This window comes from Odontesthes bonariensis, chromosome 2 (assembly GCF_027942865.1).
Source record: "Odontesthes bonariensis isolate fOdoBon6 chromosome 2, fOdoBon6.hap1, whole genome shotgun sequence".
Classification (NCBI taxonomy): Eukaryota; Metazoa; Chordata; class Actinopteri; order Atheriniformes; family Atherinopsidae; genus Odontesthes; species Odontesthes bonariensis.
This window is the reverse complement of record NC_134507.1, coordinates 11620619-11763024: the sequence shown is the minus strand read 5'-3', so window position 1 is coordinate 11763024 and position 142406 is coordinate 11620619. Positions and strand designations below refer to the sequence as shown.

The 142406-nt window shown below is 42.3% G+C and overlaps 7 protein-coding genes across 14 annotated transcripts; 2 read left to right on the top strand and 5 right to left on the bottom strand.

Annotated features, from left to right (window-relative positions):
• The first annotated feature begins 5180 nt into the window (after positions 1 to 5180).
• Positions 5181 to 16837, top strand: LOC142399362 (lutropin-choriogonadotropic hormone receptor-like). The gene is made up of 11 exons (XM_075483989.1): positions 5181 to 5350; positions 5685 to 5756; positions 7968 to 8042; positions 8296 to 8370; positions 10513 to 10587; positions 10878 to 10955; positions 11126 to 11194; positions 11627 to 11701; positions 14057 to 14245; positions 14417 to 14470; positions 15118 to 16837. The coding sequence occupies exons 1-11, from the start codon at positions 5181 to 5183 to the stop codon at positions 16256 to 16258; spliced, it is 2073 nt and encodes a 690-aa protein (XP_075340104.1). The 3' UTR covers positions 16259 to 16837.
• A 1008-nt stretch (positions 16838 to 17845) lies between these two features.
• ston1 (stonin 1) lies at positions 17846 to 31696 on the bottom strand. The gene is made up of 9 exons (XM_075483060.1): positions 31570 to 31696; positions 25528 to 27439; positions 25145 to 25347; positions 21589 to 21690; positions 21331 to 21454; positions 19565 to 20067; positions 18250 to 18486; positions 18040 to 18129; positions 17846 to 17953 (listed from the first exon to the last, which is right to left on the bottom strand). Exons 2-9 carry the CDS (start codon positions 27374 to 27376, stop codon positions 17846 to 17848), a joined length of 3216 nt encoding a protein of 1071 aa, XP_075339175.1. The 5' UTR covers positions 27377 to 27439; positions 31570 to 31696.
• A 1257-nt stretch (positions 31697 to 32953) lies between these two features.
• ppp1r21 (protein phosphatase 1, regulatory subunit 21) lies at positions 32954 to 45586 on the bottom strand. Its single transcript, XM_075477221.1, has 22 exons — positions 44895 to 45586; positions 43772 to 43840; positions 43382 to 43528; positions 43141 to 43242; positions 42869 to 43033; positions 42712 to 42770; positions 42346 to 42440; positions 42012 to 42064; positions 41568 to 41717; positions 41359 to 41460; positions 41177 to 41265; positions 40946 to 41082; positions 40673 to 40765; positions 40066 to 40193; positions 39436 to 39585; positions 37634 to 37726; positions 36970 to 37224; positions 36527 to 36562; positions 36274 to 36390; positions 35655 to 35753; positions 35420 to 35548; positions 32954 to 34387 (listed from the first exon to the last, which is right to left on the bottom strand). Exons 1-22 carry the CDS (start codon positions 44952 to 44954, stop codon positions 34358 to 34360), a joined length of 2358 nt encoding a protein of 785 aa, XP_075333336.1. The 5' UTR covers positions 44955 to 45586; the 3' UTR covers positions 32954 to 34357.
• Positions 45587 to 47604: 2018 nt separating this feature from the next.
• Positions 47605 to 66540, bottom strand: foxn2a (forkhead box N2a). Of its 4 annotated transcripts, XM_075477207.1 has the most exons (7): positions 66387 to 66540; positions 57074 to 57132; positions 55424 to 56001; positions 53262 to 53386; positions 52994 to 53043; positions 52275 to 52343; positions 47605 to 51395 (listed from the first exon to the last, which is right to left on the bottom strand). In XM_075477207.1, the coding sequence occupies exons 3-7, from the start codon at positions 55985 to 55987 to the stop codon at positions 50971 to 50973; spliced, it is 1233 nt and encodes a 410-aa protein (XP_075333322.1). In that variant the 5' UTR covers positions 55988 to 56001; positions 57074 to 57132; positions 66387 to 66540; the 3' UTR covers positions 47605 to 50970. The 4 variants fall into 4 exon arrangements, with proteins under 4 accessions (XP_075333322.1, XP_075333314.1, XP_075333316.1 ...); XM_075477199.1 differs by lacking the exon at positions 57074 to 57132; XM_075477201.1 differs by lacking the exons at positions 57074 to 57132; positions 66387 to 66540 and adding an exon at positions 65870 to 65999.
• A 12446-nt stretch (positions 66541 to 78986) lies between these two features.
• fbxo11a (F-box protein 11a) lies at positions 78987 to 90156 on the top strand. 4 transcript variants are annotated; one of them, XM_075477186.1, is made up of 22 exons: positions 78987 to 79372; positions 81221 to 81387; positions 81471 to 81552; positions 82480 to 82621; positions 83275 to 83404; positions 84014 to 84097; positions 84253 to 84385; positions 84471 to 84577; positions 84722 to 84833; positions 85100 to 85206; positions 85580 to 85717; positions 86066 to 86283; positions 86377 to 86557; positions 86661 to 86783; positions 86996 to 87081; positions 87190 to 87266; positions 87400 to 87543; positions 87686 to 87796; positions 87914 to 88021; positions 88136 to 88244; positions 88337 to 88435; positions 88608 to 90156. In XM_075477186.1, the coding sequence occupies exons 1-22, from the start codon at positions 79279 to 79281 to the stop codon at positions 88735 to 88737; spliced, it is 2682 nt and encodes an 893-aa protein (XP_075333301.1). In that variant the 5' UTR covers positions 78987 to 79278; the 3' UTR covers positions 88738 to 90156. The 4 variants fall into 4 exon arrangements, with proteins under 4 accessions (XP_075333301.1, XP_075333295.1, XP_075333307.1 ...); XM_075477180.1 differs by having other exon boundaries at positions 82477 to 82621; XM_075477192.1 differs by having other exon boundaries at positions 78992 to 79372; positions 81221 to 81345; positions 82477 to 82621.
• Positions 90119 to 96902, bottom strand: msh6 (mutS homolog 6 (E. coli)). Of its 2 annotated transcripts, none has more exons than XM_075477161.1 (10): positions 96527 to 96902; positions 95774 to 95979; positions 95469 to 95659; positions 92684 to 95255; positions 91920 to 92203; positions 91666 to 91783; positions 91485 to 91574; positions 91204 to 91358; positions 90405 to 90604; positions 90119 to 90307 (listed from the first exon to the last, which is right to left on the bottom strand). In XM_075477161.1, the coding sequence occupies exons 1-10, from the start codon at positions 96781 to 96783 to the stop codon at positions 90226 to 90228; spliced, it is 4155 nt and encodes a 1384-aa protein (XP_075333276.1). In that variant the 5' UTR covers positions 96784 to 96902; the 3' UTR covers positions 90119 to 90225. The 2 variants fall into 2 exon arrangements, with proteins under 2 accessions (XP_075333276.1, XP_075333285.1); XM_075477170.1 differs by having other exon boundaries at positions 95774 to 95976.
• Positions 96903 to 108875: 11973 nt separating this feature from the next.
• On the bottom strand, positions 108876 to 134004 carry kcnk12 (potassium channel, subfamily K, member 12). Its single transcript, XM_075477150.1, has 2 exons — positions 133064 to 134004; positions 108876 to 114423 (listed from the first exon to the last, which is right to left on the bottom strand). Exons 1-2 carry the CDS (start codon positions 133401 to 133403, stop codon positions 113531 to 113533), a joined length of 1233 nt encoding a protein of 410 aa, XP_075333265.1. The 5' UTR covers positions 133404 to 134004; the 3' UTR covers positions 108876 to 113530.
• Between the last annotated feature and the right edge of the window lie 8402 nt (positions 134005 to 142406).

Sequence of the window (142406 nt, the reverse complement as noted above, 5' to 3'; positions counted from 1 at the left end):
TGACACACTTATGACTGTCATCGTATTAGAGCTTCACCTCCTCAGCACCATTTTCAGTAATATTCTCAGCATTTTCCCCATAGGAAAGCACAATAAATGTATATAAATAGACAGTATATAGCAAGATAAAACCTAAGAAAAAATAAAATATGTTAGTGCTACCTGCAGAAGTTCAGACATGACCTCAGAGTAAAAGTCTCTGACCCTGCTCAGGGTAAACTTGACCTCATTCCTCTTCAAATAAACAGTAGTGCATCTTCTTAGTGCTGAAAATGCAGTGTTAGCCAGCTCGGGTCTGCAGGTGCGTGCAGAATGTTCATAACAACTAATGTGGACATTAATCGCTGTTGGCACCACCACAACTATATATAGACCAATAAAGAAACACAAACCTTTGACAAAGATGATCAGAGAGACACAAATGTCCTCAAACACACTACATGACAAAAAAATGACACAAAAAAAACAACCATGACATGATCCAAAAGCACCTGCCCCTGCTCTGTCATGGCAGAGAAACTGAGGTCATTCAGTTACATAATCCCACATCTTAAGTGGGTTATAGTATGCTTTTGGGGGTTTCCCCCCTTCTTTGGTTTTCAAGTGTGATGTAAAAGTTCAGTGAAGTAACTAAATTCAGACCTAATGAAGTTAATCTATCTGGCAAAAGACTCATCTCCACAATTAACCAAAGGCTCACATACACAAAGCTGACAGTTGGCTGTTGGGAAGTTTGGAGTGTCTGTGAATGTCTCTCTCTGGTCTTTTTGGTGAGTAACACATCGTCTGCACTGTCACACCCTGTCAGCAATTTTTCCAACTACTTTACCATGCTGAATTGGCGTTGGGTCTGTCAGCGAGTGCGATCACCCATTTTTCTCGTCCTAAAACAAAAACTCCTTGTCTATTGTCCAGGCTTTTCTTCCTGAACTTGACAACATCAGTATGAATCCCATTTGCATAATGCCTGCCCTGTGGGTTGTTTGGCATGCACCGAGCAAACAATGAGAGCAAAGTATGTTGCACTGGTGTACAGCATGAAAATGAAAGCATTTAAAAATGTTTTTATGCAAAAGTATGTAAATTTGATGAGCAAAACGTATTACAAGTATGCAGACAGGACTTGAGTCCCACAGTTCATGTCACATTATTAGAAAAAGCTTTTTACAATTGTAATTATTTCAGCTGTAGCTGTTCCATCTGTGCTCATAAATTTACTAAGGCAGGCAAATGGCTACTAAAGCCCAGCTAATCTTGAAAAGCAGCAAAAAAATGTACAATTGACACAGAGCAGCTATTAAATAGGTGTAAATGCTCATTTGCCGCTGTCTGCCAAGCAAGCATGACATCATAAGGTGATGCGGCTTTAATTTTCAAATCAAGGCTGTATGCTTTCTCTCCCTGCTGTGCATGACCTCCTTAGTGTGAAGTGATGCACAGCATGGTGGTTAGTTTAAAGACGTGGGCAGCTGTATAAATCAGCCTCCCTCTCCCAGGCGTCTTTTTTTTCTCTCTCTCTCTCTCTCTACAGGGTTAAACATACTGGAGCCTGGCAGTGTTCTTAGGCTGAAAGGCTTGCAGGGAATGCAAGAGTCTTGGTAAACCGTTCTGGGCAGTAACCTCTCCGGGGAACTGAGATTGCATGTGTGTGCATCTGTGTGTATGGTTGTTACACGCAGCAGTGAGAGAAAGTGTCGTGGCTCTGTTGACACAGGTCACGGTGGCATGGTAGGGCGGCAGCATGAGAGAGCGGTAAATGGGGTCAGGGTCACTGACAGCAGAGGAGACTCAGCTAACGATGTTGGTGACACAAAGCTTTTGTTTGGCATGTTAGCATAAATGGGACTTGTTCTTGTGCTTTCTCGTGATGTAGGGTGCTGCAAAAGTGCACTTGTACTAGCTGTGCGCAATTTGTATAATTGATTAACTTCTCTACTCAGCTTTACATTTCCAAGGCTGACAATTAATAAACAGAAGCACACTGCCTCAACTTTGTCTCTTTCTAGAGGTTACAAAAGCGCACACTATCTTAATGACAGAAGAAGCATATGTACTTTTGAAGAAAAAAAAGAAGTGGAATACTCCTTTTGAAGGACAATTAGAACAGCTGTGAGCCTTTAATTATTAGAAGTTTTGTAAAATCTCAAAGCTTTCTGACTTCAAATATAATAAAGAAAAATATATACAAAGAATAGTCAGCTCGGATAGAATACATTAGCCAAGCATCAGTCTTAGAGTCAACAAAAAAAATTCTGCTCTGAAAAAAAAAAAATCTGCAGTGTTCTCTGGTTGCTTTAAATGTTGTGGCTGCAATTTTGGGCAAAATTATCCTCCTTTTTCTTAACAAAAAAAACGGATGGTCCAGTGTTTCCTGTGTTAAAGAAGTTAATAAAGAATGTGAGGCGGGTGTCACAAGTCAGTTTGTTTGGATGCCATTTTGTATTCCCGCTTGCTCTGAGGCTGTCTTTTGCGTACACACCCTGAATTCTAACTTCACACGCTGTAGGATCAGCCTGGGAAATCACATCTCATGATATTTCTAACACTAACAGCAACTGTCAGACATCTATCCACTGAAAGTAAAAAAAATAAATGTGAATATTATAAACAGACAGACAGACAGACAGACAGACAGATAGATAGATAGATAGATAGATAGATAGATAGATAGATAGATAGATAGATAGATAGATAGATAGATAGATAGATAGATAGATAGATAGATAGATAGATAGATAGATAGATAGATTTCAATTAAAAAAATTGGTATACTAACTCATAAAATCCACAATACATGACTTCATATAATAAACACATCGCTGGATCTATTCGGAAGTCCTATCTTTTGTATGCTTTAATAAATTAACCTAAATAGGGAGAAGGGATCAGATTCTGGCACGTTACTGGCTTGTTCATTAGCAGATCTTGCATTCAGCCGTGCAATTCAGCTACTCCTGGTGAGGTCCATCCCACCTCTTTTTTCTTTCTCCTTCTTCTTTCTTCTCTACTGCATTTGACCAATTTCAGCCAGACAAAACAAAATCTAACCAGACAACAGTGATCTCAAAAGCATTCCTCACAAGATGGCATTAATACCCAGCATACAGCAGAGCGTGACCTATCTTCACATTCTGTGTTAAGGAAACATTTAGGTTCCTTTCCTCAACATTGAATATCCAACCAGCTCTTATCATGGCTCTTGTGAAATATATACTTACATTATATACTTCACTGTCATTTCTCTCAGTTCACTCAGGAAACGGACTATTTAACTTGTCTGTTAAGTAACGTTACATTGTTATGTGCCAGTGGACACAGCAATCGATGATCTTTTTACATTGCTACTGTACCATTCATGTAGGTTGAAATCAATCTTGATCTTGCTGGAAAGTTGCACAATGCTTATAAACTGGATGATCATTTGCATCAAATATATTACAACGAAAGCAACCAACCTCAGGTAACATATAGAAAGTATAGATAGTGTCAGGAAGATGAGAACTCAAGTACAAATACCTTTAAAAAAATCCATTTAAGTATATTAGCAAAGTATTTGCACTTTGTTACTTCCAAACTCTATTTCCATGAAACCGGTGTAAAGGCGATATGGTAGTGAACGCTGTCTCCTTACAGCAAGAAAGGGCCCACGTTATGATTCCTGGCTGTGGGCCTTTCTCTGTGGAGTTTCCACGTTCTCCTTGTCGCTGTGTGTCGGTTTTCTCCAGGCACTCGTGCTTCTTCCCACAGTCCAAGAACATGCATGTTAATGGGTGATCTTATATTGAATGTTTACAATTATTCCCTCCTGCGTTATCCCTGTGATTGAGTAGTAATACTTTATATGACTGAGCATATAAACTGAGCACATAAATACAGTGTGCACTATAGTAAAACTTCAGCAGCAGCCTCAGTCTTGATTAACAGTGTTTTTATTATGTGTTGGGTTTTTAAATCACATCTTAATTCTGCTGTGCAATTTGTGTCCTCGTTCAGTAATTAAGTGAAACAAAATGTCACTTCATTTAGAACTGACTCATTGGAAGTGAGGTACGCTGCCTTCATGTACACTTGTACTTTCTCAGTTTATTCTTAAAATATGACTTGTTTTCTTCCTAGCTACTTTGTTATGTACATAGATACAATCTAACGCACTCCAGTGCATAAACCCTCCCACATAGCCTATGACAATAGGACTTAATGCTGGGCTATATTTAGGGAGTGCATTACAATTTACTGACGTGCCCAATAAAGTGGCAACAACATGCGTGACCTAAACATGTTTTATACAGCATAAACTGTAAATAGTTTTTCTTGACTGTTTTGGTTAGATCACGAACACTATGAACTAGTGTTAAAGGGGAACAAAGCAGATAATGTAATTTGATGATAACAACAAAAGAGAAAAAAGTTTGGACAGTGTGGGAACTGCAAATGTGAGAAGAAAAATTTACATTGGCTCTAATTTAATCGCAGACAGAATGAACCACTCATCAGTTTCATTCTTTTTGTTAGGGTAATCTTTGTTGGGGTGGTAAAGCTTTGACCACTTTGTAATGTCTCCATTTCTTTTCACAACAATTGAGCCACCGAGGACAACCAAGACAAGAAGCATTCCAGATTATTTATGAGCACCTGCATTTTGTTTGCAGTCAGCTTTTACATCAGGTTGTGTGATATTAGCATAAAATCTTCATGTGTGGAGTGACTTTCTTGATCCATTCCGAGAAATATGAAAAGCCAGTTTCAACCATCCGATTTAATCGTCTCTTGTGCATCATCGCTGAAAAACTTTTCTCTCAGATCAGAGTGACACAGTGACTTCACCACATCTATTTTAACAGCAGCATTTAGCAGAACCTTTCCGTTCTCCACCCACCAAACCGTCACACCTGCTGCTCAGCTGTCAAAGAAAATTTCACTTTGATGGTTCTCACACGGAGAGAGCAATCTCAATTACGACAGCACTTGAAGGCAACAGTACATCCTCACCTTCAGAGAGAGGGTGTACTGTTGTACTCAGCCTTGTCCCTTTGGCCTGGTATGATAAAGCCAGATTATTTTTTTCCTGAGTGGTGTTTTATCCCCTCGTTCGTGAAGACTCTGAACTGAGTTTTCATATTTATACTCAATTCTCTACTCAACTTAATTCCGTAGGAGCCACCGGCCCCGTGTCATCACACATGGCTCCCCGGGCGGTCTGGCTCCTGGTCACGCTGTCCTGTGCCCTGAATGTGCGCCCCGGCTGCTCATATACCTGTCCAACCATCTGCCGCTGCACCGCCGACACTTTCCAGTGCAACAGAGACACTCAGCTGGCCTCACGGACAGGAGCGACCCCTGTGCTCCGACTGTAAGTAACCCAAACTTTCTGCATTCTGCAGCAGTGGAAAGACACAGAAATCCACCCGAAAAGACTCAGGGGGCATTTTATACCGAGCCCATCACTTACACTTGTGTAACTTTATTAACTTTTATTCCCTCCGGGGATTTGTAATGTGTGGTCTCACTTTTTCCAATTACTCTCACTGTTGCATTTCTCTTAGGACCATTGTCAGAAGATAAATGCAGAGTAGTTTTCAGAGAAAACCCAAAGTGACGTTTCTGTAGTCTATTTTCCTGTTTCCTTTATACAGTATGTAGCAGCATAAATGTGGATTTAACTGCTTTCCTCACGGATCCTACAGAAGGCTCGCCCATCTGCCCTTGAAACAAGTTCCCACTCATGCCTTCAGGGAGCTGATCAACATTACTATCATGTAAGTCGTTTTTTTTGTTTTTGTTTTTTGTATCGTGGTGGTTGATATTTCATTCAAATGTCCATTATAAGGAAACACTACTGCTAATAGACTCTTAACTCTGAAACACACAAGTGCACTGGTGAAACAAAAATTAGCTGTTACATTTGCCAGATGCTTTAATACTGACTTAAAATTGACTTATTTCCAAACATTATGGTGTTGCGCAGAGTTTACCTCCCATGCCATGTTTAGATAAAGGACAAGCCCTTCCACTTTGCTTCCATCCTGAAGGTTTTCTCTTTATATCCCATGTCCTATGTATTTTGATTGGCTTTAGACTCAATGATCAGGAGCACTTTCATTTAGAATAAACCAAAAATATCTCAAAGGTAAACTGGCCATATTCGTTGTCTCGTTAATGCGTATTCTTGGACAGTGCAGCCCAACAGTGACGGAACATTTTGCAGCACTTTTTTTTTTTATCATACTTTCACTATGTAAAATCAAAAGTGAAGCAGGTACCTATATAGGGCTTATAATTGAGTTCGAACTGCAGCCTAAACTGCTCCTCGTTATCAATTGATTTTATAGCATCAGCATTTTGGCCTAATAGTAACTTAAATTCATGTCAATATTTTCTACCAGTGACAAATAGTGAACCGATGCTAGAAACCTGTGATTGTGTATTGAGTTTATAAGAGAAGATTACGACAACCAATTGCATTGCCTGCAATGTGTCAGTCATGTGCCAAATGCAGACTTGGTCAGGCTCAGACAAACTAAATGGATCACACTCCTGGCAACCCAGCAAAAATCATTATTTGAAAGGAGGAGGCAACTTTAACGCAGCCTTTATTTTGGCAAAACTGCATGGGGCTCTGCGGTGGACTATCAGTGGTATAATAACCCAGACACACCAGTAAAACCACTGATAAATGGCTCATAAAGAAGAAATGGAGGGTTTACGGAATGACCTCGTCACTCCCAAGATTTGAAACGCTGCAGGAAGGTCAAATCAGGAGATGCTTGTAAGAAAACCTTCAAACGCTTTTAAGAGTTTTTAAACTGAAAGTGCAGAGAAAAGGGGTCACACATATCAGTGAGTTGTCAGAGACTTGCGCACAATTACGCAAAATACCAACAAGTAGTAGCTTCTGCTGAAAGGGGACAGTCCTGGCTTCTGACACTTGAAGGTGTTTTAACTTTTACCACAAAAACAAAAATGTAACAGCCAACCCTTTTCAAGGTGAGCTGCGTTGTGTCGAGCACATTTGACTTTGCTCTGCTCCCCAGGGACAAGCCTCACCCGTCTCAGATACTTACTACACTTGAATGTGATCGCTTCATCAAGTTTCAAATTTAGCCTAAATCTTAAAATACTTCGGTTTTAGCACCATTTAAGTCAAAGTGAATTTAATTTCTTGGAGCTGCCGTCCTTTATTTTCTCAGCTCATAAAGCCTGTGTCAGGGTGGACTGACATGAGAGGGGTTGTGGAGTTTGTCATCAGTGAAATCACAGCACCGCTTTACTTAGATGATTATGTGAAAAGGCTTTTATGAACTGTAAATGGTAATTCTGACACTATATGTAATCCAATCACGAGAAACAATAAAAGAAAGGAGGCTATGCAGCACAGATGGACTCATTTAATTGTGTCTATGGTTAGAAATGGAAGCACTGTGACTTTATCCTTAGAAAAGCGTTGGCTGATTATAGCCAGAGTGGGAGTCGAAAATGTTGATTACAAACAGATGATGGAGAGCGTTTTCTGAAGTCAGCCATCAGACAACAAAGTGATCAAGGACAAATCACAAAGTCTTGTTGACTTTGTTTGTCTCTAAACACCTTTGTTTATTCCCCCTTTTTTAAAATATAATTACTTCATCTTCCTGGCCTGGATGCATCTGTGATGCATGTTTGGAACATTTCCAAGGATGAGGTCCAGCATGTGTGTGTAGTGTCCTAGAAAGTATGAGCTGTCGGCGGTGGTATGTTGATATTTCCCTCATGGCTTGTGAAACCTGTATAAATCAACTCTTGTCCTATTTTTTTTTTTTTTTTCCTTTTACATAAAATGCATTGAAAACTGAGCAACCCAAACCTTGCACTACTTGCACTACTACTAACTTGCATTGGCAGTAGCTTGATCCGATATGTTCCAAGAGTAATTTGATCAGCATCTATTCTTAATTTGTCGACTAATGTGGAGCCATTTCTTTGTACCACAGAGAGATCTCCCAGAGCAACTGCATCACGCATGTACAGAGACACGCTTTCCTCTCCCTCCACAGTCTGATGCAAATGTAAGCTAAGTGACACATTACCTTGCGCCACATGTCACATTCAGACATGACAAAAGCGATTATTCATTTGAACAGCCGGTATGCATTTTGCATTTTATTTAAGTTTCATGGGGATTAGTCTGTCAGCTACAAAGCGGCATTCATAATCAACTTTCAGAGTGGCTGATGCATGAATGGGTTTTCCTTGTTTGTTGACAGTCACTGAGAAAAACATTGTAATTACTAATATGTTTACTCATTGTCATTCCCGTAGTTCACTGCAGAATATCAACAGTCTGAGGGTTATTGAAAGAGGTGCATTTACTGACCTGCCGAGGCTGGAATATTTGTAAGTCACCTTGTTTTACATATTTCATCTGTTTAAACAAGCGAATTCTCTGCAGTCGAGACTTCCTCAAACCTTGTGCGACGGCGTAAATTTTACATTGACTGGGAACTCCAAAATGTGCAATACAAAGTAAAGAATCAAAGTAAATTTTTTATTTGTTTGAAATGTTTTTAATCATTTATCATTTCGAGGGGATGATTCCTACGAATCATACAGGCATGGTAAAGAGTGTAAGTACACCCTCTTTCATTTGTAAGGTTTTATGTATCGGGACTGATGATCCTCTGGTCCTTATAGGGTCTTAAATTGGGGTAAACAAAACCTCAGGTGAACAACAGCACATGACAAATTACACTGTAATTATTTAACAAAAGATGCTGAAGTCGTGTGTGAAAGCCAAAATAAAGAAGGTAAGTAGCTGCTAATCAAATGTACTTTATTATTGATCAGCAGCATAACCTCTACAGACTCTGCATGCCTCAGTGTGCATGTTAAATTTAAAAAGTTGTGACGGTACAATCAAAAAAAAAAAGAGAGAGAGAGAGAGAGAGAGACAGACTGAACAAGTTCCATTTGTTAAGAGTTGCTCAGGAAAAGCCTCTCCCCTCTGGAAAGAGCATGGCAGCACAGCTTTGGTTTGAAAAGTTGCATCTGAACAAACAAAATTCATGGAAAAATTGGACTGAGAAAACCAAAGTAGTGATTTTTGGACATAAGGCACAGAACCATGTTTGGTGAAAACTGAACAAAGCACATCAGCACAACTACTTCATACCACATGTCAAGCACAGTGGTGGAGGGATGGCGAGTTTGCCTCGGGTTTCGCACTCCGACCCCTAAACGGTGATTGAGTCAACCATGAACTCCCCTGTATACCAAAGTCAAATATGAGAGCATCAGCATCTAAAGCTTCGCAAAAATTTGGTCATCCAACGGGATATTAATTACAATTAAATTGAATTATAATCAATGATAGAAATATCTATATATAGATGTACACACAAACATACAATGGCTGAAAAAACAAAAGAGTCAAGCTGTTGCAACGGTGCAGTCAGTCTAGACCCAAATGTGATTGAAACTGGTTGGATCTTAAGAGAGTAAAAAAAATTTTTTTAAAAAGTCTGCAAATGACTGTACAATCGCAACTTAGTAAAGAAAATTGGGTCGCAATTCCCTCCCAACAATGAGAGACTGATAACATTACAGAGAAAACGATTACTTCAAGTTATTACTGCTAAAGGTGGTTCTACAAGGTAATGAATCATGGAGTTTGCTTTTGTGCACCAACTTTTCACACACTACCTCTGCATTTTCGGTTACTTGTTGTTAGATAATGACACGGCGCAAAATTGCATGTGTCGTTCATCTGATAATTCCAAGACCTGATGAGCGTCGGCTTACGATGTCTGAAAAGTAAAACCTTTGAACTGAAACAGAATATAGTTCTTACTTTGACTGCACAGGCACAACCGCAGCAGCATCAATATTTAATCAGCAGGCTGACTGGATACACCTGCAAGAGCACAATCACACTCCTGGGTTCAGCACAGAAGGAGAATCTGCAGCTGTATGCAAAGCAAGCCAGAGCTGGCAGCACAGTGGGGACAAAGAAAATATGCTCCAATGACTGCACAGTTTGAACTGGAGATGATTTCACGATAAATTCAATTTCATCTGCTGTGGTTTTAGAAGTGCACAAAGAAGAGCTCAGTGCTATGGGGAGAAACAGAATAATCAAATGCTAAAACATCACCAACGTAACCTAGAAAGTTTTTTTTGAATACTTGGTATTTAATAACTCTTTGGCTGCAACAGTGACTACGGCCATCGACAGTTCCCTCTTCCCTCTACCCCCAAACTTTAGTCTTGAACAGCTTCATCTCAATTTAAGGTTGTTAGAAGATACCAATTAACCCATCATACTATTCTACATTATTATTCCGTGAAAAAAAAAAGAAAAAAGAAGTGTCAATCTCAAGATATTCTCTAATTTATAAGTGTGTGTTTTGGGTATAAATTGGTTTGTTTTGTTGACCTGACCCCTGAAATGCAATCTCCAGCTTTGTGACAGTTTGGGGGTATTTAAAGCTTTATCCTCGTCCATTCGTGATCACTCGTCTCTGTCGTTCATCCTTACAGGAGCATCTCCAACACAGGCATGGTACATTTTCCAGACTTTTCAGCCATCTCTTCCTTGGCACCAAGTTTTATCCTGTAAGTAATGCCATTTAAAAATGGTGCTTCTCTAAACTGGATTAGTGTCCTTCAGCACATTCCAAAACTGCATGTTCTTCCTATCACAATTCTCAGCAGAGCTTTTTATTCTAAGGCCTAGTTTTACTCTTATTCTATCAATGTCACATTGCCATCCACCCTGCTGGAAACACTGTTCATCTGTGCCACAGTTCAAACTGTGCTCATTTGTATGAAAATGCAAAAAAGGTTTTGCCTGACTGATAAATTAAGCTAAACAGCTTAAATGAATAAATCTCCGGCGCCTGCAGAGACATGGCTGACAACACGAGGATCGACATCATTCCACCCAATTCCTTTCAAGGCATCACAAAGGAGTATGCTGACATGTGAGTACAGACCCACAATCCTTTTTTGTTACCACATTATCTCAGCTAAGAGCAACACTTTGTCACCATTTCTTAGGAATGTTTATTGATGTGCCTTGTGTAATTGAATGTTCAGTTCTCTGACCTTGGCGATAGCGAAGCAGAATTTGTAACACTGTGTCCCTCGACAGGAACCTGGTTAGAAACGGCTTCAAGGAAATAAAATCTCATGCCTTCAATGGGACCAAGCTCAACACACTGTAAGTAGTTCGATGAAGAAATTTGCCTCAAACAGATACACCTTAACAATGAAGCATGCCTCTGTTCAGTGCGCTGTTCAAGCCTTTCTGGCTCTAATCATAAAAACTGAGTGTACCAGTAAACTAACCTTATGCAAGACTAAACAAAGATTGGATGCCCCGTTGTTTTCTTGTCTTGCCCCATAATGCTGGAAGTTGATGAGGATGAGATATGCACAGACACCCTGCTGTCTTAAAATAATGCTTATCCTCTTCAGTGTCAACTCGAGGAAACAAAAAGTAGATGAATAATGGTTTGGGGGCATTGTTGGTCATTACCGTGTCAGCTTCAGTTTCCTTTCATATTGTGTGTTTAAAAGAAAAGTACATTCTGAGCTTGAGGTTACATTCATTGGTTGCCTCCCCTCCCCTCCCCTCCCTCTTTTCTTGTAGAATTTTGAGAGACAACGCGTATCTCAGTTGCATTGAAGAAAACGCTTTTGAAGGAGCCACAGGTCCGAGTTATCTGTAAGTCACAAAGCATTCTGATGATTAATGTTTTCATATTAGCAACCGTGAAAGGGGTTATTTACACTGAAAATAATTAAACAGTCTGCACATCATCTCAGCATTGCAGAACTTTCACTAATGCTTTTTGACCGTAGTGTGCCGTAAGATTTGGTGCATGTAAAAGGTCTCCAGAGTAAGAGAGTCCAAAGTCTTCAACAAAGCGAGTTATTCTCACTCACAGAAAACACTTCTCCTGACCTGCCCGATACACTGTGTTTGTGCCGTTTGTATTCGTTACTTGTTCGTGCCACCAGCAGCTCCGCTCAACTACCTACTGGAAATAATTCATGTCAAAGTAATAGGAAAAAAACAAATTTAAATCCTGAACTAATGAAATGATTCGTCTGCTAAAGGCAAGGCAATTTTATTTGTAGAGCACAATTTGTACACAAGGCAATTCAAAGCATGTAAAGTGTTCTGGGGCCATTTTAAGAGACATGCCAAAACACTGATTTCCATCAGTAAAGAGTCAGAGCCACATCTGCTCACTAAACTTTCTCAGCCAAAACCTCTGGCTAAACCATAGAGGCAAGTGAAAACCATACTCATCATGCACTTTCAGCATCTGAAGACCAGACCCAGTAGATTTCCATTATTTTCAGATCTTTTGCTTCTCCAATAGTCTGAGCTCATTTATAGCAGAATTCCTAATAATTGGCTCCAAACTGACTGATAAACTTTCAATTTATTCAGTAGGACAATGGGAAAAGTGAAATGGTGACCAACTTCTCATTTAAACCTTTTAAGTCAATGTATACCAGCCTTCAGTTAAAGCTATGGTAGGTAATCCTAGAGAGCTAGCAAGAGAGCTAGCAAGATTCGAAAGTGTCCCCTCCTCTAAGCTCCACCCCCCCCTCCCCATTCCGTCAGTGCTTCATCCAAAGCCGGTAGAACCGCATGCGCACATGGAGCAGGGAGCCGGCAGAGGGGGGCGTAGGCAGAAAGCAGAGGCATCTGATTGGTTTTTTGTAGGCGACCAATCCGAGATCAGTGGGACGCTGATCTCGGATTGGTCAGCTTTTTCTCAGTCCTGCAGCTGCCACAGAGGTCTGATTATTTTTGTCCCTTTTTCTAAATACATCTTGTATAGATTTCTCTCAGGATAGACGGACCATTTCACCCAGTATTACAAAATGTGTTTCTGAACAGGATTACCAACCATGTCTTTAAAGGACATATTCGAGTATACCCATTCCTACAAACCCCAAAAATATCATTTTGAACCTGTAAATGAGGATAATGTGGACACTAAAGCATTTTCAGCCAATTCCTTTGGTTTTACACCCCAATACTTGCTCCCAAGTAGCCCTGGAGTCAGTCAGACCAGTTTTGAGCAAAATCTTAAGATAAATTCACTCATTATTTCAAATGTACCTTTTTAAGCTGATGTGCAGCAGAGTGTTGACAGTTTTGTATATTTACACTTTACTTAATGGATCATTTCTACTTTATTCAACTAATTCCCAATACAAGCTGTGAATATAAATTAATCTAAAAACTAATTAGAAAATATTTCTGCTCGGTACACTAATGAAGTAAAAATTGCCATGTGTGTACTGCATTGAACAACAAAGAAACAAAAACTTGCAATTGTGCTATAATTGCACTTGTTTTTCCAACACAGTTAGAAATGATTTTGTTAAATCAACGGAATTAAGGCGATTATATTTGAACTGTGTCAGGAAGCAAGATTAATGTGCATCATAATATTTGATTCATTGTCAAACGATTAGGACGGTGACAGCCTGTCTGTGTAAACAACCTAGAAGCAAGACTGCTAAATACTGATTAGCAAGAAAGAGTAAAGTCTGTGGCACACAGCGCTCACAAGGTCTCTGATTGCAAGAAAACTGTGTGTTAAATGTGAAAATGCCCTCTCACCCTGCTTGGGAATTTGTGAAATGCCAAACACACTTGCTTTACATGTGTGGGGTCCAGTGTGGCTGTATTTAGTGTACAAGTAATGCAGTCAAAGAAAAGCAGATGCTCCGTGTTATTTTGCTGTGGATTTTAGCATTCATTTAGAAAATAAAAATTATTGTAGGTGATAAAACTGATATTGTGATTCAAATTAGCAAAAAAAAAAAAAAAAAAAAAAATAGCTTCTCTTGTTGATGCTCTTTGTACTCTTTCCCACAGATTTCAAGTGGCAAATTGAAAATGACCAGACCAAAGCTCTGATAATGGCTTGTGGCAATCTAAAGGCTTATTAAAAACCTGTGCGTTACTCATCATTTTTACTAATCCTTATTGAAATGCATGTCTGCCTTCTGTGTGTGTGTGTGTGTGTGTGTGTGTGTGTGTGTGTTTCAGGGATGTTTCCTCCACAGTTCTGAGTTCCCTCCCACCTAAGGGGTTGAGGCAGGTAAGATCTCTGAAAGCCAGTTCTGCCTTTGCCCTGAAGAGCCTCCCTCCATTAGAAAGCCTGGATGAGCTGATGGAGGCTGAGCTCACATACCCCAGCCACTGCTGTGCCTTCCACACATGGCGTCGGATACAAAGGTAACCGAGCACAGCTCCCAACTATGTAACAAATCCATCCCCATCAGCCTAAAAATCCAAAGCTCTGTCCAATTGATACAGATTATCAGTTTTCTGGTAATTAGCTGAGTTTATTGGCACTTTGTGCAATCTAACCTTTTCTACTGCTCTTCTTTTTTTTATCATTTAAAGGGAAAGTGCCTTGAAGAACTTCACAAAGTTTTGTGATCTCATAGAAACAGAAATGTAAGTCACTTCCTGCTCATTTGGGATGGGCAATTCATTGCTAAGGTGGTGGGGGGTTAAGACCTACTTAGGAGGGGAGAAAAAAAAAAAAAAAAAAACTAGCCCCATGCTCACATATCTAAAAACTGGTGAACTGATGCAATCCATTTGTGGAAAGAATTTGAGATGCTGTATCCTCATTTACACATTATGGAATGATTGATGATGAACAGAAGGAAAATTAGAAATAGTTGGAAGAACTTCATAAAAGTAAATATTCGATCACACCAGCTGCAACACGTTTTAACTTCCTGATGTTCCAACCATAAGAATTCATTAGCCATGACATTATTACATGAGCACTTGGTGCTCATCTGTTGCACCAGCTCATAAGCTTTCATTCTAACCTGAATGACTCCCTTGTAATGACTCATAACTACATCTTGCACAGTTGTGAAATTATCTACTAACAGACATTGTACTCAAAAATACTATGAAAACAGCATCAGCTTCTGTATTGTCCCGTTTTGTTTGTTTTTTTAAATATCCCTACCAGTCTGTATTCTTAATTCTGTCTCTTTGCATGATACATCAAATTTAATGACCACTGCACAAGTAGTTTTATTCCATTTTCTAATATTTTAATGGTGAACTTGTGTATTTTTCAGAGAGCCCACTGATGATGGCATGAATCTTATCAACTTCCAGTATCCAGAACTGGAATTTGATTGTCATGACAATCCCTTTGTCATGTGCACACCAAAGCCAGATGCTTTTAATCCCTGTGAGGACCTCCTGGGCTTTCCCCTCTTGCGCTGTCTGACCTGGATAATTACAGTTTTCGCTGTGGTGGGTAACCTTGCTGTTCTGGTCATACTCTTTATTAGCCACCACAAGCTCACCATCTCCCGATTTCTCATGTGCAATCTGGCCTTTGCTGACCTGTGCATGGGGTTCTATTTGATGCTAATTGCCTTCATGGACAACCACTCCCGTCACGAGTACTACAACCATGCCACGGACTGGCAGACAGGGCCTGGATGCGGCACGGCAGGGTTTTTGACCGTATTTGCAAGCGAGCTATCAGTATACACACTGACTGTGATTAGCCTCGAACGCTGTCACACCATCACCAACGCCATGCATGTCAACAAGAGGCTGCGGATGCACCACGTGACAGCCATGATGGGGGCAGGCTGGGCCTTCTCTCTGCTGGTTGCCCTGCTCCCTCTTGTGGGCGTCAGTAGTTACAGCAAAGTGAGCATCTGTCTGCCCATGGACATCGACACTCTGGGTTCTCAGGTTTACGTGGTGGTTGTGCTCATCCTGAATGTTGTTGCTTTCCTAGTGGTATGCTACTGTTACATATGCATATATCTCAGTGTTCACAACCCAGAGCACTCCGACCGTCATGGAGACGCCAAGATTGCCAAACGCATGGCTGTGCTCATTTTCACAGACTTTCTATGCATGGCACCGATCTCCTTTTTCGCCATCTCTGCAGCCCTGCACATGCCCCTCATAACTGTGTCTCACGCCAAGATCCTGCTCATCCTCTTCTATCCCATCAACTCCCTCTGCAACCCTTTCTTGTACACCATCTTCACACGGGCTTTCAGAAAGGACGTGTGCCAGCTGGTGAGGCGATGCAGCTGCTGCCATGCCAACACTGACTTCTATAGATCACAGACTCTGGCATCACAACAGACCTGCACACACAAGGTGGCCAACAGAAACCCTCATTCATTTAGCTTTTATGCCCATCACATTAAGATGAAGGGATGTTTTTTAAGCAAGGGAGCCACATGATGGGCAGCATGCAGATTTCCTTTTTTATGAATAGGAGCATCTGCTTTCTTACTAAAATTGTAGCACTTCTTCAAAATTTAGGTCGAGGAGAATGGATTATCAGTCGTCCGCATGGCAAACGCCAAGTCAAAATGAGAATTTTATCAATCTGAACAGAGGCCTCAACGGTGAAGGCAACGGGTGCGGCGGCCTCCATTTCTCGACAAGTGCTGCGGTACAAAGAGGTAGATGGGTGCAGCTGGGGTGGAGAACGTGTAAACCTAGGCAGTTTATTTGCATATCTGAAGCGTGTCACCGTATGATCGTTCAGCATGAGCAGTTTAAAGCTGCAGTCTTGTGAGCTGTTCTTCAATGTGGCGGTTCATTCTGTAAAGTGCAGATTATTATTTTGTTAAGGCATGATTAAGATTTAAAGCTCGTATACAATTAAATTATTGTGATTAAATGTCTTCGTTTTAGCTTCGAGGTGAGTTTCTGTGTCAATTTCTATGTTGTTGTATTCAGGAGACATTTGGACTGGGATGTTTGAAGACTGCAGAGACAAATCAGTTAAACCTGGAGCCAAGTTAAAAGAAATAATACTGCGGTAGAAGATATTATATTAAGAACAATAATTGTAATTGTTTTTTTTTTTTTAAAAATTAAAAGTGTGGTTATGCAATTCAAACACGGGTATGAACACTTTATTCTGATGGAGTGAAAGTTTTAAATTATAGCTCACATTATTTTGAACTGAAATGAAAAAATTTTAATCCAACCTTGCTCTTTAAGTCCACTTCCACAATATTTTTTTCTCCCCTGTACACACCACAGTATCAGAAGCTGAAGTGGGTTGTAATTTAAAAAAAAAATAATAATTTAAAAAATAATTTTCTTAACCTCTGTTTTCTGTGCCTGTGTGTTTCAAATACAACCCTTTCTTCTAAAATGCTCAAACGTTACCATCGTATTCCCCAGAAGTCATGTTTTCTTCAGTTAAATTTAAACAAACCAACAAGATTTTCAACTTGTTTCCAGTTCATTCAACAAAATCTCACTGTTTTTTTTCATGAAAAATGTCCCCCCAGCTCTTAGTAGCAATGCATTTCTATATATTGTAACATTGCAATGGTTCTGTCTCTGTCATGAAAAGGAAACAAAGGAACTTAAGTAGCTATAAAGACACAAAGGTTACTCGGGCTCTGCCCGTGAATTCAGCACAACAGTGCAGTTTAGTGTGTTTGAAGCATAATTAAAGGCAAAACATGCATGAAAATTTAACATGTTTGGTTTTTTCAAAGACTTAATGACACAAGAAAACATTGCTCTGCTCTAGTAATGAAGAAAACTTATCAGCATATCAAAACATAAATTCGTGTTTGTCTGGAACAAAGTAATTGGCTGCAACAAGCAGTTTTGCTCCAATTATTACATAATGAGGGGGGAAAAAAAATAATAAAAAAATTCAGCGACCCATCTTGCTGCTCGGTAAACCAAATTACACCACCAACAAAAGGTCTAAACTTACTAAATAGTTTTCCCCTTTTCAAGCCATTGTTTTCTTTTTCCAATATGAGATACTGATCTGTTCAAGAGGACTACAGCTCATTACCACTCTGCTTCCCCAACAGCTTTGGAGAACACGTAGTCCCTGCCTTCATAGCACATCACCCCATCTTTCAGATGAAACTTCCAGCGATTCTTGCTGCGGTGAATCTGCAATATGGTGAAACACAATATTTAATGGTCATTTTGGCCAATGGATCTTGTTAGGGGGCCAAATGAGGCAAAAGCGTTCTTACTTTGTCATATTGGCACACAATTACGTTGTCTGTGTCAAAAAGGTCTGGGATGTCTTGCTCAACGACATCGTCACCTGAATTCAGAGGGTCCTAATCAACACAGTGCATCAAATTAATGAACCATACCACTGAGCACAGGATCATGGTTCATTTCTGGAAGTGGAAAGAAACCATGACTCATGAAAATTAGTATAAAGACCACTTTCTTACCTCCTCTACAATCGCAAGTTCATTCGCTGCCTCGCCGTCGCTGCTGGAGGAGATGCTGTTGCTGTCACTGGTGGCATTCTCCTCCTGAAGGGCTTTTAAGGCCTCTGCGTTAATTAAACCTAAAAAGTCATTCTCTTCCAGGGGAAACTCCTCTTCCTCCTCGCGGTCAGAATTGTCTGCGGGACCATCCAGCTGAACAATGTCTGACAGCTCGCTGTAGCTGTAGTCCAAGTCCAGCTTAGTAGAAATGGCAAAGATATTTCACATTAATGCAACAAGAACACTACTGGAGATCTGGATGTAATTCCCGTTTCAGTCATGTTTTTACATTATCCTTTCATTCTATGCAAGCTCAAAAGTGAACAGACATGCAACTGATTAGAAGTTACATGATCAGATTTGCTTTCATAGAAAACAAGAGAAACAGGAGGAGGTAGGCAAATCAGCTATGTGGTACATTACAAAGAAGGAATCCACTGTTGAACAGTGCATCAAAGGGCCTTAGAGATTGAAAACAAGTTGGAAAAGAGCTAAATTACTTTTTTTTTTTTTGTCTTATAGAAATAAATGGTAACTAAAGATAAGCTAAAGGTTCAACTTGATTAAATCCTGCACAGTTCTGGACACATGAAGGCAAGATTGTTCTGGTTCTAAGTCACGGAGAGAGAAAGGACAGACTCATGATCCAGCGCAGACCACGTCTCATGTCATACGTCATGCAGATGGTGTTGTAGCACTGGCATGCATGGCTGCCAGTGGAACTGGGTCACCGGAGTTTATTGATGATGAGAGCGCAGAGGCAGCAGGATGAACTCGGATGCATGCAGAGGTTGTGCTCCGAATCAAACAAATGATGTAGATAGGACAGTGCCTCCGAGTACGAATGGATAATGACCAGAAACATACGGTTAAGGTGATGGAAGAGCTTCTTAAGGCAAAAATAGCTGATTGAGTCCACTGACCTCAATTCAATTTCACTTTCTAAAAAGGCAGGAAGGCCCACAAACAAGCAGCCACTGAAGACAGTCGACATTAAGGTGTAACAAAGCAGAACATAAAGAAGGTAATCCTTTCTTTCCAGATTTTAGAAACGCATTGCCTGCAAAGAATTCCTGACAAAGAATTTTTTTTTAATTAAATGTATAGTTATGTTCATAAAATAAATTTATTTTGAGCCCAATAATATGAAAAAAATAATATATATTTATATAAAAAAGTATTTCCTGAATGGAAACTATTTAAGTGTACACATCAGTGCCTCAACATTAAGTTTTACCTGTATTTTCTGGGAGGGACAAAATATTTTCAAACTTACCCCAAGATCAGCTCCAGACTGACTGTCCGTGTTCCCAGCAGCTAGATTCCTTGCTCTTTCTGCCTTCTTCCTCTCCTCCTCGATCACTTGCTTCAGAATATCATCAATGTCTGTGCTCTGTGCCGTTGTCGCCGCAGCCTCCTCTGTGCTGATCTGGAAGTCTAATAACTGACTGCAAGGTGAGACGGTCACACCAACGTTCACAGGTTCAGGTTGTGGACATGGCGCATTTTCTCCCCGTGTGAGCTCTGGCTCTGTGGAGTTCAGGGGAAGGCTGCTCTCCAGACTCAGGGGTAGACTGGTCCTTCGATGTATGATGGTGGAGGCTGGAAGAGAGGACGGCTCGGACTCATGAGGAAGAAGAGGCTTTGGTAGAACCGCTGCTGGCTGAGGGGCAGGCGCTTCCCTCCATTCAGCGACTCTGTGTGTGGGATGGGATGCAGGCTGATGGCCAGCCGGGGCCTGAGTAACCACCACAGGAACATTGACTTTGTAAAGTTGACCTCGGGGAAACAAAAGAGTGACATGTTTTTTCTAGCAGCTAGTCCTGGCTAGAAAGACAAACAGACTTTGTACAACAAGGGTTGAAGTTGTTGCATACCAGAGGCTGTTTGTAGAGTGACACCTGCTGGAATCTGCACAGGATATGCCAACGACGCAGGGAGGGAAAAAGTAGCAAGTGTCTCTGAAGTATTCTGCAATTCAGGATAGTGTCATAGGAAAAAATGGAATTTAGCATATCAGACAGTACGGTAGTTCTGCAGAGTAAACTAAAAGAAAATTAGGCTCACCACCGACACATTAGGAGTCTTGTCAGACAGCACGTAACTGGACTGCATTTCCAGTGTATTATTAACTTCTTAAATGCGCATGTCATGATATTCTATCGGACACGTGTTGCTTTTAACAAATGTTAAAGAGCCTATGGAGGTGGTTGGGTGTGTGATGGTCTTCATAAGAAAAAGAAAAGAAAAAAACCAAAAAACTGAAAATTCAAACAGCCAATTAAGAAAGAAAGAAATATCTGTGCTTATGCACATAAAACATCCAAGATTCAGTCATTCATTAGTTGATTTTCTGAAGGTTTCATATAAAAACATACACCGCATGCAGTTAAGTAAACTGTTTCCTCAGGGTCAACTTGATCGTTTAAAACATGGGAAGTTGTCGCTGAACCAAAATGTTAATCAACCTTAAACCTAAAAGGAATAAGGGACGAATGATTTGTCTTGCTTAGGTGAATGAGTGTGCATTACTATTATTATTATCATGAAGTATTTGAGTGTGATGTGGCGATTGTGTACACAAAGATTATCTAAAGGTTCATTCTGATGAAACTTTGCCAGCTAATAATAATAATAATATATACTTTCAGGTAATAAACAGATAGGCCACATTTTCTTCTCATTGCATAAATCCCTTGGAAATTGTTATATCCAATAAATAGTCTCGTTGAAATGTTTTTTCTCCTTCATTCCTGCATGCTTCTCATGTGAAGCTGGCAGAGAGGAGAAGCATGACACTTGCCTTAACTGGTAAGCTGTGAATACTCCGACTTGCACGAATCACAGCCGAAGCTGAAAGCAGAAATCAGAGCAGAGCGGGTGAAACACACAAGCTCTCTGAATCACTTCAGAAAACTTTCTTTGAACCATTACTGACAGGGGACTGCAGTCACACAAACACAAACTAAAAAGTCCATCCATCTGAACCCTTAAGTCCGCGGGTGTTGATAATGAGTTTGGACTTTTGCAACATTTGGTTACCTGTGAGTTCCTGATCAGTCTGTCCATAGTTGGCAGGGTGCTGCATCACAAAGTTGGAGGAGTTGATATCGTTCTTCCTGAAGTCCTCCATTGCTTTTGACTGCATCATCTTGGACTCCCACAGCTGCACAGCAGAAAACATTGCAGTATGCCTTCCCAGAGTGGTGTGTACTTACCACTCGATGGTCTAACTTTGCTGTGACTGCTAATTTAAGTCAAGCCAAAAATTGTATTCAGGGTTTGCAAAAAGTTACTTACATGCCTTAAATCGTCCAGGACCCGGTCTTCAAGCCCTTCATCTAAGAAGAGCTCCTTCATACTGTCAATCACATCATCAATTATGGACAAGTAGAGTTTGGCCTGCAGTTGTTTACAAGAACTGAAAGTCAGAAGTTGTTGTACTGTTTGAGATTCACAGAATCTAGTGTGTGTGTGTGTGTGTGTGTGTGTGTGTGTGTGTGTGTGTGTGTTTTCAGAATCAACACAAATTTAGCTCTCACTGCTGAAAAATCTATTCATCATTTTAGAGATATAAAACCATTCGATCAATGTGGTCAATTTCAGAGAAAAATAAACAAAAAAAGCATAAAAAAATAAAGGCTTTGGTGGCCTCACTGTTAATAGCAAAACACCAAGTGCAAATTAGTACGTTGAAGTAGCTCATTGGTGCTCTCAGAATAAGCAGCGCACAGCAGTTTTGTTGCTTACCACTGGGCCTGTGTTGGTCAGCATGTTTCAAACTGCCATGTAATGAAAGCAGACTTCTGTCAGTTTGAAGACATGACGCAGGTAATTCACCGTGATAACGTCACTGTTTTTCCCAAAGGTGCACACAGGTGACAGTAATCATTATCAGCTCTGCAAAGAGGCGTGACCCAGGCTGAGGCCATGAGCGGATCATGAAAAAATGTGTCACTGGGCAGAGGTGTGTAAAAAGCCACCCCAACAAGGTCCAACCAAAAGATTAAGGCACCCGGGCAACAAAACAACCACAAACCATGCAGATTATCTTTAGTCTGTGGCCATATTACATTTTCTTTTTGTTTTGTGTCTCATTTTGAGTATTGTCCATTTCTTTGTCGTTGTGAGTCACATTTGGGTTGTTTTTTGGTGTTTTTTATGGCCATTTTATGCCTCTGTTTGTTTTTCAGTCTCCAGCTGGCATATATACCCTATATCCTTGAGCACCTGCGGTTGTTCCTAATAGGCCTACCCAGCACTCTGTCTGAGGCCCTCATGTTTGTCAGCAGAATGTAATGGAGTCACTGTCGAATGGCGTGTCAGCCCTGAAGCAGGTTTGCACTGAACCCTTAAATGCCATTTCAGTTTTGATACTAAAACAAGTCAGAATGTTTTTGGCTTGCTTGTGGAAAATCTCATCTTTTATCATTTAAGAAATTCTGTAATTAGGTCAATCTAGTGAACAAACATTTGGTGGCATTTGTCCCATACCCATGCTGTAAAACTGTGCGTTTCTGTAAAGGCAGCCGAGCGTCGCCTGTTTTGAGTGGGTGGGTGTTAACGACTGCAGGCCACCCTAACGGGGACCTCAAATACCAAATCGCAGCAAAGGCAAACACAGACATTGAACACATAAACATGTCAAGTTTCCTGATAGTGAAGAGCGGATGTCCATATTTGTCCAGCTTATGAGTCTTTCAGGGTCCAGCTTCATTGGTTCCTTTCGAACGAAAAATTCAAAAGCAACCATGATTTTCGTCTATTTTGGGGAGCTCAGTACCACTTTCTGTCCCCCATATGTGCACAAACCAAGCGCAACATTTCTGCACATTTTTAAACTTTACGGTCAATGGATTCACAGCGGCGCCGGGAGCCACAACCCCTGCCCCCTCCAGGCGCCTGCTTGATGATGCTGGCACTCTTTCAGCGCTGTAGGTGGACTCTTCCTCTGATGAGGCAGAGCGCGCTGTGGCTGAAAGCAGCAACATGAACCTCCTCTGGGGGTACTGCAGGTTACTGGTGCTACCACTTCATCACAGGGAGAACCCGCTCTGAAGTCAGGACTGAAAGACTTGAATTACGAAGAAACAAAGAGATAAAAAATATACACTAAAACCACACTTCGCTATATTATCTTTTGCTTATTTTGGTTGCTCACACTTACCCTAGAGATACAAAATACAAGTCAATTTAAACTTAATCATATCAGGTTTACTGTCACAAATACTGTCCCCTATGCTGATGAACAGAAATCCATAAAGACACTTGACTAAGAATGAACATGAAGAAACAAGCATGTGATAACTTTTAAGTTAAGCAGTGCACCAGAATCTAATGTTTTGGATATTTCTCCATCAGAGCCAGTGACTGGATGGGAGTTGAAAGATTTAGCCTTTTAGTAATGCTGCCTGTGTAGTTTCTAACACAGCGTGTTCTCACAAATGCAGGTCGATGCTTAGCTTTATAAAGGTGCAACCCACCTTTATAAAGCTAAGCACTACTGGATGCCTCAGTCTCTCTACAAAGCTGTGCATTTGTTTAAAGCAGCTTTGCTCCTTTATTTTACCAATAATAAGATTCAGACTCCGCAGCATGAGCACCAGAGAATCCTCCACTCCAGCATCACAAACACCTATAAAGAACTACAAAGACACAGTTTAAAGTTGTAGTTTTTTTTTTTTTTTTTTACTCTTGATGTACATCATATCCAGCTCAAGCCAGGTACCTCATGCACAAAAGTTATGATTGAAGCCCTTCACCATTTTCATCATTTCTTTTTTAATCCACTTATTCCCAACCCTGAAAGGCAGAAAGCTCTTATAATAAAGATTTGATTTGTTTAAATAAAATTACAGTCCTCCACGATACAGCCTTGGTCGAAAGTCAAAGGTCAGTCCAAGATGAGCAACAGAAGTAAAGCCACTTTACACCACATCAGCACCCAGTGTTGCAGTGAAATTCAGTCCTAATGAATTTATGTACAGCTGCATCGACAGCTGCTCCAGAGGTTGTAGTCAAGTTCATTTGAAATTGCACCCGTTTGCTTTATTTTACAAATGCCCTTTTTTTTTCTTAAAAAAAAAAAATTCTTAAAAGCATCAATATTCATAGGACACAAAAAAAAACAAATTTCCCAAAATTTAGTAAGCAATGCCAAGTCATATTTAAACTCATCTGTCTGATGGTTCCTATTTTAAACTTTGCTGGACAACAGAAAGGGCCTGACCCCAAACATCGGTTCATATCTAGCTCATCCCAAAACATTTCACCACTTCAGTTGTTTATCTTACACAACAAATTTGGCATGCATTTATTAAGGCTGTCGATCAGTCTGGAGGACAGTGCAGATGATGCAAACGCAGGCTTATAAACACAGTAGTATAAATTGGAATCTTACAATTAATAAATCTATTAGAAGTAAAGTGCTAGGGCAAAAAGACGGTAAAACGGTTTATTAGATCTAAAAAGGTATTCAGTCTCAGTTTAAGGATCCAAAATTTGTTAACCTCCATAATACCACCAGGTTATGTGTAATTAGATGATTTTGAGAGCAAAAAAAAAAAAAAATAGCAAAAAGTCCCTCATCAGCCACGTTTCTGTTTATTGCTTTCCTTCCCTTTTAAAGGTTTAAGATTTTGGAAAATATCCCGGACCAACGGGACGACGTCCTCTTGAGAGCTCACTTTTACCGTCACTGTGTCATACAACCAGACTGTCTCTGTGACTCTGTCTCAATCCATTTCTTCTCCACTTCCACCTGAAATAAACAACACAGAATTAGTTCAGCTGCACCAACACATCTCCACCGACATCAAGTCTGGCGCGTGCGCCACCGCACCGAAGGCTGTCTCACCTGACAATGATAGCGCGTCCAACTGGTCACGTGTTTCTGTGGCTGGATGTCGTTCACGGTGCCAAGAGACTTCACCCTGGTCTGTGACACGACTGCGCCCATAATTTCACATTCCATCGTGACAAAGGGGTACCAGTCACTTGGGATCTCCTGATCAGATCCCAGCTCCAGTTTGCAGGAGAACGAATGTGGATGATCCACCGCTGCAAAAGGAGAAAACAAAGGTCCCTTGTAGTTAAGAGTGTTACACCGCAGCAAGTGGCAAACATTGCTGTGTAAGGGGTGTAGTGTGCAGTGAGGTGTACGGCACGCATGAAAAACAAAGTAAACTTTTCTACTGCGGTAGAGCAGGGCTAACTGTTCGCCTCCAGCAGAAGTGCTACCTGTGTTCTTGGCAGGCAGTCTGTCGATCCTCCACACGACGGCCGAGTACACGTTCTCGTACTTGACAGAGCCGATCGACACCTGCATAACGGGCTGTGAATCTGCTGTGCTGATGGAGCCCAGGCAGGCGTTCCTGTTCATGCGGGCCTTCAGTGACCTCTGCCGCAGTAAGGCCACCGTCTGAGTCACTTTGACCCAGTCGCCTGGGACTGGCACGCGGATCACTACATTCTCACACAGTGGGTAGTGCGTGTCGGATACCCTGAGGGAGGACAGGAAGGTGGCCGACATGTTGAGGAAGGCCTGGAGCTCCACGTAGGCGCCTTGAACCGTGACAACAGCTTTGATTGAGAAGGGAATTTCGGTGCAACCCAAGACTGTGGTTTTGTACCGCATTAACTCCACCCTGCACGCGTCAGGAGGGGAGAACTTCATGAGCCGGGACCTCTGAAACTCCGTCTCGTTCACGCATTTGTGAAAATGGCAGTCGGCAATCTCCATCCAGAGTTCACTGCTCTCCTCAGACTCGTAACTGGAGTCGAAGTGAAGCAACCCGAGATCGTTCAGGGCAAGAAAACAGTCTCCCTGTCCATTCAGAAAAGCGAGACAGTGGATCTGGGTGAAGGCTGTCCGCTCTATGACTTCCCCCGACTTATCCAGTTGTATCCAGATGTGATCGGTGATCTGCAAGGACAGCTCCTGCTCCTCGTAGTGCCGCCTCTGCTGGTGGGGCACGGGCAGCTTGAAGATCTCCTCTTCCATGGAGACAACCAGGTCCTCCATGTCATCGTGCACGGTGGAGCCAAACTTAAGCAGCTGCTCCACCTCTGCCTCATGACTAACCTCCAGCTTTGGGTGATAGCGTTTCTTTTCGGTGTAGGAGAAATGTTCCACCTTGACCGTGAGGACCTTTCGGGGCTCTGTGTAACTTTCCACTTTGAGATCTGAGAGCCGACACTGAGGGAGAAGCTGGAACTCCTTGTACGGCTTCTCCAGGCCTTTCTCATAGTACATCTGCAGCACGCCTCCTGGCAACAAGCGCAGATAGATGGGCCCCCACTGCCGGGAGGACATACGGTTCTTTTTTTCAGGAATCCTGAGCATGACAGACCAGCCGTCTCTCTTCTCACTACGGAACAGGCCCCGAGGAACGAACTGAGATGAATCCTCGCTTAAAACCTCATTTCTGCAGCTTAGCCGCTTCTCCCCATTGCTCTGTGTCTCTGCCTCGCGGCCCGTCCCTACTCGTACGTCTTCCATTTTGTTGCAAACGTAAGAGAAGGAGTTCTGGAGTTGGTCACGTGGAGGCTCGCTGCCATCTTTGGTCCGAATAAAGAAACGTGGCAGGCTGTTGTCTGTGTCTGAGTCTGAGGAGGAGCTGCCCACATCTGCGCTGTTTCTAGAATCGTCCCAGAAGGGGTTAAAGTGTCCTGAGTTTCCCTGGAAAGAAGGGAAAGGGCTTGGTCCGTCTGATGTGCGATTCAAGGTCTCCGATACAGGAGAGGGAACAGAGGTGAGCGGCGGGCTGGAGAAACTCCGGAGAAAGGCCTTCTGTTCCCACGATTTGGAATTAAATGAGGACGCGCTGTGAGGATTTCCCCTCACAGGAGTCGAAAAAGGTGTGCTGCATGATTTTCCACTAGAACCTGAGTGGCTTTGAGGGGAGTCAAGGGAACTGCTGAAGCCCCAGGAAGTATCTTTGATTGGAGGAGGCACCAACTTCAGGCCATTGGGACGTGGCACTGAGGCTTTGACAACACCTGGTGACTGTGAGGGTTTTTGAGGCGACGAGAGAGGCGTGCTGTCATCATCGAACGTGACCCAGTTCGAATGCTTCGTGGAACACATGGCTGACGAGTTCAAAACAACAGCTCCTGGATTATCTGTCCCCCAGTCTAGAGGCCTTGTCGTCTGGAAGAAAAACAAACAAAATAAAACGTTTTTTGACCATTCTAAAACTCTCTGTGACCCTCGAACAGATCAGTTCTCATTTAAAAGCACGTACAGCTCCACTTCTAATGTCAGCAGAAAACAGAGCTCTGGAGGATATAAATAAACCATTTCTCCTAAAGGTACTCTATTAAAGCTTAATGAGTCTGTGAAGATGGAACAAGTTCATTTCTGTTAACACTACAATTAACTGAGGCTGATGTAAAAGCTGACGCAAGCTCTGCGGGTTGAGTCAGTGAGGCAGCTGCAGATGATCCCTCAGATTGGAGCATTTGTCATTTCCTTTTAGCGTTAAGATAATCCTTCACACAGACGTTTATTAACTGAAAGATCTTGCAAGTCATTCCATCACAGTTGTATGAACATCATCTTTAAGCTGGAGAAGAAAAAAAGAGAAAAGACGGTGATAGAGGACTCGTGGGAATTCTCTGACAGACAGATTCTTATCTTCGTACCACCTCGCAGTGATTTATTACAAGCCTGCAAAGTGCAACTTTGTCACTTTTGAGAGGTGGCAGATGGGATATCGTTCCCCTTCCTTAATTGTTAATTTAGATAAGCAATTTTTCAAAGCAGTCTCTCATTTTGAAAAGAAAACTTCAGCCTAAAGAAAACACGGTGGAAAGCTCTTCATGCGGCTTTCATTTCTCATCCAAATGCTCCCACTGAGGGAGCAATTCGAAACACAGATGAGGCAAAAAGTTCAGAGATCTGAAAAGCTTGCAGTTTTTTGCTCATGGAACTCACCTACTTTGCTTTGATACAAGCACAAACTAAATGTTTCATGATGAACTTGCCTAAAAAAAAAAAAAAGCGAGCGAGAAATTAGGCACGGCAGCAAGGATCCAGTCTCATTAAACAGCAGGAAGTTAACTGTGAGAAAGGGCTGTAATGTGGGACAGCAGCTGGTACAGCATGAAGCATGGGAAAAGGAACAACAACACAGATTTAATGTGCACGGCGCTGCTAGCAGATGAATAATAACATCCTCCTGGAACATATTTCAACACAGGAATCAAATCGTGTGGCTAATTTGACAGCAGTAGGAGAGCAAACACGCTGCAATCCTCATACAATCTTGGAGTTCATTTCCCCACAACTCAATCACAGTCTGTCTTTTGATGAGCTGGCTGCTCTGATGTGAGGAACATCAAGCTCAGAGGCCACAGAGAAGCCACTTACAAACTTGCTGAAGCTTCGTTTCCTCGTTAAAAAAAAAAAAAAAAAAAGGGCAGAGAGATGCAATTACAGCCTCCCTCCCCCTTCAAAATCACAGCCAAGACTCGCATGAAGGACACATCCATGGAAAGTTTCCTTCTTTATAAATAAACAGGGCAGCGGACAACTGACAATCGAATCGAACACTGGAGAACATCCTCCTAATGAGGGCCTTTTGTTACGGCACGCACACGTCTCCACAAGTATAAGTACAAATATCCATCAGCTTGGACTCAAGCAGAAAGACGGGACGGTGGTGTGGTGGTGTTAGCGGCGTTGGGGTGGGTTGACTGACAGTCTCATTTCCAGCCTGCTGTCTCTTTCTGGGTTCTCTCACAGGCCGTGCAGAAATGAGACGCTGCTAAATCTACAGAGGACAAAAGAATACATTCCACACATTCCTTGGGGACAAGCAGCTTTGCACACAGGAAATACCAGCTTGCCTTATTTGTGTAAACTTACAGCAAATATTATCGCACTGTCAGTTGTTGTTTTTTTTATAAATCCCATTTCAATTATGCAGCAGATTCTAGAATAGCCCTGAATTCTGATTTGTCTGGCAACATTAACTTTACAAAGCCTGCAGATTAACACACGTTTCATCCCACGGATGTCATGTTGCACGAGAAGATTCAAGAAGCCGGGGAAAGTTTACAACTCCGACTGAATTTCGGTCTTGATCGCCGTTTTCATACTTGGGCTGCGAAGGGAGAAGATCTCAAACGATCAGCCATCTGAGCGGTTCAGAGCAGTTTTGTCTGATCCTTCTCGTGTTCGTCATTACTGCCCATCACTATGCCACAAAAATGTCCAAAACTTTGAGTGGGGGAAAAATGAAAAACTTACGACGTGCAATTCCAAGCGACTACAATTGCCGACTCTCAAACCCGATCGAGCTTCTAGCTGCGCTGCATTAAAACGAGCCTTTAACGCAGGTTCTCCCAGCAGCACGACAAAGCCGATGCATTTGCTCAGCTGTCAGACGCCACAAAGGTTGTTGACAGGCCACGTGTCGCAGTCCTGAGTGTCACGGGAAGTTGGAAGCCACAAATGGGGAACAGCAACAAGACTGTCTCGCAGAGATAGGAACCAGTCCGGTGACACTTATGGCCATTCGGTGACAAGTGATGAGCGAGGGCAAACTCCTGCGGGTTCTGAGCAAAACTGCTGAAATTAAAGGGGAAAAATTGAGTTGAACTTTAACTCAGCAGACAGATGCTTCCTGATTTCAGAAAAAAAAAAAGACAGAGAGAGAGAGACAAGTTCCTGTTGGGTCCTCTGGATATTCCCTGTTCTCACACACACTGTTGGAGAGGGCTGTTTTCTCTGTGTAAACGCAAAAATAAACAAAATGACACACCAACCTCTTTAATTTGGGGAGCAAGTACCACCCTCAGACCACAATGACATTGTAATCTGGCGCAGCATTGAAAACGTGATGACCCATTTCCAGGGGGCAGGGATGCCGATGGCGATGTGCAAAGTGAGCTCTTGTCAAACAGAGCAGAGCAGAAAGTGTGCACGCCGCCTTTTGTGTGCCCCTCACACCGACTGCAGCGGCTTTGGGGTTAGTTACACACTTCAATCCCAGCATGTCCTGCCACAGTAGACATTCACTACAGGAATGTGTCACGTGTGAGTTCTTAACTAATGCGAGGAGTGATCATTTGCTCCAAAAAGATTAAAAAGGAAAACTATTTTTTTGGCAAAAAGAGAAAAAGTGTTCATTAGTAGCTGCACTCTCAGAAGGTTGTAGTTGCTCAATGTTGGCTGATGTTGATAACCGAGCCAGTTGACTCATCTCCAGCTTACTTAACGCGTATTTACATAGAATAATATGTGCTCTCGGGGAGTAAAAACAACTACAGAAACAGAAGAGAAAAACATATTGGAAAATATTTAGTGTTTTCCTAAATGTCACTTTTACTCTGTTGAAGCATTTACCAGCATTTAATTGTTATGTGGCTACTGTTCAACAAAGATACCCAGTCTCACGTTTGAATATTAATGTCTCTCTTTTTTTTTTTTTTTAAAGTTCCCAACTAAACCCAGAATTAAAGAAGCCAAACACTTCCAATAAATGCCTTCTATGGAAGTTTTTCTGTGCCATCAGAGTTTGAATACGAATTTCTAATATCGAATTTTTACAGCATCAAAATCAGACTCTGAATTTGAAAAACAGTGTAAAAAAAAAATTTGGTGGAAAAAAAAAAATCAACTTCCAAAAATTCTGTGGAAATGGAACCAGACTAAACATCCGGGTAAACAGGGAGAAGCAACTTTTCCACTGAATTTTTGGAAGTTGAATTTTTTTTCTACTGAATTTTATTTTTTCAAATTCAGAGTCTGATTTTGATGCTGTAAAAATTCGATTTTAGAAATTCGTATTCAAACTCTGATGGCACAGAAAAACTTCCATACTATTGGGTGCGCGGTTGCACTACCGTTACACGCCGCTAGGGGGGTTGGAAATGGCAGACAAACACATGAGTTACCGGTGGTAAACAACTTTTTCTTTCCCCCCCTCGCCCATAGCAACTCGGACTGGAAAAAGAAAACAGTACCAACACGCTGTCAGAGGCCCAGGTCCCGGACAGAGAGGCCCACTCCCTTTTGTTCTGAAGCTCAAAACTCAGGGAAAAGTTGTCTCTCTGCTCTGCTCTGATTTTTTTTATTGTAACTCGAGTTTTTGCACAGAGCTCAACATGCGCCACTCACTCACAACGGAGCCAAAAAACTGACAACACACCGAGTCTGCGTCCACAAACAGAAACACCGTTTCAGGCGGTTTTGTTTTTTTTATCTTGCAACATCTGAAGTATCACAGTTCTCTAAAACAGACCCGAGGTAAACCGAACATAATAAATACTCACAAATTCACAATAGTTGCTCTTTAATTCAGGTCATGACGGACACGTCTGAACTCCCAACGTCGGCCGGTTTTGCTCAAAATGGCAGGGTGTAAATCCTGGAGTTTTTCACAGACTGTTCTCAAACGGGACACGGAGCAGCGCAGTGCTGCGTTCATGGTCGTGGGAAATTTAGATACCAGTCAATGGGTGCGCACAAGCAACATGCAGACTACATACTGCAAATTTACATCTTGCGACCAAATAATCCAGATACACCCATTGCTGACAGTGAATTCTGCTTTAGACCCCTTCAGGTTTTTCAAATGTTGTAGTGTTTCAGATTCCACAGCCATGACACCAATAGGGACAGGATTGGGTTAAAACTGATGCAGGAAAAAGTCAACATTAACTATTGTGCCCCAGAACCCAGTAGCCTACATAATTTTGTTTTTAATGCAAGATGTTTAGGACCAACAACAGACTTTTCTAAATCTGTCTGCCCAACCAAATAATAAAATAATCAGGGATGAAGAGCGCTTGACAAGAAGCAAAGAACCAAACGGTCAGTATTATCAAGATCCAGTTATCATTTGTGCGGATAGGAGAATCTCTCAGAAGCCCAAACACCAATGCAACCCCCAACAAACAGGCCATCGATAGATAGGTAGAGGTCATGCCTCACTTAATCCCACATAAAAAGCCTGTTGGAAATCTGTCAGGAAAAAGAAAGAAAGAAAGAAAGAAATGACACCTGAACAACTCTCAGACTAGATCATCAAAATCCTCTGACCTGATGAAACAACGTTTGAACTTTTTGGCCACAATTCCAAACAGTTATGTGGAGGGAACCGAGTACTGAGCATCACCTCGATACCAGGATCTCAGGCTTTATATTTCCACAAGACAACAACACCAGTAAATAAATAAGTAAACGGGTAAGTAAGTTGCAGTTAAAACTCATCCCCTCTTTCACATATATTCTGTTTGTGTCCAGCGCCTCAGGCAGGATCTCCTTGTTGGCCATTTTTACACGACCATGCCTCTTGGATAAGTTCTTATATCAACTCTGAAGCCATCGTCCTTCGGGGCTTTTAGATTTGAAGTGATGAAAACCACAAAATGTACCTTCTGTTGCTTAATTGTTTGCTGCTTTGACCTCTGAAGTTCTGAACCAGGAGAGCTTGAAAGCACCAAAAGTTCAACCGATTTTCTCCTGTCAAAAACAAGTGATGACATGAAAAAGATCCTCCAGCCCTTACATGTCCCGTCTCACTTCCCAGTGAAGAGGGAGTGTTATCGACTTCTTTTCTTCTTAATTTCCCAGAAATTCAGTACGCAACCGCAGGCCGCCCAAGTTTTAGTGTGATTAAAACCCAGGTGGATGTAAATGAACAGAGCATTTCAATCTTGAGCAAGGTCTTTTATTTTGTTCCAGATATTTATATGTGCTTTTAAACAGGTTACATTGTGAAATACAAGTTGTTGAGTTTTTTTTTCTTCCTTCCGTCAGTTTACAGGGTGTTGGCAAGTCTTTGCGATCAAAGGTCTTGATTGGCAAACAAGAGGTTTGAATGAGCTGATTAGGACCACCGCTGTTTTTTTTTTTGGGGGGGGGTGTTTCTACTCCATTTTACCGTACTCTGCCACGACTCACAAACTGTCTAAGCAGTTGTTACCAGTGCTGGCCAATTTCTCCATGCTCGATGACACTCCTCAGTGATGTAGCCAGTATTTGAAGACACCACAAAAAAAAACAAAAAAAACCTAGCTGCAGGTTCAGTTAAAAAAGAAAAAAAGATCTATGTAAAATAAAGATTTGTAACCTCTGAATAAATGCATATTTTTTTGTATTTATATATATCTTTAGGAAATAAACAGTGCTATTACATTGTAATTTCAAATGATAGTATATTCACATGAACCCTTGTTATCCTTTCATTAGTTTAGAGAGCTCCGAGTGCACATCCACACTTGCTTTGGTAATAAAAAAATACCATCGTGTCAGAGCAAACTTCCCCAGATACAGAAGGACGGGATTTTCGCGAGCTTCAACTTGCCCATCGTGGTAAACACAGTTGATCGGTGCTGCAGGCCAGACACCTTTTTCTTCTTAGGAAAAGCGAGTCTTTGTTAGACGTTCAGTCGCATGTTCAAGCCCTTCTTTCCTGAAGCTTGTGATATCTGCAAGTGTTAGAAGGGGTGTTATGTTGTACGTAGATTTCCAGGCCCCTGGAACAACCTGCACAAACAATCTTAATTTAAAAAAAAAAAAAAAAACATTTGTAAAACAATACTCTCGTGTTGTAAAGTCTCACAATGAAAAAACATTCTCAACGCATTCAACCACACCGACATTTACTCGACATTTTCCCAACCCAGAGATGAGCAGTAAGAGACTCGCACGCATAAATTAGGGCTGAAAGCTACACACATTAACAGGGTTTGGTCTTCAAGTCTTGGCTTAAGTTTCGGCTCGTCGTTTTCCTCAGCTACCCCACCCCTGATTTTTATTTTTATTTTTTTTAAATTCTTTTCTCCAACTATGCTTTGACTCACAGATCAGGTAGACACTTCCAGTTGTTTTTCAGAAACCATTCCTTAACATGAAAAAAATAATAATAATAATAATTCAAATAAGATTTCGGTCTCCCAACAGTTTGTTTGCACTGGGACTGCGCGACAGTGGAGGAATCTGACGGCTTGTGTGGCCATCCTGTGGTTTTGGTGCCAGTGTTGTTCCAAGATGCAGCCGGGGGGGGGGCTCAGCATACGGGTCTCCTCCCGAGGTGTCCAAGCGTAAAGGGCAGCTCTAGCGGCCCTTGTTCTTTTTCGCGTTTCCCTGCAGGAAAAAAAAAAAAAAAAAAAAAAAACACAAACAAGTTCAGTTTGAGAAAAGAAGAAAAGAAAAGAGAACAAAGCAGTGTGTTGAGTCGAAACGGCTCGCGCTGACTCAATCTTCCGAATTCTCAAAATGTGCCGAGGCTGGCTGGTGGCCTTCAAAAGAAAAATCGCCGCCTTTAAAGCTGCAGTCTGCAGGATTTGTTGTTGTCATACATAAAGTCCTAATTTTTGGCATTTTAAGAGTTTACATGATCTATCAGAACGCTTGAAGTTGAAAACGGTGACCTCCGTAGTCGCAAAATGCAAGAAATGCTTATTTTTTTAACTGAAAAATAAAAAGTTATTGAACTTCCTGTCTCGCCCCATCAAAACACATGAGAACTCGTGCACGTCTACGTGCACGCCAGATGCGCGTACACGACTCCTCATTCATCAACTCACCTGTCATTTGCGATCATGGAAGACACAGTAAGTAGACAAGCCCGTAATGAAGTTCAATAGTCTAGATATATAAGCATGGGGACGAGCCTACCTTGTATCGCGCGTGCACAATTGGTGATTGACAGGCAGCAGAGCCCAGCTCATAACCTGATTGGTTACCTTTTACCGGTCCGGTCTGCAATTTTGTAAACAAACCTGCTGGCTTTGGAGGGACCTAGCGGGACATATAGGGGACCTAGAGAACTCATTTTTTTTTGTATTGGGGTATTTAATGTACTACTTTCAGAATCCCCGGACAGTTCCAGGCATTATGCTTGAAAAAGAGTTGCAGACTGCAGCTTTAAATCTTAAACATGTTCCGGCCTGTGACTTCCCAACAGGCAGCTGTCAGCGCGCATACATGCAGGGACACGCACGCCCAGAAACAGGCCTCTCCCTTTACTGCAAACTTTGGCTTAACGACTCTTTCAGATGACGGCAGCAGGTGCTTTTCCCATCAAACCCCGGGCAGTAACCACAACCTCCGACGACCTCCCAGTTCACCTCATAACTGACAGAAACTTCACAAAGTCACATATAACTGCAATACCTTGCTGCCCAATTTGAGCGTGTCAATTTCCTCTCTCTGCTTGCTCAAAGTCTCATTCATACTACACAGATGGTCGCTCATCATGCTGAGCTGGTCCTCATAGCTCCTCTTAGTTGTAGTGAGCTCATCCTGTGGGAGACACTTCAGTTAGAATTTGCATGTTTTCGGATTTGTAGGGAGGCCAAGGTCTACATATTCAACTATTCAGTAGACGGCAAGCTCCTCTGTACTTTACCTGCAAGCGTGTGATGTTCTGGTTAGCCAGTTTGACCTCTTCGCTCAGCGTCTCCCGTGATTTCTCCGCAATGGTCAACCTCTTCGCCAAAGCTCGACACTGTGAAGGGAAACAACAGTGAGCAGCCGCTGTGTCCCGACAGGTTTACAGCATGCACCAGAGTTTCTTTAAGGTGATGCGTCTTTTTGAAGCCAGAGTCAAAGCTTAAAAAGTAACAAAACATCCGGCACATTCCTTTATCTACGAGATAAAAAGGAGGAAACTCGCGTTGCCCCTGAGAGACAAAGCGACAAAGTGTCGGGAGAACTCCCACCTGCTGTGAGCTCTGTGCAAAACTACAGTCTGTTCACACATGGCTTCATAAGAGAGATTTTACTGAGGAAAACACAAACGGGGTTTTTATTTTGACGAACACATCGGGGCTCTCTTATGCAGACGCCGGAAAATCTCAGGACTGTGGCGCACGGGTGGAAAACAAGCTTTTAAAAACCTTGAGATTCACGAGCTGCTTCCAAAGCACAAAGAGGATGCCAGAGTTTTGATATCTGGTCTCAGATTGGTATGCTGTGTTAGAGAGGCACAGTGTGTGTTGAAGAGGTCACCCCTCTGAGAGCTTCACCTCAGAGTGAAAGTGCACAGCTTTGCTGTCTGATATCTGGAGCTGGGTGGTGAGCTCTCCCACTCTGGTCATATAGTGAGTCTTTATCAGCTGCTCCCGGGACTCCTCGTCTCCCACCTGCAAACGCAGACACAACATCCAGCGGGGTGAGAGTTTTTCCTTCAGGGCAGCGTTATGAATTCAAAACGTTCCTTTCAAAATGTGCATCGCTTTTATCATTTGGGAGCTCGTGGTTAACGGAGAGGTGACTCACATGCTCAACTGTAGGCGTTGTGCACAGCATGCCGACCTGTGTCAAAACAGATGAACATGTCAACTTCAATCATTGATGGAGCTTTTTTAAAAAAAAAAATCTACTTCACGCACAGACAGGCCTCCTTCAAGAATGGACAAAACATGCGAGAGATGATAAAAGCTAGGACACAAGTAGAACATGGAAAACAAACAGCTCTGGATCATGACCTTACTGTGAACTCTGCACCAACTCTCATAAATAACAGTATTCTTCTATTCTGTGTCATCAGCACATTAGAAGTCTGACTTTTATCAAGCTAAATACATCTTTGCACTGGAGCTTAAAGACCAGAATGATAATACTCCCTTTGTTGAAGCTAATCAGACACCAGTGCTATGGGCAAAAAAAATAAAAAATCTTCTGAAAGCGAAAGCAAACAGCAGCTTGAACAGTGGCTGTACCAGGCTGGTGCACAGAGTCGTCTCCTTCCCTGCGGCTTTCGGCTCCGTCTCTGCTACCTCGTGGCTCTGTGTAAGTGTGCTGGCTGCAGCCGCTGTGGAGTTTGAACTTCCCCCCAGAGCCGCTGCGAGCTGCGCTTCCAGGTCTGCAATGCGCTGGTTCTCCTTTTCTAACCGCACCTTCCCCAGCTGGGCCTCCAGGAGCCAGTGCTCCTTCTCCTGCTCCAGCCGAGTGATTTTCTCCAGGCTCTGCTGCACCTACACGAGGCCAGCAGGGAGAGGAGAGGAGTGGACAGTGAGCACGGGGGAAGAGAGCTAAGCGGAGGACCGGGGGAAGTGAAAGGGCAGCAGTATTCAGGAGGAAATAAGGAAACTATAACAGAACAGTTTCTGATGAAATGAAAATAAAAGCACTTTTGTTCTGAGGAGCGAGTGGACAAACACACCCTAGCATAACCTCACAAGTCTTCCCACCCTGTCCCTAAAGAATGACTTTCAGTAATTCATCGGATATAACACTTGCCATCATACTGACTCATACATAGTTAGACCATTCACACGACTGACTGCCTGGTTGAAGCCCTTAGCCAGATGTTACCTCTCTAAATACTGACTAACAAAATACTCAGATGGCTCTGAGAACGACCGTGTGAGTGGAGTGTCTTACCTGCTGAGTGAGACCCTCTCTGCTCTCAGTGGAGCTGGTGAGTATACGACGATTCGACAGGGCTTCTCTGTAAGGAACAGACTGTGGCTGGGCCTGAAAGTACAACAACAAAACAATAACATAACGGCAGTTATGACAGTACATGCTCTTGACACGGTACACACAATTATAAAAGTTCATTTCCAGGGGCATATGCAACGGAAAGCTGCCAAAAACATAATGTGAGTGAAAAAAATGCCACCCGAGATGAGAAATGCCAGCAAAAGCCTTCTCGTCAAAAAACGATTTGAATTCCTCTTCTGCTAAAAAAAAAAAAAAAAAAACTTTTCCACTATTTCAACATGATTATATGGTACTGCTTTATGCATTTCAAGACATACCATGAGCAAAATCAGTCGTCAAAACTACAGCCGAGGGCTTCTGCTGTGAACCGTCCTCAGCCTCAGAGAGGCGAGGTCAGACGGCCTGGAAGCACTTCGGTGGCACATTTATTTGGTGGAAACAGCACCAACCGATCCAGACTACTCACTGGGTGGGACTGTACAAGCTGAATGGGACTCTGTCGAGTTATTGGGAGGAACTAAAACAGCTGAGACGCATTCTGTTTTTGGCTGTAATGGCAGGAAATCAGACTCAGCAAGCTAAAATTACAGAAACCAGAAGATTCAGACTAATCTGAAATATTACAGTGTCCCGTCAAAAACACCAGAGGACAGGGGTCTGCAGTCTGCATTTGCCAGAAAGACATTTGACAAGCTCGTCCCTGAAACGGCATGGTTTGCAACTAAACTAGTTATCGGGTATTATCAGCTAGTTACGAGTTAAGTGTGACGCTGCACGAGCAGACATGTCTGATAAGTTCATTTTTACTCATGCAGCAGATAGCCTCCTCCCTGCTGCAGCTGGCAGAGCGATGTCCGCGACTCCTCTTTCTTTAGCCCCTCAAATTTGACCCAATAGGCAGCTCAGTCTCCTGCTAAACTTGTTATGAAGACAGACGATGTTCCATTTATCTGGGAGACACAGCAAAGCATGAGGTCATGCCGGCACGTTTTCTCATTTTATGCCGCTTCTCTCTGCAAATCTTATTTGTACTTCACGCCACCAGGGAAACAGAGGGCCTGCCCTCTCTTCAGGAGAACAAACTCCCAGCTTTGGTATACGGTTCGAAGAGCCCACGGTGGAGGCAGCTGCACTCCGTGTCAAGACGTCTCCCACAGTGAGAGTGGGACATATCGCTCAGTGATGCGTCCCAAGCAGACCTGCGTGGCCGCGCCGGCGTTTCTCTGAGAATGAAACTTTGTTCAAGCGAGTTGCTGCATCTCGTTCTTCTGCTCGCCGAAGGAAATTTAGCAGCCTGATCATTATCTTATTAGTTTAGATTTTTTACAAAATGGCCACGTGTGGTCCATGTGCAAATTACGAGGGGGAACAGCGGTGGGTAAACGAAGACGCCTTTCCTGCACCGATAAGGCGCAAAACATGTGTGAAAGAGGCTTTTGAGAAAGTGTTGAGAGGCAGAGACGTGGGTGGGGGTCATCTGAGTTTTCATAGCGCACTACTGACTCAATGAGGATGATGTTGGATAGTTATACCCAAAGCTTTTTTAAAGCCATGAGAGTTTTTTTGCATGGCAAAAGCCTAGAATCATATGATTGTCAGGAAAAGAAGGATTCGTTTAAGATTTAAAAGATGTCATATATACTCCGTATTTCAGTGGGCAGTTCTTCAGGTCAGAAGGCTTTGAGATGACAGGCTCTGTGACTCACTGTTGCTGCACAAGGTAACCAGGAGATACTCACCTTTTTAATAGCATGGATATAGGCAACGGCTTTCTTTTTGTTGTCCAGCATACTCTCTGCTTGCAAAGGGTTGAGGGCTACTGAGCTCCCTCTTGGACTGTAGCCTGGTGATGTGAAGAAATCCAAGTTGTTGCTGAAGAAAGTGGCAATCTGCAACAGATGATGGGATATTTTCTATATCATTCAAAAAGCTTAAGAAGCACCTTTCTCACATATGCTTCAATGCAGACACTCGGCAGTCTGTTACAGCTAAATATCCCCGTGTGCTTAAAGCAGAAAGGTCATTCCACCCCCGTGTGTCCAGTATTATACGTCTTAGCAGTCAGGCTGTTGCCTGCTCTCAGAGTGCAGCCACACATCCACACAAGACGTTGCAAACCAGTTCACTTGAATTATGAGGAGAAATAATTCATTCCTTTGCTCTGACCGGTGAGCAGCTGTTAAAACTTTCATTTTAACAGTAACTTCCAAAGTTTAAACACTGCCCACCTGAGTCCTACTGTTGAGTGTTATCACATTAGTGGTAATTTGCAACTGTGATCCTCTTGCAGCAAACAAATCAGCCACACTGCCTGGACTGGGTGGTTGGACAAATAAAACTGGCTCCTGCCTGCCCCCTGTTGGCCGTACCTTGCCTGTGCTGCTAGTCAGCGAACCCAAAGATCCGAGGAGGCACTCTGTGGTGGTACAGAGCTTCTGGGTGACTGTGGGGAGCTCCTGCTCAATGCTGGCCTTCTGGCTGTAATGCTTTGACATCTCTGGACAGAAAGAAAACCGCAGAAGACACATTTCTACCATTTGTTTGGTTTAAATGCACTTTTAGCTCTACCAGGTTCAGCAAAGATGGTATTTTTCTGTCCTTTGATATCACTGCACAGAAGTTTTGGATTACTAATTTACAGAGTGATTTTTACAATACATCTATGCAGTGAATCAGTAGGTTGTTGGTGTATGTGCGAGCACAATCACTACATGTACAAGAACCAAGCCGAACAGACAATGCCACTTGATACATAAATTAAAAAAAGACACTCCCCCCCCCAAAGAGCATGAAATTGAAGTTGGATTTGGTGCTGAAGCGAGAGAATTGGTGAGACGAAGCCTCGGGATGTTTACTCTCCTTCAGCGTGTGGTTTATTGTCTTTTTTGAATATCTAAAGCTCGGCTGATACGTGAGGTAACTGCGCTGCTGTGTGCGAATTGCTACGGGTCACAAAGGGCTAACAGTGCTGCTCACCTTGAACGGCATCTTGAAGACTGTGCAGGCAGGCGGCCAGCTGGGTGAAGACAGCTGAGGTACTGCTGTGTGGCATGGCATCCTGCCGAACACCTGGCACACGATTTGGAAAACAAGCACGTCTTATCAACAATTCGTAACACCTTGTTTTTTTTATTCATAATAAAAAAAAAAAGGGCCATTCTCTTACTTTTTCATGGCAATTATTCAAATGAACGTGTAAAAATGATTTAGATACGTTACAGAGCTTTGAAATGCTGCGTGTTAACCTACTGGGTAAGGCCAAAAGGTTGATGTAGTTCTGCAGTTTCTCAAACACAGAAGTTACTTTCTTGGTGTCATTCTGTAACTCCCGGTTTTTCGCAGCAAGGGCAGCAGTGCAAAGAGGTGCCTCGCACTCTTCTTCCAGGCTGAAAGAAGAAGAGATGAGAGCTATCAGAACAGCCTCCTCCGCACCGTCTTTTTTCTCTCTCCGTCTCTCACACACATGCACACGGCGCTGACCTTTTCAGCTGGTAGGGAAGAATCTTTTGCAGAAAGTGGGTGTATGAGCAGAAACTCTCGGCAAAATTCTTCAGTTTGACCACCGTCTCCTTCAGTCCAACAGAACAGAGAAAAACACAATTAGTGCCCGCTTAGGAAGAAAGAGATAAAGAAAAACCAAAAGCCCCCTGTCCCAAACTCACCAGTACTGTGACTGTGTCTTCTGTGATGCTTTGGTATAGCTGCAGAAAACTGTCCTCCAGGGGGCGCACATACGCCGCGTTCTCGAGTAGATGGTGAGAAAACTGGGATAAAACAGGAATCGTACATCTTTAGCTTTGCACGGTTAGTAACACTGATCGCGAAGGACCGGTGTTGGTGTTGGTGTATTTCTCGTGCTTTGCTGCCTCACCTTCTGGTTAAGAGGAGAGATGGGCTCGAGGGAGGAGTCCAGGGGATAGATGTGCACTCTCTGCTCTGTGTAGGAGTGGAAGTTCAACAGAGCAGCCACCAGGTCCTGGATAAAGCTCAGTGCCTGGCTGGCAACATCCCGGGCCTTAAGCTGGGTTGAAGGAAACACACACACACACACACACACACACACACACACGCACACACACGCACACACACGAACACACACACACACACACACACACACACACACACACACACACACACACACACACACACACACACACACACACACACACACACACACACACACACGACTATTTGAATAGCCTTTCAAAGGGATTTAATTTCAGCAATCAATCTGAGACACATGATACGCATGTTCTCATCACTGCATTTGTAAATACGACAGCACTGCGTCCACGGCACACCGGTTCTTACTAACCTGGTGTCTTCGATTGTGTGATGGCACATTTAGACTGTTGTAGTCACTAAATTCTGCAGGAAGGGGGGGGGGGGAGAAAAAAAAACAGTTACGCCGGAGCAGAACCTCAGCGCCAGCATTGACTTTTATTGACTTGACAAATATATGCTGTAGTTTCGGTGATTTAGCCCACTGCCTTCTTCAGAGCAACATTACAGTTTGATCGAGCATCCCACACACAGCTCATACCAGGGCGGCATGTTGTTATGGTATCCGTGACAAGGACGTAAATATCAAGGAGGCCTGCTCTGAGGCGGGTGGTGTTAGTCCACGTGGCTTGGCGGCATTTACTCACTGGTGTCATTGAAGGGCACTTTCTCCTGGATTACACTGCTGCTTTGTTTCACCTGCCGGTTCAGCTCTGACTGGCACCGTCTCACCTGCTGCTGACTGCGGAGAGACACCAACGACCGCTTAGTGGAGCACAACGTGCGTTGCAACGAATGGCACCGTGCACGTCACTCAAAGTTTAAAACTCCTATACCATTGTATAATTTCAACATTAACCCCTCATTGTGTAGAGAATGTGCGAGCGTTTGACTGGCTGCCATTACCCGCCGTCGGAGCCCGATTTCTCCAATTCTGAGAGATTTCTAATTCACAAGACATCCAATCGTAGCAGATACCGATAGACTGAAATAGAAATGCAAAGCAGACGTACCACTCTTCGGTTCGCATTCGACAATCTTTTGCCTCCCTCTCCAGAGTTTGTGCTTTCACCTGTCGGAAGATATGGAGAGTACGGTGCACTCAATTCAATGAACGTCACAAGCACTGAGAATATCACAACATGTGACACTCCGCCCGGCGGTCCTCACCTCCATACGTGCTTTGTCACCCTGCAGTCGCTCAATTGTTTCCACGTACTTTGTGGTGAGCCCGTCTACAGCAGTCTGGTGCTGCTCAGCGTCTCTCTCCAGCTCCTCGAGTCGAGCCCTGAGCTCAGCCTCCTTCCTCCTGTGCTGCTCATCTGCTTCATAGAACTAATGGATGAATGTGGAAGAAAAAAAAAAGAAATAAAGGGAAGGGGGTCATCACGTAGCTGTAAATGATGGAAATTTACAAGAAAGACAACAACACCGCTGCGTACCTGTATGTGAAGTCGCTCATTTTCCTCGATCTTTTTTTGGAGGTCCTCGTCAAACACATTCTGAGTCTGTAGGCCGTGCTGTGATGGAGAGTCTCCTTTACTCTGTAGGGTAGAACACAGCTGTAATCATCTTAACTTGTAAATATCCCAATCACTCTTAGAATTGTTTCACTTGATGTTTTTAGGTTAATTTTGTATCCTTCTGTCCAACAGAGAAGCCAGCCCCCCCCCCCATGATCACCTTCCCCTTTTTGCCCTTGGCTTCACTGGCAGCGAGCTCCTCTTGGAGCAGCTCCACCCTCTTGGCCAGCTGTTGGTTCCTGAAGCTTAGGCTGTCCATCTCCTGCTCCTGCTTCCTCAGACTCTGGTCCCTTTGCTTGAGCTGCTCCTAATGTGCAAAGGGAAAAAAAAAAAAAAAAAAAAAAACAATCAGACATGCCTTCTTAGAAACTATAACGTTCTAATTTGTGTTGCCTCTGGGCTTGGTGATGCACTTATTCGCACATCCATAATTACTTACTAATATTGTCTAAAGCCCCAAAAAGATGATAATTTGGGCTTTGTTGTCAAACTTCTATTTGAAGTTGCAGTTTGTTCTGCACATGTGACTCTGCTTGGGATGATATTTTACCTTTAGAGAGGTAGAGCTGGCCTGTTCATCCACAACTGCCTTTTTCAGCACCTGATTCTGGGCACGGAGCTGTGAAAACACACAGGGGAAAATACAAAGGCGTAAAAAGCATGAAGTACTTTGCAGACTGGTTGTGGATTTACTTTTTATAGAGAGAATCTCTGGACTGTATCAATCTTTTTGCAGTTTTCAACCCATTATGCATAATATGACCCCCTCCCCCCCAAATAAGGTCCAAAAGTCAATGCTCTTCCTTTTACAGCATGTGGCCTTTGTACAATTGTAAATTAAAGCAGAACAGAAGCACACATGTGTGACAGTTGCACAGTCAGCTCTTCTTTGACAGGATATGGTGCTTGGCCAATGGGAAGATCAGAGCTGAACAGGAAACAGCTCACACTCCCCGTGATGTCAGGTGACACAAAAACAAAGAGCACATATGACTGCCCAGAAAGCACTGGCAAGCAAACTTTATAAAAAATTAACTGTTCTGACAGCCCTTGAACACAGCGAGCATTTTGGTTATTTAAAATGCAAAAAAAATGAGCCACGCAAGGGCAAAAACAGGCCCACCTTTCTCAGCTATGACACTCTATTTGTTATTAAACAGGGTGAAAAACAACTCTATCACTGCAAGCTCCATCAAATGAATGTTTACTATTCATTGATCTTTGAAGGCAGGGATCACATGAGTACTACTGTGATTCAGGGTTCAGTTGAACTCAAAAACAAAAAACTCACAGCTTTCCAAGCTGCCTTCTGAGGGAAGCTCATAAAAGTACCAAACAATGCAGGGACACAGTGCACGTGCTTCAACCACATCATACACACAAATCAACTCACCGACAGCTTTAGCACACCAAAACAGTCTCCTCACAAGATATCAACTTTACGGCTGCTATATCGCTCTACGATGTATACGCATGTTGTGAACTGATCATAATGACTGCTGCATACATCTTACCATGTAGACATACCCCATCAAATGTACTGCAATCTAAAATTCTGCTCATGACAAGTTATCTTGTAAGAGTGAAGCCTGAACCACATGGCACATTAAAACTGTGCTTTGAACACTCAGAAGTAGCTTCACTTTGATGACATGAAATGGATAGTGTTTTACCTTAGAATACTCCTGAGCCAGCTTGCTGTATTTTGTTTGCAGATCTGTAACGTTAGCCATTGTTGCTACGAACGTTATCCAGTCGCTCGTCTTTGATGATGGGATAGTCTGTCTTGGCTAGCAAGGCTAGCTGGTGGCTGTCAGATTAGCTTGCCACAGACTGTACTTCGCGCTGTCAGCTTCTTGGGGTGTTGACAATGCGCAAGTTTAAAAAAAAAATGCAACTTGCTAATTCAGCTTGGCTAGCCCGCCGGTTTTAATATCTACTCCGAAGCAGCTTGTTCCGTTACACAGGGAATCTGAACTCGGGTACATTGTGAAGGGACAGTCATGAGTCCCCTGAAAAGTAAACGATGCTGATCAGCTGGTTGACGCTACCAGTTAATTCCCAAAGCCGGATGTTTCTCCGATTAGACGGCAATGTTTTCAGTTAGCACTGTCAGCGGTGAATGAATCCGATCGCTAGCTAGGTAGCTAGCAGGCTAGCCAGCAGCTAACTAGCCATGTAGCAAAACAAATCCTGACACCCAGCGGCACATTTAGGACAGTATTATCTGACAGGAGACGCGTAACCTGCGGCGTCAGATAAAAAAAAAAAAAACCGTCTTTAGTAGTCCGGGCTGTTACTGCCAAACCGGCGAGGCAGTCTTCAACACCAATTCATCTGTCATTTTCTAAACTAACCCAGAATAAAGGTCACAGTTGAGAGAAAGTGGTGAGCTGTTGTACGTAGGGCGCCCTCTAGCGTTTGGAGTGTTGTATGGCAATCTGTCTTTGTGGTATATTTGAATGGTTTATTGTTGCCCCGTCTAAGCACCTTGGTCCACAGAAAGAACACTACACAATGTCATCTGTATGTGGAAGGATGACAATAAAGTGTATTTATTATGTTTGGGTAAAATCTCAACAAAAACCACGTCAAAAGAAATGCTAACGGACTGAATATGTGTGAATGATTTGGATCTATTAACTGTGCTGCTGCCGTCTTGGTCAGCACATTCTAGTAAAAAAAATAACCCCAGTGAAAATGTTCCTTGTTAAATTGGGTTAAATAGAAACCGGCTAAATAAATTTGAGATCAGCAAGTTTTTTTTTGTTGAGTGAAATATATTTAACAGGATGTAAAGGGAAGTGATCTTATTCTCACAGATCACGGCAGAGTAGGAAGAGTCAGATTTTTATTTTTGTGCACACTGACAGTAAGAGGATAACATTGTGAGGTTTTTTTTACCCCCCTTCTTTTCTTTTTTTTGTTCCTCTTGTGTTAAAAGCACAAAGTCCTCCTTGTGGCCTCTGGGAAAAAAAACAGCTGCAAGAAAAACTTGCATAAAAAAAAAGAAAAAGAAAAAAACTCGTTATAGGCTACACACCTGCAACGAAGCCAAGCATGCAAATCTAATCACACTAACAAAATGTTTAGAGATGTTTAGAGAAACAGCAACATTTCTAAAGCTCGGCATTTGGATTTTTTTCTAGCATGAGGCGCTATTTCTAGCCTTCGGTTTAGAGATGAGACAAAAGTATTCTAATTACATCGGGGTTTTTTTTTTTTTTTTTTTTTTTGCAATCCGGTAAATCACGTTACCATCTACAAGCACTGCCAGGGCCAGATTGATATCATGTCCGCAGCAACACAAACAAGGTCAGAAATCACAGGCCCTGCACTTTGAGGGATGCTCCCCGTGATTTCCCTTTAAAACGCGCGTGACCTCATTTGGACTCGACGTGAAATGACATGTTGCTAATGCACCCATCACAGCGCAAATCCTACACGATTAATTTGATCTAATCCAAAAATAATCTCTCCTTGGATATATATGTTTTGTGTTTTTTTGTCGTTTCTTATTTCCTCTGCAGCGGACTCACTCTTCCTGATCTTAAACGTATACAAGCAAAAAAAAACAACACAAACTCTCTCACGCACACGGCCGCCAGTGGCTCCAGCATTGTCTGGTTGCCCGGCAACTGTCGGCGTGGCATGGTTGCTAGGGCCGTGTGTGGGAGGAGGAGGAGGTGGGTGAGAGAAAGAGGAGGAGGAGGAGGAGGGGAGGGGGGGGCTGCTCCGATTTCCAGCTGAATTGAGGCAGTCAGTAGGGAGAAGCCCCCCTCTTCCAGTCAACAGACAGGACTCTATTGAACAATAGAGCTGTACCAATGGGCCTGAGGCTAGGCAGCCAAGCCCTTGTTCAGGGTCACGCCGTGTTCGTCCCACAGTCCTCCGTGACCAATTAACTTCCACAGCAAAGAGTGTCGTTAGCACATTTGATGATGCGTCCATCACTGGCGCAGCCTTGGAATTTTACACCGATGCGAGGTGCATTGCGTGGCAGCCTGCCACGTCGGTGCGTTCAGAACACATGCAGAAGAAAAGGGGGACAGGGAGGTGGAGCTGCCAGGCCCAAGTGCTGAGCACAGCCTGCGCAGTCAAAACAGAGCTGCTGGACTCGGTGGGGAAATATTTGCTGAAGGTGACATAGATAAGTGGAAATTGAAACCCCCTAGACTGTTAGTAGTGGAAGAAAAGAAGAGAAAAAAAATAGATGATCTTGCAGCCCTCGCAGGAAGTGGCAAATCAAGCCATTGTAGAATATTTATGGGAACTATTGGCATCCCTGTGTTTCCAGGAGAGTCTGGACAGCAGCATTTCAGGGGATGAAATGCTGCTGAAAGGGAGCTGCGCTGCCAGGCAGAGTAACCATCCTCACGCCAATAACAAGAACAGGATTTTTATTAATATCTTGTAATACCATATATAATGCAATTGCATATCTTTGGCGAAAATAAATCTTATAAACATTTTATCAACAGAGGTTAGCATACAAAAACCAAAGGATGTGTCAGTCCAACAGACATGGCAGACAACAGGTACAAACTGATACTGGGTTGGCAGCTTTGTCAAATGCAGGAATTATTACACCCATATGAACTGCAACAAAAATCACATAATCAATATTCAATAACAGCTGTTGAGCGATGAAGCAACACGGGTTTTTTTTTTTCTTTTCTTTTGTCTCATTTTAGTTGAGTCTAAGTCCTGGGACCCCGTCCGAACGTCAACTCTGCCACGATGAGACTGATGATTTCGAACTTTTTGCAAGTTCCACAGAAAGAATGAGTCTTTCCGTGGTTTCACCGCGGCTGTCGTTCTATTCCAATGCAGGTCTGACACTACACAGCAGCTGCCCGGGTGGACCGAGTGGGCCCGATCCAGTGTACAGTGATATTTCAAACGTTTCGGTGTCCCCTGACAGATGAGTAATTTCTCTTTTCACGGATCTAAATCTGCGATGAGACCGACAGCTTAATCTTCGACCTCTGACGAGTCGAGTCAAAAAAATATACCTAAACATAAACCATACATGAGACAAATGTAAAACAAAACAAAAAAACGAGTCAATCGGGCCTCGTCGCACCTCTACGGTACGCGAGGAATGCATGGGCCTTTGATTCCGTACCCCCCCCCCCCTGCGCTGTACAGCAGTTTTGGCAACATAAGGGTTTCAGGGTCAGTGTTAATCAACCGTCCTCTAACCAGCCTATTAAAAAAGCTAAAGAAAGAGGGCAGAAAACCTGGCAGTCATGGTTAAATTGGGGAAGGGGGAGGGGGGGCTCACTTAAAAGACAATAAACATTGGCAAAATACTTTATCACTGTAACAAGAAAACAGGTGTATTGCTGTAAAACAAACACAAAGAAAAAAATGAAATACTCAATAAAAAGGAGCTCACAGAGTAAGAAAATAAAATGTGTCCAGTCATCTCTTTTTTGTTTCTCTCACACGACCAGTGTCTGATAGAGTATGCATTCAAAAAAAAAAAGAAATCCCATAAATTAAAGTAATAAATAAAGGTGATGATTGATGAACAACAGTTTGTTCTTTTTTTTTTTCTCCTTTTTTTTTTTCCTCTTCACAGCTAAACGAGACCAGTGTACGAAAGTATCAGCTCTGAGAACTGCAGCTTATTCTGCAATCGACGGCTCCCGCTTTAAAAGTGACACCAAAAAACAAACTAACCGGAGCCGTTGGTTTTGAGTCACCGCACTGACTTCGGTCGCCTAAAGTTTTCCTTTCTTCAGGAAACGTCACTTAAGAGAGTATGGCAAGCAGGGGGAATATGGTGGCCATGGCCCGGTGGCACAAGGACATGTTTGGCACAGGCCATGCAGGCTAAACTGAAAGCCACAGCGACACCATGACTGTGGGAGGAAATCTTCTACATATTCTTTCACCCACGCTACCTTGCATTGAGTGCTGCGAGCGTGTGGCCTTTCCAGGACCTCTAATGACAATTGTGTCCGTCTACACGAGTGGCTCGCAAACTTCCCTTTGGGAAACTTCATGCAAGCAGCTGACAATTAAAAACTTCATTTCACAGCTTGAGAGGAGAATGTGTACTTCCTTATTTTTGTTCTATTTGGAGAGAGAGAGAGAGAGAGAGAGAGAAGGGTGACGACAAAACACTCCCAGCCAACCAGAAACGAGGTCAGCAAAGGTGTTCGGTGTCTGTGAAGTTAATTCCTCTTTAGGCGTGACTATACCGGCCCCATTCGCAATCTTTACACTGGAATATGCTCTATGCCGTGGATCTCTATATTCACCTTTTATTTTTTTTAATTTGAGGCCCCAGGAGGGGCCGATCGGCGTAGATCACCTGTATAATTTTGAAAAAATCTTTCTTTCTAACTACATGGAACGAAAACCAAGGAGACAAGAGACATAAACAAACTGCACATCCAAATAATGGAGCAAGACGCCGCGTTAATGAACTACCCGCTTCTCTTCCTCGCCGTAGCAGGCTCCGCACGACAAGAGGGACGAGCGGCGAGCCGTGTGCCGCCGGCCCCAAAACGCAGGAGCGGCGAAGGGATCCGTCGCCGTTCGTCACTATTCACTGGAGCCAGATTTGTCAGAAAAAAGTTTTAAAAAAAAGAAAAGTGATCGTTTCAAACCATTCCTGGCGGCCGTCACCCCAAGGTTCAGGCCGAAGTTGACACGCATTATGATACACTCGCGAAATAAAAAAATATATATGAAGGAGAACCTATGAGCACGCAGTGAACATCTGGCAATGCGTTACAGATGCTCACTTTGCATAGGCTGGCACCAGACAGCAATATATGTCCCGCGTATGCGCAATAAATGTCAAAAACACGCTGCTGAATGAGAGGGACCGATGAGAGGAGCAGTGGATCAGCGAAAAACCAAAACAAAAAGGAAAGACACGTTGCGCTGTGACGGCAGCATAAAACTGAGTGAAGTACTGTAGCTAACTTTGCAACTAAATTTGGCAGTGGCAGAGTAATACTATTTCCACATCTTGCTAGTCCTGAAAAAAAGAGCCACAGCTCGTGTGTGATAAGTGTATCGCATAACAAGATCATAATACTACCCCATTCATTCTCTTAATTGTAAAGTTTAACTAGCATACTTGACTCGGAAAAATGCCACCGCGGAATAATGTGAAAAAGTTAAGGTTGCGGATTAATTATTGCATCTCTTACAAGAGGATTTATAGAGCAAGGGCTCCTTTTGAAATAGTGGCATTTCTTGTTTTTTCTTTTTTTTTTCTTCTGTAGCACAAAGAGGAGAAACTGATAACACCAGGAGGTTAGATCTTGTCTGTTACAAACATGCACTCATTCGCTTCATAAATAGATTCACTTGGAAGAGGATACAGGTTTGAGGAGGAAGCATGCAACGCTTAAAAGTTATAAAAACTTTCAGCTTTTTTTTTTCCATTTTGTCTTTGAGAGAAAAAAAACTCTTGAATCACAATCGTCTAATCCGACAGAAGCAGGCAGGTCATTTTGGATAGGTATCTTGATGGTGCTCCATAGCCCAAACGCCCATCTCCAACAGTCTCCCCCCAGTTACTCTATATGGCTTTGTTCTCCTGTGTGAACGACACTATTGCCATTTGTTTTGTTGGACAGAGATACTCCCAAACAAATGAAGGCTCAAAATGGCCAATGAACGATCAGGTAAGGAGAAGGAGGCACACTGGGACACATGATCAGGGGTCAGAGGTCAGGGTTTACAGGGTCCGGAGTCTTGTGAGGGCAAAAAGGGGGGACTTCATTTCCTGTTAAGTTTTGTGCTCTTGACAATGCGTTTGGAGCCCTCCGTGCAGCTGCGTATACCAGCCAGATGCAGCAAGGAGCCCGCGGCTTCCTTCAGCTCCTCATCCAGCTCCGGCTTGACCTCGCGTCGTGCCCTCTTGCTGATGGGCCACTTGATAGCGGGCGGACGTCGAGACGTCTGGTGGACGCCCCTTTCGTCCCAGAGGTCAGAGTCCTCGTCGCTGTGGAAACCCTCGCTGCCGGCGCGGCGAGACTGCCCGCGGTCACAGCCGCCTTCATCCAGGGAGGAGAGGGAGGAAGAGGAGGAGCGGGAGGAGCAGCGCTGCAGGGCCACGCTGCTGTAGTTGTGGTCCTGCTTTGGGTCACTGCTCACCAGGACAGAATCGGGTCGGGAGAGGTCCAGCGGGCCGTCAGAATTACCTGAGGAGAGCGGCGGACACAAAGAGGTACACATATGAATGCTAATTCTTTTCTTTCATTTCACGCGTTCGTCACAGGTGATATATTCTCGAAACAAAACGTGTAAAACTGGACAGGCTGTGACTTGAGCGAGTGAATCCTCGCGTGACATTCTGAGGAGGGGAAAGGCAGATATCAGCGACTGAGCCACACATAATGCAGTGTAAGCTCGTTTTGTTTACCGTCCAAGTGTAAAGCAGAACTAAGATTTGTTTTGGCTCAACAGGGAAAACCTGCTTTAGAAATAGGTTGCTGTGCGCATGAGAAAGCAGAATTAAACACCGTTTAGGTGAACATCAAATATTAGCAAAAAGCCTGTCACAATACAGGCAGCGAAACTGACTCTATCTTGTGTAATACATTCTGAAATTATCTTGAAATTATCAAATTTTAAGACGGTGTATGATTTGCTTTATAAGTTCTAGCTCTAAAGAGCTGGGTCAGTAAACGCTTCCCACTCATGACCCCTAAAACACTTAAATGTTTACATGGATTCAACCAAAAATACCCAACTCGTTAATTGGCGATCATTAGATGTGCCAATGTGTGTGTGCCAGGTGGATTTAAAGACCTCTCGAGATAACCGTTTGTAATAACTTAACCTGAGTAAACCAGCTGCTTTCTGGGGGACTTCCCAAATGTCAAACTATTCCCATAACATCTCCCAGCAAATATCATCAGGGAGAATATTTACAATCAGGGCACAGAGACATGTGAAAGCACACAAAATAACACGATAAAAGAAATTAAGAAAGCAATGACAGGGTGGTATGTCAGACAGGTAGGAGACAAAGAGCTAGAAGTGTGGGTGAAAGTATGGCTGCTGGTGGATTCTCTTACATGGGTCAACGTGGTGCCCGGGGGCAGAGTTTAAGAGCATCATGGCAGTGGCAGCATCAATGTCAGACTCTGGAAGAGGAGAGAACATGCATGATGGTCAGTCCTAAGGTATGAACGCATGGTAGGAGGGCATCTCTGCTAAGACTGGGTGGACCGGATTCCTTCACTAATTTGGAACTAGGCACAAGATGGCCCGATGGACGCTCAACAAACAGGCTGGATTTGCAGGCGATTCACAGAAACAGGCCTCGGGACACTTTTAAGCCGCTGATAGCGAGAGTGCATCCGATCTTTCAGACCTGACAAAGTGTCTGAAAGCCTCACAGCTCACTTCTGGGGGTCTAAATTATTAATGATTACACTGAGACTGAGTGCTCGACACTAAGCACCAGCAGAACCTCTGCCTGTCGTCAAGGTTACAAATCCAAGAGGCAGGAAGGGGAGGAGGGGGGGGAGCTGAGACATCGACTGCGACTGAGAGCTCTCAACATTATGGTCTACATGGGGCATCGATGACTTGAAAGCAATAAATCAAACCAAAAGCTGAGGACACAAATGATGCTGAATGTTTTGGGGCTGAAATGTGCGAAGGCAACATAATCAAAATACTGCACAAAACACAAGCTGGAACAACTGCACTCTATACATTTGCAGATTCAGGCAGTTTCTACTTTGCATACACAAAGTCACAAACTGAGATCGTTCAGCTTCGCTCTCACCTTTGAATGAGCATCCTTGTAGAAAGAGATGGCGAGGGGGTGAGGAGGCACTGCAGAAGGCAAACAAAAAAACATGGAGGATGAGATTTGTTGCGTTTGCAGAGGACATTTAAAGAAAAAGTGATAATCGATCTCCCTCAGAGTGCCCCAAAGTGTGTTTGAAAAGAAACGGACACTGAACAATTACAATCGAAAACATAAACCTATCCAGTAAAACCTGAAAGAGGACAGAGGTGTACAGGGTAAGCACAGAGAGTGATGACAGTACCTGGGTGGGGAGGCGGGTGGTGTGCAGAAGGCATGTGCGGCTGGGAAGTGCTGCTTCTTAAGGGCTTGAATTAGGTTGGGGCGATACTCGGGGTCAACACACCAAAGAGAACCTTTGCCATTGGCCTGCAGGACAGAGCAGAGTGAGTCAAACTGCTACACCCAAAATAAGGAACTTGCCAGAAATGTGTGCTAAGGGTTACACCGAGATGTTCGTATTTTAACAAAGTTAACGGCACCCTGCGGAGCATTCTTGTTACCAAAGTCAACTTGCGGTTAAATCCAAGGTTTTTTTCCACCAGAATCACTGACCACATGAATGAAGCTTAACAAACACAATCAGTGAGTTCCTTCCTCATAAGAAATTTGCCATACATCATTTATTATTAATGCATGCCTCGTTCATGTTTAAATGTGCGAGCCCGCAATCTTTTAGCCATCGCATGTCCACTGCTGCGTTTATTTATGTTTCCTACAGTTTTACAGCCACAACTGCTCTCAGAAGATTTGTGGAAAACCAGCAGCAGCTGACAAGCCCGTGTCCATGATGTATGTAATCCGCATCCATGATGCAAACAAAACAGGGGCTCACTTATAAAAACACGTCTTCCATCCCACTACTACTAGTACCACTATTTTACGTGGCTACTTGCGTTAAATAAACCTCCAGTGGGCGCTTTTAAAGATTCAATGAGACTCTTGCAATTCATTTTAGCGACGTGTGTAACTGCACCGCGCCGCAAATGACAAGATTATGATTTATCCCAGTGGAAAAAGAAAAAAAAAAAAAAAAAGAGAGAGAGAGGCAAGCGTGACCCTAACCTTTTGCAGATTAGTCGCCGTGGAAACGCACTACATTTCAAAATCACTTTTTCTAAATATAAGCCTCATAGCACCTCTTAAACAAGAGATGCTCGAGCTGCCAGAGCGGGGAACTCCAGGTGGAGAATTTACCTTGCAAAACCTGCAAGCACAACGCACCACGGGCAGCTCAAACTTTGCATTTGTAGATCTCATTTTACATGAATTTTTTAAAAAACAAGAAGACTCTTTAACACCCGCCACGAACAGAACATTTGTTTGACAGCACTGTGTTCACAACAAATCAGATGTGTGCCGTTTCATCCGACAGCGGCATATTCTTGCCTTGTACGGGAGAACAGAGCGAGGGAGGGAGGAGAATAACCTTGACTCAGATTACCAACCAGCACTGATGCAGGAAGAAGGAAATGTCTCCATGGCAACGGAAACCACCAGCCAGTGTCATGTGAAACTGGTGCTGGTGTCTCAGCAGACGAAGGGCTCACACTGTGCACCTGCATGCTGAGCAGCCTGCACCGCACCGTGCTGCTACTCAGAGAGTTCCAACAACCGTCCCCTCCCAAGATGGGAAAATATCAGGTCTTGGCCAGGCACCGGCCTCGGCACCACAGGATTAAAACCAATACCCACCCCCCCAAACTTCCAAGATGCGTGTACAAGCTTCGACTCGTAATGCTGCTTATTTCGGATTCTGTTCGAGCACATTATTCTGCGCCAAAGACAGATAAATGCAAATTGCAAACCAGTAGCCGGTAAATGAACATTACACAACACACATTTCCTTTTTGGTTTGCAGGAATGCTTGCGCAGCATGTGCGGTATGCACTTGTCCTTTTGTCCCAAGCACAAGCAGCTTCTCTCTAATCTATACAGGAATGCATCATAAATGAAGGGATCATAACGTTCACATCACCATAAAACAACTGAAAAAACTAAATCTTCTCTTTACTTAAAGTCACAGTCGACCATCTAAGAGTCCCGACTGTCAGATGCTTCCCTCCTCTCAGAATAGTCGCACTACCTTGAGGTACTTCAGGAAATAATGTCCCTTCTTAGCGTGCTGCGTTTGCATTTCCTCTGCAGGAGTATCTGTGACCTTGACTGAATTCCACTCTTATCGCAGCAAAGTCGGCAATCCCTGCAGCTGCGTTACAGTCACACGAGCCGCACTCGCAGCTTTGCACTGCAAACACACTTTCAGTCTGTGCTGTTTTGCCGAGCAAAGCTGACACATTTTTGTTGGTTGGACGGCTAATATCTCCTCATTAAACTGAATGGAGGCAGACGACGGTGACAGAATTTCTCGGTGTGTGAAAAACAGGAAGCGCTCAGGTGACCTACCTTTCCCAAACTCCTGTCGACCTTGCGGAAGCATTTGTTTAGAGACAAGTTGTGTCGAACTGAGTTCTTCCAGCCGGTGGGAGCATTGGAGAAATAAGGGAAGTGCTCGAGAATCCAGCCATAGATTTCTTTAACAGGCAGGGACTTGCTGGGAGACTGCTCGATGGCCATGTAGATCAGCAAGGAAAACGAGAAAGGAGGCTTAGACTTCAACGAGTCCCGCTCCCTGCCTCTGCCGTTTGATGATGATGAGGAGGATGATGATGGGCCCTGGTTTGACCCATAGTCTCCTTCTATGTCAAACAGGGGACTGCCGCTTGGCTGAGCTTCAGGACCCCCCAGAGTGAAGTTCTGAAGCAGGTTCTCGTGGAGCCAGTTGAGGTTGGTGAGCTCCTCATCCTCGGCACCGCCGGTTCGATCCACACTTGTTGCCAGCGGACTGGACGCGCACTCTGCCTCTGGCAGTGTTCCCACACCACAAACACCTCTGAGTCCCGTCCGCTCCTCTTGCATACCCGGAATTTCCGTTTTCTTATCTGGTGACATCCCAATGATTGGACCCATTAAATCAAAGAGGTCTGCGGAGACAAGAAAGAGGAGTTTGTTATTGTTGAATTGGCTTTAAAAGAAAAAAAAAGGAATAATAACCGACAGAAAAGTCATTTCAAAACAAAGCTGGCTGTATGAAATAACTGGAAGCGACATTTCGGGATGATGTGCTCTTCCAAACAGTGACCTTGTTTCCTTAAGTTTTCCCTAGAGGTGCATCCTCTGCAACTGTGTCTGTCTGCCTCTACTACACTTCTCGGCCCCTTCTCCGCTCCTCTCCTCCACGCCTGGTGAGGACAGAGAGGCTCTCAGCTCTCCCTCCTCTTGACTCCATGCGAGGACCTTCGAGGACATCCTCTCAAGAAACTAAACTGGCTTAAGGCTCCACTCCTCAACACCCACCTCATTTCAGCCAGGACGCAGCTGCTCATTATGTGTAAATGAGCGTGAGACCATCCAGTGTTTGCAGGAACGAGTGGAAGGCCTGCATCTTACAGAGGCTCCTCAAGACTGATCTGCATTCAGCAAGGATCAAGCCTCAATTTGTCGCATGCCAGATTAAGTAGTGTAAAGAGGCTGTAGCCTCGAGAGATGTCAGCCATTTAACAGCACAAAGAAATTCAATATGCCAGCAGTGAGGTATCATTAACAAATTCCATCCGAGTACCTGATCATTTAGACAATGACACTTTTTTTTTTTTAACCAGATTGTGAGGAAGCACGTTACGCCATGATTTCAGTTCGAGCTAAATCTATAAGTTGTACAAAAAGAGATATGATCCTGTTTACAAAGCCTATTATTACTATTATTGCATATCTAAAAAAAAAAAAATCAGATTAATTCTCCAAACCATATAAGTACAAGCAGTGGTCGTGCACACGGCTTAGTGATGCCAACAGCATAAAGAGATCACTCTTTGTCTCAGCTCACAGCTTTATGTCCTGGGTGTCACCATGACAACCACGCCGTCCCTTCAATTAGGAGCTGAAATCCCACAAACGAGTCAGTAAGAAAATAAGCACTGCATGCTGGCAGAGTCTGACACAGATGACCAAGGAGAAGAAGACCCCCCCCCCCGTTACGAAATGCTCCTGCTGTACCCGTGTGTGAACACCAGATGTCCAGGTTCTGAGGCGGTCCAGGATATTCTGGATCTGGACTGTAAAGAAAAAAAGAAAAAAAAGGAAGGTAGGTAGGAGAGAAAAAGGAGCACAGAGTGGTGGATGGGCATGTTTTCTCATCTCTCTGATAAGAATTGGGTCAAACTTGAGAGTTTGCACTGTGGCTAAGACACACGCAAATCAGTGTGTCAAAGCCAGTCAAGCAAGGGCAGCGGGGGAAGAAAGGAGACATTAGTGACTTTACAAAATAACCCTTACAAAAACATACGGCAGACATCCTATTTAGATTAACAGCGACATCCAACTCTGGGATCACGGTTTATTTCGTCTTAAAAGCATGCTAAAAGTTTCTGAAATCTTCCCTGCTCTATATGTGACAGTGCGTCATCTCTTTATCCCCGATTCTATGTCAGTTCCCTGTCGTCTGTGTGTAATAAACAGTCATTTTGATCACTAACAAAAAGGAAGTAAGTCACTGGGATTTCCAGGCCAAAGGCAAAAGGACATGCAGTATGTACACAGGGCGAGATGACAATATGTAGGTGGTAAGATTAATCTGTAGAAGGAAGCTAAACAGAAGAAAAAAAAAGGGTGAAAAAGAGACAAAGAGGAAGAGAAATAAAAACAGAGAGAGAACGAGTGGTAGGGAGGTAGGCTGTGCAAGTTGTCCACAGTCTGGGATGAATCACAGCTCCCAGCAAAGTAGAGCAATCAGATATGTTAGGCAGCACCATTTGTGTCAAAAGAAAATCTCTGCCGAAGACACAAGAACACAGATATCCACCGAATTAGTTTCCCACTCTGATTCCAATTACAAACTGTAAGGAGACCGAGTCCAGAGACGAGTCAACAGTTTCAGATGAAACTATTTGTCCTTTTATAAAGCACCGGACGCAATGCTTGGAGTGACTTTATTGTATCAATATAAACCCTTGAGATGAGTTGTGTTGTTTTTATTGGGTCCTAAAAAGCATGTTTACAGTAGTTGTGTGTAAATGAAAAATGAAGTGTAAAGGTGCAATCTGGGGCAGATCATATACACAGATACCAATAGAAGGAAAAAACAGACAGAAAGAGTCACACACACTCACTTTGCACAGAAAAAAAAAGGAGCTGAATGCCATTTGAGAAGTATACAAGGCCATTCTTTGTGGGTTTAAGACAAGTGTAAATCCATGACTCTGTTGCCCTACATTCTGACCTCTAACAAGTAGGTCTCAGTGAACCACAAGCCTTCACAGGTGTGGCCAAACGTGACTGTGACTGCATCAGGTTGTTTGATTAAAAGGTGTTGCCTTACTGCTCTCCAGAGTCAGCTGTAAACACTTCACATGACTGTCGATTGATTGCCTGTAAACTTGATTGAGGTTTATGACTGAGAGATGCCAAGAACTCAGAATGAGTGAAGTGATTAACCTCAAAGCACGAGAGAGCTTTACGCCAGCCCTTCCCAAACTTGACCTCTCTGCTGGGCCCTTGGGTACGAGACAGAGCGCATCCTCTTTTGAGTAGCAAATCATTTGAATATCAAGACAGGCTGGGTGGATGGACGAGGAGGCTGCCTTGCATCCAGCCAAACACAGGAAGTATTTTAGCACGACTGCAGCTGGTCAATTACCACTGCTTCTGCAATGATCGCAGTTATCATTGCTCTTATAAAAAGGCATCAAAGAGAGGCGGCTGGGAATGCAGTGAATAATGGGACATCAGCGAGTGGAGTGGAGAGGGGAGAGGGAGCTAATAAGGCGGACTGGACTGTTGACTGCTGCTCATCCTTGAAAATACACCAAAGCTGCGATGGTGCTGACCTGATGGCTCATCTGCAAGTTAAAATAGCCCTGCACACCGCCAGCCTCATCATATTCATGTGCAAACAGGCAGGCTAACAGCAGGTGCCAAGCCACACCCCCCCCCCCTTTCAAACTGCTCTTTTATCCTGTTAAGCACTTAGCCTATTCAACAATACACAAAGACATATGGAGATGGCTTTAAATGGCAAATCAAGCAGTTGATGAACCAGATATGTTCAGGTGTACGTAAAGGAGATGATTGCAGCTTTTAAATGAAGAGGTGCTGGTTTGAGATGTTTTCCTGGGAGTGAATCTCATGATCAGAGCTCAGTTGCCACGGCAGCCAATGTTGTAAGGGAAGCAATTGTGCTCATGTCTGTGCATGAAGAGAGAGCTAATGTGGGGAGATCAATACAGGCGGAAAATGCTGAGGCCAGCAGTCTGCTGCTGTTCTCCACAAACCTGTCTGACAAAGAGCAGCGTGAAGGCTGCTACCAACCTGGGTGTCATGGCACTCCTGACGAAGTGCCATTAAGGCATACTTTATAATGCCCAAACCACGCAACAACAAGCTAACCTTTGGCTCACATGTGGGTTTCTTTTTTTGGTTTTTAAATGGCCATGACAGAGGAAGATATCAAAGCAAAAACTAAAAGTACTGGTGTTGTGACCGTAACTGCCTTGAGTTAATGTACTCGCACCACACCCTCCTCACACAAAATAAACCAGTTGACACAAACCAGTTACACAAAGGTGTGTCGCAAAGCCCCACGGTGACGGCTGTTATTTGAAACCCTAACTGATATTTAGGTGGCTACCCGGTCAGGCTGGAGCTCTAAAAATGTGGATGAGACAAAGGCAGACTGAGTTAGAGTGGGATAGAGGGAGAGGCTGTTCCAGAGCGAGGCAGCCGAGTGGCCAGTTCTTTTATTTTACACAAGGGTTAAATTATGTCACGGCGAACAAAGCCTCCATTAATGTTCCAATGTTACATTATCGAATAAAACTATTCAGCAAATGTTAACGGTTTACTAAGTCTGAGGTGAAAGCAAAAGAAAACGCTTGCACAAAGCTACAACCGGCCCCACACTCGGCCCGTACAAAGGAGCAGTTGTTTTTACTCTAATCATGTTTCCAAAGTGCTCAGTATTCACATCGCGGGTTTCAAACAGGGAACTAAGAGGGAAGGAAACACCTCCTGCCTGTTGAGGAAGTTCATTTTCAGAAAACAAATTCAGACTTCACACACAGACAGTTAGGCCTGCGCTTTACCAAGAACAGAGGACTCGGGGCTAGCGAGAGGTGGAGAGTTTGACTTTATCGCAGCAACAGTGTTTACTTTGAGAAACTGAGAATTCCACCAGCGAGCAGCTCGGAGACTCCCAGGCTGATCAGAAAGTATTGACTAATGCAATCGGTCAGACAGAAACAAGCAGTGAAACAACAGATCATGATTCGGTTCATGCTCATCATTGACATTACCTTCACACAGTGACTTTCAGCTCAAACACACAAGAGTGCACTTTGACTGTAAACAGAGGCGAGGCCTTCCAAAGTGCATGCCAGCCCCCAACCGACACTGAAACCTTATCTCTTTGGTCATGTGCCTGTAAGTTCGTTGTACCAGCACTCACCACCAATCAACATACACAACAGGCCTCAGCTGCCTGTAAAAAAAAAAAAAATCAAATCAAATGGAAGACATAAGCCTTTTTTTTTTTTCTACATTCGTGAACGCACGCCTTGACCAATTCAGCGGAGGTTTTACCATAAGCCACCCAAGGAATGTTTTCTGCACGAGATTACTTTCCCTGGAAATACAACACGTGTCCATGTGTGAAAGAAACGCATAAACCAGAAGTAAAGCCCTGCAGCAAAAACCCTTATTCATTCATCAAAGAAATCCTAATCGAACCCTGACAGAATTCTTCGGAATTATTTGTGTCAAATGACAAACGTCTCCAGCAAAGATAATATTTACCGTGGCATCAGACGGCAGTAAATCCACTGAAGCAGGTGCTCGCCATAAAAGTTTGGAAGCAGTAAGTAATGCAACGCGAAAATTTGAGCCAAGTGCTATCTGCATGCATGTATCTTTCACATCCAGCCCCCCGTTCATTTTTACTGAAACACCACCAGCAGCGAGTGGTATTTAAAAAAATAAAAATAATGGAACATTTTATCAATGTTCCAATTTTCATGGTAAACTAAATACTGATTACTGTAGCGTCAGAAAAAATGGGAAACGTTTTAGTTCTTTATCCATTCGTGACAACACAACACCCTTTTGTGGGTTTTTTTTGTACTTTCCGGTGCTCAGTGGTTAGAGTCGGTCGTCCAATAACCGGAAGGTTGGCAGTTCGATTCCCACCCTCGCCACTCAAAAAAGATTGGTGGAACTGACAGCTGGAGGGGTGTTAGTCCACCTCCTTGTCACGGCTGAGGTGCCCTTGAGCAAGGCAGCGTACCCCCCATGCTCCCCGGGCGCTTCATGGCTGCCCACCGCTCCAGGTTGGCATCTGTCTCTGAGTGTGTGACCCTGTGCATGTGTGTGTCAACAGGTGCCAACCTGGATGGGTTAAAAGCGGAGGACAAATTGCGTGTGTATGCATGACCAATAAATTGGATCTTAATCTTAGTTTTGTTTGTTATGAAGCAGTTTTCTAAATCCGTCTTTTTTAAAATCATCACCTCGACGATAAGCTTTTAAGCGCAAAGCCGGGGGCAAAATTCTTATTCTGATACCACTTTTATGTCAACTTCTTGACAAGTTTACAAAGCACCCGACCAACCAGTTGTCAGTTGTTATAGTTTTTAAGATTTTCCAAAGGAAGTGAGAGTGGAATGTGCATGTTCATGTCCACGTTTCCTAGAGGATCTTGATCCTTTTACACACAAGCTGGTCAGCCTGTCTTACTTGCATCGGTTAAATAAATCCCGTTAATTCAGCCAACGGTGATAAGACAAAGACCCATTGTGACACAGGACACAGCCGTCCTTCCCTCTTCCTTTCTCTCAATCAAGGAAACGGTTTCGTCACTGTTGCCTTCAGTGAGGCGGGCCCTAATGGGCTGTGTCTAAAGTCCACCCTCGTCAAGAGATGACACAGGCACAGGAGCAGTCGGGGGTTAGGGAGGAGGAGGAGAGGGGGCCGCTCGCCAGTGTCAGTGGATGCCCATCAATTAAAGGATGTAAAATAATAAATGGGGTAGATGGAGGGGAACCACAACAGGAATTAAACCACTGGATTGCCTACAAATAGTGAACACACTCAAAGGCTTAAAGGGGTACATTTGGTTTTTTAAATTCAAGGAGTTTTGTTTCTTTAAATTTTCTTCAAGTCTCCTTGTAAATCTCTTATTGGCTTAACCAAGTTGGCGGTGGCAGCTGTGCAAAGAAGCAGGAAGTTTCGGGCATGAATGTAGATGCCATTCAAAAGACAAAAGCTGATGTGATATCTCAAAAAAAAAAATTTAAAAAAAGCAGAGACAAGTTGATCATCTGATCACCACAGGAACACAAAATCCCAGCCAGAGAACCCAACGTGGGAGGCGGCACGCACATGAAAACATGCAATGTCTGCGAAGGCGTTTAGACACCGACCATGCTTGATTGGCAGAATGTCACAGACCCAAAACATCAGCAGACTACATCCTCCTGGGGATGTCCCTTCTTCAAAAATCACACAGGGGCTGTGTGAGTGATTACTGAAGCTTGCTACTACGACACAGCTTAAACTCCATAAGTCAGACAGGTTAGTGTCAAACACTCGGAGCTGAAGCTCGCTGATCAGTGACTGATCTTGAGTAAACATACAGCTGTTCAGCTTAACCTACTCCTGAATAATGAAGGGGAACACGCTCTTTAAACACGTTACCCAACACTTTCGTTAGCAGTTCATTAGAAGATCCAAAAGAAAAGAAGTAAAAAAACGGTCTACTGTCGCCGTCGTTGTAACGCCGGCTGTTAAACTAGTTCCCATTTTTGAATGAGTTAAAAAACACTAAAAAAAAAAAAAAGAAAAGAAGCAGGGCACACAGCAACAGAATTATACAAACGCATCCACTTCAACAGAGCAATAACCACCTTCCTTTTTCTGCCAACCTACACATGATAACAGTAAGTGATACCATCCAATCCAACTATTAAAACAGTCGGTACAATGAAAGTCACAAGTGACTGGGTAATAACTGGGTTTTCAGAGAACAGCAGGCTATAAAGCTTTAAGCTTTTCTATTGAGGCCATCAATGAGAGACCAGGTTTAGTCTGTGTTAAGCAATCCCAATGGTTTCTGCCACATGGCTCCGCTTTCATAATGATTTCAATGCCACGGTCCCTCGTAAATCTGCAAAAGAGTGTGGTGGATTTCAGAGGACGAAGCCTCTCTGTTGCTCCGGGTCAGAGTACACAGTCCTGTGATAAGGCTGATAGCATGACAGCACCATTTTAAACGGCCCATTCTGAGCCACACTTTCTTGGACAGAGAGCAACAACTCAACGCCATCGCCAGTTCCTTCCGCAGATTTTCTGTGAAAAATATTTCTTTTTAGACGTTGTTACTGAACAGTCAGCCGGACTTCCACTGGATACCAGTAACTCATTAAATATTCAATGGCCTGGTAGTCCCTTTGCTCATTTTGTGGAACTCCTTCCAGTTCTGTCGTCACCACAGTAAAATGGAGCAACGACTCAAAAAAAGTGACGTCAAAGTGTTCACTAAGTTGTAAAAGGTAACGTGGAGTTGGTTAGACACTTGGTTAGACACCCCAACAATGTGGAATGAAATCGGCGATGAACATGGAGCGTCACACCTGAATATGACGATAAGGGCATTATTCTTTTAGGAAAATGAAAACAACAACCAGATGGCCAGATTTCATGACAACAGCTCCACATTATAACGAGACGCGTGTTATCTGTTGTCCCGCTAACTAGATGTTAACATCAGATGTGGTACAACCGTCGGTAAAACCTTCTCCCTCTTAAATGAGCCTTTCCTTTTCAAACAGAGCCCACTAGGAACAGAACTGTACCAGAAAGTGAGCAGTCCGCCTCCTATTTAAACTCTGAATAATGTAGAAAAGACCCACTTGAACCGTGGAGTAATTTCTAATGTGGGAACTACGGTGTCTTTAAAGGCTGTTCCAACAATTCAAAGACCCCACTGATGGTGCACATGTAAAGACAAAATTCAACCTTACTGACAATATCTGAGATCCTAACCATTTCACGTCGCAATAACTACTTTACTGAGTTATGGCGAGTCTTATTTATAGTAATGAATGTCAGTAAAGTTAGCATACCGGTACCCTTGTCTATTCTGGGAGGCCAGAGCACTTACCCTTCAGATGCTGCTGTACATTCAAACAAGTTCACGGGTGGACACATGCTACAAACAACAGCAAACACAACAGATGGTTTGACCTAAAAAGAAAAATGAACACAGAAATTCTAGCAATAAAATAATGGCAGATTGGCAGCATCTGTTTCTTTTTTGTCTTTCTCAGACCCGTAAGCCCCCCCCCGTTGCCTTTGTCCTCCATCTATCACTTGAGCTTTAACAACTGGCAAGTACAACGAGGGGGACAACATCAGCACACACGGGAGTCATGAGCTAACAGAAGCTAAAGGGAATTTCCCAACATGTCTTTGTTTTTTTCCCCACAAATATACAGAAAAAAAACCAAAAACATCAATGCATCATGATGAATTTTACATGAGGTTTGTCCAGTCTGGGAGATGCAACACCGACAGGCAGCAGAGAGAGACGCTCAAAGGGCCTCGAACAGTGGACATGCAGTGTGGAAAATGTTACTTTTGAAGCCATTTTGTAACCATCTGAATAACTCCAGCAAACAAATGTAACTCATTACGGAGAACACATTTTTCATTACTGGACGGTTGGGGCAAAAACTCCTCTTCCAGCTGGAATTGTTCTCTCAGGTTTCACGTTGAGCCTCGCCACGGCGATGCCACGTTCCACAAGCACCGTGCTTTCCAGTAACTCTAGAACCATTTTCTGACATCGGGGCAAAAAAATATTGCTTGATTGTCAGCGCAGAGAAGAGCAGCTCTCCGACCACTCGGACACCCGCCTTGGTCTCAGGGCACGGCAGAATGAAGTTGCTCTAAACAATGCATTGATTTGATTGGCAAATGGGAGGCAGGGCGACTTCCAACAAGAGACCAAGTCAAAAACAACATTGACCATCTGAGAACATACTCCCAAACAGAAAGGGCCTCAGCTCCATGTAGGCCGTGTTACAGTTCAATACCAATGTTTGGCTTTGCCGACCCATGCCGCCTGGATATAAACATCAAATAATGGATTCATGCGTGGTAAAAAGAGGCAAAGCAACAGAGGTGTTCTCTACACGCCTTATGATCGAAATCTCTATATTTTCAGGTGGAAGTCCTTTGTTGCCAGGATTGTGATTAATGACAGCAACTCAAATACATGTTGAATTCTTAAAAACTACAATCACATTTGTTTCAGAATTTCATTTCAGTGCTCCATTCCAGGTGACTATTTCCTCCTCGACAATAGGACTGAGAGCACCTATTCAGCATTTCAAGAACATCTACATGGAGTGGACAGAGAGCTTTTTCTACTCTCTGACATTGTTTATAGAGCACCGTATCTGGGACAATCTTGTGATAATCCATTACATCATGTGCTTAGCTGGCCTGTGTACTTTCTAACCTCTGGTGCTGTCAATTTATGCCATGAAATATTCAACTATTTATAGATGGTAAGAGGAGAAGATATGCGTCTTACGTCACAACCAATAAAAGACTGCCCAAGTATCGCAGTCTACTACAACTTGAGAAAATATGAGACGACTACTAGACTAAAAGCCGTGGGGGGGGGGCATCGGCTGAAAGGGCTGCTCGCATCGAAAACTAATGTGCTTTGTAGCTTCTGACTCAAGGCGACACTCGCAAGCAACCACAACAGTAACACAACGAAGAATACAAACTTACCCGGAATGACGTGGACAATTGCACAACATTTCCCGACACACGGGACTCGTTACGAAGTAACTTATCTCCGGCTGGTTCGCCGAGTTTTGTTTACTACTGAGTGAAGCAAGTTCCTTATCACATACATGTTACGTTGCCAGTGTTAGCTCTGCCAGCAGAACCGGGAGGCAAAGTAGCGTTAGCAGCCGCTCGATGAGTCAGTGAAGGGAAACCTACCATTAGCTTTAGCATAACATTTAAACTACCGAGAACAGTACAATTTTGACCACATTTTCACATATCACACGGTAGCCATTATCCGGCTCTGTAAACAAGCCTCTCTTGTCTAACAGGGGGAGCGCAGACAAGTAACGTGAACATGAACTAGCTGGCCACATGCTGTCGCTTGTTCTGCCATGCTGGCTGCTCTAAGCAAAGTCACTTGACCAATTTTACTTTCAGCGTGTTCGGAGGACTGCCCGTTCCCTGTCGAACACCGTTAAATCGCGGACATTTCAAAAGACCAACAAATACTTACAATCATGCAAGTTGTGCCCCGGTGCGGTTTGTTTAAAGACGCGTCCGCGCGCAGTTTATTCAGATGTCTGTCTCACACAATGTCAGAGATCAGATCAGCAGCTGCTTCCTCCATACACGCAGCGCGCAGATCACACAGCGCACGGCAACGCTACCAAACCCCTCGCCGTCGTCATGGCAACAGCTCCACTTCAGCCAATCAAAACCCTTCCCCTCCTATCTCCCCTGGCAACTGCCGCAGCGCCGGAGCTCCGCGAACGCGCACGCCAATTTTGCATCGTGCAATGTTCTTTCAGTTTTGATCGCCTTCCGCTTACAACGCACAGGAGGGAAATGTGTTTTTTAGAGTGTTTCAAAAGTGTTTTAGAAGGATTAATCAAGCCATAGTTATGAAGCGGCAGCACTTCGATTTAATTTACCAGTTAATAAAGTGAGCGATGAAGCAGGACGGGCCCCACATAAACACTCCCGCGTTATTCAGGGCAGGGTGCACAAACACCTCGGGGCGGGGAGAAAGGATGTGTCACCGCACCCAGCCTCGTGACGATAGTGGACCCTCAACAGGGCACTTCCTAGAGTATATGATGTTAACGGGCTGCGTATACACAACAGACGCATGCTGAGTAACACCTGAGCATATAGACAAAGCCAGTTCAAAATATTGAAAGAAAATAGCAGTTCCTTTTTAAACCCACACTGTGTAACTGTATGAGGAGACACAATTGCACAGATCTGTTTATTTACATGACTTTACAAGTGTTTTTAAAGCCAAAAAAAAGTGCCTCAGGAAGCCCGTCAGTTTGCTTTGGTTTCTTTGCCTGACTATCTGTTGAATGCAGCCTTACTGGCCAACCGACTTCACACCAAACTGTAACTTTCGCATTATGGTGGTACCTAACTCAACTCAGCTCAACTCAGCCACTCCATTTGATAAGCACAGCATGAGTAGCTCTCTGTGAACTGATCTAATAGCCTCTCTGTTTTCTTTTAAGCCCAAGTACCTGCCATGCAGTAGTGCAGTAAATAGTTCAGCTCCAGCACACGTTGTTCTTCCCTCTCTTTCAACCGGACAAACAGGCTTGGCAGTGGTGTATCGTGTTTTGGTGTCAGAGTGAATACCAGTCACAGACTGAAAGTTGATGCTTATCATTAATGTTACGTGTTGTGCCTCTTAGACAAAGTTGTCTTCGAAGAAGTGATTATTTTGTGTATTACACCTCGTCAAGGGTGAAGCATGGGATTAAATGTGACAAATTTATTTTTCACAACAAAGAGGCAGGTGACAGGTTTTGTCACATTACTTTTATGCTGTATTTCATCCCTTTGTGATTTTGGCCATTTGCTAAGGTTGCTGTTGGGCAAAAAGAGCTATTCTTCGGGACAGCAAGCAGCATAGACTCGGCCCCATTTTCCTTCCAGTATCACTCTTAGGGATGATGAAGTTGCAAAGCTAGCAAATGAGAGAGGGGAGAGCAAGATACATTAATCACCACGGAAACAGCTGATTGAGGATGCCTTAAAAAGACAGAGCCATTAGTCTGTGTGCCTGCAGTGGTACTAATCTGATTGTAAAAATGTTAGGCTAAAACAACATAGTCCATTGACCACTGGCACTGATGTTCATAATGGTAGTGGAGCACTTCCTGATAAGTATAACACTCTGTATCCGCAGTTGATGAAGGATTTTATCCTTTTGGTGACATGAAAGATGAACCACAGTCGACAGGAGCGTTTTGGGAACTGTTCTAACTTATCAGTTGAAGAGAATGACTATAGCAAACCGCTCACTTTATATCAGAGGACTGCGGTGAAGAATAGCAGAATTACAGACTATGAGAGGAGTTCATGCAAGGCAGTAAAATGGTACTGATGAAGGGATGAACAATGTGGAGGCTAGTCTGTGAGAGAGAGTAGTGCCAAGCATGAATGAGGGTGCAGTGTGTCTTAGCAGCCAGCCCCAAAGTGGCATAGTGGTCAGGAGGCCTGCTGCTTTAATGGTCCATAAATCTGTGTGTACTGGCTGGTCTGATGCCGCCCCTGTGAGACCCTCTCATGCGGAAAATGAATCAGACCATTTTTACGGATCGCAAGTGTGGAAGCGCTCACCCTCCTCTGCCCTGCCAGCGAGCCGATAAGAGCTGCTGCACACGCACGACACTCCATTTCAGCAGGTCTGGAGCTCATAAAACTCTCTATTAAGGACTACCTTTGTTTGTATGGTACTCTGCATTCAATCTGCCCTCCTGCCTTTGTTGTTGTTCTCTCTGTTTTCTTTTTTTTTCTCATTACACCTTTGGTTACTGGACTGGGAACCCAGACACTTTGGCACACAGCCACTAAAGGGGAGTAACCTGTCAAGATAAATCACATTCCAGGAGAAATGTATTTCCCGCTGTAGGTATATTCTAGATTCCAAATGACCTCTCGTTTTCTATCTTCCTCTGTGCCACAAATGTACACTGAATTACAAAGTTTGCATGTTCATTACAAACACGCCAGGTGTGTTTATGCCTCTTTCCCCCCACTTTCTCTCACATGCACATTTAGGACAACAGATGTGGCTGTTTAATTTTGAAATAAAATGCCTTCTGGGTTTCTTTGTGACATAAGAAACTGCGTTGTTTCTCAAAATATGGACCATTACGTGTATTTTGGCAGAGTTTTCTCTGGTTATACTATCTAAAATAGGTAGGCTATTGCAGCACACCAAGAGACAACTGGCTCCCTGAACTAATTAGTTTGAACCTAGTTTGAAATGCGAATCATCAAGAGAGTCATGGCCTATACTGAAGCGTGCTAACATATGCACAGGTGTGCATGGGGAAACGTGTGCATCTGCATGTATGCATGGAGTAATGGACAGTTTCATTTTCCTAGATTGATATGATCAAAGCGCTAGCTGATTAACACAGGTAGTATTTTCCTTCCTGAAGACTGTGAAGCTTTCAAGGCCAGAAGGTGTGTTAGAACACACCAGAAGTCCTTCTCCACTTAAATGCTCTGGAGGGAGCTAACTTCTCTTGCGTAAAGAGAGAGTACAAAGCAAGGACCACAGACTTCTACTTTTTATTTTTAAGAGTTTATCATTGGATACTCAAGGCTGATTTTATATCTTCATTGCAAAAAGAGTGTAAATATTACATGGACACACCCTCTAACTGTCAGCAGAGCAATCAGGCGTGGTCAACTTGTTTCAAATGCAACACTGTCTTTGTTCTTCAGGTTTGTTTTCCCCAGAGGGTCTCCCAGCCATTGCCTGCAGTTATCCTCAACCGAAGAGTGTTTGCCTACAGAAGCCTTTGTTTGACTATCCTGTCTGCCAACCAGGTCTTATGAATTGTGTCAGCAGTGTGTCGATTGTGTGTTATCTGGCAGCTGATAAGTGCCTCCTTTAATGCACAGGCAATAAAATTCAACACGTACGGCAGAAGAATGATCTTTTCAACAGTAAAACAAATGTGCTGTAATTCTTTATTGATTCAGTCTATTTGCTGAGATTAGACAGTGCAAACACTTGTATTAGCAGGCTCAAATGTCAGTACATTCCAGTGGTGGATTAAATGTGCTAGCATGAATTAGGGACAGTAAATGAAATCTTCCACTAGTTTGATGAAAAAGGATTTAAAACTTAATGAGCGTCTTACTAGCCTTTTTGTAAAATGATTATTTCCCTAACTGTTTTTTTAAATTAAACTAACTATTACTTATTGATATTGACTTACAGCCGAAACAACTAAAAGGGTTGGTTTTAATCATTTCAAAGGAATAAACCTGCCCTCCTGCCCCCGTTGCAAAATGGCCCTCAAATGTATGTGCATAATTAGTAGAAACCCATTCTTCTTGTCAGAAACAGTTACTTGAAGCCACCACCACACCCAAAAATGTAATAAACATACATATAAATGTGCTCGGGAGTAACAGCTTACCTACAAAGTAGTTACAGTAATTTGATCCAAAAGAATGACAATGAGGAAGTTTGGAGTTTGGAGTGTCAGGGAAATTTCACAGAATTTCCCTGACACTGTACTGCAATGGCTTGTCAGCTAATGAGACATGATAAGATATGAGACAATGGCTCTGATCAGGCTGTGACAACTTTGTTTTCAGATTCACATAAACTTGTAATTTTCATCGCTTTTTAAATCCATGTCAGAGTCTCCAAAGTGATTAAAAACAGAAAGCAGATTGGAAGTGAAGTCAAATTTGAAATTAAACAGATTGTGCTCTTCTGTTTGCGTTATCCATCACATGATCATAGTTTTAAGCAGTCACTGGCACTGAATACACTTTCCTAAAATGAACCATGACAAGTAAGGGAAGCGTTCATCTTAGCCATCTGTATCTAAGTGATAGTTCAATTGTCACCAAGCACACATCACTGAACTTTGGTCTTTTTTTTTCATTGCCTCTATGCTATCTCATTGGGCTTTTAAGCTCAGTAAAACTGCAGGACTCCCCTATAAAGACCTTCAAATTGCCCGGCTATACAATACAACACAAGCAGGGGCAATTGAATTAACCCATTGATCCCTGGCTGCTCTATTGCCGAGCTAAATTTTGTTATTCAGCCGTAATGACTGCTCCTCCAGGCAAATGAACACTTGCAGTCAATTAGCTGTGAAGTAGTAGGAGGATGAAGGAAAGACAACTCAATCTGACATGTTATGTTGTATCAATAGTTTAGAATGGAGTCACGGCGTCTGATGAAATATTCAGCTGATGACTTCACTGTAAATAAACAACACAACACCAGAAGCTTTGTTCTTTGACACTCCCCTATCTTTTCGCAGCATCTGGTCCACCCCGCCTTTCCTTGGTCAGAAGCGCACTTTATCTGTCAGGACAATAGCAGTCTTGTGCCCAGTAGTGTTGTCTGGCACTACCAGCTCCATAGTGGGCAATGACACATATGAGGCATCGCTCATGTTCTTCCAGCAATGCGAATAAGTGGGTGTTGTGTTTTCTCATGTATATACAGCACAATAAGCTGTCTGCCTGCTGCTTGGCAATAAGAATTCTGCGCAGATAAAACAGTGACATTATTTTTCAACCAATCAGTCCAAAATTGAAAAAAAAAAAAAAAGACACGCTCGAAAATTTCTAATCCGACAGGTATAGCGGTGAACTTCAATGAAAGTACGTTTCAGAATAGCAGCACTTGAAAGAGAATTGATATTTTCAATACACAAGCAAAGAGAGCGGTTCGGTTTTACAGTCAGTCTAATATTCAACTAAATGAAATGGATGAAGAGTTCAAAGTGAATCCTAAAATAAAGGGATGAATGGATAAAATGGAAAACAGATAAGTAGTTAGTAAGTAAGTTTTCTTAAGTACACTTTCAAAACAATGGAAAACAAAAGAAAATGTTTAAAACAGAGCCCTGTGATGGACTGGTGACCTATCGGGGGAGTACACTGTCTCCCTCAATGGCAGCTAGGACAGGCTCCAACTCCCCCATGACCCTGCTTTGTATTAAGAGGGTTAAAAAAAAATGAATGAGTGAATATGTGAAAAAATGAAACAACAAAATGTTGAATGAAAGAATAAACAGATTAAAAAACTATTCAATTATAAACAGATCTGCAGTGCACAGGCACAGAGTCTTCTTTGAGATATAAAAAAAAAATGATGAGAAGCAAATTAACCACAGTTCAGTTCAGATAACCATAAAGACACAAAAGTGACCACAATGAGGCACAAAAAAAAAAGATCATCAAGAGACACAAAGTGATTATTATATAAATCAGATACAAAGATGATGAATAAGACACAAGAAAAGAAAGTAGAAAAAAATGACAGAACTGGTCGCTCCTATGTAGCTCAGATGCCTTGTGCAGAAGTTGAGTCCCCACCACGGCAGGTCTGGGTTCGACTCTGACTTCAGGTTTTTTATTGCCTGTCTCTTTCTTGATTTCCAAAAATAATCTATGCAAACTTTGAAAGATGACTAGAAATAACACACAAGCAACCAAAAACCACCCAGCATACATAATGCATAATGACCACAAAGTGATGTTTTGCTTACTTATTATGCTGCTCCCAGTGCTGGCAAACAACCACAAATAATACCTATGTGGTTTTGGACTGTTTGCCTTTTTGGTTTTGTTATGAAATGCCCAGACCATGATGTAATGCTAACTTCACACTTCCATGCAGGGGCTTCATCTATAAACATCAAGGTACAGCTGACAAAAAAAAAAAAGCTTGAGAACCACTGCTTAGTATGTAAGTACAGGCCTCCTGCTGTTGTCTATATGCATCTTAAGTGAGCATGACCTGATGCCTAAAGGGCAGCGTACACCCTGCCTTGGTCTGAGAGGAACCTGGTTGTGAGCGAGGCTGTGAGCGGGCACACGGCTGTAGTGAGGAGAAAGTGGTGCAGTGCCTCTCCGTGCCTGGCTGAACACAGGGTAATGAAGCGTGGCAGAGGAGAGAGGAAAGGAGTGTGTCTGCAGGGTAGGCATGGCCCTCGTGTTCCTATGCAACCAGGGTGGCTGGGGAGGTGATGCTGGACCGCCTCTGTTCTGCTTACTTGTCATGCTGCTGCCATGCTGTCCCTCGCTCATTTCGGATAGTTGATCTTTTTGCCCTCTTTTCCCACCATTCTCCTCTATGACAGTGTCAAAAATCCTGTTCTAATTCCGCAAGGATGGGCTGCAATAATCTTTCAAATTTACACCAGTTATTGTTAATGAACTGATGATGCAAATATTGCTGTGTGGTCTCAAATCAAACCAATTATCATAATCATAATCACTCAGCAAATGTCACTAATGTGTATCTATCAAGTCTTCAGTCTGTTTGAATTTAACTTTGTTTTCTCAAAAAATCAGTTGACTCCACTTGCTCTTCAGTCAAAAGGTCAAGTGAGAACAGATGTGCTCTTGTTTCAGAGGTGGTTTTTCACTATGATAATCTGCATTGAAGGAAGTATCCCTCTTTTGTTTGCATAATGAACACATCATTGATAATAAGAACAATCAGAAAAAAGTGACAACTATTTTCATACTTCTCAACAACAGTAATGTCGGCTGAGATAAACACTAACCCCTCAAAGAGGCTTGGGAAGTAATCATAATCAGGATTCAACCTGCCCCCTTGCCTAGAACATGACAAATGCCCTATAAAAGCCCCTAAACAGGGTTGGCAAATTTAGCAAATTTTTTTTATCTTGAACTGGTATCACTCCAATTGGACTTTCTATTAGTTCTGACCCATGTTTGAAAGGTCATGGGTGCAGGGAGTCTGTTTCGGAAAGGGCAACAAGTGGGAATGTTTCAGTTGAAGTTAGATTTGGTTATGAATGAAATCTTACACGTCAATTTTCCAGTTTTACGTGGCGTATATTTGTCATACCAGAGGTGTGAAATCGTATTCTAATGCTCCACAATCTGTCCTTCATGCTGGGATGCTTGTCAAAATAAATAATCTTGAGTGCAAATCATCCTGCTTTGTGACTGTAGCACAGTGTAATCCTCAAATATTTTGATAAAGGCCTGAGTGGTCATTGGGACATGGTCAGGAACTGCCCTGAAACACGCCATGTAATTCATTCTTAATCAGCTGTTCTGTAACCCCACTTCCTTCACATGTCCTAGATACTCATTCTGTCCTGTGAGTAATTCAATAAAATCTTAATAGCGAAGGAAAAGAGCAGCAACAGGGTAGCCAGAGAGAACCTGCGATTACACTCATGGAATGATTTCGTCTTCGTGAATGCATCCCACCATTGCAAACTCTTTACATATTATCTATTGTGCAGCCACACATTTCCTGTGGGCAACAAGTGTGGATCTATTCTTAGCTGATGGCTGGGGCTTCATCACTTTCCACTCCTCCTTCTTATAGGTTGGACGGGATGAGGTGTGATGCAGTCCTGCCAGGTCTCACTGGGTCAGAGCAGCCTGCGTCCAGCTGTAAAGACGGTGGGGCCCGTCGACCATCTGTCCCGGCCAGCAGATTCAAGGCTCAGTCCCCAGAGCAAGAAACGAGGGGGCGGGAATGAGATGAGGTCGGATGGGGGAATCAGCTTTGTGTTGCCATAAAGCTGTCTTTCCTCTCTCCTAGCAACGGACTCCCATTTCCTTGGTTTTTGGGCGGCATGGTCCTGTTGGTTGGTGTGCACGGCCCCCTTACTTACTCTCTCTCTGTCCTATTTATGGTAATGAGCCATCTGCCCTCTCTGTAACAGCCGCCCAAATAGAGGAGAGGCTGGGAGGGAGTAGGGGGTGGTGGCGGAGAGGGGGTGTCTATGACCGACAGGAGTCTGAGACAAAGACGCTTATCCTGTTGTGTCTGCCTCTGCGCCAGTGGATGCCTTTGGATGCGGACTCAGTGATGAGCAAGAATGGACACATCCTTAAAGATGAACAGTGTTTTCAAGAAAGAATATAATGCAAGGAAGGGAGCTCGTTTGAAAGAAGGAGTTAAATATAGACTTTTGTTTCTGTGTGTGTACCTCAGAGAGACAGTGAAAGTGACACAGTGAGACAGAGAGTGCTACCACCTGCAGGTTAAAACACTGATTTGTCCTACACAAAGGGTGTTTGTAATACCAGTGCAGGTTTGACCCCTACCCAATCTCTCTCACACACACACGCACACACAGATCGAGACAATATTGACTCCTGAATATTACACAACCCCATAGTTATTAGGAGCTGCTTTATGGATGTGCCTCTGTGACTTGGTGACACAGGAGAGTGGTGGGCACACCAGCCAATACAGAGCCACCCAGGATTCAATAGACCTCTGTTGCCACTGGATACTAGATTGGTTACCAAGCCAACACATGTTCCTCACTGTCATATATCCCGCAGATTAGTGTCAAAAATAACAGAGATCTTGACAGTTAAGCTCTACGTGTTTAAGTCTTAGAGAAACCAGTATGTGTGAGGAAGGGCTCGGTATGATAGATAAAAGCATAAATACATGAAAATTATGTAAGAAAAGGTGAAAAATGCTCCTTCTGGCTATGGCAACACAGAGCCAAAGCATATCCTCAACAGAGAATCGCAGTCAGTGCATCACACAACACAAAAGTAATCAGTCTCTGCATTCAAATCAAGTTTGAAACGTTAATAAAGCTTGTACTTACCTGAAGATTTATCAACAAAAGACATGACCCCCTAAAAATAGGAACACTTTAGTTTTTTTTAAAAACAAAAGCTCGTTTTGTTGGCATATGTTTTCCTCTTTCTTTTTTTTGTAACGTCGAGGTCATTCACCTATAACCCCATCAGACGGACAGACAAGCTCACAGATGGATCAATAACCCATCAAATAACAGATGGTCCTGCTGGTACATCTGCAGTTTGCTGAAAGCAGAGAGCCAAACAATATGAAAACAAACAGATGCATGGACAGAAAACATAAACATTATGAATGTGTATGAAAACCAAAAGTATTGGATGATTTGGGAGAACACTACCATGACCACTTGTCTAGGGGATCAGTGTGACTCTCGTGCTGCAGCTAGTTAACAAGTAAGTGGAGCGCTACTTATCTAAACCAGCTAAAAAGTCACATATTGACAACTTACACATCGATATTCACACGATGACAAAACTTGGCAATGCACGCTGACTTAGAAAGGAAACATTTCTTCAATGTATTTGGCAATCTGACACATACAACACTGTTGTCATGGTAGCTTTTAGAGTCTAGCTTCCAGACTACGGTACATATGCTGCCAAGAGTGGCTGCTCAGGACGTTTGTGAAATAGAAATGAATATTTCTGAACAGAAATCGGATGTGAAACACCATTCAGACAACAGTAACAAAAAGCAAATGGTATTCATCTTCTCATGCAGCATGGAGTGAATACTCAGAGGATGACAGGAGGTGACATCTAGTGGACAACCTGCACGCAACAGGATTTAAGGGAGTAGAAAAAAAAACACTTACTGACCCCTTCAACAGACATTACTTCCTGTGGACGCTTTGCTTTTTGTCCAGCACTCTTACAGCAGCTTGCTTAAAATACGTAAAAACTCTTTCTGGTTAAATTCACTCAGGGATGTTTATGATGGTTTTGCTGAAAGTATTGACTGTAAAAATCCCTGGCAGCATTTCAACGTGATTCAAATCTGTGCTTTGATTTTGCCGTTCCATAAACCTCCTTTTTGAGCCACTTTGAATCAGTATCCTCTTAAAATGCTCACCTCGTGTTCTTCAGAAACTTTTAGACGAAGGCGCATATGATGCAGAATTCAGAACTGAATCAATCAGTCTGTTTAGATGGCAAAGAACGCCTTTGCTATCTATTCTCTCTCTCGTGGTCTTTGGTGTATGGCAAAAGCTTCTTTCAGACACACTTTCCCATGCAAGTCAAATTGTGCCAATCTCTTTTTGATTTTCGACTCACGCACTTTTGATCCCGTGATAAGTTTTGGGAGACTTGCAAACTCGTTTCAGCTCTTGGGGGGAATTTGCTGGAATCGCCAATCCTGTGTGAACTGACAGTCATTTGACACCTTAAAAACATTTTCAAAAGCCAGACTCACACACATCCACAATCTTTTTTTCCCCCCCAAGGGCTTTGGAGAGCTCTTTCTTTACATCACACCACATGTGAACGGCAAAATGAACACTAGACCTTAGATGTCACTTGTTACTCCGTGGAGGTTCCATCAGCACCTAATCTGGGACTCCTGCTTCTGATTTAATCTAATCAATATAGTAACAAATGTAAGGGTGCACTCACTTTTTACACGTGACTTATCTGGTTTTTTTTTGTGTGTCTTTTATGTATTAGATATTAAATAAAAAATGACTGCAAAACATCTATGTCTAAATGAATAGAATCACTTTTATCGATAGGCGATGTTTTAAAGAGGTTTGAGTGTATTTATTACAATGTGAACTCCATAAAAATATCTACTCCTCAAAGTTTGATCTCACATGAAAAATAATTTCTTCACAGACCTGGTTACATGTTGCAACGATATTGCTGCTACATGACTGTAAGCATTTTCAGGAATACAGCGCGTAAGATAAGACAGCGGTTTATTCCTGCTGACAAACTGGACAATGCCTCTGTAAAGATGTTTTCTACTACAAACTGTGCAGCTGAACACACAAAGTCACAGTTCTCTTTGGCAAGAGAGGCAGACGTCTGAGCATCCAGCTGTTAATTCTACCGAAAGAACAGTATCTCTTCTGTTCTCCTCACTGCAAAAAAAAAAAAAAATTACCTTCTATTATATTCACCGAAGGACCTTGAAAAATGCCAAAACCCTGCAGTTACTGGACTTGGTTGCAAGTGTCCATTCATTTATAAGCATTTAGTGTATATTGATGATTCATTTTACCCCCTAAAACATTTACAACTTAATGCAACATTGCGGTTTGTTTGCAGAACACTGCAAGCTCCCACTGCGTTCCCAAACGTGAAAAATACAGCAGAAACAAATGAAAAAATAACATAATTTGTCACGGTGAATACTGTTCCTTAGTTCAATACTTGCAAGGATCAGAGTATTTATTTATTTTTTTTGGCTGATCTACAACACAGATTAGCTTATTTGGGTTAGAGAGACAGGTGTAATAGGACATGTAGAAATGCTGCAAAGTCAGCCAGCTGTGCCAAGATCACAGTGAGCCCGCAGTCTGAGGACTTCAATGAGAAATCAAAGCTGGCTGGAACAGAGATTCTGGCAAGAAGTGGTGAGAAAGTGGAGGTCTGAATACAGCTTATGATAATCATGAAAGCGGATGCTGCCGTTCTCAAAGGACAGCAGGAAGAAAACAGACACTTGGGACCTCTGGTGGCTGGAAAACGTTCAACCATAGAACAGACCACATTGAACATGTAGTTGACACCATAATAAAAGAATTGAATCAAAAACCTGAGCGCATACCTTTTTTTTTTTTACGAAGATACAGTTTTTTTTAGATAAAATCAGAAATATTAGACTGTTGCAAATCTTTTATCAGTCTATTTACTGTACAGATGTTCTTATTTTGTATTTTTGAACTGATAAATTGATGGCAGTCTGTTAAATGATAAATAGTGTTAGGTTTGAATTAGATTTCGCAACAGATGCTCATTTTCAGAGTTCCTTCAAGCAAGACACTCATGGATGCATTTATGAAACAGAGGGCACGGACATGCAAATGCCTCCATCACCAGTCACCATCAAGATTTTCCATCTCCATCTGTGTAGTTCTGTTTGTGTTCTGTTTGTGTCTCTAATGTCTTAATATGATTGGAATTTCCCCCACTGGGGGGATGAATTAAGTATTTTTCTATTCTATTCTATTCTATTCTATTCTATTCTATTCTATTCTATGATTGTTAGCCATGTTTCTGTGGTCTGTAAGTGGTCCAGTTTTGGTTTTGGTATAATATTTCTGACCACAGCCCCCCTCCCCTGACTCTTTTAGTCCCTGGATCTGTGACCAAAGCCTGTTAAGTAATCTGTCCATGAAGATATATCCAAGACGTTGACGGGGATAGGCTGTAAAGTCCTATAATCGCTTAGCTAACACCTCAATCCATGGAAGCCCGACTACTGCAGAGGCAAACAGCAGATTCTCGCATGATGGATGCTTGAAAGACTGAGCTCATAAGTAAAAGTAAAATCTCTGTTAAATCGACCGCCTTCCACGGAGAAAGCGAGGAGACGACTAGAGGTCCTCCCATGTGATGTGACTGAGGCCTGACGGACCGTGCCTGTCTGTTATGGCTCCTCCTGCTACAGTAGAACGGGACTAGACGTAACACCAGTGCAGGGGAACGGGGAGTAACACAGCGATACGTTTCTCTTGAGCCACGGTGAAAGATGGCAAATCGTGCAATGCTGAAGAAAAAGACATAGACGGCGGGTTTTGCGTCGCCTCTTCTGCTGTGAAGGCTTCGACTTTTCTTTCAGATTAACAACCCCCCAAATGAACTCCGTCAGAGCAAGTAACGTTAGCAGAAGACCTAGGCGAGTATCGAGGCCGCGCCCGGTGCAGCCGGAGAGGAATCACCAGGAAAGAGGTAACGTTTAAAAAGCTAGCGTTAGCATTACCGAGCTGCTTGTCAAACAGCTGACCACAGTATATATTAGTATGTGTTATGATTTGACATTTTTTTTGTGTTGTTTTTGTGAAATGTCGTACGCGCAGTGGGGCAACGTTAGTTGTTGTGGAAAGACACTTGGGAGCTAAGGGCGCTAAGGGCGCTCTCGGTAGGTTCCATTGCTGCGAGGAAACACCGAGGCTTTTGTGTTTCTACTTAGCATTCAGGCCGCGCTTTGTTTTGCTTGATTTTATGCCCCGAGTCGGCCTCTCTATTGCATGTCTAACCTCATACCAGTGGTGTTTTTGTTTTTTTAGAAGGTAAAATTCACAAGTTCCGGAAATGACTAATGATAAGACAGTTACTTGCTGGCTTCATGGGTGACAAATGCAAGGAAGGATACATTAAGCGGTTTTGCCAGTTGTCGTAGTATGCTAACTTAACATAGCCCGTGCTAGATCGTTGTTATTATTAGCACGTCTGGCTAGCTATCTGCGTTCTGGCGTTATTCAAAAAAATAAAAATAAAAAATGAAAGGGGGAAAAAAAGGGCTGCTCACCTAGTGACCTTTGCTATTCTAACATATGAATGCAGAATATGCTGCCTGTAATTAGATTTTTTGTGTGTCCATAGTAACCTGTGTTTGTTTTGTTTTAGTTTCTTTTCCGAAGCACTGCTGTGACATCAGGCGGTGTAATGTGAGCGAATGTTGGATGCAATTTTAGTCATACAAAAAGAAAGAAAAGGACGCTCTTAAATTATAGCTGCCATGGCTTCAAGCCCGCATTATTGACCTGATACTGATCTGCAACATTAATGATTGGTTGGCCAATCTAATTCAACGTGAACAATTCAGATGTTTGATCTCACAGTAACAATTGAGTGCCAATCAGCTAAAGATGGTTAACCCATAACACTTGTTGTCTCTTGATAAAGTGAATCAAGGTGATGTGTTGACAGTCTGAACAGAGACCCAACAAAGAGTAAAGTGTCACGCTCAGCTTAATAATGTTTCCTCAGAATTCTGTAGATCCTCTCTGTATCTCATTTAATTTCTATATTAATTTCATCTAGGCGCCTACAGCATAGCTTTGTTCCCATCTAAAAGGGACAGAAAATTAAATGATATGATACACAACTCCATCTTCCGCTCTTTTCAAGATGCCACAGTATGTATTTGCTGAGGAGGAAAAAATGTTTGTGTTTGTCAAATAAGGGAGGAAGACTTACATGGTACTTCATGGTACACGGTACACTTGGAGAACATCACTTTAACTGGCCCATGTCGTCACATTACACTTTGTAATGGTTACTGTTCTTGTAGCTGGGTAGAGTCTTGCAGCCGGAGCAACAAGCAGACAGCGTTTGCATCTTCCCTCAGGTGTAGCTATCAACTCATTATGGTAAATAGGTGTATATACATATATGTGGTTTGGCTGGGGGTTGGCTTTTCAATTGATTGAATGATTGAATTGATTGACCCCCCCATGATAGGATTTGTAATCAGCTTGTTCCCCACAGAGCAGGTAAAGAGCTGAAAAAGACAGTTTTTCTTTCTGTTTTTTGTTTCATGCCTTCTCATAGACACCGTTGAGACAATTGCAAGTGATTATCTTAGAATGTCTGTTGTTCAACCAGGTTTTAAATATACCAGCAAGTTGATGTCAATCATAAAATTAGAAAAGTATTCACGCTCTTCAGTGTTTTTAATGGATATACTTAAAGGGCGACAAGTGCGTGATGGGATCAACGCTGGCTTGATCATCTGCCATGGATATAATTGAATGCATTGTTGGTAATCTTTTTCTCTTGGTCTGCTATTTGTAGATGAGGACGTTCCTGCAGAAATGGTCGCAGAAGAATCCGGTCCAGGAGCTCAGAATAGTCCCTACCAACTTAGAAGAAAGTCTCTACCCAAGAGAACAGTGTGTCCGACAAAGACCAACATGGAGGTACATTTCTCAAGAGTCCTGCAAAGATCGTGGAAGAAATGTGTATGTATGTATATATAAGTTTGTTATAAAAGACAAACAGTGATTATTAAAAAGGTACTTTTTTTTTTTTTTTTAATCTACAGGGTGCCTCCACTTCAACAACAGAAAACTTTGGACATCGACCTAAGCGTCCAAGAGTTTCCGGAAAATGTCAAGATTTACCAGGTAATTGGGACCGCTTCAATACCGATGTGTATTTTTCCATAAAAGTGTATCAATCATGAGATTCTGCATAGTTCACGAGGCGTAATTGTGGGTGCAATTCCTTTTTGTGACGGTTATTGCTGTGTGTCGAAACGTTTAACCTTTCTCCCGTCTGTGAGAATGTGACTTGTTTTGAGTCGCACTGTTTATACAAAGAAACTTGAATGTAATCATCTGAATATTCACTGTAGAATGTAGCTTTGTGCTGCACAGGTCATGACAAAGACATGTTGATATCATCTCTAACCTCATTTGGAGAAAAAAAAAAAAAAAGAAAAAAGATAACTCAGGAAATGTGCGCTTGTAACGCTATAAACCTCTTGATTTATGGTTTCAAATATTGCCGGGAATTTCTCTAAATCATAAAAAAATCTTTTCTGCTAATGGCATTTATAGCCTTTGTAATCCCTTGCTGCACCAGCCAAAGATCACAAAACAGATTTTCACCTGTTTGTGGTTCTGCTGCCAACCGTCGGACTTCTTCATGTTGTGCCCACAGTTGGTCCACGTCGAAACTTTTGAAACCAAATTACTAGATGACATGTGTCACATTTTCTTACGTTTCACCTTCCTATCTTTCCCTGAGGTCAACTCCAAATAATAGCTTTCTTTGTTTTCTCCCCTACGTAAATGAAGAAAAATGTGGGGTTTTTTTTGTCAGTCAGTAGGATGTTGATTTATATTTGGGATCAGTGTTTTAACCCTGGAAGAGAAATGTGCATAATATGATTAAATCAATGGTGATGTACTGAAGTAGCAATCATTTTCTGCAGTAGCTTGCAACTTTCGAAATTGAAGATGCTTCTTATGCATGCTGTTGTCTGACTTCAACTAGACCCCGGCCTTTCTCACAAATGATAGATTCTAATTTCATTCTCCTCCCAGCAGCTCCAGCAGAGCTGTATTTGCAGGAGAAGCTTCCGGATGAGGTGGTGCTAAAGATCTTCTCGTACCTGCTGGAGCAGGACTTGTGCCGTGCAGCATGCGTGTGCAAGCGCTTCAGTGAGCTGGCCAATGACCCCATCCTCTGGTGAGACACGTTGGTGTAACCGGTCGGTGTTTTAGAACAAGAAAAGAAAAGGAAAAAAACATTTTCTTTGGACCACTTACCTGGTTTATTTGTTGTAAATGATTTGGTTCAGAGCGGCTTTAAAGTTGGCATCTAATTGATATTTAAACGCATTATGACCCAAAGGTTTAAAAAGCCGTATAAAGCTGGACTTTATGAAAACCCCCCCCCCAAAAAAACGACATTTTTTTTTGCCTCTGAAGGAACTAGAAATATTCAACAGACAACTTATTGTGAATTGTGGACTTTGCCCTTATGTTCATGAGTGTTTATTGAAGACATAATTGCTTGTGTCTCTTAAAAATATAAGGGAAAGTATTTATATGTTGCATCAGGTCCTAATGGGTCAATTGTAACTGATCATATATATTTATATGTATTATAAAACGCACGCTTTTCAAATATCAATCTTAGACGTCAGGTCTGTTTACACAGCAGTTTCTTGCTGACTGTAAGGAGCCAAATTTAAAGATAAACGGCCTGTAAGTAGTTATTAAAGTCAACCCAAGCATAACAAAGAATGGTTGTTTTTACAGAACTTCAGCTATGATAAGGAATCCTGACACAAATAAGAAGAGGGGGATGTTTACCGTTGATGTGTCTTCCTATTTCAGGAAGCGACTGTACATGGAAGTTTTTGAATACACGCGACCCATGATGCACCCTGAGGCGGGAAAGTTCTACCAGATAAACCCAGAAGAATATGAGCAGCCAAACCCGTGGAAGGAGAGTTTTCAGCAGCTGGTATGGAATTCTCAAAAACACCTCAAATCTCTCAAATGTCCTCTGTCCGCAATGATTTAGCACAGATGAGCACTTTATTACTGCTCTGTAAAATAATTGTTTAATTTAAAAATGTTTGGTGTAGTAAGAGTTGTGCATATTGCATCAGGGTATTTGCTTTACAGTGTGGTCACCAGATACAGTGTCCAGAGCTGAACGAGGCGCACCGTATATTATAACCATTCTCAAGTCATGGGAGAGTTGAGGGATATGGAACTAAATTATTACGCACGATTGGCTTTTATACACTGCAAATTGTTAATATTGAACAAATTCCACTCATTGCTGAATCTGCGCAGCCCTCTTGTTTACAGATAGCAAATGTCACGTGAAAGGGCAACACCAAAGGCAACAGTGTGACATTCAGTAATTAGAGTGTGGAGGAGAACGTGGATGCGTTGTGTTCCTTTGTGATACACTGGCCCTGAGGAGTGTTTTCCCTAGACAGGCCATCAGAGACATGTTACATCATGATCTTCTCTTGAATGTAATGTCGTAGTCATTTGCTCATTGTATATCATCCTCTTGGTGAAAATAACTCTGTTTGTTATATTGTTTTGTTTCTCGCAGTATAAAGGTGCCCATGTTAAGCCAGGATTTGCAGAACACTTCTACAGTAATCCTGCCAGATACAAAGGGAGAGATAACATGTTTGTAAGTGAACTTTTCTGACGTTCTTTTAATTATACATACGTACGTACTGTGTGTGTGTGTGTATATGTGTATATATATATATATATATATATATATATATATATATGTGTGTGTGTGTATCCAGTCCTTCAGCTGACTTGTTATGCTTTCTCCAGTACTATGACACCATCGAGGATGCCCTTGGAGGGGGTCAGGAGCCTCACTTTGACGGCTTGATATTCGTCCACTCTGGTATTTATACAGACGAATGGATCTACATCGAGTCTCCCATCACAATGATCGGAGCTGGTACGCATGTTTTAAAGCCATAAATCCGGTTTTAAACTTTGCATTTGTTTAGAGTCTAACTAAGCCTTTCTGGTTGTTTTTGTAGCTCCCGGAAAAGTAGCAGAGAAAGTCATCATCGAGAACACCAGAGACTCTACATTTGTGTTCATGGAAGGTTCAGAAGATGCTTACGTTGGATACATGACCATAAGGGTGAGAGGACATCTTTTTCCTTTTTTTTTGCCCGTAGACCACATAATTAGTATGTACAAGTTTTTTTGAGTGACGTTGGTAGATAGTCATCCTTTTAGTTGGTGCTTTTCGCCCTTTTTTTTTTAACTGGTATTTCTGCTGCAGTTCAATCCTGACGATAAATCCGCCCAGCACCACAATGCACATCACTGCTTGGAGATTACGGTCAACTGCAGTCCCATCATTGACCACTGCATCATACGCAGCACATGCACAGGTAAATCTGCGGCCTTTTGGCCTACTTTTATCATTTTCAACATTTATCGGGGTTTTAAGATCATTCTAAAGGGGATGCAAGAAGGCTGTTGGGCTATGAAAGAGGAGAACAAAGTTGTGCTATTATTAGAATAGTCACACAAGTTAGATCCATGATGAGGAGTTGCAAGAAAATACTACTTGTTATGGTTTTTAAAAACTATACGTGACAGAAGAGGCTCTGACATGGTATTTTGTATTAATGCATTTTGGTTCTGCTTGTTTCAGTGGGGTCAGCTGTCTGCGTCAGCGGTCAGGGTGCTTGTCCTACAATCAAGCACTGCAACATCAGTGACTGTGAAAATGTTGGTCTTTACATCACTGACCACGCACAGGTGATTTACACCTCTCATTCATCATTTTAACGCTTACAGACACGGTGTTGGCCGCTCGTTCGTCTTCACAGAGCTTTATGGGGTAAATTCTTACATGTTTTATGTAGGTGAGTAGGTCAGCGCAGAGCTTGAATGTTAATGGGTCATTATCAGACTTGTGCAGAGCTTCATGAAGCGATGACGAGCTGACCCACATATTTAAATCAGGTGTGTTGAAGCCGGGAAAGGTGAAAAGCATTCAGGGCAAGGGGACCAGAATTTCAAAAATGCTGGATTACAGAGCTTGTATCTTGGTTAAAGGACAATACCATGAAACAATTTGATAGACGGAAAAACTGTGAGTAGCGATTGACTTCCACTGTCTTATGTTCAGGGAATATATGAAGACAATGAGATCTCAAACAATGCCCTGGCTGGGATCTGGGTGAAGAACCACGGCAACCCAATCATCAGACGGAATCACATCCACCATGGCAGAGATGTAGGGGTTTTCACATTTGACCACGGCATGGTAAGATTCAGCTTACTGGTGTTTGGTTTGTTTGTTCTTTATGAACTTTTTCACACTTCTATAAGTTTTTTTTAAAAATAATTTTACTGGAGAATATTTCTTAATTGATGAGTGTGTGTCATTACAATTAAAAGTGATGAGGCGTTACTTGTCAGCCCACAGCCACAAAGTGTTGACCCTTAATTTAAATGCAATCAAACTTTCATATTTGAGCGTATTAGTTAGTTTATTATTATTTCATACATCTTGAATATAATTATTGTAATTACTTTGTACTAAATACACAGTTCTTTGCCTGTGAATTAAACAGAATGTACAGTAATCTAGTCTTTCTCCATCCGTTTCCAGGGTTACTTTGAGAGCTGCAACATCCATAGGAACCGTATAGCTGGCTTCGAGGTGAAAGCGTATGCCAATCCAACTGTGGTTCGTTGTGAGATCCATCACGGTCAGACTGGGGGCATCTATGTGCACGAAAAGGGGCGTGGTCAGTTCATTGAAAACAAGATCTATGCAAATAACTTTGCAGGGGTGTGGATCACCTCCAACAGCGACCCCACAATAAGGTCAGCATTGCCCGGGGTCTCAAATAAGTGTAATTGAGGAGGTGTCAGTTTAGACGAGTGTCCTCAAATGTATTTGTTTTTGTCCAAACGCAGAGGAAATGCCATATTCAACGGCAACCAAGGCGGCGTTTATATCTTCGGTGATGGCAGAGGCCTCATCGAAGGAAACGACATCTATGGTAATGCCCTGGCAGGAATCCAGATCAGGACAAATAGCTGCCCTATCGTCAGGCACAACAAGATCCATGATGGTCAACATGGTGGCATATATGTGGTAAATACTTTTCTCGTTTTTTGTGTTCCGTCTTCATTTTGTTGGGTACCTTTTATGGTATCACTTTGAAATGGAGCAGTGATCGATTGTTTGTTTTATGTAGCATGAAAAAGGACAAGGAGTCATAGAGGAGAATGAAGTGTACAGCAATACACTGGCAGGAGTGTGGGTGACGACGGGCAGTACGCCAGTACTGAGGAGGAACAGGATACACAGCGGGAAGCAGGTGAGATTATAAGCAAGATGTATTCATGTCATAATTCAGAAGCTGAGTGCTCACAAATTGCATTGTCAGAGAAGCTCAATGTTGTATTTTTTATTTTATTTTTTTAATTCAGTAGGATGTTAACGAGATCGCTCCCTGTCATACGAACTATTCGATAATATGCGCTTTAGTACTATGAATAAATGGCAGCTATCGTGTTTTCATGTCAACAGGTCGGGGTCTACTTTTATGACAATGGCCACGGTGTGCTGGAGGACAATGATATCTACAATCACATGTACTCTGGAGTTCAGATAAGGTTTGTTTCAAAAACTCATCGTTAAACTCGCATTACATGTCAAGAAGACGTGCATCCAGCTTATTGAGACAGTGGCTCACCTATCCCACTTTTTTCTTTTTTTTACAGGACTGGCAGCAATCCTAAGATCAGACGGAACAAGATCTGGGGAGGGCAGAATGGAGGCATTTTGGTTTACAACTCAGGTGAGAAGCAGAGAGGGCTTTTCTCTTTTCTTTTACTTTTTCAAATTAGGCTGTTGGCTTTTTTCCGTTCGCTCAGATTTACTCAAGTCAACCTATATTGCACTAATTTGCTACATTTGTATGCATTTTTCAGGCTTGGGATTCATCGAGGACAACGAGATCTTTGACAATGCGATGGCAGGAGTGTGGATCAAGACCGACAGCAACCCCACTTTGCGGAGGAACAAGATCCACGACGGGAGAGATGGCGGGATCTGTATATTCAATGGCGGAAGAGGTAGCTTGTCGATTTTATTCTGTGAAAGTCGATTAAATCTTCCTCACAGTTTGCTTCACAATCAACTGAAAAAGTTTTTTTTTCTTTTTATTGGGTTGATGTTTACAAGTCTGTAATTCTTGGAACTGTTTTCTGTCATCAGGTTTGCTGGAGGAGAACGACATCTTCAGAAATGCCCAAGCGGGTGTTCTCATTAGCACCAACAGTCACCCTGTACTGAGGAAAAACAGGATATTTGATGGCTTCGCTGCTGGTGGGTAACAGCTGCACACAGGCTGTCATTAGTTATTTAAGATTGTTCTGGACTTTAATGCCCTTGCAGATATGACTGAAAAAAAACTTAAAAACTGCTTTTGTGTTTTCCTACAAGGTATTGAGATCACCAACCATGCCACAGCGACCCTTGAAGGCAATCAGATCTTCAACAATCGTTTTGGTGGATTGTTTCTTGCATCAGGTGTCAATGTTACAATGAAAGGTGTCAAATTTCTTCCAACGTTATTTTTAACAAATCCTTAATTGCCCGATAACAGGCAGATAATCAGAGCTCCGCTGCCTCATTGTGAATAAATTCTTGCCATGTCTTCCGCAGATAATAAAATATTGAACAATCAAGATGCCATTGAAAAGGCTGTGAGCAGAGGTCAGTGCCTGTACAAGATTTCAAGTTACACCAGCTATCCAATGCACGATTTTTACAGGTAAATGTTGTTTGCAATAGCAATCGACGTGACGAATACATCCAGTGGTTGTTTGTTTTTCTCGATTGTTAACCAACTTTGGGTTCACATAGGTGTCATACCTGTAACACAACAGACCGCAATGCCATCTGTGTGAACTGCATCAAGAAGTGTCACCAAGGACACGATGTGGAGTTCATCAGACACGATAGGTTGGTGTGATTTCCAGATACTTCTACCAGACCAGACTATGAACACGATTACTGTAGCTTTACACTTTGTGTGATGGAGCACAAACATAACCAGCTTCTGCTTCCAAAATACTTGTATTTCTTTGTGTCTTAATGGACTTCAACTGAAAATAATCATATCTCAATTTCCCAGATTCTTCTGTGACTGTGGCGCGGGGACGCTTTCAAATCCCTGCACGTTAGCTGGAGAGCCGACGCACGACACGGACACTCTGTATGACTCTGCCCCTCCTATAGAGTCCAATACCCTGCAGCACAACTGAGATCAAGATGCCAGGTCCCTTTGCACTTCAGCAGTTATGGACATAAGACACAGTAGTGCTGTGGAGGAGAAGATCCAAACAAAAATACAGATTCACTTTGACAAGAGCATATACAGCAACTTTAAAAAATAAAAAAATAAAAAATACTGGGGACGCGAATATGCTAAAAAGAGACATTTTTTTTGGGGGGGGGAGTGTTAATAACGGATGCCTCGTTTTTTTTTGTCTTTTTTCTTTTTTTTCCCCAATTGACAAAAGTAAAGATGACCTCAGTGGAACCCAGCGGGAGAGCAACTGACTCAGGGTTTGTGGGTGTGTTGAACTGGTCGCCCCTCGTGACACCAGCGAGATGGACGAAACTACCGAGGCTCATCTTTCAAGAAGCGCAAGAACAAGAGACTGTAGTCGTGTACAGATTGATTCATGGCGTGGACGGACGCCAAGTCAGAACGGTCCTCGCGGGAGGCAAAAAGCCCCAAATGCAACAATGCTTCCATCACTGGGCAACCGACGTGCTCGTATATGTACGAGAAAAATGACCTAGCACTTCAGCTTTTCTTTTCTTCCTCTGTCCTCAAGACGACTGTTGAGATTTGATTTTAATGCTTTTTTTTTTGTGTAGTTTTGTATTTTCATGCAAAAATCTTACTGTACTTGAATGTCTTTATTTTATTAAGTGTTTTTTTTTTGGTTATTCCCCAGAATTGCTGTAATTATACTCATGTCGCAGTATCTAACTTCTTTCTGTGAAAGAGCTCAGAGAAAAGAGAGGAAAACACTAAACATTTTCTCCAGCAACGTTGACTCCTTTTACGTTTGCAATACAGAAATGTGCTTTCACGAGACTCGTGATAACGCGTATGAAACGGTCTGCTTTACATTATCTATGCACACTGTTTTGTTTAACCCATTTGTGTTGTTTTTGTCTTGGTTTTTAAACCCTTTGCAGCATTTGTTTAGTAAATAATCCACACTCATGAGACCCTGTGTTCCATTTCCATGTGGTTGTCTTCTGTAACGGGTTCAAGTGCCGCTTCGTGGCCTTTTGTTGGATTATTGATATTCATGCAATGGAAAAAAAGTCGTGTGAAAGCACAATTCCTTTTCAATGGTTACTTGTTTGCCAATGTTGCTGGAGAATTGAACAGCTTTTACTCTACTGAAGCTGAGACAAGTATCTATATACAGCGCTTTATGGTTTCATTGCCCCCTCCCCCCGTCTCTCTCATCCATTCATGTGTACTGGTGATTGTGGATTCTCATACAGACTGAAATGTATGCATGTATCATAACATCTAGACTTAATATATTGTGAAGTATTCAATAACCGTTGTGTAGGCGATAGTGTGAATTAAAAGGGTTTAATTTCCTAGATGAAACATTGTCATTTTTTAAAAAATAAACTTTATTGGATCATTACAGTAGTGTTTTTTTTCAAAGTGCCGAGAGAACCAAAACAAAAAATAAATCAGCAATAGCTGACTCAAACTACAGGGTGTTGAGCAGCTGCACAAGTGAAGCAAAGTGTGTGATGTCCGGTGTGGCGTCTTCGGCAAACTGGCAGAGCTTCCTGAAAGAGAAAGGAATGGGAAATGAAACTCCAACGGCTGACAGAGACATCAGTTCAGATCCTTGCGTTGCCGACCAACACAAACACTAAAACCTACTTGAATAGTCTGAGGCTGATTGTGCTCCTCTCGAACTCTCTGGCCTTCCTGTGTCCTGCCTGGATGACCTCCTCTGGCAGGCTGGCTAGTCGGGCAGCATTGAATCCATAGCTCTTAGGACAAGCACCAGTGATGAACTTGTAGAGGAATGTGATCGTCTCTTGACTTGGATCCTCACATTCATTCTCGACCATGCACGCCTGAAAGGGACAGAAGCACTTCATTCAAAAGTACTGTGTGTGATGCACAGTGAAGAAAAATACTGCATGCAACGTTCGAGCTGATCTGTTGGAACAAGTAGGACGCTCAAAAATATAGAGTACCGCAACACCATTTGCAGCCTTTAACTCGAGTAGAGGAGCTCAGAAATGGCAGGAAGCGGCAGATTGTGGCTAGAGGAGCACCCACTGCTGGCGCAGGGGAAACAGCTGTGCTGTAATCTCGATGAGGCCACAAACTGCTAAATTAATTCTCTCAAACTTAAGATCCTTCAAGTTATTGCTTTCACTTTATTCGTCCTCTCTGCTACATTAGACACTCTTAGCACTATAACATGTATCCAATGCTTCCAAAACTACAAGAAACCAAGACATGGAACTTTTCTTTTAGTGCACATCTTAATAGCAGTAATAGGTTTAACATTCAGGAGCCCAAGCTGTCTACACAGAAAATGGGTTCCTCCACACAAAGGGAAAGGGACATAATGTAATCAAAATGAAAAATAGTGCTCAAAGCTTGCATTAGCCAATGTCTGCCTGTGATGCGCAGTATTTAGCAACATTAGCACTGCCGTGCTTACCATGTGGCCCAACCGCACAGCAGGGTTGTTGGCGTAGTCCTCTACCAGGGAGTGGTAATGTGTGGAGAAGAGCGTGCGACAGCAGATCTTCTCAGCGAGCTCCTTCACAACAGCGCTGGCAATCGCTGTGCCATCATATGTGGCTGTGCCCCTTCCTGCAACGAGGCACAGCTAAATGACTAAGCGATGAAAACAAAGTGACACCATGACAACAAAACTGTTCTGTGGAGACCAGACTCAATTTCAAATGCAAGCATGAATAAATGTGAAAACCGACTTACCCAATTCATCAAGAAGCACAAGTGAGTGTTTTGTGGCATGGTGCAGGATGCTGGCAGTCTCACTCAGCTCCACAAAGAAGGTGCTCTCTCCTACAGAAGGGGGGGATCATTACAAGAGTACAAGTTTAACTCATCGAAGGCCAGCTCGGATCATTACGCTAAAAGGTGTTTGAGACGTTACCAGCCATGATTCGATCAGAGGCTCCCAGCCTGGTGAAGACCCTGTCAACTGGTGTAAAATGGAGGCTCTCAGCTGGAACGTAGCACCCCAGCTGAGCTAGAATGATCACAAGCCCACACTGTAGAAAAAAAAAAGAAAAAAAAAAGCAGCGGGATATCTTAACATGGACCAACAGAGACCTCCAAATAAATCACTAACGCCAACATGGGTACAACTGGACCATACACACACATACAAACATGTAAATAACCCACCTGTCGCATGAGAGTAGACTTTCCCCCCATGTTTGGCCCTGTGACAAGAACACAAGCGGCACCGCCTTCCTCCTCATCACCGTCACTGCTTCCAGGGCAGCCAATGAAGATGTCGTTGGGAATAAAGTCGTCGCCAAAAAAGGTCTTGGTGACACAGGGGTGACGGGACCCAGTGAGGTTAATGAAGGGCGCAACCTGGCTGTCATCCTCAGGGAGCACCACCTGAGGCCTGGTCATTACACCATCCCCACCCTGGCTGTAGCGCGACAAAGCCAACAGCACATCTGTCAGGGGAAATAAAAGAAGAATATAGTTACTGGTCTTTTTTTTTTTTTTTTTTTAAGGAGGAAATTTTTTATTGAGACAGTTAAACCTAGCCTGTGGCTGAAGGGTGGCCCAGTGGTTCAAGTTTAATTAAATATTTTTTAAATTTTTTTTACACAGCAATAAACTAAACAGGAGCACTAATGGTCAATTCTGGCAGCACGGAAAGAAACTTCCTGATCTATCCCATGGCCAACATTTATTTTTGAAGTAGTCAGTTAATGACTGCATTTTTTCTACAAGGCGCCTTTAATTAGCTGAATCTGCAGGATATTGATTCAGAGCGGACAACCGCCAACTCATCATGCTTTCAAAGGCCCAAAAAAGGATGCTCAGACAAAGATAAAATAAATACAAACCGCACAACAATACCCATGGGAACACTTTTTCCATTTTAAAAACACAAATGCGTATTAAAAAGAGCAAGAAAATGACATTACCTAGCACTGCCATGCACTCCACGCCAGTCTTCCAGTCTCTGTAGTTCTTATCAAAGTTGTAGAAGAGCCTCCTCATGCAGTCCTTCAGTGCAGCATCTCTCTTCTCTTCGAATCCCTGCAGCTCTGAGAACAGCCGCTCCGTCTCCTTCGTCACGTAACGCTTCCAGCCTTTCTTTGTAGACTTCACCTCATACTCCTCAGGGACATTCCTCTCCGAGACACTGTCAGGAACTTCCATCTGAAAGCGGTTCCGCCCAGTTCCCCAGTAGGACATGCTTTTACAGCCAAGCCTCTTCTTCTGTCTGTCCAGGTACTCCTGCAGCTCTCGCTCACAGTTCTTGACTCCCGTCAGAGCCTGGTCGTACTCGGGGTCGAAGCCAGCTTTTGGGGTTATGACGCCGGTAGTGCGGGCTTTCTGGTGGTCGAAAGCCGTCTCCCAGCGCTTGAGTTCGGCAGAGAGGTCTGGAAAGAGGCCGTTCTTTTTAGTCTTCAGACTGACAACTTGTTGAAGCAATGCGGAGTTAAATCCACCTGAAACTGGAGCAAAGACGGAAATGATCTCCTGCATCGTTTTGAAACCTTCCAGTGCAGAGAGGAAGTCTGCTATCTTGCGCTTGCTGTAAGTGACCTCTTCATAGAGGACTGCTCTGCTGTCAGGGTGGTCCTGGCCTTTTAGAGGAGTGCCAATGCTGTGGATCTTACTCAGGAGACGCTCCAAGTCCGGGAGCTTCTTCAACAGGTCTGAAACCTCAGTCGCCTGAGCTTGAGCCCCCATTAGGTCATCCACTGCATCCAGTCTGTCCCTGATGGAGGTGGGATTACACAGCGGAGCGCAGAGCCACTGCTTTAGCAGCCTCTTGCCAAACGGGGTGGAGCACGTGTCCAAACGCTCCAGCAGCGTCCCTTCGCTTCCGCCCAATCCATTCTGGAAGATTTCCAAGTTTGCCAAAGTCACTCCGTCGAGGATCATACGCCGGCGAGTCTGAGCAAAGAAACTGGCAGGCCCGGCAGTTTTCTCCATCTCTACGTCAACAGGCACATATTCTTCAAAGTTGGCCAAGGAAAGCAACTCTTTGTCTACCAGACATTTCTTGAGGTAGAACACACATCCCCCGAAAGCTGACAGTGCCAGTTCATACCCCTCCTTGGGAGTCAGGCACAGTGAATCACTCTCTGAGGTCATCTTTTTTATAAGAGAAGGGAGAAAACTGTTCCCGGTGCCACGCTCCTCTCCAGCAGTCTCTTTAAAATAATCCTCTTCCGAGAGGGTTTTAAGCGCCTTCTGAGCATCCCAGAACTGTGTCCCTGCATTAAGCCCTTCCTGCAGAGCAGAGGACAGAGACGCCTTCAGGATTTTGCGCGTCTCCACAGATGGGTTCCCCCTCTCAAACAGCACCTCAGCGGGGGAAAAGTGTGCGATCAGAGTGCGCAGGCGTGAGCAGTGGCGGTCATCTGGGAACTGACCAATGTGGAAATAACCCACAGAAGTGTCCACAAAGCAGACGCCGTATGTGCGATAGCGCCCGGAGCTTTCCTCTTCAGCCTTTTCTTTCAAACTCAGGAGGAACTTGCTCTGACTCTCTGAGGGAGCGCCGTCCAACACGCTGTAGGTTTGGGTGCCACGTGTGATAATCCGGCACACTTCTCTTTTCACAACACGGTCAAATTTTGTGGGCTTAGCCATGGTCTTGCAACGTGCTTCCATCATATCTGGGGTCTCCGTCTGCTCCACACGAGCCACCTTGTAGCCTTTCTGGACCAATACATCGGAGAAGCGTCCAAAGCCGATCTCTGGAAAACCAGAGTGTGCCCACGTCCCCTTCATAAACGTCAGGCCCAGCTCATTGACTCCAACGACAGCATCCATGTGGTAGAGCTCATAAAACTTTCCCACCTTGTAGAAAATCACCGTATCAAACATGTCAGACTTGAGCTGCCACCACCGACGCATTCCAGGAGTGACTCTGTTCGCAAAGTCTTCGGGCACGTACAGGGTGGAGGGGTCGTACTCATCCTCCGACTGTCGCCGCCTCTTGCCGTCTTTTCTTCTGCCTTCCTGCAGCCACTCCAGCTTCTCGTGGTCCCAAACTGTTCCGCCTCCAACAGACCCCGGCCCACTGGCCTGGCTCTCAAAGCTGTCAGGAGCAGAAAAGGCTGACAAACGGGACTTTGTGTTGGCTGCGATTGCCGGCGGGGCCCGTTTAGGTGCGGCAGACGGGGCAGCGATTGTCTTCGGTTTTGTGTTTGCAGGCTTCTCTGCCGGGCGCTTGCGCTTAACAGGCTTGATGGGGCTTTCTACCTCCGACTCTTGGGTGCTCTCTTTCGCCTCCTCTTCACTACTCACCGCCCCCTCTTCCTCCTCATCTTCACTGCTAGACGCAGCATGCTCTGGTTTGAACTCCTCCTCCGATCCATCACTGTCAGAGGCCATGATAATGCGACGGCGCTTGGGTTTGCTCCCACCTTCCGCTGACGCACGGGATGAACGTCGACTAGCTTTAGATGGCTTCACTTCCTTATTTTTACTGACTTCCCCATCACTGACCTCCTCATCGGTCTCTGACTTGTCAAGCTGAAATATAGTTGAAAAATAAAGATAAATACAAAACAGGACAGATAACTGGAAAAAAAAAAACATTTTTTAATCCCATAACTGACCTGATTAGAAATGGCAAACATATTCTGCATAATCAATCTTGATATAAAAGAAGCATTTTAAAAATATTGTTATTCAAGACAGGCACATGTACACCTCTGTGTCGCTATATCTATACATTTACATTACCTCCATTTCCTCATCATCCTCCTCCTCCTCCTCCTCCTCTTCCTCGTCAGATGGATCCACACAGACCGGGATCTTTAGTCTCTTTTCAGGACTGTCGAAAATAACTCCGTCGGCAAGCGCCATCGCTCGGCGAATGACCGGCTTGCCGCTGAAGAACACCCCCCCGGGTTTGACGTCACTGCTGTCGGAGCCTGCGGGTCATACAGCGGTAAAACAGTCGGGCTTACTCGAATTACAGACGACACAATGGCACCAAAACTAGTTTCATGGTATTGTCACGATCATGACAAACAGCAGTGGCAAACCTTGGTACTCTCTGACATATTTGGTGTTAACCCATCCTCTAGTGGGAGGTTCATCAAAGAAATGAACATGGATGCGCTGGTCCCGACCCCTGCCCCTCATCTGCTGTCCAGTCAGAGGCTGGGGCACCACCATGCATGGCCACCAGGGGTGTCCTTCTAGTTTTCCCCACACAAGGGTGCCAGCACGGAATGAGCACGTGGAGCTGCTGAAAGCAAGAAAGAAAAAAAAAACAAAAAAAAAAAACATAAAGCCACATAAAAGAAGTCAAATACTAAATGTTATCCAATATTATAAATGTTCAGGACACATCCTTGACGACAAACCTCCACAAGTGAGCCATTGTTAGGTTATGCCTCAGCTCAAAAAGTGGGACAATCTTTCCAGCTGTAACTACTTTAACAACCTATTCATTTCAGATCTTGAATAAATTGTTCCTGCTCTGTAATCAACAGTCATTAATAATACAGGAGTACAGGTCGAGTGCAGGTTGCAGGGCCGACTGTTTGGCCATAAACACTACAACCATTTACATGTCATGTCAGTTCTGCACGACTGTCACATCTAAAATCTATACATAAAACGAACATCCAAAATAACTTGTAGATTCTCGACCAGTCTGTAGCAGCGCATAAGAGGAATTGGCTGTTTTTTTATATTTATTTTACTAATGTAGACATTAGCTAAGTTCCTGAAGCCAAGCTAATCGTCAGATCAAAAGTAACTCCAGCAATTACACGGCTCCCAAGACTAACCTGTCTTTAGTTTTCTGAGCCTTGTCGCCAAACAGTTTCTTGAGTCCCCCGCTGGCAGTCTTGGAGCTACTTCTTTGCTTAACTTTGCTGGTCTTGGTAGGTTTCTGTTGCTGCGTTTGTTTAGCTTCCTCTTTCGGAGACGAGTTCTCTACTGCGGAGGGCAGGTCGGCCTCGGTCGGAGAGGGGCTCGGCTTCGGCTTGGAAACCGACGGCGGAGACTTGGTGAAAAAATTGAAAAGCGAGCTTTGCTTCGCCATTCGTGCAGATTTACGTCGTACTTTCGCGGTACTTCTGTGATATTCCTTGTACTACTGTCTCCCTGAACCCACGCACATCACCTAGCTTCTAGCCGAGAAGAGAGTCACGGCGCGGGAAACACGCTCTTTAGATGTTATGGGCGTGGTTACACACCCTATCCAATCACACACGACTACACTCTAACGTGGAAATCACATGATCTAAACACAACTTTCCTTGTTGGCCAATTGTTGGCGCCAAGTCCTCAGCCTTCATCATTTTTTTTCATGTTAACTTTATTTTTAAGGAGCTTCCCACATGTAACACATAATGGGTGTATGGTAAAGATCCATGGAGCTCTGTCAAGTGAAGTTGTCATGGAGTGAATTCACCCACCACAAACATACACAATGGGAAAACAAGTGAGAAAGCTGCAGGTCTTCATCTGCAAAATCCATCTGACAGAGATGCAGAGTGACTAAAATATTAGGAAAAGAACTATAAAACACCTGCAAGATAAAAAAAAAACAGACTTGAGCAACATGGCTGCACGATCCTTTATGCTTTGAAGTCATCATGCTTCTCAATAGGAATGTTGGGTTGCACACAAGATGGATACTACTTGTAATGAAACAACTCTGGAGCTGGAATCTTATTACATCCGGTCATCACAAAAATAATTTGGGCTCAGTTCTACAGATCTCTGTTTATGTACATAGACATGACATATTAGTTGGAACATTTTTGGCCAAAAGTTAGTGCAAGTCTTGAAAATGCATCTGAATTGATATGGCACCAAAAAGTTTAACCTCTTATCATTGTTTATGTGCATTTGCCGTCTATGGTTGTTTTCAACACATTTCTCTGCAAAATATTTCAAGGGCTAATGTGTGGGTAGTAGTATGAATAATTAAACGATTGTCATAAGGGGTACATAGTAAGAGTACTGAATTATATACTTTAAAAAGAAATGTCAGAGCTCAACTTTCATCAGCCCAGCATGGCAGGGATTTGAATGTGCTTGACAGCAGGCCTGCCTGCATTAAAGTGTGACTGTTATGTTTAATGTAATAAACTCCAGAATAATTGAATGGTAATTTGATTCTTTCAGCGTACGTGATGACATGATCTTAAGAGACAGTTTGTCTGCACTCAACATGAATCCGAGAGAGTTAATTCATTTATTAATTCATGATACAGGATTGTTATCTCTGGGATATTTGTGTCACAATATACAAAAGGAAAACAAATGAGGTGAAAACCTGAATTCCTCCCAACGGGAGAATTTCAGTGTCGCAATTCATCTTCTGTGGCAAAAGTATTTAATAAGAAATTTAATTCTAGGCAGGTAAAAGGTTGATTCTGATTTTGTCAATGGGAGAAAAGAAAAAAAAATCTTTGAAAGTAGGATCATCATTGGGACACTATGGCAGGAGCTTCAGTCACAAAGATTGCTCTATTTGCTAGTAATTCAATAGGAACAATAAGTAAAAATGGCATTTATAATTAAGCCAACATCAAAGACATCCTTAAGTAGAGTCTGGAATTGATGGCACACTGTCAATAAAAAATGTATTTGTTCATTATTGTGATATGTCACCAAACACAGATGATTAAATGTTCTTCAAGATTCAGGACAGTTTTATGTGTCACATACACAATCATACACAGTACAATATGCAGTGAAATCTTTTCTCGTCCTGCTACCGATAAAATAATAATTTACATTAGATATGAATAATATAAGAGCCCTATCACAATAGTCACACACAATTTGAAATGATGTGTAACAATTTGATAATGTAACACATCATACTCATAGCTCAGAGCTTCTGATGATTGAGATTCTAAGTGGAGGATGTCTGCACACCAACTCAGTAAGAGCAATCTGTGAACAATTACACAAAGATGGATTTTTATAGTAGGGTTACATTGGATTAAACCCTCGGCAGAATTTTTAGAAAATCAAATACACGTTTGAGATTTTAGCTGTGCCTGTTCTGGAAACACTGAGTTAGGCTGAATAAACTACAAGCCATCCTTCACCATATCCTCAATGAGTGGGTAAGTGTGGTGTACGCGTGGAAGCCTGATGGCTCAACCCCCCTCAGTTGGAAGATCTAGTACCTAGTTATGTTGAGCATTTCGCTGGCACGATTATGGTCCTCTCACAGAGTAGAGTTACAACAAATCAATACAAAGTTCTGAGTGATCACCTTTACCCTGTGATAAAACATTTCCTTCCTGATTTGCGTGGTCTCTTCCACCACCTCGGTACCTCCATCTATAGAACACAAGGAGTCACTGAATAGTTTTTTATCAAAAGTATCAAATTTCGTGCACCATTGTGGTATGCTATTTGTGATCATCAGTTCTATACTCAATTATGCGTGTATCTTTAGGGGCTGCCTCGTCACCCTGCCCCTGCCGTGACATCACTGCAGCGAAGTGGTCGGAGGGATGGGAGCAAACTGTCAAAAGAGAGAATTAATGACCTCAGTGCTGATAAATGTAACAGTCATAAGATTGTGTTCCTAAACTCATACATTGACTCTGTAATCAGTACTAGCCACTTACCACCAGCAGAGGGCATTAGAATACAAGAAGCTTCATGAGACATAGCACAGACGTTACACAAATTATAAGGTCTTTCTTCATACTATGGCAATGTACAAGTCTTACAATATAAATCTGGGATGGTAATACAATAACACATTTTTTTTCAGCGTCAGATAAGTTTGTATTTGACACTAAATCCATGCTTCAGTCATCCTGTTGAGTTGAGTGATTTACAGTAGATTGATTTTTGTGTTATGTAACATGTTCAACTGCTTCACAGTTTAATCACTATAAACAAAATAAGGATTGAGCTTCTATAACTTTGTGGGAACTGGTATCTATCCCATGGAATGTTATTGTGTATACAGAAATCCTAAAATGCCGAGCTGAGTATATTTGTGTGTTAGTGAAGAGCGTAAATAAACAAGGCGATTGACTCCAGAAAATAAGGGTGGCCTTAAATATACAAAACATCTAAACATCCACCCACATACGACTTTTTGGCATATGGTGTGTGGGTGATAGAAAGCATCTAATTATGATGGAGCCTTAAAAAAGAGTTGTTATGAGTCAGTCAAGTGAGACTTTATCATTACAACTCAAATGGTAAACCATAACTAAACTGTAATGACAGATCAAGAAGGCATTAGATAGATGCAGGTGATCTCTGTTATTAAATACTAAACCCCAATTAGCACACTGACCTTCAGCAGGATTAATGCATTTAATCACGGCTCAAGTGGTACAGAACTAAAGATGTTTTACAGTCAGGGGGAGAAAAAAAAAGCAAATTTCACATCACTTTGCTTATGTATGACTTTCAGCTCTCTTGGAAGGAGCAGTCTGCTGACGAGCTGCTACTCAATAGGCACACAAATCCCCAGAAAGCAAGCCAGGCCTATTCTCAACAATAGACTTTGTGATTCGTCATTGGAAGAAAAGTGCAGGAGTATTCTAAGATTAATAGTACCACAAAATATTCATGTGTCACAGTGATGTATTGTGTGACATTGAGAAAATATGTAAAGCAGAGAAATGCTCGGTGCCCATGATTTAAAAAAATAAAAATAAAATGTAGTTACACTTGTTTACCTTCTGCAACACACTGAAACAGTTCTAATAACACACGTTTGCCATTTCAGTAAAATGTCATTCATTACTGCTAATGACTTTGGATTCGTCTTCTAATTATTTCAATAAATGCAAGCCGCTGTTATTTGTGCCACTGATGCATGATGCGGGTTATGTAGGAGCAATAGCAGTCGTCATCATTTCTGGGACCCAGGTTTGATGGAAATGAGCAAGGACTTACTATTTGTTTGTTTTCATATTAGATCAAAAAGAAGGGGAATATGCATCTTATGTATGCAACGATGGAATTATGCTGAACGCAGTGTTAGGCGCAATAAACAGGATTGTGGCGAGTCGAGTTTATTCCTGGTAAACAAAGATGGAGTGAATCTCTTTGAAATGTACTGACGTAAAACAAGGTGAAGGGAAAAAAAACAGCCAAATCAAAAATGCACTGATACATATGCGAGGGGGGATACAACCCCCAAACAACTAACTTATTCAATCTTCATGCTTACCTCCTGATTTTAGCTTGCTGCTTTCTTTTTTGTCTGTGCTCTGCAGCTCCTGCTCGGTCCTCAGCAGCTGTTTGCCCCGCAGGCACACTGACAGGACAGATGCAGCAAGAGCAGCGACGGTTGACGTGGCCACTTTATGGGGTCAGTGTTAAACTGAGTTTTAGAATCAGCTATTTCCTGACTTTTCACCCTTTTGATACACCAAGACCAACATACGCCAGACTCTAACACTCATAAAGAGCTTATATACTGAGCACAATCTTTCTGGATGAGAGAGTGTTTCTGCGAGCATGCTTGTCTGAGCAGCGTGTTTTATGAAATCAAATGGGCAAGAATTCTAAGGAACGGGGAAAATGTTACATCTTCTTCTTCTCTCAGTGATGTTGCCATCACACTGTCTTAAAGCTGCTCCAGGCAGAGTTTCTGTGCAAAAATACACCCACCTCATCTGCATAAATCGTGCATATGGGCTGCAAAACAGAACATTGTTCCATCTTCTTCAGAGTTGCAGATCAAAAGTAGTGTGCTGATAATGGTTAGTGTGTACGCTTCAGGTGTCAAATTGAACGTTGGTGAGCAGCAAAACATTCGCCCCAAACAATGAAGCATGGACCTGTCTCTGAAAGAGTCGATTTTCATCATCTGTTAACAAGAAGATGTGCAGGTCATGCAGTGTGTCTGGACAGAGATGTTGTCCTTAACAGATGTTTTAACTGTTTATGTAATTTTCAATGCCATGTGTTACTTTGATTCTATACAGAATGCTAAGAAGCCTTGCAGTATGTCGACTGGCCTGCGTCACGTGACTGCTCCCTGTTGTTACTGCCAGTACTGCACCAGAGAATAGAAAATGCAGGCTATTTATTTGAGGTATAACCAAGGTGTCAGAGCCAGAGCTCATTTATGACTTTGGAGTAAAAGAAGATTAAGGTATTTGTCACATCAGATTTTAATGTAAATTTAAAAGTCCTGTACGCAACAGCTTTCTTGTGAAGTCTGAAATCAAAAAAGCTGACTGCGGCGCTCTTTCCATCCCTCTCCTTCTTTTTTTCAATCCCCTTTAATGGGCTGCACCTCCGCTGCTACACCTGCTATGGTATTATTATTTCTGTATTGATTTATCTACTCTTTTTTGTTGTTGTTGTCCTTGTGTGTCTTACTTCCCCTCTCACCACCTCCGAATGCTGCTGTTAGAGAGTAAGCTCTATGGGGTTTCTGAGGGATAATGAGGAGTGCACAACAGGCTCATGAGGAGAGTAATTCCCGAAACACTGCTGAGACTGTACAGAGAGATAAACAACATAAAACAAAGCTCAGCCCTTCTATCCTTTCTCTTTACTCTCCATCTTTTGCCTTATAGGGTGACTACATAAAAATAAGTTATATATTTGTGGTTGATCTTACTTTACCCCAACATGAGACAGATTTAATGAGCACACAGCTTTATTATTTCCTCATCCTAAAACAGAGAGACTACTTAAAGGAATGCAAATGGGTCATTTGTCTTGTCACTTTGCAGCTCAGCTCTCTGCTCTTTTCTACCGTTGCACCTTATTGAAATACCATAAACGTGTAAGGTTCATTCACATATCAATTTAGCTGCCTCTGGGGAGGCAGAAGCGAGGGCAGCCACTGATAGCAGAGTAATAGTGCAGTCAGCATTTTTAATGCCGACTGCAGTATCTTTTTCAGCACAGTGCTATCTCCTCTATGATGCAGCATTAACAATTATTTTTCATATTTAGATGAATTTGGTTTTCTTTTTCTTTGCAAACTATGTTATTTCAAGCACCCACACCAATAAGATATGCAAATTCTTACCATAAACTACCCCCCAAAAAAAGAAGCCTGGTGTTATAATAGTTTTTTCATCACTTCTAGAATATCTGCTCTACTTGAGATGCACCAAAGTTGTGCACGTTGCTCATAGATTTGCAATTCAAAAGCTTTTAAACAGCTCCATTTTTAGAATCATTACTTCAAAGTGATGGAAAAGCACACCGTGCACACGCTTCAGTATTGGTATGCAATGCACTGACTCAATATTTAGCTTGAGTTCAATCAAAGTAGGTAATTTTGCTCTTCATTTTTGTTCTAAAAAAACACAAAAGTCCTGTCAAACTGAACCAACTAATTCTCATTGGTTTACTTGAGGCAAATACAATACGTTTAGTCAATTTCCAGTTCATTCCAATTGTTCTATTCCAGATCACATTTGCTCAAGTCTAACTTGAGCAATTTCGACTTAAAACGAGGAGCTCACTAAACAGACGATTGCTCACCAAAACCATTCAGTTAGTCTGTTACGAAAAACTATGACAATAAAAAAATTGGAAAATGCTCAGCATTTGTTATTAGAGAATGAGAACTTTTTGGAAACTTTTTCAAATCAAGCAGATATGAATGAAGCTATTCCTAAACCTCACTCAAAGCACATTTGCAGCAACAAATGATACACTATGATGTGGTTCCAACTTTCTGATGACTGGGCTGCTGTTTATCTGAGCTAGTGTGACAACTGGTGAAAAGGGCCTCACCTATCACTTACATTTTCTTTGGAAAAGAAATGTGTTGAAAGACACCTAAACACTTCAAAGAGCTGAGCGGTAATACCAAGGTCAGTTCATAACTCTTTATTTATTACCTGCTGTAAAGCATTTTGGTACACCGTAAGGATTGTCTGTAAAGGGCTGTATAAATAAAGTACATTTACATTTACATTTACAGAACTGTCTGGAGGGTCATCTTACAGCACAGTTTTTCCACACAAGGCTCTGACTGTTCACATAGTTGTACACATATGATTGTCTTTGTTTTAAAATGTCTCCACAGCACTCAGTTTCCAGCAGGAATCTACACTAAAAGAGATCACTTTTGCCCTTCAGCTCTCTGTTCAAAGGGAGTCAGCCTGAACAGTACATTATAAAAACAGTTGAAATATCTGAACGGACTCTCTTTGACTGTGGAAATTTGCAGAAATGTGTTACTCTAAGGTTATTTCTTCTCACCTCCTGTCTGATGAGCGGTTTCTCTCCCATAAACTCTCTGGTTTATCAGACAGGCGGACAATGAGGAATTTCTGCAATAGTACACATCACTCCTTTCTAATTGGAGGAAGAGATCATATTAAACTCTATTAGCTGAACTGGTGAGTTTTCTTATCTGTTCACCCCTCTCTCCCTCTACCTCCCCTGTAGTGGTAATTGAAATGGCAGATGCTATGCCGTGATTGCCTCACCATTGAGACTGCTAAGCTCCTCTACACTGTAAATGTCCCGTTTTCACAATGGCTTTTGATTTTCAAGCTCTACTTTTATTCAGATATGCTCATGGTCTTTTCAGACACCATTGGAATTCAGCACGGCATTTCGACACACTACCCCAGGTGCTATTATTAACAGATTGATGAAACAGTGACCAACCTAAAAGGTTTAAGGGGTTACCGGGTTAAAAGGGATCCCTAATGTGGTAAAAGATATTACTGCTTCATGAATCTCACTGGGAACTGATGGCAATTAGTTAATTATAATAACAGTGATTGTTTCAGTTATTTATTAAACTGATTCTGTAATGGTAAAATATAGGAATATAGTAATTTGCAAATCGTTAAGTCGTTTATAACATGCCTCAGATGATGCAACAGCCTTTTCATACAGTCCATTAATCAGATGCAGGTTGTACACAACTTAGTTTCCAGACTTTTAACAGAACCCAAAAGAAATGAGCATGCTCACAGTTGTTTTAGCCTACTTGCATTGGCTCCCAGTATGTTTTCATTTATTTCCATGGACATACATGGACTTTTACAGCAGCTCATCTATCTGACGTTTTAGAACTGTATGAGTACAAGATCCTGAGGCAAAAAACTTCTAATTGTTTCAGAGGGAGTCCCCAAAGTCCCCAAACTGTAGAGAAAGTTCCCTGATGAGATCAGGTCAGCAAGCTCAATGACCTCTTACTTTAATTAGAGTACTTAAAAAAAAAAAGTTTTCACAGATCAGCATTGCATCTAATTTGGTTCACCGGTTTTCCCTATTTGTGCAGACCTTACATGAAATGATCAGAATCCACACAGTGTTTTTCAGTAACTCAATCATGTTACTGACCTGTTGCTGTTTATTGTAATTAATTGTGAGATGTCCCATCAGGAGTTTTTTCTTTTTGCATTACACAACCATCCCAGTTTCTAAATTATAGGTTTGAGATGATTTTAAAATCTATCAGTGTCACTATCAGTGTCCTGATGTATTTTTTTCTTTTCCTTTTGTCAGTGGGTTACTTTTTTGGGATGTGAAATGATTTTCTGTAACAACTGGGCACTGTGATAACTGCGATCATTTTCTGAAATTAAGTATTTTGGCAGGGGTGATTTTCAGCTGCAGATTAAAACACATCCAGTGCACCAGAATCAGATAACAGAACCCAGAAGGTAAATTTTCAAGTGTCTCAAAAAATTAATCTTAATGGTGCAGCTCACTGTATTTCTGGTATTTTGGGGAAAACAGCTAAAGTCTTTTTGGCACATTAGAATCTGTTATATCTTGTCTTATGTAACAAAGTACGATCAGATCATTGATCTGAAAATTATTTGGATATCAAACAAAATACAACAAAACATTGGGTCATTTCAATGCCAAGTGGCCCTAAAGTGTTCAAAATACACTGTCTTAAATGTTTTTCCACCAGTTTTACTGTCACCAAACTGATTAATTAATTCCTGTCATTTCTCCTGTCTCAAGAGTGATTGGACGGCATATTTAATTTGACATGGATTTAAAAACATTTGACTATCAAAAGCTTTGAATAAAATCGCTTGTGACAACGTTAAATGAAGATAAATCATAAATTAACAGGGCGTGTGGGAACGAGGTGGTTTTATGAGGAACAACTACAGAAAGAAATTATGTGACTGAATAAAGAGAAGAGGGAAGGAAACAAGGATGAGATGCAGAGAAACAGTGTGAGCAGTCCTTGACAAACGTCAGGGATTCAGTGCCGCAGTATAAGAACTGAGGCACATGTCTCTGACTCCGGCTGAAACCCAGAGGAAACACTTCAGCCTGCTGCTGGCTGGAGGTCTGACTGCAGTCCTGTCTCCCTGTGGAATAAGCTTGTTCACACTAAGAACAGAGAGGTGTGACACAGAGGTTTGTTTTCTGTGGCTGGTAAACTGAAAAACTAAGGAAACATACAATGAGGGATTACTTTTTATTCTCAAAATTGTCGAGCTTGAAGCTAGACTGAAGGTGTTGCTCTAAAGTTGAATTCAGCTCATTACTCATTACTTTTGGGAACACGGAGGCAGTTCTGGTTATTTTGCATAGGTCTGGATGCATGCCAGTGTTACCGTAAATGTAAGCCCTGGTGTGGTCAAGCATAAGGAGAGGGAGAACTGCAGCTGCTTTCAGTGGGTGTTAGCCGCCTCAACAACAATTCTGGAATGTTGTTCTGTCTATCATCATACGAAAAACAAGCCTTCTGAACAGAAAATTGCTGCAGAGAGAAGACTTTGTTGCACCGTCTCCTCTGCCCCTGTGTTGTAAAATAATGTATGCTGTTTTTCTGCATAATTTGCTGGAATCAGACTCATCTCAATAATGAATGCAATTACAGGTTCCCCTTTATGCCTAACATCCTGATCGAGCCATTACTGGAGAGCCAAGCTGTTTCACGGTCGTCTCAGTGAGCCGTATGTGTTCTGGTGGAACAGGGCTCAAGGATATTAATTCATGAGAGTTACTAACAGGGAACTACCGCTAACTTAAATCAGCATCGATGAACACAATCAAAGGGCTTTAAGTGAATGTCAAAATTAACCTCTTCTTGTTTCTTTTCTCAGAAATTCGGGCAGCTTGTCCCTAAGGAATACAAAAATGATGCAGTTGAACTAAGCAAATCAAGACTAGTAGGTACTGCGCTTAGTGCCAGTTTTGATCCTTAAAAGCCCTCTTGCAGTATTGCTTGTTGAGAGTTTTCATACAATCGTTTGAAATAATCTTGTAATAAAACCATTCAGCAGGCCACCATTCATACGACAGCATAGAGGGCTTTGTTCATTAGTTGTAACTATTACATTTATTCATGATCAGTTTAAAAAGATTCAATCGTGGCAGATACGTGAAAAGCTGTTATCAGTCTGCTTTTGGTTGCGTGGTCGTGAAACAAAATCTCCCTCACTGTTGCATTAATAAAACAAAAGGGCATTTGGAGAAACTATTTTAGTCTGAGAAAATTTCCATAAAATCTTTAAGTGCTGGTGTTGAACTCCACCTCGAATAAAGGTTAGAATGAAGAGAAGCACTTTTCCTGGCGCTCTCTGAAGTCAATAAAAATTTCCCTTATACACGTTTAGCCTTCTTTAAAATCCACACAAAAGCCAAATGTACAAATAACATAGTTTTTATGAAGCTTTCATGATGCACCAGTTTATTCTTGGCAAGCCTCAGCAACTTCTTGGAATCTGTGCAGCTGTCTGGAAAGCTCCCTGTGACTCAAGAGGGATCATTAGTGAATTTCATTTCTCATTTGTGACATATGAGAGTTAATATCCACTGCAGTCTCTCATCAAAATGTCTGACAGCTATTTTGGTCCACAGTGCAAATTGTAACAGTTTCACAACGATGACTATAAATAAATTACTGCATTTTCAAGGCTCCATAGTGTTACATGCCTATGTTTTCCTTACATTCTGCATTGCACAGAACTACCACAAATGTGATACTGCGCATCAGTGTGGCATTTCCACTTGTGCTGTCGTACAGGAGAACCATGTTCCAATCCCATCCCACTGAAAATTATTTTCTCTTTCTATGTAGTTCTCAATCATGCTTGGCTTTGGTTAGGCATAGATAATAGATGGTTATATTTCGATATTAATAAAAATGTGGTCAGTTAACTCAGTTTCATACTTAAATAGGCTTTAGGCTTAAAGATGAATGAATACATGGTAACAAGTTTGCATTGTATTGCTTCAACGCATCTCTACATGAAACAACAGGCAATGAAAAACGTCACCATCTCACAATTTCTTCTCCTTTATTGAGACACTATTATATTTTGGACATGTGGGCAAACTTACCTATTACACAGGTTTTGTGAGACAGGGCTGATGTATCATGTAGGCCTTTCTGAAAACCCTGCATGTGGTTGAAATCATTCCTTTTAGGTTGTCCTAAAGTCTCTCATTCGATGTAATTAACTGCAGATATAAAATGCGATGTTGTCCCTAAACAGACTTGCACTCTTAAACAATTTCACAACAGGATGGCAATTAGGAAAATCGAAGGGATGTCAGTAAATATCAGTGTTTAATGATTCTCTTTCCTGTTTCATATATGCTTTACGTTTAAATACATAAATATAAAAGTACAATCATTTGTATAAATGTGCAACTTGCAAACAGAATTCATTTCCATACATTAACTGGATGTCACATCACAATGCAAGCAACATGAGACACACACTAAGGTGTGGATTAATGTTGATGCCAAGCGAGTCAAAGGTCAACATAACTGTGGATCACAGACACATGAAACACCTTCTATATCGAGAGCGTTGCTCTGAATCGTCTGCTGTAAGAGGAGGAAGAAAAAAAAAAAAGGAAAAAAAAAAACAGCCACACATGTCCTTTGGGTTTGGAAATCAAGCTCTGTATCAAAGCCAACAATATGACTCTTTTTAAAGATTAGAGGCAGCCAAGCACGGTGTATAATCAATCATTCTCTTGCAGTGCCACCCAGGTATTTACCTGCCCTCTGGTAACAGACATTTTCAGTGTGTTCCAGGCAAATTAATGTAAATCCATACTGATCCTGAAACAGGCAGTTTAACTGTCTGGAAACACTCAAGGGTCCATGCACTCTTCTTTAACAGAAACTGGAGAGAGGAAAGTGTTATGCATCAACCTGTGATGATAATTGAGCCACTGCAGCATCAGCAGTTATCAAGATTAAACACCAGCAACATCCCCTGTCTTTCATCAAGTCAAACAAATTGTTTGATTATCAGGGAGGTAATGATTATGGAAGCAAGATATTTTAATGGACCTTCTTTTTTTTTTTCTTTTTTTCCCACAAAGAGCTGCTGCCTACAAACCAGTGCTAATACAGTGTAATATTTGTTTAATGGACATAAACACTGCCGGTGGTGGTTTTCACAATTCAAGCTTAGATTAACACTCATGGCTCCACTGCACCTCATGCAGCACTGTGATCCAGGTCTGTTTGAACACATGCTGCCTCCATTTTCACATTTTTAATCACTTCAGTCTGATTCTTTTCATTTCATGTGGAGATGAGTTGATGAATTAGACTTAAGAATAAATCAACTGATGTCACATTTAAGTGGCATGTCTGCTGTTAGCAAATACAAACACAGTAAATCCTAGGACATCATGTCTCCTCTGACAGAAGACACAGAGGACAGTGGGGAAATTATAGCCATTGCAATCAATGGAGATCAATTTTGCGAGATGCAAAAGGATTGTATAGTATAACACACACGAGCTCTACACACTATAACTGTTTCTAAAAGGAGCCTTTTTGTAATATGCAAGGACTAACATAGGTCAATTAGTTTAAAGCCCCACATGCATTTTAGGTGACCAAACATTACTCTAAATACAATGATTTACTCTCTTAAAAATCTGATGTGTTTCAGGCTCAAGGAAAATACATTTCAATGTATTATATGGTGCTGAGTCAAATAACTTCCTGGTGGTTGGGTGTTGTGTTTCAGAAAGCATTTGGAATATATAACAGTCTTTTAGTTACCCTTTTAGTCCCTAGAGGTGTGATTTAGATGCAGAGATACATGCGACACACATGTGATCTTTCTAGAAAATGAGGTTAAGGATACAGAGCAGCCACAGGAGAAGTCCTGAAACCTCTAACACTGAAACTTTAAGACTTAGAGGGTCTAATCTGAGGGTTAAAGTAATGTATAATTCAGGAATTATTCCTCTAGAAAAAAACAGCAACTTCCTACCAGTCCATGGAGACATATTACAACGAGGAGACTGAATTTAATATGTTGTTTGGTGCAGCACGCCCAAACGGTTGCTCAAGTGTCCCAGGGTTTGTCACCTTTCTTTTGTTTGGAATGCCACTGCAGTGTGTAAGAAAAGCATGACTCTTCCCAGTGTGGCTGCAGGCCTCGTGTTGCCACCATGCGCTCAATACCTCTCGTCATTAGCCACTCAATTGGGAACTGTTAAAGGAAGAAACTGACATTTTGGGAAATACATCAGACTGCTTGGTGAGGAGAGTTTGATAAAAAAAGTCTGATTCCAATCTAAGACGTGAGAGCTGTGTCAGTATTGTCATCTGACTCCGCAAAACAACCCTCAAACTACTCTTTAAACTCAGTAAACACTGTGTTCCGCTTGTTTTTCATATGTTCATGTTTTTTATATAGGTTCTGAATCTGCTGACTGACAGTGTTAGACATGTGACAGTGAGGCTTTTTCAGTCATCCACGTGTACATTTTTGAAAGCTATATGTAGAAAAATAGACTGTAAATAGTTCTCTGTTTTATATACAGCTATGGCTTTACCATATTGGCATGCAGGAAAAACTAAGACAAGCCTGAAGATTTAACTACCTGAGTCCTTTTCTCTATTCCTCCTGGTAAAACTGGGGAGTAAAGGAAATTATTCAGATATATGTATTGAAGTCGACCAAGTACAGCTCCAGGTTTAATTCAAAATTATTGTAAAAAGGGCATTTTAAGACATTCCAATGCTTATATATACATTTAAGCATGTCTCTTATTCACAGTGAAAAAAGGATGAGCGTGACAGAAAAAGCTGAAATCTGCAAGAAAAAATAAGCAGGAGGGTTTTGCTGCAGTGCATGGCAAGTGAATGCAGAGATGACAGGGAAAAAGAGGAGAGCGGTCTGGGGGGACATTAGATGCTGAAGATGGATGGCTGCAGTGGATTAACCCTTGGCCGTTGATTTGCATCATGCTGGAATTTGGATCTGAAGGGAGCCGATTAATGCCACCTAAGCTTCCCGCAACTGCTGTCACCAGCTCCGCTCCCTGGTTCCCCTCTTTCATCACTGTCGCCAGGACAGTTTAACTATCAACATCTTCTCCTCTGACGTGCTGTTTGCAAACATTAAACAGCGTCACATCGCTTTAAATCACTAACGCCTTAGAGAAATAGTTGCCAGCAACAAGAACATTGATCGTCAACCGTGACAAGGCAGCGACACATCGTCTGCAAACACCTTCCATCCATTAAAACTCAGCTGCACATTTACGCTGAACTCAAGATGAAAATCGATCTCCGCAGGCTTTTGGGCAGCATCGTTTTTAACATGTAACATGTAAATGTGTTTCATGTGTTTTGAAAACAGAAAATCCTTGCAATAATAAATCATGGCAAGTCAGTAAATTCTTCACTGGACTGGTTTTCCTCTTCAGCATCTCAGTCTGAACCCAATATTTAAATAATTTAACATTGTGTAGAAATGGGAAGAAATTATCAGTGGCACGCAAAGGTTTGAGCACCCCTGGCCATCATTCTTCTCAATGTGAACCTGAGCAAAAGAGTACCTGATTACCTAAAAACATAAAGGTATTGATGGTAAATGCCATAAACATTCAAAACGATCCAATTTCTAATCTTTTACAAATAGAAGAAAGGATGAAAGGGACCCCCACCCCCCATCAACAATTTGTGGGCCCTGCATGGTCAGACTATGCACTTTTGCCAAGTATCATAGATTGTAACACTCTTTCAGTTCTTGCCTGGAAAGGTTTCTCATATTCTTCCACCTTCTTACGACTTCTGTGAGATTCTTGCTGTCCAACATGGACTGCACTTTTGAGGTATATTCGCACATTTTTTTTTATGGTATTTAGTTTGTGGACTCAATAAAACCATCAGCTTGCACATTCTGAGGTAGCCTGTTGTTGATTTATAAGCGGGTTTTCTATCGTTACATTGTTGTAGAGTAATGTCATCCTCTTTTCATTATAATCTTTTCTTTTCTTTTCATTCTTATGTTTTTTTTTTCAGGGAACATTTTCCTGAGACTACTACTGTATTTGCTTGTGAATAGTGCCCTACCACTCCAGACTGATGAATGCTGAATCTTTTTGGAACTTTTTTGGATCCAAACTGGGATTCTGATTTGCCTTTCCAGCAATGCTATGAGCTATTTTCTGAGAAAGTTTTCTTGGACTTTCAGAACTCAACTTTGCCTCCACCCTTCCTTTCAATAGCCTATCTGTTTCTTATTCACATCACATATTGGGGAATCGACTGCTTGAAGATGCTGTGCTATCTGCTTGTAGCTTGCTCGTACTTTGTGGACACCAGATACTTTCATTTCAGTGCAGGCCTTCAACGCCTTCAACTGATGATTATTTAAGGAAAGAGGTTCCTAAACTTTGGGATGGTACTTTTTTTTCTTCTCAGGACTGTATAAAACAAATGCAAAAAAAAATATCCAGCTTCAAATGTTTAAAAGAATGTTTCATCCTTAAAATGATGCCCTTTGGAGATAGTTCAGCTCATTTGTAGCGTAGTTGTTCACAGCAACTTTTGACAAACTCTTGCATGCCACTGTAAATGACCTCCTTCTACACCTCCCTCCAATCCCAACAATTGCAAAGTGTATTTCTCATCTATACTCTCTTGCAAATATTTATCTTGATTCTGCATTCAATGAGTAATTAAAACACTTAAAGTCTTTCCTTCTCTGCATACAGCTGTAAGCTTAAAAACCTAAGAAATAGAATGGCTCCTTCTTTTGCCCTTCAAGTTAATGTCTTTGGCCACCAAAACATGTGCTCAGCTGATAAGAGGGCCAGTTCCTCTCTCGCAAGAAATACATTTTCATTATTCATCGCCGCTCTTTTCTCCATCTTGAGAGAGAGAAAATGACTCTGTGTTTTCTATTAGTGTAGTACTGGAAAACTGCCCTGTACTGACAACCGGCTCAAATCGGCTACATCATGGCCATGCTTAGAAGGTCTATTTCCCACAGTTGCCCCCAGAAAAGAAATCGATCACCTGAGGATGAAATAAGAAAAATGGGTTTTGCAGAATTGATGGAAGGTCTTTAAATGGTGCAAAATGCATGAGAAGTACAGTATAATGCATAGATCAGTATGTGCTATATCGCTCAGCTTTTATACTTCAGCATTCAGTATGTACATTCAAATAAACTGACAATAAAAACTGTGCTGTACGCTTCCATTGGCTCCATTACACAACATTTCAAACATAAAAAAGTATGATATACTGACCATTTACAGCAAACAATTTCTTCTGCAGTCAAACACTGATATTTTAAAGACTCACTGCAATTTGTTCTGTCTTGGGCTTGAAGAATGAAATGGTTGATGGGTGGTCCCCATGCTTCCAGATCAACGTATGTTGATCTCTCTTGCCATTTTCATGAAATCTTTGCTAAAATAATCACAATCATGACCTGTATTATCACTACAGGCTTGTAATGCCAGTCAAAAGCATAAAAAAAATGGATCATGCATAAAAAGTTACACTGGCCATCCCTTTGAAAAGTCCTGTATTTCAGGGTTATTTGTTGAACTGTGTGAGAATATAAAGCTCCTGCTCCTTGTTTTCTTCCCCTCTGTGCCCTCTACCTGGAGTTACTCGTCTCTGCGAGCCTGTTGTTCATGATTCCGAGGGCACCAACTCCCCCAGAGAAACCATTATGGCGTGAGCTACCACAGACTGTCCTGGGATATCCGTTGGCAGACTCAGACAGCTGCTTCTGCATGAGGGCCAGCGACACCTTATTCGAGGCTGCGAGATCTTTCATTGAGATCATCTCTCCTGATAGTCTCCGTCCTTCAGTGTCACTATCACAAGGTCCATCTGAGTCAGGCAGCTGGCCAAACCGAGCCTGGCGACCCTTGGTGCCTGGGCGGATGGCATTGCGTCTGCCCAGGAAGGCGTTGGCCTTATTGCAACGCTGACAAAACAAGCAGCTCATTTTCTCCAGCATCCAGTTGAGCACCTGCTTAATGACAATTGAAATGACATTGAATAGCGAGTAGATGCAGCACACGCCCATTAGCATGAAGAAGAAATTAGCCACCCTGTAAAGGCTTTGGTAATCGTAAGCAGCACTCTGGCTGCTGACAAAGTCCCCAAAGCCGATGGTGCTGAAGGTGACGAAGCAGAAATAGAGTGAGTCTAAGTAAACCCAACCCTCCACAGGGGTGTACATGGCTGATGCACAGCAGGAGATGGTGATAGCTGACAGGCCGAGAATCAGCATCACATGGTACACAGAGGGCTTCCATCCTGGGACGGAGTAGGCTGAGAAGTCATGGCGGATGCCTGGTGGGAGGAGGCCACTGTTTCTGATTCGCCTCTCCCTCACAGCCTTCATCACCACAGCCAGGAGCGTGATGATGCGCTCCAGGAAGAGGTTAAAGAAGAGGATAGTAGCAGCACAGCCCAGAAGCCCGTAAAAGATTAGGAACACCTTGCCTGCAATTGTCACAGGTGTTGTCATCCCAAATCCTGCAGAGACAACAGAGATATCATACAGTTAGTCCCTCAGCCGAGGACAAATACAGACTCTCACCATCAGGATGCCTTCTGTCGCCTCACAGGAAATCACATCTGGAGTTTGAGCAATTTATGAAAGTAAAACAACCTCAAGTCTAAATTGAGTTTTTAGATTAATCTTAAATGTAACAATGTAACTTCATTTTTGTCCCTGTGAGTGATGGAAAGGAATAAATTAATAGAAATAGAATAGAATAGAAATATACTTTATTCATCGCCCAATGGGGGAAATTCAAATTAGTCAAGTAGCTCAAAAAAATTATAAATATTTACAATGATTGTATATTAACAACAACAATAATAATACCAATTCTAGTAAAAATAATACTACTAACTAATAATAATAATAATAATAAAAAATGACTAAATAAACAAATTAATTTAAAAAAAATCATTTAATCAGAACACTACTGAGAAGAACTCAGCAGTGTTACTGCTGAGTTAAATTAGTTCTTCTAATAATTAGAAGAATTAATTTACTGCTGAGTAAACACAGTGCCCACAAATAGTGTGCTCGTTTGCAGGGTTTTAATGGTTTATTCTATTTTAACACCACATAAAAGTAGTGTATATTCTAAAACATTTAATATGTAAACAACACTGATTTGTATGGAGGCTGTCATATAAGCTTTAGATTGAAAACACACAACAATGGCATCACCTGTTCAACATGATCCTCTGTTGTTTGATTTTTCATGTGCAAACATTCTGCTCTTATACACACATTACATGAAGCTCTCATATTTCTATCCCAGGGCCAATGTGACGACATGTAACACACACACACTCACATCTTGTCCCTTATCAACAGAATAGCAGATGGTACATTTGTCAACAAATAAAATCGTGCTGAAAGATCAACAAGTTCACTTCCAGGCCAAGGTTAATAGATTTTTCCATCATCCATTTCAGTCTTCTCAGAGCATTAAGGCAGAGCGTTTCTCCCTTTTTCCACCAACCATCCTTGTCAGGTAATAAATGAAATCAATATCTTGACAATGCTTCCGTTGTGATAGCCAAAATGGCTTTTTTGACCTTATCTGTAGCAGTGAAAACCACTCTCAAGCGGGTCTTATGTTGACATCTTGGGTCATTTAGATCAACATTGATTGACACAGATTGTTTTATAGACAAGAGGGGAAAATAACCGCCACATGTCCGCACATATAACATTATGGCCTCAAACACACTCAGTTTTACACATCACCTAAGACATCAAAATACACTTTTATGATCGTGACAAAGTTCAGTGCTGGACACCTAGGTAGTACTGGGTTACATAAGGGCGAAGGACAGTGATTACCCAAATTAAGTAAAATCTGGGTAATCAGTGGCCCCTCAGTAAAATCCCATTTCGTGATTCATAGTTAATTAATTAACCCATGACTCTTTAACCCATCTGAATCTCTGGGAAAACAGATTACATGTTCTCAAGACTCGCAGAGACAGCCTTCTGCAGCGTCTCTCATTACCAAGTAAATTACCTGAGAAAGGAAAAGACCAGGCATTGATTCAGTGTAACATTTCAGAGCCATTACTCCAGAGCGCTGTGCCAAGACGCATTACGGGATACCGAACAATAATAGAGAGCAAAGCCCCAGCAAACAAACATGGTGTTATCTGCTCACAAAGACTACTCCATTTACACTTTAAAACTCTTAAATAAAGGCCAAAACCGATGTCAGCAGACTGGTGATCCAGCGGCTGACCTCGCTGAACAGGCCAGGCTGAGTCATTTCATTCAGCAGGACTCGATACGGTAGGAAATCCTATATGTGCGCATCCACTTTCACCATGGGAGAATATTTATTCTTTAACATTAAATAATCTATAAAATGAAATAAAGAATGCTCAACTCCACATGCAAAATGATGTGATACTCTACTCTACTCTACTCTACTCTACTCTACTCTACTCTAATGTGATATACTTAGTTATACACTAGATATTCAACTAGGAGGAAAGGCTATGCAGATAGTGCCATTTGTATCCATTAATTACAAATTGGCAGCCCTAAGAATAGTAGAAGGAGCTCTGATGGTCTATCTGAATGAGAGGAAATTAAATGGGAGGTGGATTCAAAGATTATAGATTACTAGTGGACTGCAATCTATTTAGCTTTTAGGTTGGCTTTTATCGCCAGTGGTGAAGAGAAAATCCCATGTATTTGCAGCCACCAGCTGACACAATTTAAAGTGAGCAGCTCTCATTACACCCAAATGGCAAATTACAGTAGTTCATTAAGTCGTGTGGTCGGGACCTGAACAAATCACACAAATTACCAAGTGAGATGCTAATAGACATATTGAATGCTCTGCATTAGTTTTGATTGATTCAGTTGACCGCTCACCTCTGAACAGCAATCAATCATCACATTTTATATTGGAGCCACTCGCAGTGTGGAAGAACAGAGTAAACTCTACAACACTCAACAGGTATTCATTATATGAAGCATTGGCAACAAAGACGAGTTGACGGCAGCAATCAAATAACCCATACAATCCAGCATTCAGTCACTCATCGTGTCTGGGAGTAAAATGTCCTCTGGCAATAAGTGATGATATGTGCTACACGACAGCAATTTGTTCATTGAACCAATGGGGCAGTGGACATTATTTCCCAATACGGATTTGATTACAGAAGTGTGACAAACTGTAAAATATTTACACAAATGGAAAATCCCCCTGCTTGAACGTGAGTTTGGAGATATTCCGTGTTTTAGTTATTGTCAATATATCAATAAAAGACTAAAACAATCAGTACATTTATGTGACTTCAGAATCAATTCAATTATTATGTTTGTTTGACTAATTTTAGACTTTTAAAATACATGTTAACTGAAAATCGTACAAAATCAAATTTCTAAAAGTTGGACCACAGTCAGTCAACACATGCACAGTCAGGCTATTTTACTGGACCAAAGAATGGCCGCATTGCTAGGAGCTGTTACATGCTGTTGGTGTTGAGCTTCAGCCGGGAGCCGGAAGCAAATCAGTACCGTGTTGAATTACACAGCTTCACAGGTCTATACAGAACACATTCAGTCATTTTTAGCCAACATTTGTATTGAGATTTTGGGAGGCTGTGTAATGTACGGAGTATGCATGGCAGTTCAAGTCTGTCAATAGCGTCTTTTGCAGAAATTACTACCAGGCAGACCAACCTCCTAACTTACCTCTCCCCTCCTGTTATTAGTGTCATTCTGCCCCTGTAATTCCAAGCAAATGCTTCTGTTAGCCTTTCCCATTGCTGAAACTATTTGTATCCATTCAAGAAAAAAAATGTAATATCCAGACAGGATTTCAGTACACAAATATATTCAGAAAACAAGGCAAGAAGCATAAAACACATAGGAAATTTAAAGAACAAACCATGTGCCATGGTACTCATGTGCTTTAAGCTAAACTGTTTGTCAGCTATTTTGGTCCATGACGTAAAAGGTGAATCAGAAAAGCCCAAGAAAAAGCCTGAAAGGCTTTGGTCCATAAATCAATTTCTTGCTATGCCTGTATTCTGGAGCAAGAATAGTTGTCTAATTAAATGGCCCACCTGAGCTATAACTGTAGCTCAACCTAGTTGTGCTCAGGAACATACCGAATCTGTTAGTCTGTCTGTGACACTCCAAAGCAAAGCACATAATGTCCTACTGAAGAGGTATATATCTAAAACTGTCATAATCAATATTCTTAAAATAAAACAGATTACATGGCCATGTGTGCTGTCAAATATAATCATCATCTAACACTGCGGTTCCTCTCAGGCCCCTTTTACAGCGTGGTTACTCTCAGCACATCGTACGTTTAACTACAGGCTGTGGTGGACCACATTTTTTGATAAGTGTACCTTTCTGAGAGCAAAAATGTTTATTTTTGACTTGCTCGGCACATCTAGCTGAAATGAGTGTGTCCAACCAGGTGTCACGTTGACATCACTGTCAGTTGGACTTGAAGCAAACAAATAGATAAACAATGGATATTTCCCTCAAGTAGAGGGTAATTATATTTCTTTATGTGCCTTATTTACATGATTTTTTTTCTTTTTTGTGGAGCCCGTTTTTCTTGCTCAGATGTTCTTTGTCCTCATTTCGTACATAGGTTCAGTTACTGAGTCCCGCTCACCTGTTTCGCATAAGTCATCACTACCCTCGGTGTATATTTGACCAGTTTTCCTTGGTTCATTGCTAGATTGTCATAGCTGTTTGTCATGTGTGTGTGTGTTTGTGTGTGTGTGCGTGTGTATGTGTGTGTTATATTTTCTCTATGTCAGGAGATCATGTTGTTCTGTTCCTGCTTGCTTATTACATTACATACATTACATTACGGTCATTTTGCAGACGCTTTTAACCAAAGCGACTTACAATAAGTGCGTTCAACATCGGTAGGCAAAAGAACTTCAGGTCACAAGAAATCATAAGTGCATTTCCTTCTAATACCAAACAGCTGAGAGCAAAACTAGTGCTAGAGTTAGTGCGATGACCAACCAGCCTCTCATCAACTGCACACCAGTCACAGCGGGGTGGGGATGCAAACCCTGGTTCGGGTGGGGAAGACATAAAAGAGGTAAGAAAAGCAGGAATGGGATGCAAACCCTGGTTCGGGTAGGGGAAGATATAAAAGAGGTAAGAAAAGCAGGACTGGGATTCAAACCCTGGTTCGGGTAGGGGGTAATTAAAATATAGAGGGTGCCAGTGGTGGAGGAAACAATAAGTGCGTAAGGAACTAGGACGGCGCAGGTGCTGTCCTAAGAGGGCGGATCAGGGTAGTTTTTCTTGAAGAGGTGGGTTTTAAGCCTACGGCGAAAGATGGGCAGCGACTCAGCTGTCCTGATATCAGTCGGGAGATCGTTCACCTATCGGGGTGCCAGAACAGAGAAAAGCCGTGACCGTGTCGATCTTGCGCAGGGACCCCTGAGTGACGGGGCAGCCAGGCGCCTGGTGGCCGCAGAGCGAAGTGGTCGGGCGGGGGTGTAGGGCTTGACCATAGCCTGGAGGTATGAAGGAGCTGTTCCTTCCACTGCCCTGTAGGCCAGCACCAGAGTCTTAAACTGGATGCGAGCAGCTACAGGGAGCCAGTGTAGAGAGCGGAGAAGGGGAGTGGTGTGGGAGAACTTGGGGAGGTTGAACACCAGACGAGCAGCAGCTTTCTGAACCAGCTCCAGAGGTCTGATGGCAGAAGCCGGGGCGCCAGCAAGGAGGGAGTTGCAGTAGTCCAGGCGGGAGATGACAAGAGCCTGGATGAGCACCTGTGCTGCCTTGTCGGTGAGGAAGGGGCAAATCCTCCAGATGTTGTAGAGGAGGAATCGGCAGGAACGGGTCACTGATGCGATGTTTGGCAAAAACGACAGTTCGTCGTCTAGGGTCACACCCAGATTCCTCGCGGTCCGGGTTGATGTCACCACAGAGTCATCCATGGTGATGGCCAGGTCTCTGAATGGGCAGCCCTTCCCCGGGAGAAACACCAGCTCAGTCTTGTCCAGGTTGAGCTTAAGGTGATGCATCGACATCCACCCCGAGATGTCTGCCAGGCACGCAGCAATGCTGCTTCCACTTGGGTGTCAGAAAGGGGAAAAGACAGAATCAGCTGGGTGTCGTCTGCATAGCAGTGGTAGGAAAAGTTATGGGAGTGGATGACAGAACCAAGGGATGATGTGTAGAGGGAGAAAAGAAAAGGACCTGGGACCGAACCTTGGGGAACCCCGGTGCTGAGCCTACGTGGCTTCGACACAGACCCTCTCAGTGTGACCTGGTAGAAGCGATCTGTCAGGTAGGATGAGAACATGGAGAGTGCAGAGCCAGAAACCCCCATTCCCTCCAGGGTAGAGAGAAGGATGTCGTGGTTCACTGTGTCAAATGCTGCAGACAGGTCCAGGAGAATCAGGACAGAGGACAGAGAGTTAGCTCGAGCAGTTTGGAGTGACTCAGATACTGCTAGGAGGGCCGTCTCAGTTGAGTGGCCCACCTTGAACCCGGACTGGTAGGGATCCAAGAGGTTGTTCTGGTGGAGGTAAGAGGACAGTTGTTTGAAGACAGCACATTCAAGAGTTTTGGACAGAAAGGGTAGAAGGGGTCTGTAGTTCTTGAGCTCTGAAGGGTCAAGAGCTGGTTTCTTTAGAAGAGGAGTGACTCTGGCAGTCCTGAAAGTAGAAGGAAAAGAGCCTGATGTCAAAGATGTGTTAATGAGGTGGGTCAGGTAAGGAAGAAGATCAGGTGCAGTAGAATGAAGGAGAGGGGAAGGGACTGGGTCAAGGGAACATGTGGTGGGGCGGCTGGATGTTACAAGGTGGAGGACCTCATTTGCAGAGAGGGGAGAGAAGTGGGACAGAGAGGGAGGTGAGGGAGAAGGTGGTAGGGAGGGAGGAGAGGGAGGGCGACAGGTGTGGGTGGTGTGGACAGCTGGGAGGTGAGGGAAGGAAGATCGGCTATTGTTAACCTTCTTGTCAAAGAAGTCGGCGAAATCGTCAGGGAGGAGGGAGGAGGAGGGGAGAGGGGATGGGGGTTGGAGGAGGGATGAGAAAGTTTGGAAGAGTTTTTTGGGGTTGAAAGCAGAAGTTTGAATTTTGTTACAGAAGAAGGCAGTTTTTGCAGCAGAGAGAGAGGAGGAAAAAGTGGAAAGCAAGGACTGGAAGGCAAGAAGGTCTTCAGGAAGTTTACTTTTCCTCCATTTGCGCTCGGCCGCCCTCACGCGTGCAGGCCTGGAGGTGAGGGGACAGAGTTTGTCCAGAGAGGAGGACAGGGTGGAGAGAAGAAGATCAGTAGCAGTGTCAGGGGAAAGAAGAGAAAAAGATTCAGGGGCAGGCAGAGCAGAGAGAAAAGAAGAGGAGAAGTCAGTGGGAGAGAGAGAGCTGAGATTGGGACGAGAAGATACCAAGTGGGTGGGGGAAGGTCGGGAGGGAGGAGAAGAGAGGGAGAGGGTGTAGGACATGAAGTAGTGGTCAGAGAGATGAAGAGGAGTGACAGAGAGGTTGGCGCTAGAACAGTGTCTGTTGAAGATAAGGTCCAGTGTGTTGCCAGCCGTGTGGGTAGGAGGAGATGGGGAGAGAGCTGGGTCGAAGGAGGAGAGAAGAGAAAGAAGAGGGTGAAGCTTCTCTGTCTGGATGTTGAAATCACCGAGAAGGGTGAGGCCGGAGCCATCATCAGGGAAGTGAGAGACAAGAGTGTCCAGCTCTTCCAGGAAGTCCCCAATAGGGCCTGGTGGGCGATAAACTACAGCGATGGTGAGCTTGACTGGGTGAGAGACAGTGACAGCATGAAATTCAAAGAAGGAGGGAGAGAACTGCAAGAGGGAACAAAGAGAGTATTTCCAGTCCTTGGAAATCAGCAGGCCAGTACCACCGCCCCGCCTCGCAGCTCTGGGAGTGTGAGAGAAAGAGTACACATCAGACAGAGCTGCGGGTGTGGCAGTGTTTTCTGGGGTGATCCAGGTCTCTGTGAAAGCAAGAAAGTTAAGGAAGAGCATGGATGCATAACCTGAGATAAACTCAGCCTTCTGCACAGCAGACTAGCAGTTCCACAGCCCCCCTGCCACCACTTGCTCAATATGAGTAGAGAGAGAGAAGGGTGGATGAGGTTAGTGGGGTCCCGGCCTCTGGGTCTGACCCTGTATCCTGCTTATATTTCTTATTCGGATTTTTGGATGCCCTGTCACCACATCAGTGTTTGGTTTGTTCGTTCTCTGAGGCTGCCCGCCTCCTGTCTGTGTTTCTGCATCTGGACCCTCTCCAAGATTGCACATTTATACACAAGCAACAATATCAGCATCAAGTGAGTTCAGCCAAGGTTTTGGTCCACTGTCCACTGTTTTGCTGTTCTGAATATGACAGGACACGTAGTTCACACAAAATAATCTACTGTGACCAAGTTCATTATAATGAAGGAGCCAGCCATCCAGTGCAACAATGGTTTAGAGAAACAAAACCATACCTTGAAAGGCTTTGGACACACCGACACTGGCTTTTTTTGTATGTTCGCAAGTAAGTTGAGGATGACAAACATATGTTTTTATCTTGGACTTTCCCTTTTAAAAGTGCAAAAACATATGTGAACAGTATGTCAATTTTAAAAGGCAATAAAAGGGATGTTATTTGTCCTATTTGTAAGTAGGTGCGGTTTTTAAAAAAAGCTCACCTTGAATCTTGTCTCATAGCTGGTATCTTGTTTACAAAGTTAAGTGTCCTCAAGGAGGCATATCGATTTGGTTTTCTTAAAAATGGCCTCACAAGGCTGTTGCCAGTAGAGTGAATAGCCCAGTGGATATTTTAGGGATTATAAGAAAAACTCTCAATTAATTGGTAACAGTTAAGAAGATACTGAGGGGACAGTAAAGGAAAAAAAAGTAAATAAAGCTACTTAAAAGCACTCAGAGTTATGAGTCCATAATCTTTCATCTAATGTTCACCACATGTCATCATGGATAACATCTCTCCACTTCACAACTCCCTGAAGCCTCGAAAAAGGACCATTTTGTAACCTTTACAAACCAGAAATAAAATTTGTGCACCCTTTTACTAAGTACATTAATGCCCCCAATTATTGAGCTTAAAAACAAGACCCCAGTCAAAATCAACTGTCTTAGATGCACCTGAGAAAAGCAGCAGTAGAGACCGCCATGCGTGCCTGTCCGTCTGATGACCAGCTTATGTGACGAACAGGAAATCATTAGTCACGAGTGTTGCGCCGCAGGGATCTGCAGAGAGGACAGAGGGCTGAGGAAGCAGCAACATGGCCAGACCTGCGACATCTTCACCGCACCATCTGCTGAGGAGCTGCCAAGATTACTGCCAGACTGGGTAATAACAGGAATATTCACGTCGTGCTGCCAGTTTTACAAAGCAGATGACAGATTACAGTAGGTCAGCTTCAGCGTGAGATGTGGCTTTATCACTCTGACTGTGCAGTGCATACACAGACTATGCTATTACATGTTTGAATTAAAAAAAAACAAAGACATGCAGCGATGTTTCTATAGGACCCTGAAGCAGATCAATGAGGCTTAGCATTCCTCACCCAGCTCACCCACATGTGGCATAATCCATGGAATTTGCTCTTCATGTCAGTGCATTCATAATGAGCTTGCAATTATAAGAAATATTGGACTGATGTAAAGAATCCTGTGGGTGACATTTATTAAAACAGGTCGATTGAGGTGTTTATTAGAAGTGTACATATACACACTATTAGAAATAGCAGCATAAAACAAACTCGGTCACAATCTTAAATACCTCGTTTTCTGCCTGTATAAGAACTGACACATTTTTCATAAATGTGTATCTCAGTTTTCAATTTACTGGCAATGAGAGCCTGGAGGACTGATGACTCCACTGTAGTCTATATTGATTTTTTTTTTGCCATTAAAAGAAATGCGGCATTGTTTTTGGATCAGCGCCAACATTTATGCTTTTGTCTTCATTCTTCGATCTGTTTTTCTTTTTAACTGGATTTTAGCAGAACTGGAAAACAGATCACAGATGGAGAACTCTGAGCTTAAACTGGCAAAAAATGAAATTAAGATTCAATTAGTGTTCATCGGCAAACAGTAGCAGATATTTTGTCCTACCAGGTCACTGAGGAGTCATTCTCTCATCAGATTAATAGCTTCTACCTGATAGATCTTAAGGCTGCACTGTCAATGTTTGAATAAAAGCTTAGCCATATAAAGCCCTCTTGTTTTATTTCCCAAAGCAAACACACCTGTCCTGGTTCTGCCTTTGAAATCCTACTACCTTTAGATCAGTGTGATAAGCCTACAGGTTCAGCTAATAGATAATACAGTCTTGGTGTTCAATACAGTGCTATCATATGTCTATCATAGTTGTTTCAGAATTTAACCATCACGTGAACACAATCACATGAGATGCCAGCAGCAAATGAAAGATTGAGTTTTAGCGGGCGCATGGAAAGTGAAAGGACATGTCCATGAAATTCAAAGCTGTGTGAAAACTTGATCCCCGTCACGGGCTGCTAAGTTATTGACAACTGCAAAATTGATCTTGGAAGACATATAGAGAAACCCCAGAAAGTTGTCTTAGAGAAATGATGAAAGAATGCTCAGTTGCTCATTGTTTGATCATGTGCTACTTTCATGTGGCAGAATCATCTGTGAATATTGGCCTGAGGACAAGTTAACAAGTTATGGTCAGCAACATGAAATCCTTGTGTTTTACAAAGATAACAGTTATTTAATCTAATATGTTCAAGAGTCGAAAGCCAGAAGAGTTGTGTGCGCGTGCGCGTGTGTGTGTGTGTGTGTTTTGGGACAGTGCAAACTAAGAAGCTTTTACTAAAAGATTTATTATGTTTTACTAAAAGAGCATTTTTATTCTCATGAAGAATAATCTAATTCAAACACATAATAAGATATAATCAGTTGTATAATATGTATGACTACAGCTATGTGATGCATGCCCTCGGACTTCGGAGGTGTCATAGTGCTCCGTCATATCTTTTTCTTTTGTAATCCAGTATCCAAACGGATTCAAGGACATGCTGAGGACTCATGTGTGCCTCTCCAACTTTCTCATGAGCCCCACTATTATCAGATTTGCTTGGTTAAGTTCCAGTTATGGATCAAGTTTATGGTAAATTTCAATTGAATTTTTGGGAATCAAAAACCTTTTTTTATAGCTTTGTTGCCTTGTTTTACCTTTAATGATCTCCAAGTTAGCTGTAAGTGTTTAGCCATTTGAACTAGTCACACAAAGACACATTGTCTTTATGCAAAGAAACAGAAAGATAAACGTTCCTCTCGTGCACCGATGGAGTTGCTGTAGAGGCATCTTGCAACTTGCCAACACTTTGCCACTGCAAGTTTGTGTTTTTTTTTTTACAGAGGTGAGGTTGCCAGCTTGCAAGAAAGTTTCTCAAGAAAAACTTCTTTGCTTGTCGGTAAAATTTGAACTCTTGTGGCTGCTGGTTAGTGATGGCTTCAGGCCTTTTGCATTAAGGGTGCAAAAGTTATAATTATCAAAATATTCAAACCACAATATAATTGAAATGGTTTTTGTCAAAGTCAAACCTGACAGGGAGCGGGTCAGAGTTTATTCTCTCGCTGCCCTGTTGGTGTAAAGAGCCAAATCATTGAAATCGTAATCAGTTGGAAGCCCAGCAAATTTGCTGTGTCCTCTGAAATGAACTTGGAATCGCTTGGCCATGATGAGTTGGGTCTGTGAATTACTGTACGTAGGCAGTACAAGAGTCGGGGCAGATTTATGACCTGCTGCGCAAGAGCGCAGAGGTGTGCGCAGCATCCCGTACAGCAGCATGATAGGGATTTATTGAAGTCTGTTTCTCAGCATGTTTGCCTCTCACTCACACTCACACGCACAAACACAGAAGCGCACTTCGACCCTACACACGGAAAGACCCTGGATCGAGATAAACTGTGAGAGTGGAGGAAATAGGCAATGAAATATGAGCATAATCTGCATCAGTAAATCTTTATTCACATTACTTTTTATGTAGGTTGTTGCCTGGTTAAGTCCTCAACAGGTAAACTGCCTTCTAGCGCCTCTAATGCTAACAAGACAAACCAAGATGGTTATAGATGAGAAAGCAATTATGTGGCTGTTTCATGAACTGAGATGAGACCATGTCAAGTAAACATTGCTCCTGCCTGAACTCAGCATGTCAACGCTGTCACAGTGAACATGTTGGCTGGCTGATTTTAGTATTGAGCTCAAAACAGGACAGTGCCAGACTTTTGTCGGGTCAGGTACACCCTCATATACCCTCTTCATCAAGATTTCATGTCCTTACTTTATATTAGTCTTCAGGAATAGTTCTCCAGGCTTCTTGAAGGACATTCCAAAGCTCTTCTTTGGATGTCGGCTGCCTTTTGTTTCGTTTTTTGTCAAGATGATCCCACATTGCTTCAATATTTGTTGTGGTCCAAGCTCTGGGGAGGATTAATAACTCCATAAGACCTGCTGCCCCTTATGTTCAGTCCACTTTATTTGTCATTTGGCATACCACAGCCTTTACTTCTTGTTTCCCCTCTGTAAGAATGGCTTCCTGACAGCCACCCATCTACAAAGACTGTTTTTGATGTGGCTTCAGTGAACACTAGATAGAATAACTGAAAAGGCAGATGCATTTCTCAAGTCCTGTACGAGGAGTTGGATTTTTTTCCTTTTTAGATTCTGTTTATCTGCTGCAGATAGTTTGGTATTTAATTATTTATTTGTTTATTTTTGTTCCAGTCAAACTATGTTATCCTTGGTATTTTTTGTAGAAGCAACAAAAGAAATAGGTGCTTATAAATCTTCATTACAACAGGCTGCTTGCACCAGTGCCTAATGATATGATTTAAAATGGGTTCTTTTCTAGGTGTTCTATCATGTTTTGTTATTAACAAACAAGCATATTCTTCTTAAAATGGTCAGGTCTTAAATTGTGTGGGAGATAGAACTGGACTTTGTCACAGAAGACATTTTGACATGTCACACTGGACAAATTAAGGAACAGTAATGATGGCTGACTTAGCTTTTTATTCTGCCATTGGTTGACAATTAAATTGTACAAGCCCATTGCTAATCTTATGAGTCACAGCTGCGCTTTTCCTACTTTTGCAAGTCAGAATGCTTAAGGTGAAGTCTTATAAGAACCCTTGTGTATTAATGCATGGACAAATCTCTTCAGCCTGTTCCTAATTTCTGCTTCACAAAATGAGCTACATCACCCTCTCCTTGTCATGCAATAATTCTCTGTGAGCCTGTCACTGTAAGCTAGGTTTTCTATTTTTAATATAAAATTTTGATTGGGTCAACTTTAAGGCAGCCAATGTATATTGTACAGATATAATTTGCCCCATCATTTAGACTTATCTTTATAGACCTTCCTTGCTGCAGTCAAACTATTCAGCTCAACTTAATTACTGATGAGGCAGTTTTTGTGCTGAGCATTTGGACTGTACCCTCTCTGAAAAGGCCCATGGTGCCTTTCATGTCACTGAAGGCCCCCATGTTTTCCATTTTTAACAGTGACATTTCCTCTGAGTCTGTGGTTTCATAGAGCAACCCTGGAGATCTAAAGAGAAGAGAGGAAAGAACAGACTGCTGCAGAAATGAGTCCTACTGACCAGCTGAAATGTAGCTGACATAATGGTCCCATAATGTGATCCTGATATTGTGCTATATGTACACCTTTTGTAACAAATTGGAAATCCTATCCAACAGACACACAGAAACGTCAAAATGATTGAAAGAATAAATCAAAATAAACTGGTCCACATTGGAAGTAGCGATTAGATTGGCGATAGCGGTTAGATAGGAATCAGCGACAGTCTGGCAACAGCACCGCAGTGAGAGACAGACAGCGACAAAACGTCTGAAACATTGCTGTGTGAAGATAATTTGCTTTCACAGATTGCAAACCCATCCCACCCACCCCCTGATTGCACATATACCAAACAGTAACACCAACACAGATGGTTTTGCTCCAGCAAAGCAGCGCAGAGTTGTTGATCTAAATAAGAACTCTGCATCAAAGCAAAAAAACAGCTTGCCGTCAGGAACGCACACCAGTCTATCATGTGACTTTTCACCCTGCTTTAATGGCAAATGTACACTCCACCAGACTGAGGTGACATTGCCTTGTGACTTCACCAGCGCGTGAATTACAAAGCTAAGTACGTTACAGGGAAGGCATTTGGTTTAAAGTTCTACTTTACGTACAGGAACCTGTAGCCTATAGAAAAAAATTGTGAATAAAGACAAATTCTTTTTTAACTCAGGGCATGATTTTCACTGAAATTGATGATTACATTTTTTGTACCACTTCATACTACAAACTAAATACTTGGAAATTAGTTTGATTACTTCATTGATTTTTACATTACAAGATTATCTACAATAGTCTGACAAAGAACAAAAGCCTGTCTTCCAAGGATGCCTGCATAAGAAGCATGAGCTCTACGGGCAAGTTGATTTATCTTGCAACCTTTTTACTATCTATTGCTAAGAGCCTCAGGTTAAATGCAACTTTACTCTAAAGTTTGTGATGTATATAAAGCAGCCAACACATTAGACAGCAGGTACAGTAATTCCCAAACACAGCCAACATTAAGCGATGTTTGTGTTTATTCTGACATCTTCAGGTGACATTCAGTCCATCATTTACCTTATTTTTAACTGCAAACTTTTTTATCTACACCTTTACTTGCTCCACTATGTTCACAAATGTACCTCTAACCTTGTCTGTCTCCTGTTATGTGCTGAGCAGGAAAAGTACCGGAGAGGCTTCTCCATGTAGATGAGTCCAGGGAAGCTGAGCCGAGAGAGTGAAGTTGTATGCTGCAGAATTCTGAACTGACAACTGAACTGGAAAAACATGTGTCAAGTTGAGTCAGAACTCTAGGTTTAAGTGACATTTCTCATTGGGTTTGGCACTTCCGTCTCCATAACCTTAATGAAAAGAAAGTGCAAGGCAGTAGGGCTTTTTAGTCTAACTAGAATAGTCTGTCTGAGATCCCTTGTATGACTGATATTGATAGTTTGTATGGCCACAACAGTGACTCTAAGATATTAGCATCCCAACTGTGATGTGTGTTGATGAATCCATGGCACTGTCCGTGGTGCTGAAATAGCAGACAGGTTTTCAAATGTGTCCTTTTCTCTTAGATCTACCCCTCTTTTACAATTGTCTTAGATCTCTAAAGTATACACTAATAATACTGATTTCCACGCTGTATCTTAACCTTTAGAATAGTCACACATTCGTTATTAAAGTAACAGGTAGAAATGGGTGGTCACAGAGGAACAAGAGTATTATAGTTCAATGAGATGTCCATAACCCAGAGGACGGATGAGAACATGTTAAAGCAGCATCACAGTGTCCAGGTCAGAAGTTATTGAAGCTTGGAGTAAACATACTTATTCCGTGTCTGTGTGTGGCGTGGGAACAAGGGCTGCTGTTATGGAGCTAAACCCACCCTGTTTAAAAACAACAAATCCCCTACTGTCACTTGAGTTGATATAGAAATAATATCAATGAAATCCAAAGCGACACAATGATGTGATGGAAGAGATAATATGTATCTTGGCGTATAAGTGCGTCATCATTGTCATTTCTCCTCATTTGTGAGTTTTAGACAGCACTGACGTTAAATCAGATATTATTCATGGCAAAGGCAGCATGTGGGCCTGTTGTGTGCTGTTTGTTAAACTGTCCCATTTGCCTTGTCTGCCTTTGTGGCCTCTGCGAGTGGGTGGCTCCAAGCGTGATGAAGCAAGAAGCGGCGGTAGCTGCCAGGGGCGAGAAGAGGCAGGACACAGTCTATCCCAAAGTATAAACAGCCCAAACCATGGCGCATAAAACTGACAAACAACAAACTGCCCAAATTGGCTTCATCTACTTTGTTACAACAAGTTAAAAGCCAGCACTTGACTCTCAAGTGTTCTTACGGCAGCATTTCAAAAGTGTCAAAACAATCCCCCGAAATGTCATTGCAGAGAACGCACACAAAGACACACAGGCCCTCAAACGACTGTAGGGAGTTGTCCCAATTGTTAGTTGTCAGCTGTCAATCAGCCTTGAAGGTTAAAATGAGATTTTGTACTGATGGAAACTGTATTTACTGAGCAGACTCTTGAGCCCTCCTTAAGGAGAATAAAAATAGTGAAGCTGTTGGAGAAAATGTGGGACAGTGCAACACAACCAAGTGATGACGGATAAATTAAAAACCAAGCCTGCAGTTCAGTACAGCACAATAAGACACACCAGACATTTTAACCATGCATTCAAGGAACATTACTCAGACACCCACACATTCGCATAAAAATGGCTTGTAGAGCTCAAAAAAGTTTTACAGCTTTGGGTATACGTTGTGTGGACTGGTGCATCTGTCCCATCCTGCATGCTTCCTGCTCGTTATCTCAGGTCACACAAGTAAGATGCATTTCCAGAACTCATCATTCAAAGTTATCATTTGCAGCAGCTGGATTATCTTGAGATCTCTGAGCTCCCCATCACAGGAGAATGCATCTTGCCAGGCTTCAGACTGCGGAACTGTGGCCGAAACACTGCGAGTCTATCTAATCGTATACATGCAGCTTTGAAGCAAATTTGAGGTGTTACTTTTACAATGACAGCTCCCAAAGAGGTTGACACAGATGCTGTGATAGAATCTGTCATATGATAACACTATTGAAACTTTTCATTAAAAGTAAAGTACACTGTGGGCTTCATCTAAGTGGAGAATATGTTTCTGCCCTTCTCTTGATTGGCTGCGACAGGAGTCTGGCACATCAGGTTGTGCTTCTACGTGTCAAAATCATTACAGATATCTGCTTTGTCAGAGTTGCCAAAAGGGAAATACTAGTGGGAGAACAGGTATTTTTTAAATTGCCATTCTCTAAATAGTTATTTAGACTGCCAATTAGCAAGGTTGACTGAGAGTTCCTTTTATACACATGATTTAGACATTTTAATTACCTTTGTCACAATCTTAGTTTTGCTTGTTATTATGTTGAAATTTGCTTATCAGCACGAACAGCAGTTTACAGCATACAGATGGGAATTACATTCATTTTGTTTTTCGGTTAAGAACCAAATAAATTACACTCTGCTTCAAATTTCATGATATTCCATCTTGCTTGTTTTAATACTTCAATATTAGTGGTATAACTGCTAATGACTCTGAGGGAAAAATCAGAGGATCAACCCGTATCATAAGGCATTTATGGCCCTTTGGGGAATGTTGACCTCACCCAGCTGATAGTTATATTGTAATCTCTTGGAACAGCATTTCTTGTTTGTTTTTTTTTGTCAACTCAAGGACATCAGTGATGCTGGACTACAAGTGAAAATGATTGTGTGTTGTGATTGAAAACTCCAGAAGAGCATATTGAGGTTGTGCTTGTCAGTTGACATTTCCACGGGCGAGAGTGAGAGTTCTGTGTCAGGTGCTCAGCGCACATGGATGAGAAGTCCTGAAAGCTTTCAGAAATATGGTAGTTTGTAGTTTTGTGACAATACAATTCAATTTAAAGAAAAACCTGCAATGTGGACTACATCTCCTGCAATGTTTCCTGCAATTCTAAAACAACACATCAACCGCAGCAATAAAAGCCAGTTATCCAGTCAAAAACCCCAGCCAACAAGCCCCTCACGTGGTCAAGGCTTTGCTCTCATTCTTCAAAGCGAAACTGTGGAGATACATCAAGGGGAGCAAAGAGTCACTGCTGATTTGAAGCCTCTGCCACAGCAAAGTCAGAGTGTTTGGGATGAGTATCTAGAGTGCACAAAGGGATGTTGCTGTGGTATGGGGAGGCCCACAAATCCCCTTTATATCAGCAGCTCACAAGTATACAGAAAAAGTGGCACACAAGCCCAAGAATTGGAGGTGGAAGAGATCAAGGATGATGACATACACATCATAGACAAAAATCCCAGACTGAAATCCATGCAAGCACACGAGAAACAAAAATACTGGAAAGATGGAGAATCTTAGCATCACCATTTTTCTCTCAATTTTACCCAAGCAGCTGAGTCAGTTTATATGATCCGCCTGTCAGGGAAGACAGTGATGCTGCATGACATCTGGAGTACAAAGGATGTCAACCGGCTATAGACATCTAGGCTGTTGTAGTTCCCTCCCATATGATTGGAGTGCAGGCTCCCTGAGAGCTCCGTACAAGTGTATTCGTGTACCTAAGAGCAGAAGGTGGGAGGGCCAATACAGCTATCCTGATGGGTCTACAGTAAATAGAGTTGTGACAGTTTTTCTACTTATGTGAATCCAATTGTCCTTGTGGACTCATACACAACCAACAGTTTTCATCATCGCCTGCCTCACTGCAGATTTCAATTAAAGGTAGGTGCCAGGGGTATCGCATTGTGGAGGGCAAGGTTAGAGACAGGGCTCCTGTCAGCTCCGATTATTACCTGCTGCGTTTTCAGCTGCTCATTCATCCATTCACACTCACTCACTCACTGAAAGCTGTGTCTCCTCTCAATCTGTCTGGTGGGGGTGGGTAAAAGTGGGTGTCAGAAGCATCAGACATGCAGAGCACCACGCCGCTGGCCCTCGGGTAACCCTAGGAGGGACACTTGCTCTTTTCTGACCTATCACATGGGCAAATGTTAAATGGGGGAGCAGAAGGGGCTTCTCATTGACATTCCTGCTGGTTTGAAAGAAAATATGGCAAAAAACAAGAGGCTGCACCCATGGGTGCTGTCCTATAACCAGGGATGAGTGTGCTGTTCCAAATGGCAAACATGTCAGATGTTGTCCCCATTTCCAAAGTCCCTCACAGCCAAAATGTATCTGTTTTTCTGTCTGCCAGCCAGTGGAAAGAAAGCACTCCACAGGGAGGCAGCTCTGGTCCCTTTGACATCCGGACTGAAAGTAATGATATGATTATTTAACCATTAACCAGAATATGAGGCCCCAAGTCCAATCTATATTAGACCATCTTCATTGTGTAAGGTGATTAATGTGTATTCGTGGAATCTATTTTCTTTTTACAAAGCTTTTTATGAGTTTATGATTTCAGTTAAATGATTATTATATATATTTTTAACCAAATACATTCAGAAAACAACATCAACTGAATGGACGCAAAGGTCAAGGGATTTGGTAATGCTGCAGATATCACCCACCTATAGTCGACACCACAGTTCCAACAAAATAAAAAGCCCCTGTAAAATCCCATCTTGGCCTCAGAGCGTCAGCTCGGATCCCGGCGGCGATGGCAGCCTCATACTCCCGCAGGAAGGAGTTGAGGTCCTGTAGGCTGATGTTGAAGGTCTCACTGAAGTTGAGGAGCGTCCCGTTCCAGCGGCCGTGAGCCCGGAGCTCCGAGGGCCTCTCTATGGCCGAGAAGACCGCGGCACCGCACAGCAGGTACAGCAAGATGAGGATGGCGAGCAGCACGAAGCGGCCGTTGTCTTCGTTGAAGTGCAGGGAGCGGCAGCCCTGCAGTCGCTGGCCAGGCATCATCCAAATTTCAGCACCACTCGCGCGTCGGACAGCGACAGGCTCCACATCGAAGACGGCGCTCACCAGTCTGCAGGCATCCTCTGGAAGTCACTGTCCTGGTCCCTCATTGCACTTCTGCAGGCAACATTTCCTTCAGTTAGCGCACCACATTGTCTCATTGTAGTTGTTTGTAGAAGTGATATAATCTGTAGCTGAAAGACTGAAAAAAAACCCACTTGTGGATAGAAGTCTGAAGATTCACCAAAGAGTTCACGAGAAAAGCTGCCGGTGCCTATTTTCATGATCCATACAGCCTCTCTTACAGTTATGTCAATGCAGTTGATGCGAAGTGGACTGCAGCTCACATCCAACCGGACGCGCTTCTTCGTGCAAAAGCAAGCAGCGATATCCTCCGGGTCCGTTGCACCAAAATGTTTCCTTCCAGAGGATCAAAACGATGCTGGGATTTCTGCAATTTCTAGATTTGTCCGTCTCCAGAATACCCTGTTTCTACTCTCAAATAAAGTCATATATCCCCAGGCTTACCTGTTTTTGAGAGCGCTGAGCTTTAGCCTTTGTGTGAACGTTATAGTGGCACGCTGAAACCCAAAATAGCGCATATGGTGAGATCACACTTTTGCAATAAATCCGAGTTTGTGCAGACGACAGAGGAAAAAGGACTATCCTCGTGCGTCTTCAGTTGAGGTAGTCTTCGGATGACAGGATTTGCATTTTGCCTCCAGGGGCAGTGCCATGCGCACCGAGGGCATTTCTTTCACTAAACTCACACTCTTCACCTTGGGTGGAAATGCAGAAACATACTTGAGGTAGCCACTTTAAAAAAGATCCAAAGGCTTCAACAATGAGTCGAGTACATAATAAAATAGATAATCCGCTTTGAATGGTTAGCTATTGTAATATTAAAAGTCAGAAAACATCAAAGAGCAGATTGAAATTTTGGTTAGAAAAAAAACTGGAACTGGATGCAGCAACATTTTACATGTGGTGTTACAGTGAGCTGAAAATGTGTTGAATAATTATTGATGATCAAAATGTGAATGAAGCTTGTTTAAAAAGGTCTCATAATCTCAGTCTACAGAGCAAATGAATAGCCAACTGTTACAGAGGTTAACAAGGATATCTTTATTACTTTACATGAGAGATAAGAAACTGATCCAAAATTGCACTAAACTAAAACAGCTCACTACATAAGGAATTTTTTTTTTTTTTTGCCTCGAAATGAAACAATATAGCTTCAAGATCATCACAGAGTCATATGTCCTATGTGTCCTTGTACATGTGATACTGTGCAATTAAGAGAGTAGTTCAAGATAGATGGACATGATCTCATCCTGCTCCTCTCCTCTTTTCTTTTGATTCAAATGAAGGATGGCCCATTAAGGTTGCAGCTGGGGAAAAAAAAAAGTTAAGTATGTTAAATAATAAGAGGTGAGGCTTTTATGTGCACTTTTTTTCAATGCAGGCATGTGTAAATTTGAGAAATAAAACGATGCAGCTCTTTATTGGTTAGATTTACTACAGATTTATACAGGTAATGAAGTGACCTAAGGTCACTACAATAGGGCAAGCCAGAAGCCCAACGAAGCTTAAATTGCTGTTCGAAAAAAGAAAAAAAAAAGCAGTTTCCTTTCTCTTTAGTTGGCCAAGCAATGGATCCTCTAACAAATGAACACCTTGGGCAGACTATATCAATGTTCTCATGTATGTCAAATATCTAATATGTGTCAAAAATAAATCTAGAAAGGATAACTTGTGTGACGTTAATGAAAAATGAAGACACAGGACACAGTGAGGAAGCATTACAAGGAAGACAAGGAGAATCAAAATTTAAAAAATAAATGGTTGTAACAGCAGGCTTCGCTGTTGTAATGGAAAGGCTGCAGCGGGGCTGCACAGGGTGGTCGTATTGATTATGCTTTCTAATCTAGTTAATTGACTTACAAATATCAAGGCAGACTGCAGAACAAGGGCACGCTTGGAACAATTATCTCAGCTACACAGTTTGTCCTTGTCAAACCTAATCTGTACCTCTGAATGCAGGAAAGCCCAGGACAGAGATTTAATAGAAGATGACTTCGATGAGAAGTTGAGTCTTTGGCACCGACTGGAGGCCTAGCTTTATTTCATTATAGCTTGTGCACTTTGTACATATGGGCTTATACGTCATTCCTGTGTTCAAATTTTTAAGAAAACGCAAGCAAAAATCAGAAAACATGACATCAATGATTGTGTTGATCGGAAAAAGGAAAATGAGAGGAAGTCAAGTGAAAAAAATACATTGTCTTCTTTTTCCCCCATTTATTTTTTCCTCTTCAACCACTAATTTCTTTTCAGGGTCATGGGAGGGTTGCAAACTATGGGAGGGTTGCAAACTATCCCAGCATGCACTGCCAGAAAAGCAGGAAAGTCATTACTGGGCTCTCAGACACTACAGTGCGGGCACTCTTCATATCTCCAAGTCATTTAGTCTCCAGTCCACCTGGCTGTGGTTGGAAACCAGCACTGAGGAGGCAAAAACTAATCCTGAGTTCAGTTTTCAGTCAACAATGACATAAAACACTGAGACACATGCATTTAGTTGATAACAGTTTTGTATATTGCTTTTGTTTTCAAAAGCAATATACAAACTAATAAAACTATAAGAAATTAATAAAGCAATAGCAGCATATTTCAGATATAATTCAGCCAACAGTTTGAAGCATCCATTTATACTGTTTACATAATCCACAGTGTGCTGCATAAGAGGGAAAGAATTATTCATGGCACACTGACGCAGCTTTTATCATATATGAAGATAAGTTGTTGAACACAATAATATCACTAAAAGGCATTTATTTACAGTTCATCCACATGCATACTAATACAGAACATCTCAACCTCTGTTAAGATTTTACAGAAGGGAGGACATGTTAATCAATGAGAAATCTCTTAATAAACACTTCCTATGTTCATATATAACAACAGTTTATTGCTGTATTTTTTTAAGTGCACGATTTTGATTATAACATTTTTATTTTTGCATGATGTGAAACTGTTCAACTGCTGCTCTGCCAAAATCTCTCTTAAAAAGAGGCAGCTCGGTATGATTTACCTCCGGTAATGTGTATTGTAATTTGTTCATATTGACCTGCTGCTTATAAATGCTACACTCCAGTAAAAGTAATTAGAGCGAAAATCAGCCAGAAAGCAATGATTTGCATATTATTATAGTCAGTTGAAAACAGTCCAAAGACAACATCTACTCAAACTGAAACTGAGAATTGAGCATCCCCGTGAGTCTTCAGCTGTCAGAAGTAAAGATGTGGAGGCTCCAACTACTGTGTTGAGAGAATCTGGAGAAATCTCTGTTTGAAAAAGAAGAGCTAAAAACCCATTACTGAATGGCTGTTATTCTCAGACCCTCACGTGCCACTGCATTAAAACAGACTCAGTACTGCAGTAGAAATCACCTAATGGACTGAGGAGCACCTCACTGTCAATCAGTCCATCACTGCATCCACAAATGCAAAGAAAAGCAAACACAATTTAGAAATGCTGCCTCCATCTCTGGGTCTGATTTAATCTAAGACGGAATGAGGCGAAGCAGAAAACTGTCCTTTAATCTAATAGATAATATTAATAAATCTTTTGAAAATACATTACATTACGTTAAAAACACTTATATCTTAGCAAGATGTCTTTATTATCAAGTCATTGCCAGCCAGATTAAACCTATTAGTCGAGTAGAAATTCACAATGAATTGACTTGAGTCTAATTTTACATATATAAGGTTACAAAAACATAAACTAGTAAGGTATGAATTCACCAGTTAATTAAGCAGAAGAGGAACAGGTCACTTTATCTTTTAAAAATCGAAATTGTTTACCCTCAAGGCTGTTTGAACATAAATATTTGAGGAAAAAGGAGCTCTAGGGCAGCAGCCACTTTTCAGAGGTGTTGACCATGTGTGAAACTGTAAGTGAATTCTGCAGTTTGACACACACAATAACTGTCTATCACAGAAATGACAGAGGGAATGTGGTGAAGACAGAGAAGAGACAATCCTTCAGAGTGCTGCAATGAGAGCTCCTGCAGGGAAATGACACGAGAAGACAAGAGAGGACACACGTCCATTAATTTATAAAGGGGAGTGAAAAAGGGAGGGGCAGAGTGAGGGATTTCCTTTCTACCCACAGAGCAGAAATTGCTCCAAATGATTGAAAACATATGGTGACATCAATCATTTTGTCATTTTTGAAAACATTCCAGTTTCTGAATGAATTTTTCAACCTTTAGTCTCTATGTTAGTTTCCCTCTGAACACATTCATAGATTTGACACAAAGCACCCTTGAAATTGGTGCGTCTGTCTTGTTTCCTTGTTAGGAAGATCGATCAGTGAAAAAAGATCAACCCATTTAGCCTCCTTCTGGTGGACACTTTCTCTAAACAATCCACAAGGATAATTTCACTTAAAAGCCATAAGACGGTGCTTGAAGTTATATTGATTTGAGTCTCGAGTTCAGTTCAAAGATGTGCGAGAAATCCTTCATGAACCCCATTTACCACATGGGCTTTAAAGAGATTTAAAACAACACCTGCACACTGTTTTAAGATATATGCATCCATTTTGTGAAGGGAAAGAGGAAGCGAGAAGGTAGAAATCCAATCTTCTTGTGCCTCTTCTATTCACAAAATGCTGACCTCACTAAGCTGAAAGTCATTTCAGTGGGCACTTGCAGTCAAAGCGTCATGTAAAATGTAAGCTGCATGACCAGCTTCTATAGTAATGACTTTCCTGTAACCTCTAACGTAAGGACATACAAAAGTGCTTGTCTATCAGTATGTGCGTACCATAGTTAATTCATATTTGTGTGATTTGGGATTTTCTTTCAATAAATAACAAGCTCCCGAGTCTCTCCAAATAGAAGGGTCAAGAATCTAATTAGATTAACAGCTCAGCAGCAGTGGTTCTCCCTGGAAGTTAAACCATTTGTAGACAGGCGGGTTTAAGGTTGTTGCTTCATTGCAGAACCTGCATTCTATTGTTGCAAAGGAAATGTATCCACAGGCTATACTCAGCATCTCAGCTGTGGATGAAGGTGAATCCAAGGTGAACCCTTGTTCAACAACATGATGTCTTCCACTCTGCAGGTTTCTTGCTGCACTCGTCTTTTGGGGAAATGTACATCTGGTTTGGTTGTGATAGAGAGAAGAATTTTACTGTGTTATACAAGTTAACATAAAGAACATATGCTAACATACAACAAGCTGTCCCTGCTGTTGGTACATTTAGAAACAGGTGAGACTGAAACTGAATCTCACCTTTTACTCAACTATAATCTGGCCCATTTACTGCAGCACTTCTTTTCAGTCCCCATTTGACTGAAATGCTGTTTTTATTTTTCTAAAAGTTGGATACTTGATTTCAGCATGCATAAACTGACTCTGCAGACCTTTTGGTAGCTGTGACACTGTCGTCCTGCCAAAAACAACCCCATGGGCCTTTAGTTCATGTTGGCAGAAACAACCTATAATTACATTTGAAGAATATGTGAACTCTTGAGGTTGTGACAGCTTGTGAAGTTTAAAAATGGCTTCCATTAAGGTGACAGTGTTTTAGTACAAATAATGTCCAAGTCTTAACCAAGCTATTTTTCAAATCCAAGTCTCACTTTTGATTTCCTTAACTAAGGGATGTTATTGCCTAAACTCATCCAGGAAGTGAGACAGTTTCATCATAATGTCCCCATAGAGGTCACAATGACATTGCAAAAAGAATGCATCTTAGCTCTAACAATGGTTGTTTTCTTGTTGTAGCAAAGTAGTTTTGATTTCAAACCCTTACAAAGTGAAACGGCCCTACACTTTGGACAATGTTTGTTCGTGTGCCAGGTTCATCAGAGAATTTTCTTTGGAGGTAAAGCACATTCCAAAATGTGCCGTTAAAACCTATTTTTCCAAATTTAGGATTATTTCATCACTTCTCAAATGACCATTTCACCGGAGCCACTGAGTAGCATAAATAAATTACATAGCAAACAGAGGCCAAAGCTAAATTTGGTCGATCATTGAGCCAAAGAAACTTAAACCCACAGATTTGCAGGAGTCTGACATAGAGTAAAGCAATGATGTCTATTCAAGAGGGCATCAAAACTATTTTAGGGTCATTTCAATAGATATCATATTTGAAAGGGCGTGAAAAACATTTTCTATCTGCACCAAAAAAGTTCAAATAAAACAACCTGAAGATACAGTGGCTTCTGATCTCTTCCTTTCTTTTTCTCAATCTGGCCTCAGTCTTGTTACATTCTGCTTTGCAATAATAGAAAGGTTGAAAAAGCCCCGTCAAGACCAACAGCCTTTAATTTGAGGTGATATTTACTAATCCCAACCCTGGCTGTGGCAGCCACGTTGAATGTTTCGCTTCTCGAGGGATGTTTCTAAGTAGGACAGTGACGTAGATGCGCAACCTCTATTGGCAGAAGAATGAGGAAGGGGTGGGACACACATACTTGCGTAAAAGTTAACTTGCTATGAGTTACGGATATCATTATTTGGTGGGCCGTAGCCAATGGGAGCAATGAATTTAAATGCTCCCATCCCCACAAGTTCTGAGCAGACTGTCAGCTTAACCACTTCACTCTCAAGGGGTAAGAGCTGTGGCAGGTTTTATTTTCTTCTTCCCAAATAAAAATAGTTCAAAGAGTGTTTGTATGAAAATGAACATTCAGAAAAACACACTATTTGTTCCTCTCCAAATACCGTTCTTGGGTTTGGCTCCACTCCTATCACACCGGAGTTACTCTCAAGTGGACACAGAAACCATGAATAACCATTAATGCTCCCTCTCAGAGTCCCTGTCTGCTCTGATTGGTCGGATGATTAAGATGGAAGTGCAAGGCAGTTGTTCATTGTCCGTTATGGCCATGAAAAACTAGCAAACGTCTTGATGGTGATGTTGCTATGCAAAGGCAGAAAGCCTGACCTACAAATGACTGATTAAGGCACTTCCCAAGCTGTATTTTGTAAGAGAATAACTGTGGACTTTTGACTTTATAACTGGGTCTGTGCCGAATTTATTCATGTGGAAACAGCTATTTAACACACTGAGAGAAAGAGAGCAATCCAAAAATCATGAACCATTTAATACCTTTATGCAATATATTCTTTTTAGTCACTCTCCAGAGTGAAACAAGCTTTTAAATATGTCCTCTAAAGCACAGCCTTTCAAGAGGATCCTGTACCATATTTCTCTTCATGAGCCACTCTGGGCAACAGTCCAGTCAAAACCTAGAGGTGGTCCTCACGCGTGTGAGCTCCAGGCTGTTGTCAGTTTGAACTTCTTCTCCATTATTATAGCTTTCAGATCAAGTCACCTTCCCAGCAGCTCACAGATCTCAAGGGCAGCCAGAGGGAAACTTAAAAACCATCTATATATTTCAGTCAGTGTATTGCCAGTTATTTTACTGCCATAATCTTTAATCAAACAGCATTTCACAACATGAAGATAGTATGCACAAAGAGTGCCTCACAGTGGATAAGCCTGCTTTGGATTCTAATCCTCCTTATTCCCCCCCTTTTTACATTCAACACATTTGTCTGATGTCGTACAATGTATTTTAGCAAAACAGGTGGATGCCTGACTGAGTCCAATGAGCTGAAAGTTTAAATTACCGTCTGACCAACAGCAGGATGAGATGCATGTAAACAAGGAACGGTTAATTACTGGTAAAAAAAAAAGAAAAGCAGATTAGACAGCTGTACTTTCAACAAGCTGCATCCCTGGTTGTTGTGAAACCCTCGAAGCAGCAAATATCATGGACCAGTGGTTTTGCCATAAACCCACAGCTCTGCCATTCAGTACATCAGAAAAGTCATTCGTCAGGTTTGACAGCACTTTTTTTTCTACCCACTAATGCCGTAGCTCGACAACCCAACACTACTCCTACAACATCATAAAGCGTAACCCACAGAAAAATAGATAAATCTCTGAATTATATAGATGCTTGTTAATGATGCGTAGGAAGAGTTCTTTTAAACCTTATCATCTGAATCCCTGTGAGCCCACTGAGACTTTGGGTAGAACTGATGGAAAGTTGTCCTGCCTCTCAACTCATTTATCATGATGACAGCTGCCTGTAGAATTTTCAACTTTCATTGCATAGTATATTCTCACTGTTTGACCACTTTCCCAGAACATTTTGAATTTAGCTATGTGGGGATGATACCTCTAAAACTCTGCACATTACACACACGATGAGTCACATACCCTAATGTGCAGTATTTGGCTTTGCTTTGGTTTTGCTGTATTCCAGTTAAAGTAATTTTTTTTCCCTTTTGTATTTTTGGTATTTCAAAAACTACTAACAGAGCAATCACCGCAGATCAGTGAGCACTTTCACTGTAAACTGGATGTTTAACAGAAGTGTTGATTGGAATTTTACAGCAGATCTAAAGACCAAGAGGGAGAACTGCAGAATATTAATACTGATTTGATAAGGCCTACTGCTTTCTTGCAAGCATCTTAGTCAGCAGATTATAAAACATCTTCAAAAAGCCATTTATGAAAATAGTTGCAAAACCTCTTCTCTTTCAGACAGTGGGCTGATTTTTATGCGCCCATAGGTTATGGCCCAGTGATGTGGAAATATCTCATGCCCACACATTTTAAAATAAACATTTCCCCAATTGTTATATATAAGTAAGACTAGAAAGAAACTCAAGTATTATCATTTAACGGTGTGAACCAAGTTATCTAACTTGCACAAAATGCTTCACTGGTCCTCAAGCTGCTGAGGTGAAATAAACAAAGCTTGAGTTCCCAAAAATATTCAACAAAAATGTACGTTAATTCATCATCCACCTCCAGATATCGTGACTGTCCGTCATGGACAGATTATGAAACAGCAGGTCCCTGGGTAAAAATGTGTAAAAGCTCCCTTATTCATCTCATGGAGGAGGAAGATGTCCAGACTGAAAGAGAGTCAACACAGCTGTCTTGCAGATGTTTTACATAATTTCA

Bases quoted from the DNA above. Each gene is read 5' to 3' on its own strand.
- LOC142399362 (XM_075483989.1), top strand. From the start codon at position 5,181: ATGGCTCCCCGGGCGGTCTGGCTCCTGGTCACGCTGTCCTGTGCCCTG. The intron at 10,588-10,877 runs GTAAGTAATGCC...CGGCGCCTGCAG, and splicing joins TTGGCACCAAGTTTTATCCT to AGACATGGCTGACAACACGA. The intron at 14,471-15,117 runs GTAAGTCACTTC...TGTATTTTTCAG, and splicing joins GATCTCATAGAAACAGAAAT to AGAGCCCACTGATGATGGCA.
- ston1 (XM_075483060.1), bottom strand. From the start codon at position 27,376: ATGTGTTCCACGAAGCATTCGAACTGGGTCACGTTCGATGATGACAGC. The intron at 21,691-25,144 runs GTGAGACAGCCT...AAACAACTGCAG, and splicing joins GGACGCGCTATCATTGTCAG to GCCAAACTCTACTTGTCCAT. The intron at 17,954-18,039 runs GTAAGAACGCTT...ACCATATTGCAG, and splicing joins TTGTGTGCCAATATGACAAA to ATTCACCGCAGCAAGAATCG.
- ppp1r21 (XM_075477221.1), bottom strand. From the start codon at position 44,954: ATGGCTAACGTTACAGATCTGCAAACAAAATACAGCAAGCTGGCTCAG. The intron at 41,718-42,011 runs GTTAGTAAGAAC...CCTTCAACCCAG, and splicing joins CACACAATCGAAGACACCAG to CTTAAGGCCCGGGATGTTGC. The intron at 35,754-36,273 runs GTGAAGCTCTCA...TTCCCTTCACAG, and splicing joins CTGTGCACTTTCACTCTGAG to TGTCGAGCTTTGGCGAAGAG.
- foxn2a (XM_075477207.1), bottom strand. From the start codon at position 55,987: ATGGGTCCAATCATTGGGATGTCACCAGATAAGAAAACGGAAATTCCG. The intron at 53,387-55,423 runs GTAGGTCACCTG...TCTGTCCTGCAG, and splicing joins TCGACAGGAGTTTGGGAAAG to GCCAATGGCAAAGGTTCTCT. The intron at 51,396-52,274 runs GTAAGAGAATCC...CGCTCTCCTCAG, and splicing joins CGGGCACCACGTTGACCCAT to GTAATTCTGACGGCCCGCTG.
- fbxo11a (XM_075477180.1), top strand. From the start codon at position 79,279: ATGAACTCCGTCAGAGCAAGTAACGTTAGCAGAAGACCTAGGCGAGTA. The intron at 81,388-81,470 runs GTATGTATGTAT...TTTAATCTACAG, and splicing joins AAAGATCGTGGAAGAAATGT to GGTGCCTCCACTTCAACAAC. The intron at 88,022-88,135 runs GTGTCAAATTTC...TGTCTTCCGCAG, and splicing joins TGTCAATGTTACAATGAAAG to ATAATAAAATATTGAACAAT.
- msh6 (XM_075477161.1), bottom strand. From the start codon at position 96,783: ATGGCGAAGCAAAGCTCGCTTTTCAATTTTTTCACCAAGTCTCCGCCG. The intron at 91,359-91,484 runs GTAAGTCGGTTT...GCCTCGTTGCAG, and splicing joins TGTGCTTCTTGATGAATTGG to GAAGGGGCACAGCCACATAT. The intron at 90,308-90,404 runs GTAGGTTTTAGT...TTTCTCTTTCAG, and splicing joins ATCAGCCTCAGACTATTCAA to GAAGCTCTGCCAGTTTGCCG.
- kcnk12 (XM_075477150.1), bottom strand. From the start codon at position 133,403: ATGATGCCTGGCCAGCGACTGCAGGGCTGCCGCTCCCTGCACTTCAAC. The intron at 114,424-133,063 runs GTGGGTGATATC...TTGTCTCTGCAG, and splicing joins AACTGTGGTGTCGACTATAG to GATTTGGGATGACAACACCT.